Source organism: Prionailurus viverrinus, chromosome C1 (genome assembly GCF_022837055.1).
Source record: "Prionailurus viverrinus isolate Anna chromosome C1, UM_Priviv_1.0, whole genome shotgun sequence".
Lineage (NCBI taxonomy): Eukaryota > Metazoa > Chordata > Mammalia > Carnivora > Felidae > Prionailurus > Prionailurus viverrinus.
Genome location: NC_062568.1, coordinates 83,371,360 through 83,485,222, shown reverse-complemented (window position 1 = coordinate 83,485,222; position 113,863 = coordinate 83,371,360). Strand labels below are relative to the sequence as shown.

General features: G+C 35.7%; 1 long non-coding RNA gene and 1 other non-coding gene across 2 annotated transcripts; both read left to right on the top strand.

The window, feature by feature from the left end:
• The first annotated feature begins 15,168 nt into the window (after positions 1-15,168).
• On the top strand, positions 15,169-15,271 carry LOC125174183 (U6 spliceosomal RNA). The gene has a single exon (XR_007155311.1). It is a non-coding gene; the product is annotated as a U6 spliceosomal RNA (small nuclear RNA).
• A 19,906-nt stretch (positions 15,272-35,177) lies between these two features.
• Positions 35,178-86,619, top strand: LOC125173208 (uncharacterized). The gene is made up of 5 exons (XR_007154964.1): positions 35,178-35,264; positions 43,243-43,427; positions 44,443-44,621; positions 75,470-75,532; positions 86,088-86,619. It is a non-coding gene; the product is annotated as an uncharacterized LOC125173208 (long non-coding RNA).
• Positions 86,620-113,863: the final 27,244 nt, after the last annotated feature.

The following is a 113,863-nucleotide window of genomic DNA, read 5'->3' as shown; positions in this document are numbered from 1 at the left end:
AAGAAAAGAAAAGAAAAGAAAAGAAAAGAAAAGAAAAGAAAAGAAAAGAAAAGAAAGAAAAAGTACATAGCTTTCAGCCTTGGTATCTGAGAGGATTTTTACCAGACCAGGTTAGGAAAGTTTTATGTATAAGGATCAATGCAAGCTGCTTGGAATGAAGCTGTGCAATTGCCAGCTGGAAATTCAAGCTTAGATCTTTTGCTTTCAAGATATGGAATAGAAAAGGACTTGCAAACTCAGATGCTTACAGGAACTACAGAGTAACAGACTATGTTCAAAACAATAAAGATGTGGGGAATAGAGCACACTGGAAAAATGTGCCTTTCCAAAAGTAATAGCTGCCACTCAATTATGAGACATCAGTGCCCTTGCAATTGTAGACCCTGCTTTTCTAGCAGAGCTAGAAATTTAGATGGTTTCTCTTTTTAAATTGTTGATAAGGAAACTAAATAAAATTAAGTAATAAAACTTTTCAAGCATTAATTGAAAGATAATCAGAATTGTAGGGGAAGGATAGAGATTTTCACAAGGATAATTTTAAAGAGAGAAGTCTAAGAAAATATCCTCAAATAATTGTTATACTTTAAAGTCAAGTAAAAGAAACTGTGATCTCTTTATATGGTGAGATCTCCAGAAATGAGGAAAATATGAGAACATTACTCAAAGAGAAGGGAATAGCAAAGGAACAAAAATAGCCAAAGTGTCCACCATTGGGAGGAAATTAAAGATTATACAATCAAAGACATGGTAGCAGACTAATGTGATAATATTAAAGAGGAAGGCTATAAATTATCTTGCATTTTTCTTTACATATATTTCTTTCATTTTATGTTTTCAAAAATCTACATTGTTGCTAAATGTGCTAATTGGATTGAATATTGTGCATAATAAATATAATTTTTCATCTCAATACCTAGAGATTTTAATTGCAATAATGATGTTACCATCCATTACAAAAAGACAACATGGATATAAAGACTTAGAAAATTAATTTGATTTAATGTTTAGAAGATATTTTAAAGTACTCCCTCAACAATGCTCTATTCCTTGACTTTGGGAATGTATTAGAAGAGCAAGTAGTTGTATCTTGCTGGACACTTCGCAGTCTCCTCTAGTAAGAAATCACGAGTTTCTATTGTTGATAAGCTCTGTGTTTTCTATGAAAAGAAACAGTTCCCCAAACAGATGGTTGACTGCAAGATTTTGCCACATTTCTCAAATATTCTTTGTAAACTACCAGCAGTCAGATTTAATTCTGTCTATGAGAAAGGAGCAATGAGTGGATGATGAAACTAAGCATCATTAACTATAATTTTAAAAAAATCAAATGCAAGAATGTCTTGAATAGCAATTATAAAAGCTGTTTTCTGAAAAGATTTTTCAGATGTGCAAAGGATTGTCAAGAAAGTGTTAGAACATGAGAATAAAGAATATTAAGGTGGGTGACAAAAATTGAAATGCAGGTGTGTGTGTGTGTGTGTGTGTGTGTGTGGTATAATTTGTATGTGGAACATAATAGTCACTCAGTAAGTACATGCTGTGCATAAATTTTCTACTCTTGCTGATCACAGATTTATCCTGAATTTCTTCTGGCAGCCATCGATAGAGCTTGAGAGGCCTGATTGCCAGCTTTTTCTCTCTTCCCATTCTTCTCCACTATTCTGGTAGACCCTAGAATCTTACTATTTACCATCCCTGGTCTGTTATTAATTCTTTCCTTATAAGTGTATTGTTTTTGTTTTTGTTTTTTTGTTTTTTTTGGTTTTTTGCCTCAACCTACAACCAAACTCAAATTTACTTCATGATTTAATAAGCTTTTTTTTTCTAGTTACCTACTGCTATTTATTAAACAGTACCACTTCAAAATTAGTGGCCTAAACAACAACCATTTTATTCTGCTCTTGGACTTCACTAGTCAGGAATTTACACAGGGCATAGCAGGCATCAACTGATGCTCAAGGATGTCAGGGGTCTCAAAAAGGAAATCCTGATACCTGAAGGTAGCTTGAAACTCTAGAGGCTGGAATTATTTGGGAAGCATTTTTTCTCCCATGACTGATGCCTATCATAACTCAAAGCCTGGGCTTAGATGAAATTTTATTTTCTTTCTTTCTTTTTTTTTTTGTAATGATTTTACTACTTATTTTTGAGAGAGAGATAGAGACAGAGTGTGAGCAGGAAAGGGACAGTGAGAGAGGGAGACACAGAATCTGAGTTGCCAGCACAGAGCCCGATGTACGGCCTGAACCAATGAGCCATGAGATGATAACCTGAGCCAAAGCTGGATGCTTAACCAACTGAGCCACCTAGGTACCCCAACTGAAATTTTCAAATGGAACAGCTATACTTGTCATCTTCTCTTGAACTTGGGATTCTTATAACATAGCCACTGGGATCTGAGAGTGAGTGTCTAGAAAATGATAGTCCAAGAGACTCAGGCAGGGGCTGCATGATTTTCAACGACTTAGCATTATGAGGCCCAGCTATCACTTTCAACATCTTCTATTGGTTGTAGCAGTCACCACCCTGATTCAAGGTTGGTGACATAGATTGCATCTCCTAATGGGGAAGATGGTTAAAAAATTATAATCATTTTTAATTGATCACTTAAAATAGATAACCATATTTTAAACATAAACTATTAAACACATTCCCATTTGGCTACTTGATATATAGGGCATAATGGTTGTAATTGCCAGTGAGCATTTGGGGGAGGAGGTAGTGAGTTAGATATTTGGCTTTAATGAGAGGAAGCTTGATCTGAATGCCATAGCAGCAAAAAGAATGACCAGCCAAATTTTAGTTGAAATGACCAATTACAAGTCCTCATTGTACAACTCATCAGTTGTGTAGCCCACTAAGGAGGGACCATAAGGAAAAATTACATGCCAGCTTTGGGTAAGAATAACAATTCTTTATTTTCTGAGATCAACTCCTAGCTGTCTTTTAGGACTAAATTTCAGGAACATTTCTGTAGTTATGGTTCTCTGGCAGAGGAAAGAGATAGAATATAAGTGTTTTAAAGTACATTCAGATAGGAAAGTATCTTCTATTCGTATGTATATATGCATATCAGTTGATGAAAAGAAATGAAAAGGTGAGGAAAAGTGAAGTTGAAGTTAGAAATGATGTTCAAAATTATAGTCTGAGGCAGGCTTCACCAGAAGTACATTTTTCTCCATTAAGCTCTTACAACACATATGCAACAATTTAGTGTCTATTTTATTCTGTTTAACATTTCTTTTAATTATATAAATAGATGGCTTGTCTGCTAGATGGTAAGGCCCTGCACGTTTTAGTAACCTTTGAAAGAAATGAATATTTTTTTATGTTAACTCCCTTGGAATATAACAAATTGTTTTCCACATGGATGATGCACGATAGTTCTTGTTGAATTTAATTGGATTCTGTTTGAATGTTTGAAAATGCAGTGCACAAATATGATGGTTAAGTAATCAAAATGAACATGGCAAAATCTCCAACATTTCTTGTGAGAGCTGACATGTGGATATTTCAAATTGGTCCAGGTAGTCAAGGACCTGTCTTTGTATGTGCATAAGACAAATTCTAGGAAGGTTCACATTAATAAGTAAATAATGAAAAGAAGGTTGTAGCAACTTTATATTACACTCTTCTAAATTTCCAGAATTTTTCCAATGAAAATGTGTAGTTGCAGTGGAGACTTATTATAAGATGAGTAGAGTGCACACAGAAGTGGTAGGTTCGGTTGGGGCATAGTTGGGATAAAGGTAAATGGGAAAGATGCTAGAGGAGGGGTATAAGAGGTGTGGGAGCACACTACACAGGGAAATTGATGTGTTTTATGGACAGTGCCATTTTTTTTAAGTTTATTTAGTTTTGAGAGACAGAGAGAACAAGTAGGGGAGAGGCAGAGAGAGAGAGAGAGAGAGAGAATCCCAAGCAGGCTCTGCACTGTAATCACAGACCCCGGTGCAGGGCTTGAACTTAATGAACCATGTGATCATGACCTGAACCAAAACCAAGAGTCAGATGCTAAGCTAACTGAGCCACCCGGGCACCCCTGGACAGTGTCCTTTTATTTTAAACCTTAGTATTATGCCAATCCTGCCTTCATAAAATGAACTTTGTGACCCAGGGAACATTCCTATGCCTTATACTCTTCAAGTTAGAAGAAATTTAAGCATGTAAAATATTTAATTTTTTCCATGAACAGGTATTGTGATAGAAACTAGGGATACAAATTATAAGAAGTAATAAAAAATCAAAACCAATGTCATTTCAGCCTTTAATTTAAACAATGTTGAGATTTAAAATATACTCTTATATGTATGTGAAGTAATACTGTGATTAAGCAACAATTAAACAAATTAGTTATAAGCAAACAGCTTCCTCATCAAAAAGTACTTCAGGACCCTCATTTCTGTGTGCCTATCAATACAAAACTATTATGCCATAATCTCTGCCCAAGTCTAATGAGTTCCATATCTTGCAAGATACACCTAAGGTCAACCAGCCACCCTGGGACCTAATATATAATAAATATCCTCCCATGACCTTCTGTTCTAAAATAGTATAAGACTCAGTCAAAGTGGTGTTCACCTTTACTACATTATCTCATAAATATAAACAGCTTTATGGAAACAATTGATTTGTCTGGCAGTGGTTCGGGGGAGTCATTGCACATTGTTTCTGCCTTTAAGGAACTTAGAAGTTAAGATCATGTGGTATCTTAACATTTATCTACAAAGCAGTTTATCAGACTTAAAATGAAGGAAAATTTTATCCAATATTGTCCTTATATGATTCTCATGGGTTCCATATCCACTCATTCATTCAACTACTTGAAATAGATGACTATGTAAAATAAGAACACATAATATGCATGGGCCTGTATCTAAGACATATATATTCTATTTTCTTTTTTTTAATGTTTATTTTTTTTAAGAGAGAGAGGGAGGGTGGAGGAGGGGCAGAGAGTGAGGGAGACAGAAAATTTGAAGCAGGCTCTACACTGTCAGCTCAGAGGCTGACACAGGGCTCAAACTCATGAACTGTGAGATCATGACCTGAGCTGAAATGAAGAGTTGGACACTTAATCAACTGAGCCACCTACATGCCCCTTGGATGCCATACTTTTTCCAGCTCCTCTGGCGATCATTAAGATTCCTGGGCATTTCAGACTCAACTCTTTGGAAGCCAAAGTAATCAACCTTGCTGATATTTCCATCAAAAATATTTTCAAGGAAGCCAATAGTCAAACCTCTGTCATGGTTTAAAGGCATGTTTTCCAAAATGATAATTTGGAAAAATTGACTGAGATACCCAAAAATTGTCCCAGAGAGGGAAAAATTTAATTAGAAATTTAACAATTGTTGGCTTAATAAAAAGAGTACTCTGCTTTGGACCAAATAACAATCATGCCCTACCAGAAATTCTAAAATTCCCAGTACTTACTATTATACATGCACTGAACCATTGATCTACTGACAAACTGATAGCACTCATAAATCAGTATTTGTGGGGAAAAGTTAAAAAGGCCACAAAAAGTGGCTACTTCACTTGTCCCACCTTTCCAAAGTATAATCCAGGGAAACCTTTCACACAAATGGATTTCATACAACTTCCCTTCTCAATATATTTCATAATATGTTGAATAAATATGTTTCAGTCATGGTTTGTATGTGTTCTCACTGGACAAAACCTTTCTCTTGTAGACAGGCCAATGTTTTTTCTGTTGGAAAAGATTATACTTTGCTTGGGAACCCCTCTCAAACTTTATAGTGGTTAGGGAACCTATTTTACCATTCAGGTGCTTTAACAAGTCTGTGCTATTTGGTCAGTTTTACAACCTTTTCATTGTGTATACCATTCTCAAACCTTAGAGTTAGTTGAACACACTAAAGACACTTATTAGGATTCAGTTGGCAAAACTTGTTAAAGCCTCTTCAAACACCTTGGCTGAAAGCATTACCATTGGTTCTTCTACATCTCAGATCTGCCCCTTGGAACAGGATGCCCAGTACACTTGTCTCCTGCCTCCTTTGACCCACTGTTGATAAAGGAGATATACTTCAATTGTAAAGGCCTAATTGCTCATATTAAAAATAACCATGCTTTAGGGCACTTACTGGCCCAGTTGGTAGAGCATGCAACTCTTTTTTTATTCTTTTTTTAATTAATTAACTTATTTATTTATTAATTTACATCCAAGTTAGTTAGCATATAGAGCAATAATGATTTCAGGAATAGATTCTGGTGATTCTTCCCCTATGTGTAATATCCCTGTCCCCTATGTGATTCATCCCAACAAGTGTCTTCCTTAATGCCCCTTACTCATTTAGTCCATTTCCCCACCCATAACCCCTCCAGCAACTCTCAGTTTGTTCTCTGTATTTGAGTCTCTTATGTTTTGTCCCACTCCTTGTTCTTATATTATTTTTTCTTCCCTTCCTTTATGTTCATCTGTTTTGTATTTACATTTCTCATACGAGTGAAGTCATATGATATGTGTCTTTCTCTGACTGACTAATTTCACTTAGCGTAATACCCTCTAGTTCCATCCACATTGGAAATGGCAAGATTTCATTATTTTTTATTGCCGAGTAATACTCCATTGTGTGTGTATACACACACACACACACACACACACACACACACACCACATCTTCTTTATCCATTCATCCGTCGATGGATTTTGGGCACTTTTCATACTTTGGCTATTGTCGATAGCACTGCTATAAACATTGGGGTGCATGTGCCCCTTTGAAACAGCACACCTGTATCCCTTGGATAAATACCTAGTAGTGCAGTTGCAGGTCATTAGGGTAGTTTTATTTTTAATTTTTTGAGGAACCATCTAGAGTGGTTACACCAGTTTGCATTCTCACCAGCAGTGCAATAGAGATCCTCTTTCTCTGCATCCTCGCCAATATCTGTTGTTGCCTGAGTTGTTAATGTTAGCCATTCTGACAGGTGTAAGTTGGTATCTCATTGTGGTTTTAATTTGTATTTCCCTGAGGATGAGTGATGTTGAGCATTTTGTCATGTGTTCAGTCCTTTGCAGCTGTTTCCACACTTCTTGTTTCTCTCTAGCTGCTTTAGTTGTGGAGTGCTTTTCCTGTACTCTCCTCTGTACTCTCCCATCCTCTCTCCACAAGTAAAAACAGCTCCCTACCCTCCACGGCTTCTCTTTCCCCAGGTCACTTCTCTGTGCCATGTACCTGCTGAATTCTGTGGTTCAAGTTGTGCATATTGTTGTGTTAATTCTCAAATCAGTTTTATAGGCGTGCAAAATGGTCTGGTGTTGATCTAACTGCATTTCAGGGATGAGAGAGGCAAAAAACTTCATGCTACTCCCACCATCTTGGTCCCTCCCTCTATATATGATATTTTTTGTACTCAAAGAGATTATAGCCTAGTAGAAAAGTACACAATATAAGAAAAAAAATGACACTAACACTTATACTTCAGTATGCACTGGTAGCAAAGGAACTATAGAACATCCCTACGTGTGCCTAGACAAGTCATGAAAAATGTCACAGAAAGGCTTGTGAGTCAATAATTAGTGAAAAGGAAAAAAATAATACAGGTGATCTTTGCATAATGCAGGGATTAGGGGCACCAACACCCTCAAAACAAATGAAAATTCATGTATAAAATTTTTTAATGTTTATTTTTGAGAGAAAGAACACAAGCAGGGGAGGGGCAGAGAGAGAGGGAGACAGAAGATCCAAAGCAGGCTCTGCGCTGACCACAGTGAGCCTGATGCGGGGTTTGAACTCACAAACCATGAGATCATGACCTGAGCTGAAGTCAGTTACTCACCCAACTGAGTCACTCAGGGACCACATCATGTATAACTTTTGACTCCTCCAAAACTTTACTACTAATAACCTCCTGTTGACTGGAAGCCTTACAGATAACATAAAGAGTTAATTAACACATATTTTGTATCTAATATGTATTATACACTGTATTCTCACAATAAAGTAAATTTGAGAAAAGTAGATGTTATTAAGAAAATCATAAGAAAGAAAAAATACATTTATGGATCTGTACTCTATTTATTGAAAAAAATCTGTGTATAAATGGACACTTGGAGTTCAGACTTGTGTTGTTCAAGGACCAAATGTATATGCAAGAAATATAAGTAGCATGCCATGTTTGCAAATTGCAATAGTCTAGTATTGTTGGACCATATTGTATAAAATACATGCAAGCAATAGATTCTGCAGAGCCACTTATGCCATGTTAGGAAGTTACTATAGTATGCTTTAAGTAATAGCAATCACTGAAGAATATTGAGCATGGGACAAAGTTGTTCCTCACTTCATGTTAGCCCTATTTCTCCAGCAGCACTCTAAAAAATGATTTATTAAAGCATGAGAATACAGGTAGAGTGACTAGCTACAAAGCTATGGCAGCAGTTTAGAGGAACACGAAGATCTTTATAGAAAGGGAAGGATTATAACAAGAGAAATGGAGGTAGTTGAATTAAGACCGTTTAAAAGTTGATTAATCGTTAAGATAAAAATGGTCAAATTGAAGGAGCAATTATCACATCACTATCAATAGGTGGTTGGTTGATGATTATTGGGCTATTTAGTCACAGTAATGATGATAGGCAATTATTTTCATAATATATTAGTCTTAAAACATTTTTAAACTCATTATGGACATATCAATCTTATTTGATAAGTCAATAATATTGATCTACTCAACCACATGCAGTTTTCTTTATTTAACTGACAATATAGAAATGGATGGCCATGCAGAGAGTAGTTAATGATGAAGAGAAATGGTGGCTATAAAAGTACTTAAAACAATCCATAGGTAGTTTTTATATCCATCAATGTCAGCCACTGTCCAGTGTCAATCAGCTCTTGAACTTAAACCTATTGAAAAGATAATAAATAAAATAGTCTAACCCATGATGTCTACTATATTAAGTTTAATTATCTATTTTGTCATGCTGGTGTGTGAAGGCACATTGAGAGTGAGAAAATCATTTTTGCTCCTGCATTGTTAGAAATCTGCACCTAAATATGGTTGGGCCAAGGGCAGTGTTAAAAAACAGAAAGGCTATGGACTTAGATGTGGAAAGGGGGAAATTTTTAGAATAGTAAAGTGAAAATGAAACATTGCATGTTAACTTTAATGTTAAAGAATTAGGGGCACCTGGGTGGCTCAGTCAGTTAAGCGTCTGACTTCAGCTCAGGTCATGATCTCGTGGTTCACGAGTTCAAGCCCCGTGTCAGGCTCTGGGCTGATGGCTCAGAGCCTGGAGCCTGTTTCAGATTCTGTGTCTCCCTCTCTCTCTGACCCTCCCCCGTTCATGGTCTGTCTCTCTCTGTCTCAAAAATAAATAAACGTTAAAAAAAATTTTTTTTTAAATGTTAAAGAATTGTGACAGGTAGGAAGTCTTTAAGTTGTTTTCATATATGTAATTTTTCCAGTAGCAATGTTGAATTAAAGAATCTTTATGTATACACAAGTACTCACTGGTCCTGGGTACCTCAACCATTTTTCCTTATGAGCGCAAGTGAAAGAACCTTTAATTCTTAAGGTAAGAGCCTGAAAAAGATTGGTTATTATGGGACATTGAGGTGTATTTTCATCAGACTGCTTCTGGCAGGTGCAACTTGAGCTGTTGCTGCATACATAAACTAACTCTGTTGGTAGAAGGAGTTCTAGCTCTTTGATGGATTGATGGAAAACATGAAACTATTAAAAACATTTACTTAAAGCAACATTTTTTCTTTACTTCAGTATTAGGTATGACCAGGAAGTCACACCATGCCTAGAAATGGGAAGATGTGTCTGTTTTCTTAATGGTATAAGAATTTTATGCTCATTGTTTTAAATTTTAGATTTTTTCATTAATTAGGCATGGCAAAGCCAACAGATCAGGAGACAAGTGACACTGAAAAGATAGTTTTTTATTCACAGTTTCTAAGAGGAGGAGGCATACACATGTGCAGGTATCACATGGTGAAGCACCAGGATCAGTAAGCAGGTAGAAGGAGCAGGAGGAAAGCATGGACAAGAACCTTTACTGTGGTTTCCATGTGAAGGAGTGGACAACACAGGAAAGCAAGTTTATGATGGGCTAGTTAGTACCTTCAGTGGGCTCTGGAGTATAGCAGCTCTCTCTGATTGTCTGGTACCTGGCTCTAAGTGATTAGGGGCAGGTGAATAGTAGCCTGGAAGGTAAGAGTCCTGGAGAGTGATAAAAGAGCTGGATTGGTCAGTTTACATATGAAAGACACCCTTGCAGGGGCACCTGGGTGGCTCAGTTGGTTAAACATCTGACTTAGCTCAGGTCATGATCCCAAGGTTCATGAGTTTGAGCCCCACTTTGGGCTCTCCACTGTCAGCACAGGGCTTGCTTCAGATCTTGTCTCTCCCTCTCTGCTCACACATGCTCACGCTCGCTCTCTCTCTTGAAAGAAAGAAAGAAAGAAAGAAAGAAAGAAAGAAAGAAAGAAAGAAAGAAGAAAGAAAGACACTCTTACAGGTGAATCCTTTACTATCTCTAGGAATTGGCTAGCCCTGAGGGAAGCAGTCTGTCCTGGACAGCAAGGCCCCAGATGTCAAAGCTTCAGAAATACAAAAAACAAAGAGGCATGATTAATACACTTGTTTGACAATGTCAAAATCTTTATGTTTAATCACTGCTATATGAAAAAAAAAATTAAATCTGTTCTTACAACAGGCCCTACTGGTTAATCTCACTAACAACTAGAGACTTCCGAGTTGGTGCTACTCTTGTTGTTAAAGCTGAAAATGCCTAGCCACTGTAAAATTTATAATTGCCTTTTGCTTGTGTTTTCCAAACACTTTAAAATGCATCATGAATTCAAAAACACTATATTTAAAGTAAAGGAGTATTTTCTTGTTTATCTAGTGAGGTAAGAACATAAGCAGGTGTTAAAAATCACCTGAGGAAAAAAAAATTATAAGGGATTTCAGTTTGCTCCCTTTGGCTTCAAGCAGAGTAACACATAACCTTTTTACAGTAGAAGGGAGTCCGTTTCACTCTGTAATATATACATGTCCATGTATATACATGTATATATAGAAGACTATGTGAAGTTGTGTTTCTTCACTTTTACTGTATGTCAGAAAATACAGTAGGGTAATCTACTGATTGAAGACTTCAGGATAAGTTAGGCCCACTATAGATTGAATGTTTGTGTCCTCTCAAAATTTCTATGTTGTGACCTAATCTTCAAAGTGATGGTACCCCGAAGGGACACTTCTGAAAGGTGATTAGGTCATGAGGGAAGAGTCATCATAAGGATGAATGGGATTAGTGCCTTTATAAAAGAGACTCCAGCAAGATCCTTCATCCTTTCTGCCACATGATGTTATCACTAAAAGAGGGACAGATAGGAAGAAGCCTTCACCAGACACTGAATCTGCCAGTGACTTGATCTTGGACTTTGCGGCCTACAGAACTGTAAGAAAAAGTGTGTACTGTTGATAAGTGATTTGATGCATTGTATTTTGTTATAGTAGCCCAAACAGATGAAGACAAGGTCCTATATTGAGATTGGAATTTATAGGATTGTGGCATGTAGTTTGAAAATGCCTTTTGGTTTTACTACAATTATCTTTAAGATATTTAAAAATGAATTTTATTTTTATATATGTAATAATTTTTTTCTATTCCTGCCAAGAATGCAGAAGTACCTTCTTTTAACATTTTTTAATAGTTTTGTTGATATGATTGACATGTACGCACAAAAAAACTACACATATTTAATGTATACAATTTGATGTGTCTGGACATATGAATACACCCATGATACCATAAGGACAATCAAAGTAATAAACATATCCATCCTTTCCACCATTTCTTTATGTCACTTTGCTATTTAATTTTTCTAGTAAGAAAACTTAACATGAAATGTTTTAACAAATTTTGAAATTCACCATACTGTATTGTTAACTATAGGCTCTATGTTGTATTATAGACTGCTATAACTCTTGTTTGAACTATATTTTAAGTCAAGAATGTCTTTTGTCTTTAGATGGATCCAAATATCTGTAAGCATTCAGTCACTCAACAAGTGAATGTTGAAATCCAAATTTTATATATATATATATGTATATGTATGCATATATGTATGTGTGTGTGTGTGTGTGTGTGTGTGTGTGTGTATATATATAGGTTTAGCTATTGTAGGCATAGAATGATCAATGCTCTTGCAAGATCTACAAGCATCCCTATAAAACTAGGAGATCCCTTTTAAATGCATATTTCAACTCGGTTATTCCTGAGATAAGAATAGTGAGATATAGTCGTAGGGTTTTCAGATCACGAACATAATCTTAACAGTGCACATTACAGCCTAATCCTGGAGTCAATTAATAAATTGGTTGAAATAGCAGTTTGATTAAAATCTCAGATGTGCTAATTCGCTTTCCTAGTGCCCTTTAATTAAGGCTTTAATAGAGTCTGCAATTACCTGCAAATTTTTTCTTTGTCTTAAATATTTGTGCTTTATCCTTAACTTTCAAAGCTCCTTCAACTCACCAAAGCACAAGAACAACTCCTCTTAGAAATTAAGTTAAAACAGAGAATAGAGCCTTCTTTTCCTTCAAACAGACAGTTCTGTAGAACTTTAAATGCTTATTGAAATTTAAGTTGTAAATGCATATTTAACTTATGGTGTGAGTTTTTGTTTTTCGTTTTTGGGTTTTGTTTTTTTTTTGTTGTTGCTGTTTTTGTTTGCAGTAAAAAAATTACTTTTGGTGAATGTGATAGCATTCTGTGACATTTTCTACTTAAACTATTTCATACTTAATATAGAACACTTAACATTCAAATTTATGTTTTTTGGTGTTGAAATTTTAGCCATGGGAAATATATATAACTTTACCTCATCTTGTTTTTAACTACCAATTTGTGAGCTTTTACTCTGTATCAGGCATTGTTCAAACTGCTTCACATAAATTGTCATTTATTACTCCAATAATTGAATTCAATAGATACTGTTGAATTGAATTCAGTATGCTGCTGTTATCCACATTTTAAAGATAATAGAATTAAGAATAACAGATTTGAGGTAAGTGGTTCACAGTTACAGGCATGTAAATAGCAGGATTACAACTGAAAGGTAGGTCTGTTTGACTCAAGAATCTGTGTTGTTACCTATGCAAGGTTTATCTCAATTGTTTGAGTTTGTTGGATTGTTATTAACTAACTAGCACTTGAGGGCTCATGCTTAAATTTCTGTTGTGTGATATGGCGAATGTTTCTATCAAACTTCCAAATACAGAGACTTTTATACTGTTCACTTCTTTTTTTTTTTTTTTAATTTTTTTTTTCAACGTTTATTTATTTTTGGGACAGAGAGAGACAGAGCATGAACGGGGGAGGGGCAGAGAGAGAGAAGGAGACACAGAATCAGAAACAGGCTCCAGGCTCTGAGCCATCAGCCCAGAGCCTGACGCGGGGCTCGAACTCACGGACCGCGAGATCGTGACCTGGCTGAAGTCGGATGCTTAACCGACTGCGCCACCCAGGCGCCCCTGTTCACTTCTTTTTAAAGGGAAATACAATGTATTGATATTGTTTTGTGGTGAATCATGACTTTACTCTGAAGAAGTTATTATCCCCCAAACCTTTCTTAAGAAACAAATGAGCAAGTAAACAGATCTCAGTCTGAAGCTTTTTTTTTTAAATAAGTAGATATTCACACATGAAAAACATTGTAGCAAAAAGCCCACCCTGGATTGAAGTGTCATCCAGGACAACTCCCCTCCCACTACCCTCAAAACTGTTTTTTCAGAGGATAACTGAGTCTGTCGCTAGAAAACATGTCTAAGACTGAATCAGGAGACCTAAGAATGCTATAAAAATATGCTGTAACCACACACTAGAAAGCACCAAAGCAATGCAATGAAAAAAAAAAGTAGTTCCCAGCTTAGTTTAGAAATATGCAAACTAATAAAGATGCCAACTTTGGGGAGTTACCACTTAAAGAGACATTCTAGCACATTCACTAATTCAGAATAGAAAAAGTTCATCTCAAAAAATATATAGATGCTAGAATTATAATTGATAATTATAATAGATAATTGAAAAAATTGAAGAAATATACTTTTATGTTTTGCAATCACTTATGTAATGTAGGAAATTAGGTTCAAGAATATGCACTAATATTTCCTCTTACATCTCTACTCTTGAAATAAGCTCATGGCAATACTGGTACAATCAGAGATTAAAAGATTTGGAAAGCAATTACAATTACTTTGTATAGGAAAACATGTTTAAAACTCATGTGTATCACATTTTTCACAGATATTCAGAGTCTTTAAAATTGCAAAATTGTACATCACATAAAAATTGTAGGTCACCTCTAACCCCAACAGCATTTGTGGGGGTAAGAGGTATGTTGAAGGAATTTTGTTAAGTGTTGGCAATAACAAGAATATTTCAAAAAAGTACTTAAGAGAAGTGGCCTATCTTTCTAGGTATTCAACTCATACAATAATTTAAGCAATATGGAAATGGTGCAAAGATTGAAAAATAAAACACTGGAAGAAAAAATATTTCAGAAAATATCTAGTTTATATGAAAATGAAGATTTTAATAAAGGAAACATTTACACAATAAAGGAAAACATGTGCCTTTTAACTTAAAAACTTAGACTATATTTAAATACCTGGGAAAATAAATAAAATGTTAATTCTTATTTGATCTATTAATATTCAGATAGTTGGTATTTTGGTTACTACATCTGTTAGAAACAAAATATTTATAGATGAAGCAATTAAGTTTAAAATATTTCTTTTGGATATATATGATAATATCTGACATTAACCAATGAAATATCTATTATTTAAATATTTCAAATGCTTTTCTAAAAAAAAGCAATGAGGTTTTTCAGAAAATCTTTGCTGTAATGGTGAAACTAACTTATAAATTATTAATAAAATGCTGGTGCCAGAGCCTCAGAAAAATACACATTACCTGATAAGTGTCTTAGCCCTGTCCTCTCTTCTACCACACATTTCTTCTGTTTCCCATTTTGATTGGGCGAGTCATTGTGGTATAACATTTTTTGTCATTGTTATTTCAGAGTCTTTCAACAGCAAATAACATGTTCTCTCTTCTTGGAGTGCTTTCCATATAGATAATCCATCACCATATTTACATTAAATAATGAGAAAGTAGCGCTCACTTTGGCAGCACATATACTAAAATTGGAACAATACAGAGATGAGCATGGCCCTGTGCAAGGGTGACATGCAAATTCGTGAAGCTTCCACATTTTTTGTTTTACACTTGAAACTAATGTAACATTGTGGCAACTATTTTTCATTAAAAATATAATAATGGGAAAGTAATAAGATGACATCATATATTTGAAACCACATTTCCATGCTGAGGAGCTGTAGACTCTGTGATTAGAGAAGAATTTTTAGAACATGTTAATTCTGGAGAAATTTGTGGATTATCTCCATAGAATCTAAAAAAGAATCTATAAATGTCCATCAAACACAATGGCATTCATTAGAAGTACTGACTGTTTTGCACACAATAAGCAGGTGTTAACTCATATATATTGATATGCTTTTATAATTCTCAGCTTACTTGATATAAAAATAGGCATTTCTACATGTCCTGTTATAATTAGGATATCTTGAATCTCCATTAATAAAATTACATGTAGTAAAGTTATAAAATGAAGAAATGGGTAATTAGGTAGCACTGAATCTAGTAGTTAAGACTTAATTTCATTGATAGCAATTTTAAAGTAAGAACAGGCAATAAATTCAGAGACTCTTCTCTTCCTGATAAGTTTTATGGGCAGGCTCTAAATGCTAAAAATCAAAAATGATATTTTACCAGGAATTAGGGGCAGCACTATTTAAATACTAGTTGACTGAGCCAAGGAAACACATCTTAGGTAAGAACTCTTTCATGCTTTGTAAAATCAGATCTGTGAAAAGGAAGAAATAGCCTGAATTACTGATAATTACAAAACTTAGAATATTTGGTAGATTAAGAGTTACATAAACTGGGGCGCCTGGGTGGCTCAGTCGGTTAAGCCTACAACTTCAGCTCAGGTCATGATCTCATGGCTTGTGGGTTCCAGCATAGCATCAGGCTCTGTGCTGACAGCTCAGGGCCTAGAGCTTCCTTTGGATTCTGTCTCCCTCTCTGCTCCTCCCCTGCTTGCACTCTGTTTCTTTCTCAAAGATAAATAAATATTAAAAAAAAATTAAAAAAGAGTTACAGAAACTTTTAAGAAACTTTGGAAACACTTTAAGAAATAAGACGAAATGCTGAGCTACGTGAAATGAGCATCTGGAATTGGCAGAAACAAAGTAACCCAGCCTTTGAGGAAAAAGGTGAAAGGAACAAAAAGATGTTATTACCTTGGCAAGGTGTACTGACTGATCTCTGAGGATAGAAACTGTATTTGTTTTGATTAATGTAATTAGGTGCCCCCCACCCCTGTAATAAGAGCATTGAGCATATCACCTTTAGAAAAGTTGAATTCCTGATGTTGCTCATTCTTTTGTAAAATAGGGTCCTATCTGGTATCCAATCTCACATGTTTAGCTAGCAGTTATGGTAGAAGAATCTGGCTTCCACACGGGCACAATGAAGATGGAAGACTGTATTTTAATTATTCTTCAGTGTGAATACACTTTCCTTGCTTAGGAGAGACACAGTATAAACGTTTTCATCTCACCCCTTAAATTCTCTTTTCTATTGAGAACAACGAGAGCAATTGAAATCAACATATTTATCCTGCCTTGACTCACCCCTCACCATTCCTCAACTGGACTATTTTAAGAGCTGTCAAACATGATGCTTTGCTTTTAATTCTAGCGGATATGATCTGGCCACTACCCTTGCACTGTTTTGTTTTTCTGAAACAGGAATCTGACCATGTTACTCTCATGAATAAAATCATTCATTGCCTTTTTACTAGCATGAAGTAAAATTCATGAGCAAAGCCTGCCACAATCTGTTCATTTAGCTCTTTACTGCATTTGTACACTCTTGTTCTCCTCTTCTCCACTTGCCTTGTGTTCCTGAGAACCCAAATTTCTTATCCATCGCTAGGAGTCATGCTATTTTCCACCACCTACAATGAGAAAGCAATTACTCCTTCAAATATCCCTATGATTTACATTATTCTTAACACTTGCCCCTCCCCTGGAGTCTAACTCAGAGTGAGTAGATCTTTCATTAAGATGTCTGTTGGAAATACCACCTTCTATTTTTTTGTAATGTAATTTCAGGGACCTTACCCTCTTTTTCCTTTTTCTCTGTCTATGCCCTTTTCTTTTTTATAATAGCTAAAAAATTCTTATGATAATCAAGTTTTCACCCGCATATTGTGTATCCCTCTACATATCATCTGATTGGTGCAAAGAGAAAAAATGGGATTGTCTCCTCCACTAGATTTTATGATGCTTGTTTTAATCCATCCTAAGATTGCAGTAGCTTTTTTTTTTTTTTTGGCAACCATAATTTCTCATTGGTTCATACATACATACGTATATGCAGTAAAATAAGACACAATTTTTTGATGAGTAATAATTGTTTTGTAATATAAAGACTTTGATTAATCAAAGAAAGCATGCATTATCTCAAGTGTGCTCTGAGAGGCTAACCAAGTAAGTACTTCCTTTTTAAAATACTTTTGTTCAACCATCGATTTATTCATTAGCCATTTTGAGACATCTATTCTATGTGCATTGCAGAAGGATTTTTTTCCCTAAGTGGTTCGACAGCTAAATCAGATAATTGAATAAAAACATAATTATCCAAGGGAAAGCTTTTATTTTGTTGTGTGTTATCTAAATCACTGTAAGCAAATAGGATTTTTTAGTATTCTGAATAAAATAGAGTTGTTTGTGTTTACTCTGATAGACTTCTTGTAAATTATTTCTCATGACCTTTGCATTATAAAGAGCACTAATGAAGAACTTGTTGCCAAGAAGCAAGGCAAAGGAACATTTCAGGGATTGTAGATTATTGAAAAAGAAACCCAGTAGCATTGCTAATATATTAAAGATCACCTTACCATACAAGGAAGCAAAAAACTATTTTTTGAGAAGACATCCAATCTTCCATTCAACTGTAAAAAAAAGAAATTCTCAAACATGACTGCTTGAGTCTTGCTTTCTGGTTCCACTCTCCACCTTTCTCTCATTCTAATATTTATTAATCTGCTCTAGGGTCTATCTGTTCCATCTGTATTCATACACCACAGATTTAATGGTTCTTCAGCAATGTCAACAGTATGACCATATATCTAAGAGCAGGGAATATTGCAGATTAAATGAAAAGACTTGGAGATAGGTTTGAGTTCTATGATTTATCAACTACAGTTTTGGACATGTGGCTTGACCAGAAAAAATATACATTTCCTCATTGGTAAAATTGGGGAATAATACCAAATCATCATGTTATTATGAAGTTTAAGTAAACTAAGTAAATATTATATAGTAGCTGATGTTTTAATTATTACTATTATCGTCATTCTCAGTATCCAGTGTAGAAAATGCATTTGTTCCATTGTGCCGTAATGGCTTGATAATGTCTATCCCAGCAATTAACTTTCCTTAACATATAATGTGCACATATATTGATTTGTTATCTACCTTGCTCCTATACTTTTAACACTAGCATGCCTCTTCTTCTCAGACCTGCCATTCCTGCCATTTTCATCAACAACTTTTCTCAAGGAGTTGCCATGTTCTTACATGTCCGTGGTCATTTGGTTTAACAATAGGAATCTTACTTGAGTTTAAAATTCATTTAAAGCTACTCTGAAGTTTTTTGGATCTTTCAGCTTTTTGTTTGTTTTCGTCTGCATACCTAAGTTTAGAAGAGTACTTTGCCTAATGTGGTTACTAAGAATTTTATAAATTTTGTTAAAAAAGTGATTGAAGGAAGATGGCGGCGTAGGAGGACGCTGGGCTCACTGCGCGTCCTGCTGATCACTTAGATTCCGCCTACACCTGCCTAAATAACCCAGAAAACCGTGAGAGGATTAGCAGAATGGAGTCGCCGGAGCCAAGCGCAGACCAGAGGCCCACGGAAGAGGGTAGGAAGGGCGGCGAGGCGGTGCGCGCTACACGGACTGGCGGGAGGGAGCCGGGGCGGAAGGGCGGCTCGCCGGCCAAGCAGAGCCCCCGAGTCTGGCTTGCAAAAGCGGAGAGGCCTGACGGACTGTGTTCTGACAGCAAGCGCGACTTAGCGTCTGGGAGGTCATAAGTTAACAGCTCTGCTCGGAAAGTGGGAAGGCTGGAGGACAAAGGGAGGGAGAGCTGCTGAGCCCCCGGACGACAGAGCTCAGTTTGGTGGGGAACAAAGGCACTGGCCAGCGCCATCTCCCCCGCCCATCCCCCAACCAAAATCCCAAAGAGAACCAGTTCCTGCCAGGGAACTTGCTCACTCCACCCAAACACCCAACTCTGCGCTTCTGCGAGGCCAAACCTCCGGCAGCAGATCTGACTCCCTCCCGCTGCCACAGGGCCCCTCCTGAAGTGGATCACCTAAGGAGAAGCGAGCTAAGCCTGCCCCTCCTGCCCCTGTGCACCTTGCCTACCCACCCCAGCTAATATGCCAGATCCCCAGCATCACAAGCCCGGCAGTGTGCAAGTAGCCCAGACAGGCCACGCCACCCCACAGTGAATCCCGCCCCTAGGAGAGGGGAAGAGAAAGCACACACCAGTCTGACTGTGGCCCCAGCGGTGGGCTGGGGGCAGACATCAGGTCGGACTGCGGCCCCGCCCACCAACTCCAGTTATACACCACAGCACAGGGGAAGTGCCCTGCAGGTCCTCACCACGCCAGGGACTATCCAAAATGACCAAGCGGAAGAATTCCCCTCAGAAGAATCTCCAGGAAATAACAACAGCTAATGAGCTGATCAAAAAGGATTTAAATAATATAACAGAAAGTGAATTTAGAATAATAGTCATAAAATTAATCGCTGGGCTTGAAAACAGTATACAGGACAGCAGAGAATCTCTTGCTACAGAGATCAAGGGACTAAGGAACAGTCACGAGGAGCTGAAAAACGCTTTAAACGAAATGCATAACAAAATGGAAACCACCACAGCTCGGCTTGAAGAGGCAGAGGAGAGAATAGGTGAACTAGAAGATAAAGTTATGGAAAAAGAGGAAGCTGAGAAAAAGAGAGATAAAAAAATCCAGGAGTATGAGGGGAAAATTAGAGAACTAAGTGATACACTAAAAAGAAATAATATACGCATAAGTGGTATCCCAGAGGAGGAAGAGAGAGGGAAAGGTGCTGAAGGGGTACTTGAAGAAATCATAGCTGAGAACTTCCCTGAACTGGGGAAGGAAAAAGGCATTGAAATCCAAGAGGCACAGAGAACTCCCTTCAGACGTAACTTGAATCGATCTTCTGCACGACATATCATAGTGAAACTGGCAAAATACAAGGATAAAGAGAAAATTCTGAAAGCAGCAAGGGGTAAACGTGCCCTCACATATAAAGGGAGACCTATAAGACTCGTGACTGATCTCTCTTTTGAAACTTGGCAGGCCAGAAAGAATTGGCACGAGATTTTCAGGGTGCTAGACAGAAAAAATATGCAGCCGAGAATCCTTTATCCAGCAAGTCTGTCATTTAGAATAGAAGGAGAGATAAAGGTCTTCCCAAACAAACAAAACCTGAAGGAATTTGTCACCACTAAACCAGCCCTACAAGAGATCCTAAGGGGGACCCTGTGAGACAAAGTCTCAGAGACATCACTACAAGCATAAAACATACAGACATCACAATGACTCTAAACCCGTATCTTTCTATAATAACACTGAATGTAAATGGATTATATGCGCCAACCAAAAGACATAGGGTATCAGAATGGATAAAAAAACAAGACCCATCTATTTGCTGTCTACAAGAGACTCATTTTAGACCTGAGGACACCTTTAGATTGAGAATGAGGGGATGGAGAACTATTTATCATGCGACTGGAAGCCAAAAGAAAGCTGGAGTAGCCATACTTATATCAGACAAACTAGACTTTAAATTAAAGGCTGTAACAAGAGATGAAGAAGGACATTATATAATAGTTACAGGGTCTATCCACCAGGAAGAGCTAACAATTATAAATGTCTATGCGCCGAATACCGGAGCCCCCAAATATATAAAACAATTACTCATAAACATAAGCAACCTTATTGATAAGAATATGGTTAATTGCAGGGGACGTTAACACCCCACTTACAGAAATGGATAGATCATCTAGACACACAGTCAATAAAGAAACAAGGGCCCTGAATGAGACATTGGATCAGATGGACTTGACAGATATATTTAGAACTCTGCATCCCAAAGCAACAGAATATACTTTCTTCTCGAGTGCACATGAAACGCCCAGAGTCTAAGAGACCCCCCAAAACAAACCACCAGAGTCCAGAGTCAACGCTAAGCAGCAAGGGTCATTTATTGCAGGTTCGAACCTGGACCTCTGCGCCCCCGTTGCCGGTGACGCCAAGAGGCCCTGAGAGAGGTTTTTACACCCCTTTTATAGACAGGTACAAACAAGTCATGGGGAAATCGGGAATTTTCCACAGTTACAGAGCTGCGATTGGTTGGTGTTTAAAGTTGGACACTTAACAGTATTCGATTGGTTCCTGCCTTTAGGTCAGACCACAACCGGGGGTACGGGTATCACAATGATTGATCAGGAATACACGGATGTGCCAAGCAACAATGATTGATCAGGAGTACACGGATGTGCCAAGTAACAATGGTTGATCAGGAGTACACGGATGTGCCAAGTAACAATGGTTGATCAAGAATATACGGATGTGCCAGGCAATAATGATTGATCAGGAATACATGGGCACGCCAAGCAATTGTACAGAAGCGGAACAAGCTGGTTAAGCTTGGTTAGGTTTCAGTTTCCCATAACTTAAGCTTTTAAGTTTCAATTTTCTCAGGCCTCTCACACATGGAACATTCTCCAAGATAGATCATATACTGGGTCACAAAACAGCCCTTCATAAGTTTACCAGAATTGAAATTATACCATGCATACTTTCAGACCACAATGCTATGAAGCTTGAAATCAACCACAGGAAAAAGTCTGGAAAACCTCCAAAAGCATGGAGGTTAAAGAACACCCTATTAACGAATGAGTGGGTCAACCAGGCAATTAGAGAAGAAATTAAAAAATATATGGAAACAAACGAAAATGAAAATACAACAATCCAAACGCTTTGGGATGCAGCGAAGGCAGTCCTGAGAGGAAAATACATTGCAATCCAGGCCTATCTCAAGAAACAAGAAAAATCCCAAATACAAAATCTAACAGGACACCTAAAGGAAATAGAAGCAGAACAGCAAAGGCAGCCTAAACCCAGCAGAAGAAGAAAAATAATAAAGATCAGAGCAGAAATAAACAATATAGATTCTAAAAAAAAACTGTAGAGCAGATCAACGAAACCAAGAGTTGGTTTTTTGAAAAAATAAACAAAATTGACAAACCTCTAGCCAGGCTTCTCCAAAAGAAAAGGGAGATGACCCAAATAGATAAAATCATGAATGAAAATGGAATGATTACAACCAATCCCTCAGAGATACAAACAATTATCAGGGAATACTATGAAAAATTATATGCCAACAAACTGGAAAACCTGGAAGAAATGGACAAATTCCTGAACACCCACACTCTTCCAAAACTCAATCAGGAGGAAATAGAAAGCTTGAACAGACCCATAACCAGCGAAGAAATTGAATCGGTTATCAAAAATCTCTCAACAAATAAGAGTCCAGGACCAGATGGCTTCCCAGGGGAGTTCTACCAGACGTTTAAAGCAGAGATAATACCTGTCCTTCTCAAGCTATTCCAAGAAATAGAAAGGGAAGGAAAACTTCCAGACTCATTCTATGAAGCCAGTATTACTTTGATTCCTAAACCAGACAGAGACCCAGTAAAAAAAGAGAACTACAGGCCAATATCCCTGATGAATATGGATGTAAAAATTCTCAATAAGATACTAGCAAATCGAATTCAACGGCATATAAAAAGAATGATTCACCATGATCAAGTGGGATTCATTCCTGGGATGCAGGGCTGGTTCAACATTTGCAAATCAATCAACGTGATACATCACATTAACAAAAAAAAAGAGAAGAACCATATGATCCTGTCAATCGATGCAGAAAAGGCCTTTGACAAAATCCAGCACCCTTTCTTAATAAAAACCCTTGAGAAAGTCGGGATAGAAGGAACATACTTAAAGATCATAAAAGCCATTTATGAAAAGCCCACAGCTAACATCATCCTCAATGGGGAAAAACTGAAAGCTTTTTCCCTGAGATCAGGAACACGACAGGGATGCCCACTCTCACCGCTGTTGTTTAACATAGTGCTGGAAGTTCTAGCATCAGCAATCAGACAACAAAAGGAAATCAAAGGCATCCAAATTGGCAAAGATGAAGTCAAGCTTTCACTTTTTGCAGATGACATGATATTATCCGTGGAAAATCCGATAGACTCCACCAAAAGTCTGCTAAAACTGATACATGAATTCAGCAAAGTTGCAGGATACAAAATCAATGTACAGAAATCAGTTGCATTCTTATACACTAACAATGAAGCAACAGAAAGACAAATAAAGAAACTGATCCCATTCACAATTGCACCAAGAAGCATAAAATACCTAGGAATAAATCTAACCAAAGATGTAAAGGATCTGTATGCTGAAAACTATAGAAAGCTTATGAAGGAAATTGAAGAAGATTTAAAGAAATGGAAAGACATTCCCTGCTCATGGATTGGAAAAATAAATATTGTCAAAATGTCAATACTACCCAAAGCTATCTACACATTCAATGCAATCCCAATCAAAATTGCACCAGCATTCTTCTCGAAACTAGAACAAGCAATCCTAAAATTCATATGGAACCACAAAAGGCCCCGAATAGCCAAAGGAATTTTGAAGACCAAAGCAGGAGGCATCACAATCCCAGACTTTAGCCTCTACTACAAAGCTGTCATCATCAAGACAGCATGGTATTGGCACAAAAACAGACACACAGACCAATGGAATAGAATAGAAACCCCAGAACTAGACCCACAAACGTATGGCCAACTCATCTTTGACAAAGCAGGAAAGAACATCCAATGGAAAAAAGATAGCCTCTTTACCAAATGGTGCTGGGAGAACTGGACAGCAACATGCAGAAGGTTGAAACTAGACCACTTTCTCACACCATTCACAAAAATAAACTCAAAATGGATAAAGGACCTAAATGTGAGACAGGAAACCATCAAAACCTTAGAGGAGAAAGCAGGAAAAGACCTCTCTGACCTGAGCCGTAGCAATCTCTTACTCGACACATCCCCAAAGGCAAGGGAATTAAAAGCAAAAGTGAATTACTGGGACCTTATGAAGATAAAAAGCTTCTGCACAGCAAAGGAAACAACCAACAAAACTAAAAGGCAACCAACGGAATGGGAAAAGATATTCGCAAATGACATATCGGACAAAGGGCTAGTATCCAAAATCTATAAAGAGCTCACCAAACTCCACACCCGAAAAACAAATAACCCAGTGAAGAAATGGGCAGAAAACTTGAATAGACACTTCTCTAAAGAAGACATCCAGATGGCCAACAGGCACATGAAAAGATGTTCAGCATCGCTCCTTATCAGGGAAATACAAATCAAAACCACACTCAGGTATCACCTCACGCCAGTCAGAGTGGCCAAAATGAACAAATCAGGAGACTATAGATGCTGGAGAGGATGTGGAGAAACGGGAACCCTCTTGCACTGTTGGTGGGAATGCAAATTGGTGCAGCCGCTCTGGAAAGCAGGGTGGAGGTTCCTCAGAAAATTAAAAATAGACCTACCCTATGACCCAGCAATAGCACTGCTAGGAATTTATCCAAGGGATACAGGAGTACTGATGCATAGGGGCACTTGTACCCCAATGTTCATAGCAGCACTCTCAACAATAGCCAAATTATGGAAAGAGCCTAAATGTCCATCAACTGATGAATGGATAAAGAAATTGTGGTTTATATACACAATGGAATACTACGTGGCAATGAGAAAAAATGAAATATGGCCTTTTGTAGCAATGTGGATGGAACTGGAGAGTGTGATGCTAAGTAAGATAAGTCATACAGAGAAAGACAGATACCATATGGTTTCACTCTTATGTGGATCCTGAGAAACTTAACAGGAACCCATGGGGGAGGGGAAGGAAAAAAAAAAAAAGAGGTTAGAGTGGGAGACAGCCAAAGCATAAGAGACTGTTAAAAACTGAGAACAAACTGAGGGTTGATGGGGGGTGGGAGGGAGGAGAGGGTGGGTGATGTGTATTGAGGAGGGCACCTTTTGGGATGAGCACTGGGTGTTGTATGGAAACCAATTTGACAATAAATTTCATATATAAAAAAAAGTGATTGAATATATCAAATATAGTTAAAAGATCTTGTTTGTATAAATTTTATGATTAGGCAATTCGCTGTGGCTTGTTACCTTTTATTCTTTTATATATTATGCCAATTTTTGTAGCTTTCTTTAGGTACAAGAATTTAATTTTCTCCTTTATCACAGTAATGTATGAATCTCAAATTACATTCAAATAGGACACTTAGAATTTATTGGTATTATATAAACTATACAGTAAACAAGTAAAGAGTGAATTTTCTCCAAACTATAAAAATTTGAATCTTTATATTAGGCAAGAATGATATAAATCATATAGATAAGGGACTGAAGACACAGGGAAATATTGAGATAAAAGGGAATTTCTAAATCTTTGACTTCCAGTCTGTTTTACTCAAAAACTTTGCCTTTTGTGTATTTCATTCACAAAAATAAAAAAGGGACTTCAATCCATGAGAAATATGAACAAAATTGGGGTTTGACAGTCAATTGATTATGATTGATTGGTGACTTCATCATTAGCAATTTGATCATTGTTTTCCAGTTCCCACAGTCTGCTTGTCCAGCTCTCCAAGGAATGCTGCTAAAGTAGGCTGTCTCCCTTTTCTCTCCCATCTGCTGGTTTTATTTTTATACTCTAATTATGAAATTATATTCAGAAGAATGGAAAATTTTGCAATATACTATAACTATAGTAAGTTTTTCTTAATCATATGAAACAATGGTCAGTCATGTGGTAGAAGTCATTGGGCAAGATCTCACATGGCCAGGGTTCTTATTCCTACTTTATCAAGAAAAGTAGCTGAGTAACATTTAGTCAGGTATTTTATAACTCTTTTTTTCTGTGATTCCCTCACTTGAAAGATATATATTGGTGCAGATTATGGATAAAGTAAAGTATTAATATTAAATCTTAAGAAATTACTCTCATATAGGTCTATTGCTATAAAAACAGATTTAAAAAATCTGTCTTAGTTTGGTCAAAACTGGCATAATGGCAGACATATACACCAATGGGTCAGAATAAAGAGCCTAGAAATAAACCCACACATACATTGTCAACTGATTTTGACAAGGTATGCAGTGGGGTAAATACTGTGTCTTCAACAAATTGTGTTAGATGGCCACATGGAAAATAATAAAATTGGACCTATATTTTACACTATAAAAAAAAGTAAGTTCAAAATGTATTAAAAACTTAAAGATAAGAACTGAAATTGTTAAACTCCTAGGAGAAAACCTAGGTGGAAAGCTCCATGGTATGCATGTTGGTAATTATTTCTTGGATATGACACCAAAAGCACAGGAATCAAAAGTAAACATAAGTAAGTGGGACAATAGCAAACTAAAAAGGCTTCTGTATGGCAAAACAAACTTTTGAGTGAAAAAGTGACCTACAATATGAGAGAAATATTTGCAATCCATATATCTGAGAAGTTTTTAATATCAAAAATATGTAAGGAACTCCTAAACTCAATAGCAAAAAGCCAAACCAAAACAAACAAACAAACAAACAAAAAATAGCTGTGAAAAAAATGTGAAATGGACTTGAATAGACATCTCTCCAAAGAAGACATACAGACATATGAAAAGATTTTCCACATAATTAACCAACAGGGAAATGCAAATCAAAATCACAGTGTGATGTCACCTTCCATCTGTTAGGGTAGCTATTATTTAAAAAAAAAATTCTTGCTGAGAATGTGGAGAAATTGGAACCCTTGTACACTGTTGGTGGAAACGTAAAATGGTGCGGGTGCTATAGAAAACAATGTAGAGTTTCTTCAAAAGATTAAAAATAGAACTACTATATGATTCAGCAATCTCACTTTTAGGTATTTATACAAAAGAGTTGAAATTAGGATCTCAAAGAAATATGTCCATCCTCATGTTCATTGCATCATTATTCACAATAGTAAAGATGTAAAGACAACCTAAATGTACATCAATAGTTGAATAAAGAAAATGTGATATGTACATATGATTGGGTATTACTGAGTCTTAAAAAAGAAGAAAATCCTGCCATACGTGACACCATGGATGAACCTTAAGAACATTATGCAAAGTGTAGTAAGTCAGTCACAGAAGAACAGATACTATATAATTCTACTTATATGAGGTATTTAAAATAGTACAACTGAGAAACAGAGTAAAATGGTGATGACCAGGGCTAGGAGTACAAAAAACAATGGGAAGATGCTATTTAATGGGCATAAAATTTCAGTTATGCAAAATGAATAAATTCTAGAAATCTGCTATACAACACTGTGCCTATAGTTAATACTGTTTTGTTTACTAGTTAATAACACTGTATTAATACTTAATGTATTACTTATACATATACTTATACAATACTAATGTAATACTTAATGTAATACTTAAAATTTTGTTAAATAAATAAGTACTAGAGATATAATATACAAAATGATGACTATAGTTACTACTGCTATATGCTATATAATATGTATATGTAACATATATATGAAGGTATTATGAGACTAAATCCTAAGAGTTCTTATTAGAAGGAGATTTTTTTCTCTTTTTCCCATTTATTTTATTGTATCTGCATAAGATGATGTATGTTAACTAAAATTATTGTGATCAATTCACAATATAGGTAAGTCAAACCTTTATGCTGTACACCTGAGACTTATACAGTAATATATATATATCAATCGTATCTCAGTAAAACTGTGAAAAAAAGAAAATATGTTAAAAAGGTAAATCTCATTTGTTTTTATCACAATTAAAAAAGAAGGAGGAGGGGCGCCTGGGTGGCGCAGTAGGTTAAGCGTCTGACTTCAGCCAGGTCACGATCTCGCGGTCCGTGAGTTCGAGCCCCGCGTCAGGCTCTGGGCTGATGGCTCAGAGCCTGGAGCCTATTTCCGATTCTGTGTCTCCCTCTCTCTCTGCCCCTCGCCCGTTCATGTTCTGTCTCTCTCTGTCCCAAAAATAAATAAACGTTGAAAAAAAAAAAAAAAGAAGGAGGAGAGGGGCATCTGGGTGGCTCAGTCAGCTGAGCGTCCGACTTCCGCTCAGATCATGGTCTCATGACTCGTGAGTTTGAGCCCCGCATTGGACTCTGTTGACAGCTCAGAGTCTGGACCCTACTTTGGATGCTAAGTCTCCCTCTCTCTCTCTGTCCTTACCCGCTTGTGCTCTTTCTGTCTCTTTCTCTCAAAAATAAATAAACATTAAAAAAATTTTTAAGTTAAAAAAAATTAAAAATAAAAAGGAGAATAAACTTAAGGACATTAGGAAGTGCTCAGGTTTAGAGTAAAATTTCTGCCTCTACAAACAATTATATTGAGTAAGTCATATTAATTAGTTAATTATATTTTTAAAAAGCTATTCCATAGCTACCAATTTACCCCTGTGTCTTTTCAAAGTAATTTTGAAGTCATAAAAGAAGTGAAAAACAAAGTGAAGCTTATCAGAATTACAAAACATTTTTGTCCTAATTAATACCCTTCCTAAATAAAATAGAACTGGAGATGATACATGGTTCACTCATATACCTGCCAATACATTCAAGAGATTCGAGCTTAAAATTTGCTGAAGAAATGAAGCAGTGACTGGGGACCAGATAGTGGAAGACTTTTGGTTGCACTGGTGACAAATCGTAATTATCTTGAAGATAATCAAGAGCCACTGTGAAGAGTTTTTAAGGTAGGGGGATAACATGATAAGATTACATTTTAGAAACATTGTTTTTCTTGAAAAACATGGAAAACAAGTTGCAGGGACACTAAAATTGGAAAATTAGGTAGTAATAAGTTTTTATAAATCCTTGGCTTATAAATCTTGGTCTTCTAAATCCAGGCAAGGGTTGATGATGGTCTGAACTGAGAGAGTGGACATGGATATCTAGAGATATAGGAGAAAAGAGAAATTCTTAGGAAGTTTAATGGTAAAACATGGTGATTGGTTTATTATTCTCAGGTTCCATTTCACAATATTCCCCCTTCTCTCATCCTTCCTTGAAAACTTAATTGCTAATGTATATTTAAAATCACCCTGAAATTTATTATTATTATTATTATTATTATTATTATTCCAAAATAAAAATATAAGTTGCTTCCTATCCTGTTGCAAATTTGGATTATCACTGACACAGAAATATTGCATTAGGGCGCTATTCCGGGAAGTGGATCTGGCACAAAGTAATGACTTGATATTAAATGTTAGCATGCAGAAGTGAGGAAGTACGTCAGACTGACTGAAGAAAATTTGTGAGTAGTAGTTCTGGCAAAATTTAATCAAAGCGAAACCAAAAATGGAGTTTGATGGTTATACAATGATGATATTGGTTGGCATTTTTAAAAGCTATAAATGCTGGATTCATAGTTAGTATGTGACTGGGAACCAAGATTCTTGAAATATGAAAATGACATTTTTGGAAGAACATTCAGTATTTGCAAACACGGTTTGCCTAGTAATTGAGAGTTGACTATGTATTAAAAAGACTTACCCAGTTTTACCATGAATTTTAGTAGAAGATACAAGCTGTATGTAAGAAAGTGAAATTGAATTTATTTTCCAAAATGGAATTGTTTGAAATATCGCCTAGTGAATTAATCTCTGAAAAGCATTATCATGTAATATTTACTTTTTCCGGACCAGAAAATGTAAATGGTTATGTTTCCTGCCTTTGAGATCTTTGTGCCTAAAATGGATGACAAAAACAATAAGCATAGAAAAGCAGACAAATGAATCTCCACTATATAGAAATTCTGAGAGGCAATGCCTTGAAAGAAGATAAGTTGAAAGAAAATAAATTCAATAAGGAAGGGTTTATATTTTGTAAGTGACCCTATGCAGGAAATTAAATACATATAAGCAGATATGAGACAAGAATTGGAAATGTTCTTTGGGTATTCCTTTCAACATTCCCAGTGTTTGTAATGATATTCATTGTAGAGCACTTTCATATCTATTATCCCTCTTTTTAAATCCTTCAAGTATATTAAAAGTTATTTACATATTATACATATTTACAATCCAACTCCCATGAGCCAGTCCAACAAAGTTTCTACAGAAATTGAATATCAATTACTTAAACCTGGATAACTGTATGCCAAAAGTTTGTTTCCCTTTACCTTTTATATTCTGTTCTGTTTTGTAAGTTAATTAATTTATTTATTTCTGGAACGTTTCTCTCTAGGCATTTTATTGCATGTATATGCTGCTCAGAGTATTTATTCTCAAATTGTAATTAGCATATTCTCGTTTTCCTCCTTAAATATTTTTTCTTTGTGAGTATAGTTTTTTTTTCTATTAAAGTAACTAGGTCTAAAGTCTATGTGCTATCACATTCAGAGTTAGAATTGCCTTATCCCCTCTCCCACCCACTCTCTGCAATTTTTCTCTCAGGCTCATGCATTTTCTTTAAACCCAAACTTTAGCAAGATTTTAAGACACCTGGTTTTAGTTTTGATTTCCCTCTTCCTCTTAGATTAGTTTTAAAGATCCACTTCATGACATCCTTCTTTCCTAATTGCCACTAATATACGAATTGTGTCCACTTCTTTCTTCCTTTAACTTCTACTCTGTCGTCTTTACAAAAACCTTTTTACAGTCTGCACTTCCTTCCATGCTAAATTTTCCCTTCAGCAGCGTACTGCCTTCTGCAGTCTCAACATGAGTAGAGAGAATGAGATACTTACCATTTAGCCAATGTTATCTTCCATTTAAATGTTGAAATAGGAAAGGTAATCAACTGTAACAGAAGTCTATTGATAGTGCCTAACCTCATACCTTCAGTGTCAGGCCCACAACTCTGTACCAGCAGTGTCTAGCACACAATCTTGTCCCTTCAGTGTCAGGCCCACATTCTGTACCTTCGGTGTCAGGCACATAAGCTGCAGCTTGCTTGAATTTCTCCTGCTGTTCCAGAAGGGAGAGTCTGAAGGACTCTGCACGGGGTTGATACTCATCATCTATAACTAATATTCAAGACAATTAATTCTAGTGTGTGTGAACCACAGGCAATGCACCAATTTTAAAAAGCTCAGCATGCTTTTCTTTTCCAATGTACCTGGTAAATCTTTCCTGTCAACATGTATGACAAGTATTTTTACTGCTCTGTCTTCAACTTTAATAAATCTTATGACTTTAGCGAATTTCTGTATCAAATTTGCATTTTCTTCTGTTGATTCTCATTCAAAATTCTTTGGCATGAGTTTTTTATATATTTTAAATATTTTCTCCTGTCTGTTTTCTTAATTAGACAACTTTAGCACAAAGGCCTATATCATGAACATAACTGGCTTATCATTTCTCTTTTCCATCTTTGCAGTATACTGCTTTCCAATGTGGAATGCATTTTTCTGAGAAGGAGCATTGGATCCATAGTCAGAGGAGAGGCTAAATGGGTGCTTAACCTCACTCCCCTCGTTGCTTTCATTTCTCTCCCTACCCACCCACTCATATGGGGATGCCTGTCACACTGGCAAACAGAGCATTTTAGCATCTGCGACATCATTCAGCAAAGCTTTCTATTTTCTGAAGGAGAACATAATTATTTGCTTGCTCAAACATAATAAATAGGGACGCTTGAGTGGCTCAGTCAGTTAAGCATCTGACTCTTGATCTCAGCTCAGGTCTTGATCTCAGTGTTGTGAGTTCAAGCTTGTCTTGGGCTCCATGCTAAACGTGAAGCCTACTTAAAAAAATAACAATAATAAATAGCCATTCACTGTTCTGCTTTAGAAAACAATTGCATTCTTCATCAGTCGATTGAACAGCTGTATTTTTGTCCTTGAAAGTTGACTGCTTCTACTTTAAAAATCCTTTAGTGAAACAGACTAACAGTACCAAGTATAATCAAGGTTTAATGATGCTAAATGAAGCCTTCCAACTCCATGCCTTCCCTTTCTAAGCCCTTGAATTTTGGCACAATTTCAAGTATATATCCAATAGGCTTGGGAAAATTGTGCCGGAGCCTTAGATGCCTCCCTAGGGGGCATATGGAGCTGTAATCCCTAGTACCAAGTGTCTGCACCTGCCATCAAGAACTGTGCACCCAGTAAGCCCCAGCTCAAGCAAAGTTTTTATGTTTTCACACCTGAAAGTACTTTCCTCTTCTAATTTCTCTACTTCTGAATTTCTGTACATAAAAATATGAATGTACCATTTCTTAAAAATAGGCAGTATTCTGCACACTGAAGAAATGATAAAACAATTTTCTTTACATTTGTCAATAGTCAGCCCATTGTTGTTATCCCTGGGAAAAGGAATACCAAAGAGGTGAGTACGATGATAATCTGGGCTATGTTTCTATAGGCACTTTCCGCACTGTAAGGAAGTTTAGAAAGAAAGATCCAATTTTACTTCTATATAAGTAACAATTTGAAAATATAATTTAAAAAACTATTAAATATTAAGGGATGAACTTAACAAAATTTGTGTATAAAATAACAAAATATTGCTTGAGGCAATTAAAGACAACAAAGTAAGTGAAGCACTTTGCTAAGTTTCTAAATTAAAACCTTAAATTGTTAATAAGATTATTGATCCAATTTGTGTATAAATTCAGTGATCTAACACCCAACAGTCACTTTTTATCCCCCCCTCAAGAAATTGACAAGATCCTAAAATTTATATAGAAATGTGAAAGACCTGAAATAGTTCAACAATTTAAAATGAAAGAACAAAGTTGAAAGATTTTTGCTACTTAACTTTATTATTATTATAAGGCTATAATAATTAAGACAGTGTGGTATTAGCATAAGGGTATATATCACTTAAATAGAGATTTCAGAAATAGACTTACATGTAACTGATCAATTTAATTTTGAAAAAGGCAATATTATGGCTCCAGCTAATTCAATGGGAAAAATGATGATAGTCTTTAAAATATTGTGCTCAAAGCTCTGGATATTGCAAAAGTAAAAATAAAAACAAATATTGAACCTTAACACTATATGTCAAAAATGATTCAAAATGATTGTAGATCTACAAGTAAATATATAAAACTATCAAACTCCTACATAGGTAGAAGTTTTCTTAGATTAAACCAAAAAGCAAAAGATATAAAAGAAGATTGATAAAATAGATGTTATCAAAACTAAATTTCCTCTGTGAAAGATACCAATACAAAAATGAAAAAACAATAACACCAACAAATAGAAGCAAGCCGCAAACTGAGAGAAAATATTTGCAATATGTATATCTGATGAAAGACTTTTTTCCATGTTTTATAAAGAACTCTTATGTCAGAATAACAAACAAACAAAATAAAGTAGGCAAATGGTTTAGAAAATATTAAGCAAAGAGATGTAGAAATGACCAATTCACATAGCAAAGATTTTCAACACCATTAATCATCAGGGAAATGTAAATTGAAGCCACAATGAAATACTACTATACATCCATTAGAATGGCTGTAATTAAAAAGACTAGCCATACAGAATATTAGCAAGGGTCTAGAGGAACTGAAATTCTCATACATTTCTGATGGGACTGGAAAATGGCACAGTCACTCTGTAAACTAGCATTTTTTGTTGTTGTTGGGAAGGCTAGAATATTGTTTTGAAAAGTGAAACCTATACATATAACACAGGACCTAGCCATTCCACTCCTAGGTAATACCTGAGAATAATAAAAACATCTATCCACACTAAGATTTGTAGACACCAACTTGTATATAGCAAATTCATGTATAATAGCCCCAAACTGCAGACAACCCATACGCTTAACAACAGATTAATGAATAAGTACTCTGTGGTATATCCACATGGTATACTATATGCCAATAAAAAAAGAATACTACTGCTGCATACTACTGATGTATTCCCAAACATGAATGAATCTTAAAAAGCATTGTATTGAGTAAAAGCAGGTATAAAAAATAATCCTTTGTAATTCCATTTGTATGAAATTTTAGAAAAAGGCAATTTACCCATAGAGAAAACAGAGAAATAAGGGGGCTTTTGGTGTGATGAAAATATTTTCAATCTTGATTATGATGGTGGTTATACAAGTGAGTCCATTTTATTGTATTTTCCTAATAATGTGAGGGAAAATGTTCCTGCAAATTTCAGGACAGTCTGTTCACTTTTTGTGGAGCAGGGTGCCTATATTTCAAAGGACTGATATTCAGATTGGATGTATCTTATACAATTTCTCCTTGACTAGCTTTCTTCTATCTTCTTTGAAATTTAATAGGTTGCTGATTATTACTACTAGTTTTCAGTGGGATTGTAATTTGGCATTTTTTCCTCTCACATACAATTAAAATTTTTTTCTTAAGTTTATTCATTTTTGAGAGAGAGAGAGAGGGATAATGAATAGGGGAGAGGCAAAGGGAAGGAGAGAGAGAATCCCAAGCAGGCTCCATGCTGTCAGTGCACTGCCCAACACGGCCCTCGATCTCACAAATGGTGAGATCATGGCCTGAGCTGAAATCAAGAGTCAGACGCTTAACTAAGCCACCCGGGCACCTCTACAAGTTTTCAAAAATGTTTATTTTGAGAGAGAGACCGACCATAAGCAGAGGAGGGGCAGACAGAGACAGAGACAGAGACAGAGACAGAGAATCCCAAGCAGTCACCACACTGTCAGCACAGAGCCTGATGCAGGGCTCAATCCCATGAACTGCAAGATCATGACCTGAACTGAAATCAAGAGCCAGATGCTAAACTGACTGAGCCACATAGGCACCTCTGCAATATTTAAAAATAACTGAGATTGCTAACTAGTAGCCATACCCACCTGAGTGTAGCCTTCTTCTCTAAAACTCAATGGGATTTCTTTGAATTCATAGGGACAAAGTCTGTCTATTCCATTGCATCATTCTTCTGGAACTTTGATAATAGCCAATTCTACTGCCTTAACAGCATCATTGCTTGCAGTTGGTAAGTTTGCCTTAATATGACTTTTCTACCAAATATTTGCAACAGATTTCTGTTTACCTGAAGCCTTGCTGTGTTCTTGTTTTTCACACATTTTGAATTTTTGAGATGCCTTCACAGCTCTCTATGGATGAATAACTAATTCCAATTGTTATGCTGTATTTTGCCTAAACAGATAGGTCCTTGAGCCTTTTTTAAATCAAACATAAAACTACAAACACCCCAATAGAAAAATTGACAGAACAGGCAAGTTACAATAAACATGAAAGGATTTAACTTCGTAAGTAATCAAAGGAATGCAAATTAAACAGTGAGATTCCATATTTGCCTATTGTCAGAAAAAAATAGGAATACTCATTGTTTTAAAAGCTTCAGAGAAAAGACACTGCTAGTAGGAATATCAATTGCTTTCTTAAAGTGAATTTTGAATAGATACTTTTAAAAACCTTAAAATGTATATTATATCTTGCCTAGAAATTCTACCTAATAGCTTTTTCTAAGTAATCAGACAAGGGCACAAATATGTAGGCACAAGCATATTTATCACAATGCTTTTTTAAATGTTAAAACTCTACATTTCTAATAGTGGTAGTAACTGATGATATATTACATAAATGATGTCTGTCTATTATTTGGTCGTTCAGAAAACTGTTTAGCATTTCACATTGATGTCATGAATTTTGGTTTAAACTATATATGTATATATAGAAAACAATCTAGAAATTAATATATTGAAATGTTAACCACCAATTTCTATGTTGTGAGACTGACCATATATCTATTTTATTTCTTATGTTTTTCTCTATTTTTCAAAATGTTTAAAATCCGTATGTAATGCTACTCTTATATTCAGATTTTAGACATATGATTAACTCTGTATCCCATAGGTCTATTTCATACCTCTTGGTTTCTTTGCAATCTGTCTGCATTTGGTCTCATTTGCATTCATCCAGACTGTTTAGGATATTCCTTAAGAAGATAAAATATCATGTGACTTTCCCATAGGTTTTTGGTGACTTGTTTATTCCCAAGTTCAAGCTACTTGCTTAGTGCATAAAATCCATCCTACTCTAGTTGTAATCTGCCTCTTCAACCTCATCTTCAGTCATTGCCTCAATCCTAATTTAGTCTATATTGTAAATTCCCCATCATCACCTTTCTCAACCTCATGCTTTTGTGCATGTGCTTTCTTATTTCTGAAGCATCATTTCCTTTCAAATTATTATGCCTGGCACACTACCCATCCTATATATCTAGTTAAATTGAAGATTGCTGTGAAAACTTTCCCAGATATTCCAGATCTTTTCCTTCTCTAGCCACTCATAGTATTTTGATTATATTTGAAAATTATCTTTTAGAGTGGTATTTGTCTCAGGGCTAAGATGGGGAGTAGACACCTAGTCTTACAGTTTTGCATCTTCAGAACCCAGCACCTAGAATTTAGTACATCATAAACTTCATTACATGCTTGTGGAAATAAAAGGAGAAGGAGAACTAAAGCTTGTATCAAAATGAAAGTGAAATTCTCAGCAACAAAATCATTACTCACAAAGAAGTCTGGTCCAAGATGGTGACAGAGGAGACTTCTGAATTTACTGCCTCCTATGGACACACCAATTCTACAGCTACACATGGAATAGTTCTTTCTGAAAGATATCTAGAAACTATCTCATAAACTACTATGGATTAGGTGAAAGTAGACAGCTTAAAAATAGACTCTTATAGATGCTTTATATAAGCCTTATTGTAACCAAAAAGCAAAAATCTATAATAAATACACAAAAGATAAAAAGAAAAGAATCCAAGCATATCACTACAGAAAATCAAGTCACAAAGGAAGAGAGCCAGATAAGAAGAAAGAAACATAGGAATTATAAAATATATAGAAAATAATTAACAAACTGCAAACAGTACGCATCTATGAAAAATAACTTTAAATGTAAATAGACTAAATTCTTCAATCAAAAGATCCAGAGTGGCTAAATAGATAAGAAGAAGAAGAAGAAGAAGAAGAAGAAGAAGAAGAAGACCACCAAACTATATGCTGCCCATAAGAGACTCACTTCAACTTCAAGGATATAAACAGAGTGAAAGTGAAGGGTTAGAAAAAGATGTTCTCTGCAAATGGAAGCAACAACAACAATAACAACAACAACAACAACAACAGAAAGGGAAAGCTATACTTATATCAGACAAAATAGAATTAAGCCAAAGAATGTAATAAGAGACAAAGAAGGTTATTGTATAATGATAAAGACATCAAAACAAGAATCTATAACAATTGCTAAATATTTATTCACCTCCACATAGGTGCACCTAAATATATAAAGCAAATATGAACAGATCTGAAGGGAGAAACATACAGCAATACAATACCCCATTTGAACAATGGACAGATTATCCAGATAGAAAATAAATGAAGTGCTTAAATTATACAATAGACCAGGTTAATTTTACAGGTATTTACCGAACATCCCACCCAATAGCAACAGGATACATATTCTTCTCCAGGTGTCCATATAACATTCTCCAAGATAGATCATAGTTGGGCTACAAAACAAGTGTTAATAAATTTAAGAAGATAGGTGCCTGCATGGCTCAGTCAGTTAAGTGTCCAACTTTGGCTCAGTTCATGATCTCACGGTTTGTGAGTCTGAGCTCCATGTCAGGCTCTATGCTGACAGCTCAGAGCCTGAAGCCTGCTTCGGATTCTGTGTCTCCCTCTCTCTCTGCCCCCACCCCCCACTCACTCTCTCTCTCTCAAAAATAAAAACTAAAAACATTTAAAAAAATTAAAAAATAAACACATAAATAAACTTAAGAAGGTTGAAATCATATCAAGCATCTTTTCCAACCAAATTTTATGAAACTAGATATCAATTACATGAAGAAAACTGGACAATTCACAAAATGTAGATATCAAACAACATGCTACTAAACAATAAAAAAATGAGTGAAATAAAAAATCAAGAGAGATAAAAATAATCTGGAGAAAAATAAAAAATGGAAACACAACATACCAAAATTGATAGGATGCAGCAAAAGCAGTTTTAATAGGGAAGTTTATATTGATAAATACCTACATTAAGAAAAAAGAAAGAGTTCAAATAACCTGACATTATACCTCAGGGAAATAGAAAAGGAAAAATAAAAAAGCCCAAAATTAGTAGAAGAAAGAAATAATAAAAATTAGAGAAGAAATAAATTAAATTGAAGCTGAAAAGACAATAGAAGAGATCAATGTAACTAGCAACTGGGTTTTTGAAAACATAAAATTGACAAACATTTAGTTAGCCTCACCAGGAAAAAAGAGAGGACTCAAATAAATAAAATTAGAAATGAAGGAGGAGACAGTACAACTGTTACCACACAAATAAAATAATCATAACAGTATAATATTAACAATTATATGCTAACAATTGGACAACCAAGAATAGATAAATTCCTAAAAACATAAACCAACTAAATTTGAATCATGAAATAGAAAGTCTAAACAGAACAATTACTACTAAGATTGATTCTCTACTAAAGGTCCTCCAACAAAGAAAAGGCCAGAACTAGATGGCTTCCCTGGTGATTTCAAACATTTAAAGAATTAACAACAATTCTTCTCAAACTCTTCCAAAAAATAGAAGAGGAAGGGTGTGCCAGAATGGCTCAGCCAGTTAAGCCTTCGACTGGGTTTCAGCTCAGGTCATGATCCTATGGTTTGTGATACAGACCCCACATTAGGCTCTATGCTGATAGCATGGAGCCTGCTAGGAATTCTCTCTCTCCCTCTTTCTGACCCTCTCCTACTAATGCTCTCTCTCTCTCTCTTTCTCTCTCTCTCTCAAAATAAATAAACAAACATTAAAATAATCTTAAAAAATTTTTTTTAAATGAGAGAGAACATTATCAACTGAACAGCCTTATTCTCCTACCAAAACCAGACAAAGACATTAGAAGAAAAAAACTTGCATGCCAATATCACTGATGAACATACATGCAAAAATCCTAAATAAAATATTAACATACTGAATTCAATAATACATTAAAAGGATCAAGTGGTAAGTGGGAATAATTGTAGGGAAACAAGCAAGGTTCAAGAAATACGAATCAATGTGATGCACCACATCAACATAATAAAGGTTAAAAATACATGATTATCTTCATAGATACAAAAAATTTGACAAAAATTAAATATCCACTCACTATATAAACTCTCAATAAACTGGGTATAGAGGGAACTTATGTCAACATGATAAAGGCTATGTATGACAAGCCCACAGCTAATATATTCAATGGTGAAAAGTTGAAAGTTTTTTCTTTAAGAACAGGAGCAAGATAATGCCCCTCTTGCCACTTTTATTCAACATAGTGTTAGAATCCCAACCAGAACAATTAGGCAATAAATAGGAATAAAAGATGTCCAAATTGTAAAGGAAGAAGCAAAATTGTCTCTGTTTAAGAATAATTTAATATTATCATATATAAAAAACCCTAAGAACTTTAAAACTAATAAATTATTTCAGTAAATTGTGGGATACAAAGTCAACACACAAAAAATATGTTTCTGTACACTGATAGCAAACTATCAGAAGGAGAAATTAAAGTAATTCCATTTATCATTTCTTAAAAAAATAAATAGGAATAAATTTAACTGAAGAGGTGAAAGATTTCTACACTAAAAAATTATAAGATACCAATAACAGAAATTGAAGAAGACACCTATAAATGGAAAAATATTTGATGTTCATGTACTGGAAGAATTAAAATGTCTATACTACCCAAGCAATCTCTATCAAAATTCCAATAGCATTTTTCACAGAAATGGGCAAACAATTCTAAAATTTGTATGGAGCCACAAAAGACCTCAAATAACCAAAGCAATCTTAAGAAAGAACAAACCAGAGGCATCACACTTTCTGGTTTCAAATTGTATCACAATGCAATAGTAATAAAAACAGTATGGTATTGGCATAAAGGTATACAATGGATTAGTGATATAGGATAGAGAGCACTGTGCTCTCCTGTGAATCAGGAGATCAATGGAACAGAACAGAGGTCAGAAATAAACCTGTGAATATATGGTCAATTAATAGATGACAAAGATCCAAGCATATACAATGAGGAAATGATTGTACCTTCAAAAAATGGTGGTAAGAAAGTTGGACAGCCACGTGCCAAGGAATGAAACTGGACCACTATCTTACACCATACACAAAATTAATTCAAAATGGATTAAAGACTTGATGGGGTACCTGGATGGCTCATTCGGTAAGTGGCGACTTTGGTTCAAGTCATGATCTTTCAGTCCATGGGTTCGAGCCCCACATCAGGCTTTGTGCTGAAAGCTCAGAGCCTGGAGCCTGCTTCTGATTCTGTGTCTCCCTCTCTCTCTGCCCCCACACCCACACCCACACCCCACTCATGCTCTCTCTCTCAAAAATAAATAAAGATTAAAAAAAATTTTTTAAATGATTTGAATGAAAGACCTAAACCATAAGACTCCTAGAAGAAAACAGAGGGGTTAGCTCCTTGACATTGGTGACGTCAATGATTTTTTGGATTTAACACCAAAAGCAAAGACATCAAAAGCCAAAATAAACCGGTGGGTTTGCATTACACTTAAAAGATTCTGTACAACAAGGGAAACCATCAACAAGAAGAAAAGGCAACCTACAGAACGGAAGAAAATATTTGCAAATCATATATATGATAAGGGATTAACACCCAGAATTTATAAAAAGCTTACATAACTTAATAACAAAAAAGCATCTGATTAAAAAATAGAGGATCTGAATAGCCATTTTCCCAAAGAGGACATACAAATGGGCAATAAGGGCATAAAAAGATGCTCAACATCACTAATTATGAAGGAAATTCAAATCAAAATTACAATGAGATGTCACTTAACACCTGTTGGAATGGCTATTATCAAAAAGAAGAGATAACAAAAGTGCTGGCAAGGATATGGAGAAAAGTAAACATTTGTGTACCTTTTGTAGGAGTGTTAATTGTTATGGTCATTATGGAAGACACTATGAAAGTTCCTCAAAAATTTAAAAATTTAAAAATAGAACTACCATATGCTCTAGCAATTCTATTTCTGGGTGTGTATATATATATATATATATATATATATATATATATATATATTCTTTCATGTATATATGAAAGAAACAAAGTCACTATCTTGAAGAGATATCTATACTACTATGTTACTTACAATAGCCAAGACATAGAAACAATGTAAATATTCGTCAATGGATGAATGGATAAAGGTGTTGTTGTTATTATTATTATTATTATTATTATTAATTATTATTCAGGCATAAAAAGAAGGAAATCTTGCCATTTTTGACATGGACGAACCTCAAGAGCATTACATTAAGTGAAATAAGTCAAACAAAGAAAGATCAATTCTGTATGATCACACTTATTTGTAGAATCCGAACTCATAAAAACAGAAAACAGATTGGTAGTTGGCAGTTGTCAGAGTTGGAAGGGTGGCCTGTGGGAGACATGGGTGAAGGTCAAAAGGAACAAACTTCCAGTTATAAGTCTTGGAGATGCCATGTACAGCATGGTAACTATAGTTATTGTGTTGAACATTTCACAATGTATACATAACTAAATCATTATGTTGTACTCCTTAAATTATTATAATCTTATGTGTCAAGTATATCTCAATACAACTGGAAAGAGTATTAACCACATATTAGAGCTAGTAATTAGAGGAATCAAATATAGTACTTAATGTTCCCTGATCAGTATTGTTTTTCTTTAATCCATCTGTCTTTGTAAAGTGTTTTAATGGCACTACCTGTATTAAAAATCACACAAACTTCTGAATAAGATTTGTAAACTCTAAAGCAGTAAATAATCATTTTTAAAAACAAAATTGTACAGAAATCTATTAACTGCCTTTGGGGATAGCTGTTATCCACACCATGGTGTTAGACTATATTTGGTTGATGCTTATAAAAGTTCTATAAAAGAGAGTTCTGTTATAATCCTTAAAGAATGATGACTGAAATTTCTTTCTTTCTTTCTTTCTTTTTTTGTTCTGAGTAAAGACCAGATAAAATATGCTGCTTGGTTTTTATTGAGGAAAATATTCCCTTGTAAGATAATGTAAATTATCCTATGATTTCTAGAAATGTATTCACTAAAGCAAAATGGATCAATTTGCCAAAAATTAAATGAAGCAATATTCAATCTAACCATCTGGGCAGGATGATATTTGTGTACCTAAACTCTTCTTGACATTTTCATTGGTTAAGGAATTACTCTTCACTTCATGACTCAAAGTTGCTTATGCTTCAGTAAAAACATCTGCTTAGTCTCTTTCCTGAAATGACTATTCAAAAATTATAAATAAAGCAGTATTTGAAAGTAATTCAAATATTCATTTATAAATTACCTGGAAGTTTTGGATTTAAAAAGTAGGTATTTTATATACATTTTTACAATTCTATATGCTATATGTACAATTTCTCATCACCACAATGTTAAGAAAATCATCAATGAAAATATTTCCTTTGTAAGAGAAACCACTAATACGTGAACATGCCTTTTGGGGAAAAAAGGATATAATCCCTTTCAATAATCTGAAATCCAATTCTTTTCCCTCAGAAATGAACACAGTTTTTGGTTTGATGACCTCCTCCAAAAACAATTTTGTATACTGATTAAGTGTAAAACATATACCTGTAATTTTAAGTATTAACATAATATGTTTTGTGTCACAATTTGATTTTCTTCAATTATTAATCTCTTTCTTTTAAACTGTACATACCAAGAATGTATTGTAGATTTTTTAGTCATTCTTCAATTTGAAAGGGATTTAGGTAATTTATTTACTTATTGTTGTTTATATCTAACACTATTTGAGGCTTTACTCTGTACCCTTACCTTAAGTGGTCTAAATAAATTATGTAATTTATTTTTCACAAAAACTCAATAAATAATTTCTGTTATTGTCCCTACTTTACAGGCAAGGACCAGAGAGAGAAAACAAGGTCACACTGCTAGTAAGGTGTTGGTTTCAGGATTCAACTTCAGTAAATCTAACTCCAAACTGTGCTCTTTTCTGCTATTCTGTATATTTTGCTACTGCTATTTCAAACATTGGCCTTCAAGTCTTAAAAGACCACCAGGAAAATCTGTAACCAGGCAATGGTAGGCTGATTAGATTGACTTCGATAAGAGAGAATATCAAGTTGACATGGTCTTAGGGATGTCTTGGAAAAAGGGAATCAGGATTTTAAGATTTGGGCAGGGTGACTTTTTAAGAAAGTCTTACATGGTAAAGAACTGAGTGGGATTGAGCAGAATTTATAACATAACACTTTCAAATTGGTGGGAACAGACAGGTGAGGTTCTGGAAGCAAATTTTGACAAGAAATCTGTTACTCTTGATGAGTTAGCCTGTATTATAATTGATTATTAGTCTTATCTTCCTGGAGTGTATATCTAAGTTCTTTTGCCTGTTATTGACATTATTTAACAATGGGACAGGAAGGTATATTTATCTTCTCACCAATACTGATACAATAAAAAGAGTTTTGCGTGACCGTTCATGTATGTGCACAATAGTTTTCCACTTCTTTTTTTTTAAGCTTATTTATTTTGAGAGGGAGAGAAAAAGAGAGGGAGAGCAGGGAAGGGTCAGAGACAGAGGAAGGAAGAGAATTCCAAGCAGGCTCTGCAATGTGAATGTGGAACCTGATGTGGGGCTCGATCCCATGAACTGTGAGGTCATGACCTGAGCCAAAATCAAGAGTTGGACACTCAACCAACTGAGTCACCCAGGCACCCCATGCACAATATTTTTCTATGATAGATCTGTAGAAGTTGAAATTCTGAGGCTCTACATTTGTGTATTTTTTAAATTAACAGGTACTGTCAATTTGTGTTCAATAATGCTATAATAATTAACATTTCCAACAAAGATATATGATGCTCAATTCCCCATACTCTCAATAACACTATATATGATCAAGCTATTAATTTTACCAACCTGGTAAGAGGAAAGTGCTGTTTTATTTGATATTTTAATTATAACTCCCTTGATTTTTCCCCTATATTTTCCTAACAAATTTGAGCAACTTTCTTATGGTCCTCATTTGTATTTTGTCTTCTGTGATGTATTTGGTTTTTCTCTTTGTCATTTTTTTTTCCTATTGATTTGCAGGACTATTTCATATAATAGAGTTTCTTGCTCATGTGTTTAAGGAATGGCTTGGTCAGCTCTGATAAAAGACTGCCACTGAGTTCAGGTAATTTCACCTGTACCAATTTTGGACTTTGGTTGAGGACAGCAGATACAGGGAACATTTACTTTTCATGGAGGAAATGGAAGTTCCTAGAGAGGTGAGTGGAAATATGTGATTTCTCCTCAGAGTTAATATATCTTCACTTCCATCCATACTTTACTGCTGAAAACAAATCACATGGACCATCTCCAAATCAATAGGGTGGCTGAATTTACTCTTCTCATGGGTGTCACAGGAAGAAGGTAGTAATTATTTGTGAACAAAAATCTAATCTACTCACTTATAGTTAAAGTGCACTCTAGCTTAAGCCCTACCAGAAGATAGTCATGATGCAGACTTTAGTGAATATCATCTCTATATATGTTTTTGTAACTACTCAACAAATATAATACATGTGTGTATGAACTACATTGCATAAATTGTTGTATGCATGATTTATCCATGTTTAAAAAATAATCACTAATAGACATGAACAGATTCTCAATCTGGTAATTAGGGAAACAAATTTAAATAATAGGATATAAAATTTTTGTCTCTTTTATACAAATAAATGTGATAACCCTTAGTGTTGGTGTGTAACTATGAACTGGAGATTTTTATTTATTGGTAATGAAAGTATTTATGTAGAAATAGGGATTTGGTTTTGACTCATCAATCTGAAGTTTCACAAGCCCCTACAATAAAAGCAACTTCCCTTGTCTTTCTGGAAAAAATTACATAATGCAGGAACTTTCTATTTTTTCAAAGTTTTATAAAACTCAGCCACATAAACTTTGGGGACTAATGTATATTTTGTCATAAAACATGGACTACACTTTTTTCCTATGGTTATTATACTATACAGACTTTTTTCTTGATTTGTGAATAAAATTAGATAATTTGTGTTTTTCCATTAGATATTATTATTCAGGGACCCTATTGATATCTATATTTTCTCTGTATATCTCTCCTTGGTTTCCAGCACTGCTCTGAGGAATTGCCACTTTTTAAATCTATAGTTTACATGGCTTGGTTTGGGGATGTGAGATAAGCCGGTCTATCTAGGTTATCAATGTGATTTCCTCTATTCATTAAAGCTGTGAGGCTGGACAGACAACGTGTTAAATGTGTTATCTTTGACATGCCACATCTCCAAATTTTAACACTTAGTATACATACTTCAAATTTCTAATTACTCAAAGGGTAATGCATATAGAAATCCACATGTTTATTTTTTTAATGTATTTTATTTGAGAGAGAAAGCATGCATATGCACAAGTAGGAAGGGACAGAGAGAGAGAGGGAGAGAGAGAATCCTAAGCAGGCTCCATGCTGTGAGTGCAGCATCTGACTTGGGGTTCTGTCTCAAGAATCATGAAATCATGACCTGAGCTGAAATCAAGAGTCAGATACTTAACTGACTGAGCCACCCAGGTGGCCCTAGAAATCCAAATGTTTAGGTTTCCAAGAAAATGTAGTAATTTCCAATGAGACTTGTTATTGCTCTTGACCATGATTATATCAGAGAAAGTCTCATTGATTTGACATCTTTTTTCTCTTTTCTTTCAGCTAGCACTAGGTAAGAAGTCAAAGGTGGTGATGTTACTATTTCTTCCTCAGTTTGCTCTATAGTACATATTCTGTGTTTCACTGTTTTTATGTTCATGAAAATTCTTCATGTTCACATAACTTGGGGAATGTGGCCAATTTTCAAATTGAAGTGGGGGATGAAACTTAATGTTATCTGGCCAACTCAGAAAATAATCTTGATTTTGAGATTCATATTTGGACAAATTATAGCTACTTCATTCTGTATAATTAAAGTTTATGTGCACATTTTTATATACATATTTTACACAGGTTTTAGTAAATGTTTATATGGATTACTGCAATGTATTACAGATATTTTAATTAAAAAAAATTTTTTTTATGTTTATTTCTGAGACAGAGAGAGACAGAGCATGAGTGGGGGAGGGGCAGAGAAAGAGGGAGACACAGAATCAGAAGCAGGCTCCAGGCTCTGAGCTGTCAGCAAGAACCCCACGTGGGGCTTGAACTCACAAACCATGAGATCATGACCTGAAACGAAGTTGGTCGCTCAACTGACTGAGCCACCCAGGCGCCCCTATAGATATTTTAGAAATTATCTAGTTTTTCTACGCACAAAAAATTATCTGGAGTTTGGAGTCTCACACTTTTTTTCTAAGACAGAGAATTCCAGTTATATTTTATGAACTTAACTGAAGTTGGGAAGATAATAAAGGTAATAATGCAAAAGTTAGAAAGTTGAGTTATTCTAAATTATGACTATAAATAATTGAGGTGTTTGGACAATTTGTACAGTTGGATCTCTCAGAGTTTGCTTTTGACCAAGAGCAGAATAAAAATCTGCCTAATTAAAAAAAAACACTTTAAGATGGAATTAGTGGCAAAACAATCATCACAACCCACCTGCTCTGCCCAAGCGATCCTCATTGATAACTAATAATTCATCCAAAAACCTTTCCATATTCCTTACATTACAGTTTTACCAAAATATTTCTCCACATAAATATATAATATGGCTGCTACAGATACAATCTTACCTCAAAGTTATTTGGTGAGAGGGTAACTAAATTAAAGTTCCTATTATTTATTTTCTCACCAAGGACTTTGGGCTAAGGTTATATTTAGAATATTCATTGAATAGCCACACCAGCCCCAACCAACTGGCCCATAATGAATTAGCCTGCTGTCTAATATATTTCAAAAATGAGATGAGATATATATTTTAATGTAACCCCAAATGTTCTTTTTATAAATAGACAAAAAATCTCAGCTTCAAATTCACAGTTTATATATATCAAAATTAAAAGGACATAGTGGGATTTTAACATATTTGAACAAATTTGGAGGTCTCAAGCTGCGATTGTGTTTTAAAACTTCTTTGTATGAACGAAATTGCTATTGGAAATGATAATTGCATTTCTCAAATACCAATATAATTCCAAACATTAAAAAAATTCAACACATTCCCACTCATTATTTGTACGTCAAGCATAGTGCTGTTCATATTCTAATTAATCATTATCATGTAATTTCTAATTACCTCAATTTTAAACCATTAAAAATTAGAAGATCAAAGTTTTAAATGATAGTCGCAATGAATTAGCCACCAAGAGTTGTGAGAGAATTGAATTTAATATAAGAAAAGAAAAATCTATTATTTTCAAATGTCATTTTTTTCATTAAGTGTATTTTACTTTGTATTAGCTGAAAATACCATATCCAGTAATTTTAGAAGTAAATTGAAAGACCTAATTATTGAGAGGAAAGATCAACTGATTAACAAGATAGTATTTCAAAAGCTTCTGTTTCCTCTAATGATACAAAACTATAACATATTAATATATTTTTGCTGTTGACTCATCCCAGAACAATTTTCAATTTTCCAAATGAGAGAGTACTGCTAAATAATCTATAACATTTTACAGAACAAACATCACCAAAGTGCATAGTTTCTTTCTATGCCACAGAGGTGATCCTCGGAGATCAAAGTGAATTGAAATTTTATGTAAATATCAATGAAAAGAACTTCGGTTCTGACAAAAATAAATCCCATTTCAACAAGGGAATGAGCTCAAGTGACATCACTGTTGGGCTAGTGGAGGAGGGTAACATTCAAAGTGCTTTAGGGGTAAAATAGCAGTTTCGTTTGGAGGTTCAGAGTTCTAATACAGAAAGTAAATATGTCACGTTCACCTAAATAAATACTTTTTAGAAAGTTAATTCCAAATTCAGAGAATGCAAACTCAGAGAAGTTTTATAGTAGAGCAGTGGAAATAAAGAGCTAATTTAGTAGACATAGAAAAATGTAAGACAAGGAAATCTACACAATAATAATATGAGAAGCAATTTAAAACTGGGACAGACCAAAGGGGTCCATGATTCACTGTGAAATTTAAACATGATTAATAGGAAGCGATGAGTTGAAATCATATTTTGCCATTTAAGGCACTGGTGTTAAGGGCAAGTTTAAATGAAGGAGCGGTTGCCAACAAAAGGTAAGAGTTCTGCTAAAGATAATTAGGATCAAGTCTCATTTACATGAACAAACAGTTTTAAATAGTTACAAAGTTTGCTGGTGTCATTTTGTTGTAGATGGAGTAGAAAATATAAAGGATAAGTTGGAGAGAAAAACAATTCTCTAAGAAAATTGAAAAAAAAAAAAGAAACATATCCTGGATTTAAATAGGTGTGTCATAGGAAAAAAAAGTAGTATAGCAAAATAATTACTTTATTTTTCAAAGTACAACCCCAGGCCAGAAAATAAAACAGGAATTATGGATTTCCAGATATACAAATATAAAATCTTTTAATACTTATAGGATTAGATCTCAGATCTGAAACATAAAAATATAATTATTTTTAAAAAGCCCTATGTTACCCAAAGAAATATAATCAACTGGAAGTTTGAGGAGGGTAAGAAATTTTAGGCTCTATGGAAATACATAGACCTCATTTGGATAAGACTAAAAGAAGACAAGAGAAGTAATTACATTGTAGTAGTGTACTACTGCCTTCCGTGAAGAAAGAGGGTATTGGCATTTCTTTTTTCCAGTAAAGTTTGTTGAGCCATTTCAGTGGGAAATTGTAGAGTGGTTATATGTAATACAAAATATATGAAATGTTTCCCTTTTCTAAATTCAAATTTCCATGAAGGCTTAATTTGCCTTGCTGAGCACCAAAAGGATAGAGGAACAATGAGGTGGTGTTTTTTGAGATTTTTTTTCCATATCAACAAGGAAGAGCCAGTTCATAAGTTGAAAATGATAAGAATGCAGTGGGAATTGACCCTACATTCCATATGTGTAATGCTGGAGGACAGTCAACTGCAAACTAAAGATTGAGTTGTTTCCTCCTTTGAGGTTCTCCATTGATAAGAACTCAATTACATTGCACTGGCATTAACTATTGATATTCCATTTTCCCAGATAAACTTTGAACCCTTCAAAATCAGCCATAATATTTTATTCATCTTCCTTAATGCCTTGCACAATATGTCTTGTTTGGAAATTCAATGCAGTTGATCCTCATTTTTCATAGATTCTGTATTTACAAATTTGCCTACTGACTAAAATTTATTTGTAACCCTCAAATCAATCAATGCTCATGATAGTTTCACAGTAATTTAGAAACATTCATATGTACAGAGAGGTAAGAAATGTGAATCACCCAGCATATGCTTTCCCAGCTAAGATCAAACAAGAAGGTGGTTTGCCTTCTTATTTGGTTCTCACAGTATAAACAAGTGTACTTTTTGTGGGTTATTTAATTCTATGTTTTTCATATTTCATATTTTAATATTTTATTATTGATGTCACTGTTTAAAAAGGCGGCCAAGCAGAGTGTTGGGCGCTATCTACTGTTCCTAATTACAAAAGGCTATGATATGCCTTACTGAGAAACTATGTGTGTTAGACCAGCTGTGTTCAGGCGTGAGTTATAGTGCCGTTGACTGTGGGTTCAATGTTAATGAATTAACAATATGTAAATAAGGTGTCTTTAAGCCAAAGACATGTAAAACAAGGTTATTTATGCAAAAATGTGTGGCCATCTAGATGTAAGCATCTAACCCTGCATTTTTTCAAGGAGCGATGATTCAATATTTGTTAATTCAGTGTTTATAGTAATTTTACAGAACATAACTGCAGTGAATAATGAGAACCAAATGTATATATTTCCTTGAAAAAGTGTTCTTTCAGGTATGTATTTATTATTCATGAAGCTAGTTAGACTTACTTTTTTAAAATAAATGCTACTCATATGTTTTTTTTTTAAGTACAGTTAATCTGCAATTAAATAGATTCAGGTTTTTATGTATTGAGTGGCTGAAGTTCTTGGATTTAATTTCTACCTCCACCAGTTGCATTCTGAATGACATGCTATAACTTTACATTGTCTCTAACTTCTTTTCCCTCATGTATATAAATAATTTCCTCAGGCAGTTATCCAGACACAAAGAGCTAGTGTACAACAAAATATTTTCCATACCCTACAATGCTGAAAAAATAATTATCCTTTGATTATATAGATTTGATCTATGGTGACAAATTAAACTTATTTAAATAATTACTACTGGTATAAACATTTTACTCTTTTTTTTAATTGACTCAGCAACTACTAGATATTTGGAAGGCATTATATGTGGGGCTGTGAGCATGAGGAATGTAAAACTATAAAGCTCCTATTCTCAAAAGAGCTTATAGTTTAGGTGGAAAAATTTGGCATTCGTTCATTTTTTTAATAACACAATAAGGTAGTAAATGATAAACACAAAAAAGTCAGTTTCCATTAGGGCACTAAGAAGGGTGAGACTATAAACAAAACTTCCCTCAAAGAGCCAGTATAAGTGATAGACAGTTCTTTCACATGGAAACAGGAAGAAACAAAGTGAAAAATTTATGTTTGGGGCATTTTATTTTTCTGAATTTTAAAAATTATTTAAAATTTGTGAAGAAAAATATTCCTAAGAAACATTCCTGTGCAATAATTTTTACCGAGATATGAGGTACAATATGTTTGATGTCAAGTTTGTTCCAACAGGCAATTTGGGGATTCATCTAACACACTTTGTTTCTTGCAAAAAATAACACAGACTTTTCTTGACTTGGTATATGCTTTAATGATGTTTGCTAGTTGTGACATGATCTCTATTTACACTAATTACTAACTGCTGTAATTATATAAATCATACTTATACATGCCAATGTACTTAAGATGTTATTTAAACAAAAACTTATTTTCCCTACCTGCAACAGGGGAGGATGAGGTGCTGAGATGTATTAAATAAGGAGGGTCAAAAACCAGAGATAGCATGAGTTGTGCAAGCAAATTGGTGGGGAGAGGAGACAGGCATTCTTTATTTGTGCTGAGTGGCCCTTCTTGTTTCTAAACCACTTTCTTATCCCTTAGTCATAAGTGCAAAATGCACAAAAGTTGGGATTCATGTAAGAAGGAACAGTTTTATTGGATGATGTAGCAATCCATCCCAAATGCTATTTCTTTGTAACCAGATTCTGTGTACCTATTGCATCCTTTACTTCTCTAACACATTTTGAATTTTGCTAAGCATATCAATAAATCAACAGCTAGTGCTATCGGAAGCCACTGATAAGCCTGGTTCTTCTATATATTATTTATTAGAAGAGAAAAGACAAAGAATGTATTAAACAGTGATAACATATCTGACATTTGACTTTCAATATTCCACTTGAGTATCGTGACAATCCGATGAGATTATGATTAGTTCTATTTTGCCTATTGAAAAAAATAAGCTGGTTTTGATGAATAGTTTTCTAAATTTACAGTGAATAAATGGTAAAATTGGTATTAGAACCCTGACTCTAATAGCTGCACTGGTACTATATTATATAAATAGCACCTATAGAACCCCTGTTGGAATCCTCTTAAGCCACAGGCATACACACCCCACCACTCAGACACAGTTTGGCTATAAAATAAGTCTGAAAGAAAAGTTCCTTTTCTCTATGGCAAAAGCTGACAAATGTTTGTTCCATTATTTTTTCCTTTGATTCTGGATCTTGCTTGCCTGAGCCTGCATTTCCGAACCACTAGGATTTGGGTCTCTGGCTCTTTGGGCTCTTGTTCCCTTCCCCATTGCTATTCATATTCCATAAGTACTGGTTAGTGTAGAACAGAGATCAAGGTATCAGTAGTCCTCTGATAAAATCTCAACCTTGGTGTTGGAGTAAATAGTAAAATGTACTTTATCTAGAAGCCTTACAGAGTTCAATAAGTTTGGTTTGGTGGTTGACATCAAAAAGGCAGAAGAGTGTTTTTTTAAGGATTGGAGGTTAGAAATTTAAGAGTAGGAAGACATGGAGAACTGTGGAATATAGGTTCAGTTAAAAAAAAAAACAGCTTCTTATACTATCTCATTTTGTATAGACCCCAAACTAATTTTTTTTACTTGAGTATAGTTGACATGTAATGTTACATTAGTTGCAGGTGTACAACATAGTGATTTCACCATCTCTATAATTTATGCTGTGCTCATCACAAGTATAGCTACCATCTGTCACATGCAAGTCTATTAAAATATCATTGACTGTATGCCCTGTACCTTCACCCATTTTGCCCATCTCCCCCATCCACCTCCCCTCTTGAAACCACCAGTTTTCTCTCTGTATTTATAGTCTGATTTTACTTTTTGTTTGTATATTCATTTGTTTTGTTTTTTTATTCATTTGTTTTTAGGTTCCACATATGAGTGAAATTGTTTAGTATTTCTTTTTCTCAGTCTAACTTATTATCACCTAGCATAATACCCTCTAGATGACTCATGTCATCTTACATGGCAAGAGCTCATTCATTTTTATGGCTGCATAGAATTCCAGTGTATATATGAATACCACATCTTCTTTACGCACGTGTCTATCAGCAGACACATTGTTGTCTCCATATCTTTGCTATCTTAAATAATGCTACAGTAAACATAGGGGTGCATATATCTTTTCAAATTAGTATTTTTGCATTCTTCATGTAAATACCTAGAAGTGGGTTTATTGGACATATGGTAGTTCTATTTTTAATTTTTGAGGAACTCCATATTGTTTTGCGTAATGACTGTACCAATTTACATTCTCACCAATAGTTCAGGAGGGCTCCTTTTTCTCCACATCCTTGCGAATACTTTTTACTTCTTGCCTTTTTTATAACAGCCATTCTGACAGGTACAATATCTTGTGGTTTTGATTTGCATTTCCCTGAAGATTAGTAATTAGTAATGTTGAGCATCTTTTCGTGTCTCTGTTGGCCATCTGTGTATGGAAAAATGTCTATTCAGTTTCTTTGCCTAGTTTTAATCCGTTTTTTTTTTATGTTGAGTTGCGTGGATTTCTTATGCATTTTGGATATTAATTCTTTATTGAGTATACAGCTTGCAAATATCTTGACCCATTTAGTAAATTACCTTTTTGTTCTGATGATGGTTTCCTTTGCTGTGTAGAAGCTTTTTTAGATTTGATGTAGTTCCATTTGCTTTCTTTTGTTTCTGTCTCCCTTGACTCTGGAGTCAGATCAACAAATATATCACTAAGACTGATGTCAAGGAGTTTCCCACCTATGTTTTTCTCTATGACTTTTACAGTTTCGGGACTCACATTCACATTGATGTTGAACATTCAGGCTTTCATCCATTTTGAGTTAATTTTTGCATATGGTGTAAGATTGTAGTCAAATTTTATTCTTTTGTATGTGGCTGTCCAGTTTTCCCAACATTTATTGAAAAGACTGTTCTTTGTCCATTGTATGTTCTTGGCTTTCTGGTGATAGATTAATTGTCCGTATATGTGTGAATTTATCTCTGTGTTCTCAATTCTATTCTGTTAATCTGTGTGTCTGTTTTTGTACCCATCCCATACTGTCTTGATTATATAGTTCTGTAGTATAGTTTGAAGTCAGAGAGCATGATATCTCCATCTTTGTTCTTTCTTAAGATTACTTTTGCTATTCAGGTTCCATACAAATTTTAGAATTATTTGTTCTAGTTCTGTGAAGTATGCCCCTTGAATTTTGATAGATGTGAGCAATAACTTCATTTGTTTTCTAAGTCAGTCTTCTATTTCATAAATTTGTCTGGTGTGTGTGTGTGTGTGTGTGTGTGTGTGTGTATACACATATATACATAAAGATATACATATTTACATGAGTATATATTGTACATATACCATACACATAGCTTTATTACATTGTTTCAACATACAAAACTAATATTATACATATTCTTTTGCTTGTGAGATACTTGTTAGTAGACTCTTAAATGTTCATGAAAATGTCCTAAAAACTATAAAATCCTATTCTATCAAAGTTATAGCTGTAATTAATTTTTTTTTGTTATGGGTTGCTTTAGTTTGCTTTTTTTTTTAATGAATTTTGAACAGCATGATATATACCTGTTACAGTAGATGAGATTTAGGGGAGAATTCCTAATTAAAGTACGTGTGTGTGTGTGTGTGTGTGTGTGTGTGTATAAAATATATACAATATATTTATATATTATATATATAATATATATATAATTAGCATTTAGAATAAATAGCTTTGTAAGTTGTCACATTTTCTCTGAATGTTGTTAGAAATAAATACTAGTCTTTTAGGCTTAATTTTGCTACATTTGTATTCTGGCTAGGGGGATTGAATGGATAAAATTTTCTGGCATTCTGTTTCTTCAGGCAAGTATTCCAACTCGTGAAGAAAGAAATGAAGTGTAATTATCTCACATTTCACCTCTATACTGCTGGCATAGAAACCTAAGACATGCATTGTATTTATCAAACACAATTACCACTATTTGTCTGTTTCCTCATTTATGAGCTCTTTGAGAAAAATGACCCATTTTAATGTCTTTGTTTTTCCAGTACCTGGCATAGTACTTGAACATAGGGGATATTGGAATAGTTTATTTGGAGAACTTTCTATGAGAAGAGGTGGCTAGGCCAAGAACAGGGGACACTTTTTAAAAAGAAGAAAAATGGTCTCTTTACTTCAGCTGTCCCCCTTACTGTATCTATCCCTACAAAATACCTGGCCCATGACTCTTAAAATACATTGGTTGCATTTCATCGAACATTAGTTAAGTCTTTATTTCAACAAGTGGGAATATCAGTATCAGTGCCAATATCAACTGTGGGAGTGGGTCAGTTTTTATGTTAATTGCTAACATAGAAACCAAGATGTTAACTTTTTTTAATGTGTGCCATTGAAAGAATTCTTACCATTTTCTTTATTCCAAATTTGTGAGTGGATATTTCCTGATATGATGTTGAACCTCATGACAGGGAAATGAGCCTTTTCAACAGCCTTTCAATGAGTCAACAACTGGCCTTTTCCCATATGTAGTAAAATATTAAATATTTTAAGTATTCACATTGATAATTCATTAAGCTGACCTCTAGTAAAATGTGGATTTCTGGAGTTTGGTCTGTTTCCGTGCACAGGCTTCCCCATGATTTATATGTTTTACAATGACTCCTACTTTCCAATCTTCTTGTCACCAATTTTACTCTTTCTGATCAGTCTTTTCTGTTGCTCTCTCTGGAGTCTCATTTCAGTCTGCCTCATAAAAAATATATTAGTTATCATCCTAAAAGACTTGCAGCTTCTGTTTCTGTGCCCATCTACATGCAGACTGCTCTAACAGGCATCAGTGGGTCTGCTTGCTCGAATATAGTAGGGTCCAGGATTATTATTCAAGGTAGCTTCTCCAGGTCCCAATGATCCCCGGGCCTTGTGCTAATGGGTTTTTCTCCTAAAGATGCAAATAATAGCTGCCTAAAATCCTGTTTTAATTGTCTCAAAATGAGACAATCTGGCATCCTTGCAGACCCATAAATAATCCTCTGAAACTACTTGCAGAAATACTGTATCAAGATGTTTTTTTGAAACTTTGTAGTAAAAAATGTGCAATGCCAAATTGCTACCATAAACCAGATCACATCTGTAGGAGGAGGGGGTTTGCTGAAAGAAGCTTCTCTCTGAGTCTCCCCTTTTACCATAGATATAAAAATCACCTTTATTCATTAATATTGCTGTACCAGTGATGTTAGGATTCAAACACAGTATCCAAAGAGCCAGTGTAAAGTTGGGGCTTTAAGAAAATGAAAAGTGAGGCTTAATTTGTGCTGCAGTCAGATTAATTGTGCTTATTTTTTTAAACCATATTGGTTAAACTACATTCTATCACTATTTAAATTTATACTTCAAAACTATCCAGAAGTGCATTTTAAGCACTTTGATAATTTGTACCTAGGATTAGGAGAGTAAATAGGTTAAATTAGAGTAGTAAAGAGTTCTCGATGAAACTTATTAAATAGAATGTAGCTGACCCATATGGAAAATTGAATGCAGAGAGCAAGGGTGTTAATGTTAACCAAGCCTCAATATTTATAATTGGCATTTATATTTACCATTACATACTCAGATGTACAGTCTCTGAAGCATAGTAAGTATGCAATAAATATTTATTCAACACATGAATTAATGACTATAACTTTTAATACCATCCTTAGTTTCTGATAAAAACATTGCATATAGTTTCATAGGCATTCACTTCAACAGTAATTAGACATTCATCCAGAAATCTAATTTCCATAATCTTAGCCCTCTGGAAAGGAGTCAAGAGCCCCACATTCTGCATGTGAGAATATTATACAGCTTTTGGTGTTCACAAATGAGTAACTCTGCTACCACAGATATCAAGTAGCATTGTGTTTAAGAGTTAAACAGAAAAAAAAGATGGAAAACACAACTGCTTAACATTTCAGGGTATGGATACAGAGAGATAAGTTTCAGTCATATAGAATATTCATTTTCACTGAAAGTTTATATATTGTTATACCTTGATAAATAAGTGATTTTTTTTTCATTAAGACTTTGATGAAAACGAGATGCCGGAGAAGGAGACGGTAGGAAGAATATGTGTCACGATTCATCATTATCAGACTGTAGTCGGGACTGGATTATTTAGTGAGCCAGGCACAGTGAAGGCTAATCAGTGAAAATAGAAATTAGCTGATTAAGCAATCTTAAGAGACAATACACATTACAAAAATAGAGGATTTGGAAAAAAAATTCATTTATCCTGTTCAGCCTTATTATTCTTCCAGAAAAAATTATTTAAAGAATTTATGAAAGAAAAGTTTCTTCCTTAATTTATTTCTAGGGGAAAATAACATTAGAATAACTTTTCTTAGTAGCCTGCATTATCTCTTAGCAATCTCTACTCTCAAAAGGCACTTCATAATATTGAATACAAAATTTTGCCAAGTGACAAGCTGATAAATTATCCATGCAAATATTTAAATATTTACCAGCTTATATTTCAACTTTTTATTTCTTTTCATGGTTCTCTATTCAATGTTTAAAATGTTTTGGGGGCACATTTTTTTTCTGCATTCTCTGTATTAATTAGTAAAAATTTCTGGGCCTCTTCAAAATAGTATCTGAATGTATAATCTGTTGAATGTGGAAACAAATCAATCAAAAGATAGTTACTGATTTTAATTTTAGGTCTATGTGAAATAAAAAGATTTATGTCCCTGTCTCAAATAACAGGAAGATTGGATAAAATATTAAAAACAAGATTTTTTAAGATATTGGGCAACAGGCAGCCAGGATGGTGATTCCTGAGTGAGAGAAAACAGATAAGGTGAACCCTCTGATCACCTCAGCTTCCTGCCTAGAAGCAGGAAGGGGTTGTAGTGCAGGGCGAGAAAACCTGCAGAGAATGTGGTGGTCACTAATATAAGACGATATAGATCAAAGTTCAGGGAGGTCTTAGTGCTTATAGTTTGTGGCTCAATAATGGAGAGGGATTGTTGCACAGAGGGAAGGGCAAAGAGCTTTGAAGAGGACCCCTCAATTCTTCAGCTGAGTACCCCTCAATACATGTGTTAAAGAAAGCTACACAGGTTGGGGAAAGGCTTTCCAGAAAAGAGGAAACCTAACAATTTGCAAATCTCACACATGGTTAGGAATAGTTCATATTACCACCAGTCCAAATGGAAAAATCTCAATAAATAAGGCATCATAGTTCTCAGAAAGATACCACCTTAGTAATAGAGCTCAATTGGCCATAGATTAAAGACTGCTCTGCACTGACCTAAAAAAGCTTAAAAGCAAACCTCAGATGTATTAAACAAATCCCAAGTAATGTAAACTACATGCTAAAAAAGTCCAATACTACTTACATGAATGCAATAATATGAGGAACCCAAAAATGTAAAATTCATACTTCAGCATCCAAATTTCCAGACATGCTCAGAAGCAGGGAAATATGACCCATAATGAGGATAAAATTCAAACAATGCAAACAAAATCAAACAATACATGAAGTAAATTTTAAATTGTAAGTTCTAATTATAATTGTATTTAAAACAGATCCAGAAAAATAAAATGTGTTCCCTATATACAGAAGAGTGAGGAGAAAACACAAACCTGATAAAGAGAATGAAATGAATAAATACAAACAAGAAACACAAATGGAAATTCTAGGGAGATAAAATGTGATACCAAAATTGGAAATAAAATAATGAAATTAGCAATAATTAGGTATTGAAGAAGAAATCAATAGACTTAAAGACCTGGCATTAAAAACTAAAGTGAAGCACTTAGAGAAGAAATAGAAGCAAAACAACTAGCAATTCAGTCACCTGAGGAACGATATTAAATGTACTAAAATATCCATAATTTAGTTCTCAGGAGAGAAAGCATACAAAGAAAACTTGAAGAAAGGTAAAAAATAAAAAATAAATTAAAAGACATTGATGGAAACTATAAAACTAAATACCCTGGAAATTCTAAGAACACAAAGCAGAATAAACAAAGAAAACCATACCAAGGCACACTGAAATTAAACTTTTAAAAACTGATGATAAGGAGGAAATCTAAAAGCAGAGAACAAAAAAGGTAAGAACAGAGAAATCGTGAGTGAAGTGATTAAGTGATATCTTTAAAGTGCTAAAAGAAATAACTGACAAACTCAGATTTGATAGCCAGCAAAAATAATTTTTTAAAACATAAAAGCAAACTAAAGACTTTTCAGACCAAAACAAAACAAATCAACAAACAAAAAATAGACCTGCCTTATCACATATGTTTAAAAGTCTTTTTGGCAGAACAAAAATTTGGAGCACCCCAAATAGTAATTATGCAGTTATCTACAAAAGGCATTGCCTATCTTTAAAATGTTCTTTAAAATATAACTGCCCCAGGGCACCTGGGTGACTCAGTTCGTTAAACCTCTGATGGCTCAGGTCATAATCTCCCGATTCATGAGTTAGAGCCCTGCACTGGGCTCTGTGCTGACAGCTCAGAGCCTGGAGCCTGCTTCAGATTCTGTGTCTCCCTCTCTGTCTGCCCCTCCCCAACTTGTGCTCTGTCTCTCTCTCTCTTAAAAATAAATAAATATTAAAAGCATTAAAACCATCATTTCATCAGAAAATACCTAAAAAATAAATAAAATAAAATATAATCTCCTCTTTATAGCAAAAATAATAAAATGTATCATAGTGTTTACAACATATGTAAAAGTAAAATACATGACATCTGTAATGCCGAAGAATAGGAGGTGGGAAATAATGGCAAAAACAAATCTCAATAATTTCATTGAATAGTCTTATAACACTCTTCATGAGAACTGTAATGCATGCCACATATGGAATTGAAAATTTTGCAATAGCCACATGAAAAAAGAAACAGGTGAAACTAATTTTAATAATATATTTTATGCAACTCAATATATGCAAAATATCACTGCAACATGTATCCAGTGTAAAAATTATAGAATATTTTATATTTTCCTGTACTAAATCTTTAAAATCCAGAGTGTATTCTTACTGCATTTCTTAGTATCAAGTGCTCACTGGCACATGTGGCTGTTGGCTACCATATGGAACAGAATAAATAGATCATGATTGCAGTGCTGGTTGTATGAACTATAATACATTTGTCAAAACTTACCTAATTGTATGCTTAAAATGGGTAAGTTTTATTGTATTGCATTATACTCAGCATGTAGATACCACCCAAATCACACTATAGAATATTTCCATCATTCTTGAAAGTTCTCTCATGACCTTTCCAGTCAATCTCAACCTTACCCATAGAAGTTAACACTATTTTGACTTCTATCACTGTGGGTTAGTTTTGCCTATTTTTGACCTTCATATATATAAATTAATTTATCATTTATTCTTTTATGCCTCTCTTATTTTATTTGACATGATCTTTGGAAGACTCATTCATGTTGTATATATAGTTTTTTTGTTTTGTTTTGTTTTGCTACTAAGTGCTATTCCATTATATGAATACAATTTTGGTATCCATTTTTCTCTTGGCAGACATTTGGGATGGTCTCAGTCTCTAACCATTATGAATAAAGACACTATGACAGTGCCTATCACAGCTCTTTGTGTATATATAAAAATATTTTTCTTAATACCTAATAGTGGAATTGCTATTCATGGACATTGCATATGTCATTTGTGTTGTTTATTAGGAAATGCCAAATAGTCTTACAAAACAACAGTGTTTTATATTCTCACCAACAATGTATAAGAATTACATTTTCTGAGGAATTCTGGGAAGATGGTGGCGTAGGAGGATGCTGGGCTCACCGCGCGTCCTGCTGATCACTTAGATTCCACCTATACCTGCCTAAATAACCCAGAAAACCGCCAGAGGATTAGCAGAACGGAGTCGCCAGACCCAAGCACAGATGAGAGGCCCACAGAAGAGGGGCCCCTCCTGAGGTGGATCACCTAAGGAGAAGCGAGCTAAGCCTGCCCACCCTGCCGCCGTGCACCTTGCCTACCCACCCCGGCTAATATGCCAGATCCCCAGCATCACAAGCCTGGCAGTGTGCAAGTAGCCCAGACGGGCCATGCCACCCCACAGTGAATCCCGCCCCTAGGAGAGGGGAAGAGAAGGCACACACCAGTCTGACTGTGGCCCCAGCGGTGGGCTGGGAGCAGACATCAGGTCGGACTGTGGCCCCGCCCACCAACTCCAGTTATACACCACAGCACAGGGGAAGTGCCCTGCAGGTCCTCACCACGCCAGGGACTATCCAAAATGACCAAGCGGAAGAATTCCCCTCAGAAGAATCTCCAGGAAATAACAACAGCTAATGAGCTGATCAAAAAGGATTTAAATAATATAACAGAAAGTGAATTTAGAATAATAGTCATAAAATTAATCGCTGGGCTTGAAAACAGTATACAGGACAGCAGAGAATCTCTTGCTACAGAGATCAAGGGACTAAGGAACAGTCACGAGGAGCTGAAAAACGCTTTAAACGAAATGCATAACAAAAAGGAAACCACCACGGCTCGGATGGAAGAGGCAGAGGAGAGAATAGGTGAACTAGAAGATAAAGTTATGGAAAAAGAGGAAGCTGAGAAAAAGAGAGATAAAAAAATCCAGGAGTATGAGGGGAAAATTAGAGAACTAAGTGATACACTAAAAAGAAATAATATACGCATAATTGGTATCCCAGAGGAGGAAGAGAGAGGAAAAGGGGCTGAAGGGGTACTTGAAGAAATCATAGCTGAGAACTTCCCTGAACTGGGGAAGGAAAAAGGCATTGAAATCCAAGAGGCACAGAGAACTCCCTTCAGACGTAACTTGAATCGATCTTCTGCACGACATATCATAGTGAAACTGGCAAAATACAAGGATAAAGAGACAATTCTGAAAGCAGCAAGGGGTAAACGTGCCCTCACATATAAAGGGAGACCTATAAGACTCGTGACTGATCTCTCTTTTGAAACTTGGCAGGCCAGAAAGAATTGGCACGTGATTTTCAGGGTGCTAGACAGAAAATATGCAGCCGAGAATCCTTTATCCAGCAAGTCTGTCATTTAGAATAGAAGGAGAGATAAAGGTCTTCCCAAACAAACAAAAACTGAAGGAATTTGTCACCACTAAACCAGCCCTACAAGAGATCCTAAGGGGGATCCTGTGAGACAAAGTACCAGAGACATCACTACAAGCATAAAACATACAGACATCACAATGACTCTAAACCCGTATCTTTCTATAATAACACTGAATGTAAATGGATTATATGCGCCAACCAAAAGACATAGGGTATCAGAATGGATAAAAAAACAAGACCCATCTATTTTCTGTCTACAAGAGACTGATTTTAGACCTGAGGACACCTTTAGATTGAGAGTGAGGGGATGGAGAACTATTTATCATGCGACTGGAAGCCAAAAGAAAGCTGGAGTAGCCATACTTATATCAGACAAACTAGACTTTAAATTAAAGGCTGTAACAAGAGATGAAGAAGGACATTATATAATAGTTATAGGGTCTATCCACCAGGAAGAGCTAACAATTATAAATGTCTATGCGCCGAATACCGGAGCCCCCAAATATATAAAACAATTACTCATAAACATAAGCAACCTTATTGATAAGAATGTGGTAATTGCAGGGGACGTTAACACCCCACTTACAGAAATGGATAGATCATCTAGACACACGGTCAATAAAGAAACAAGGGCCCTGAATGAGACATTGGATCAGATGGACTTGACAGATATATTTAGAACTCTGCATCCCAAAGCAACAGAATATACTTTCCACTCGAGTGGACATGGAACATTCTCCAAGATAGATCATATACTGGGTCACAAAACAGCCCTTCATAAGTTTACAAGAATTGAAATTATACCATGCATACTTTCAGACCACAATGCTATGAAGCTTGAAATCAACCACAGGAAAAAGTCTGGAAACCCTCCAAAAGCATGGAGGTTAAAGAACACCCTATTAACGAATGAGTGGGTCAACCAGGCAATTAGAGAAGAAATTAAAAAATATATGGAAACAAACGAAAATGAAAATACAACAATCCAAACGCTTTGGGATGCAGCGAAGGCAGTCCTGAGAGGAAAATACATTGCAATCCAGGCCTATCTCAAGAAACAAGAAAAATCCCAAATACAAAATCTAACAGGACACCTAAAGGAAATAGAAGCAGAACAGCAAAGGCAGCCTAAACCCAGCAGAAGAAGAAAAATAATAAAGATCAGAGCAGAAATAAACAATATAGAATCTAAAAAAAACTGTAGAGCAGATCAACGAAACCAAGAGTTGGTTTTTTGAAAAAATAAACAAAATTGACAAACCTCTAGCCAGGCTTCTCAAAAAGAAAAGGGAGATGACCCAAATAGATAAAATCATGAATGAAAATGGAATTATTACAACCAATCCCTCAGAGATACAAACAATTATCAGGGAATACTATGAAAACTTATATGCCAACAAACTGGACAACCTGGAAGAAATGGACAAATTCCTGAACACCCACACTCTTCCAAAACTCAATCAGGAGGAAATAGAAAGCTTGAACAGACCCATAACCAGTGAAGAAATTGAATCGGTTATCAAAAATCTCCCAACAAATAAGAGTCCAGGACCAGATGGCTTCCCAGGGGAGTTCTACCAGACGTTTAAAGCAGAGATAATACCTATCCTTCTCAAGCTATTCCAAGAAATAGAAAGGGAAGGAAAACTTCCAGACTCATTCTATGAAGCCAGTATTACTTTGATTCCTAAACCAGACAGAGACCCAGTAAAAAAAGAGAACTACAGGCCAATATCCCTGATGAATATGGATGCAAAAATTCTCAATAAGATACTAGCAAATCGAATTCAATGGCATATAAAAAGAATTATTCACCATGATCAAGTGGGATTCATTCCTGGGATGCAGGGCTGGTTCAACATTCACAAATCAATCAACGTGATACATCACATTAACAAAAAAAAGGAGAAGAACCGTATGATCCTGTCAATCGATGCAGAAAAGGCCTTCGACAAAATCCAGCACCCTTTCTTAATAAAAACCCTTGAGAAAGTCGGGATAGAAGGAACATACTTAAAGATCATAAAAGCCATTTATGAAAAGCCCACAGCTAACATCATCCTCAATGGGGAAAAACTGAAAGCTTTTTCCCTGAGATCAGGAACACGACAGGGATGCCCACTCTCACCGCTGTTGTTTAACATAGTGCTGGAAGTTCTAGCATCAGCAATCAGACAACAAAAGGAAATCAAAGGCATCCAAATTGGCAAAGATGAAGTCAAGCTTTCACTTTTTGCAGATGACATGATATTATACATGGAAAATCCGATAGACTACACCAAAAGTCTGCTAGAACTGATCCATGAATTCAGCAAAGTTGCAGGCTACAAAATCAATGTACAGAAATCAGTTGCATTCTTATACACTAACAATGAAGCAACAGAAAGACAAATAAAGAAACTGATCCCATTCACAATTGCACCAAGAAGCATAAAATACCTAGGAATAAATCTAACCAAAGATGTAAAGGATCTGTATGCTGAAAACTATAGAAAGCTTATGAAGGTAATTGAAGAAGATTTAAAGAAATGGAAAGACATTCCCTGCTCATGGATTGGAAAAATAAATATTGTCAAAATGTCAATACTACCCAAAGCTATCTACACATTCAATGCAATCCCAATCAAAATTGCACCAGCATTCTTCTCGAAACTAGAACAAGCAATCCTAAAATTCATATGGAACCACAAAAGGCCCCGAATAGCCAAAGGAATTTTGAAGAAGAAGACCAAAGCAGGAGGCATCACAATCCCAGACTTTAGCCTCTACTACAAAGCTGTCATCATCAAGACAGCATGGTGTTGGCACAAAAACAGACACACAGACCAATGGAATAGAATAGAAACCCCAGAACTAGACCCACAAACGTATGGCCAACTCATCTTTGACAAAGCAGGAAAGAACATCCAATGGAAAAAAGATAGCCTCTTTACCAAATGGTGCTGGGAGAACTGGACAGCAACATGCAGAAGGTTGAAACTAGACCACTTTCTCACACCATTCACAAAAATAAACTCAAAATGGATAAAGGACCTAAATGTGAGACAGGAAACCATCAAAACCTTAGAGGAGAAAGCAGGAAAAGACCTCTCTGACCTCAGCCGTAGCAATCTCTTACTCGACACATCCCCAAAGGCAAGGGAATTAAAAGCAAAAGTGAATTACTGGGACCTTATGAAGATAAAAAGCTTCTGCACAGCAAAGGAAACAATCAACAAAACTAAAAGGAATGGGAAAAGATATTTGCAAATGACATATCGGACAAAGGGCTAGTATCTAAAATCTATAAAGAGCTCACCAAACTCCACACCCGAAAAACAAATAACCCAGTGAAGAAATGGGCAGAAAACATGAATAGACACTTCTCTAAAGAAGACATCCGGATGGCCAACAGGCACATGAAAAGATGTTCAGCGTCGCTCCTCATCAGGGAAATACAAATCAAAACCACACTCAGGTATCACCTCACGCCAGTCAGAGTGGCCAAAATGAACAAATCAGGAGACTATAGATGCTGGAGAGGATGTGGAGAAACAGGAACCCTCTTGCACTGTTGGTGGGAATGCAAATTGGTGCAGCCGCTCTGGAAAGCAGGGTGGAGGTTCCTCAGAAAATTAAAAATAGACCTACCCTATGACCCAGCAATAGCACTGCTAGGAATTTATCCAAGGGATACAGGAGTACTGATGCATAGGGCCACTTGTACCCCAATGTTCATAGCAGCACTCTCAACAATAGCCAAATGATGGAAAGAGCCTAAATGTCCATCAACTGATGAATGGATAAAGAAATTGTGGTTTATATACACAATGGAATACTACGTGGCAATGAGAAAAAATGAAATATGGCCTTTTGTAGCAACGTGGATGGAACTGGAGAGTGTGATGCTAAGTGAAATAAGCCATACAGAGAAAGACAGATACCATATGGTTTCACTCTTATGTGGATCCTGAGAAACTTAACAGGAACCCATGGGGGAGGGGAAGGAAAAAAAAAAAAGAGGTTAGAGTGGGAGAGAGCCAAAGCATAAGAGACTGTTAAAAACTGAGAACAGGGGCGCCTGGGTGGCGCAGTCGGTTAAGCGTCCGACTTCAGCCAGGTCACGATCTCGCGGTCCGTGAGTTCGAGCCCCGCGCCAGGCTCTGGGCGGAATGCTTGGAGCCTGGAGCCTGTTTCCGATTCTGTGTCTCCCTCTCTCTCTGCCCCTCCCCCGTTCATGCTCTGTCTCTCTCTGTCCCAAAAATAAATGTTGAAAAAAAAATTAAAAAAAAATCCTGAGAACATACTGAGGGTTGATGGGGGGTGGGAGGGAGGGGAGGGTGGGTGATGGGTATTGAGGAGGGCACCTTTTGGGATGAGCACTGGGTGTTGTACGGAAACCAAGTTGTCAATAAATTTCATATAAAAAAAAAGAATTACATTTTCTTCACATCCTTGCCAATATTTAGTATGTCCAATATTTATAAATTTTAGTGATTTGAAAAGGTATGTAGTCATTTCTCTTTGTGGTTTTAATTTGCATTTCCTTTATAAATGATAATACTGAGAATTTTTCAAATGTGTATTGAACATTATATATCTTATTTGGAAGGTGCCTGTTCATTTATTTTCCCCATTTTGATTTTGGAATGTCTCTGTTTTTATTACTGAACTCACTTTCCCTCAGTCATATTTCCTTTCAATTATGTCATCTCACCTTTCATCTCTTATTTGATAAAATAGATAATTCAATACATTGAAAAGGAAAACTTGGTGATTGTAAATTTTATGTGTTTTTAATAACAAACTATTGTTCCAAATGATACTTGTTTTTTTCATCTTGCATGAAAATTATTTAGCAGAATCTTTTTCAATACCATGTACTTTTTCCCTCATTTTAGGCTGATAAAGCCTCTCAAAGTCTGGGTGACTAATTTTCATTTGATCTTTTCAATCTCCTACATTTCAGACTTTCAGCTGAAGGACACATTGAGGGAAGCAACTGCAGACCAAATTTCTCCTCTCGAATGATGATTCTTTTAGCATGAGGAAAGGGCCTCTATTTCCAAGGACTGATGATCATGGAAAAGAGAATTTACTCTTTAAGGTCTTTTGTTTTGTTTTGTTTTGTTTGCTAGACACTGTACTTGAAAAGCTGCCATATAGAGAATACACTACTCCCTTGACTTTTATCTCTGTTTGCAGTTTTTCTTGATGACTTCCCAATCTATAATTTTCCTCCATTGTTTTGACCCTGATATTTTTTTATTTTATGATATGTGGGCACCAGGTTGATTTTTTAAAAAGCATAAGATGAGAGGTTATTCACTTGGCTGCCTCAGGAAGCAGATCATGGTCAATAGGTAAAGTGGCTCCTGACTGTATACTACATCAAATGGTTTCTATAACACTTATCATATCACATTATAGTTAGCTTTTTTTTTTTTTAAGTGACTGCTGGCCGAACTCAGAACTCATTCAAAGGCTGCAATAACTATCAGAACACTTTTCACCAAGCCTTGTATTAAACATTTCACAAGCAATATTTCTGTTAATTCTCAAGATAATATTTGAGGTAAATACTATTATTACCTCTATTTTAAAGACGAGAAAACTGCTGATGAAAGGTGTTAAGTACATGGGCCAAAGTCACACAGCAAGGTGAAAATAAATGAAAGTAAAAGTCTCAGTAGGTCTTTTAGGAGTATAAAAAGCATATTGGTAGAGTCTCTCCCCTTTGTATTCATTATTTTCTTGCAGACTTGACTCAATATTGATATTGTTCAAGACCAGTTGCCTGAGCAACACTTTCTTATGGTGATTCGTTTTTATCCTATGCTTTCCTGAGCACCGACATTCTGATGGTGACAGTAAGTAATCATGGATAGAGAGGAGCCCACAGATAGTGACACAGATAAAACTCAAATCTCTCCTGTCCTTCCATAACTCCCAATTTCCATTTTTAAAAATTTTTAAATGATTTAATATCATCCCGTGTGGTATTTTTCAAAATTCCAAATAATAATAATAATAATTCCAAAATTCCAATAATAAAGTAGCTTCATATGTAATTAATTACCTCTAAATACTCAAAAGCAAGAGCTAATTGAAAAAAAATCTGCTCTGTGAAATGAATTTTCCTCTACTTTTAAACTTACAATACCTTAATATTCTTGAATAAAATGAACTTCTTTGTTAAAGATATTGTATAGGAAAGTAGGGAAAACATAAACCTTTCCATCTTAGAACATTTGTACAAGTAAAATATAATCACTTTTATTAAACTAGACAGACTAACAAAAAAGCAAGTTTAAAAGAACTGTCCTGAAATCTCAGTACCGTGCATCTCTTATCTTACCACATTTTCTTTTGTAAAGACATGACAGGAAGGGCAAAAACAAAATAATTCCAGACATATTCTGGTTGAGTTGTGTGGGGCGGGAGAGATACAATTCATTCAACCACTCAGTAGATCAACCCTCTTTTAATGAATGCTATAATGTTCTCTAATGCTAGACGTTTTATAGCTTCAAATGCCTTTAACTTTAAGTTCTTATTTATATTCAAGATGTGAATTTCCTGGCAGTTCCTAACACTTTTTCATAAAAAACTTATGATTTTGTCAGATGACATACTCTGCTAAATGGAAATATTTCAGAGTACATAAAGGGCCTACTAATACCATAGACCAGGGGTTGACAGTTTTTTTCTGTACAGAGCCTGATAGTATATAGTTTAGACCTCATGGGTCAGACCTTCAAAAGTCCTTGCTTTGCAGGGTAGATGGAGAAGGTCCAGAAAAAGATGACTATGGCAAGCTGAAACCATGCAAAGCAATCTCAATAATTAATGGATAAAATTATGATTGTTCCGTAGTTTTAAAACTTTTGTCAAAATATTAAATGGTCACAGCCAATTGTGAGCATACAGGAAAACTTAAAAAATAGTAAAACTAATATTTATATAGTATACTGTGACTTCAAACATTGAAAATGTGGAGAATTAAAAATAATTAGACTTATTATTCTGGTTGTGATAGTGTATTATAATTTTGGAAGATGTTTACCATTGAATAAAGGGCCCATGGGAGTTGTCTGGTTGTTTCTTAGCACTGCATGTGAATTTACAATTAAAAGAAAAGATTGATTAAAGAAGTAGTTTGAACAATACTTGCTTTCTTCTTATTGTATAGCTGAATAGATGGAGTGGGCATCTTTTCTGTGCACTGGTGAATTGTCATGCTTCTTTCTAAGGTTGCATCAGCTTCCAATGTTTTATCCTTTGCTCTTTCAATTTCAATAAAATATATCCAAATTTTCCTTTATTGTGAAGATTTTGCAGCGTCACTTCCTCTGAGACATCTTCACCTTTTGCATCACAACCACTTTATTACACTTACTATGTTGATAAATTCTCCTTCATCAAATTCCTCAAGCTGTATATCCAGTGTCTCTCTAATGATAGTAGTGTTAACATTCTGATGGTCAGCTATAGCTTCTCTAGCTCCATTTATGTTAGACTCAAATTTCACGTCAATCATTATTACTTTCTATTTCTTCAAAACACTTTTTGAAGTGTTCAAAAGTGGCTAAGTCTCCTTTTGGCTAAGTCTCTTTCTTGATTATTCATTAAAAAAAAATACCACTTGGGTTTATCACTATGAAAGTAGGAGGTAACACAACAACATGCTTTTCCGTCTGTGTGTGAACTGAACAGTTGATGCTCAAGGATCATTTGATGATTGGGGACTGAAGAGCTAGCAGCAAAGTTTGTGCTTAATGGAAGTACAGTTAATATAACATGGTGACTGAAACTTGAACCATGTTCTTGGGAGACTAGTGTTATCTAAATAAACTGTGATAACTAAAATTGTAAACATCAGAACCATGCAAAGCAAAGACTGCCTGTGCTCTAACCTGACATTGCAGTATGAAAGCAGCTGTAATCAATATGTAAATATGTAGTCACTGCTGTGTTCTAACAAAACTTTATTAACAAAAACAGAACCTGGCCAGATTTGTTCCGAAGGTCAAAATTTGAGTCTGCTGTGTTAAGTGACCAAAGTAGCAAGTCTTCTTGCACGGTAGTTTATAACATAGCTTGGACCTGCTACATGCAAGGGTCCTTTCTTGCATTGCCTCTTGTCCAAAGCAAGCATCTGGGTCAGCAGCTTAAATGAGTAAGAGCAGTATTCCCAAGTGTGGAATATGCTGTCTCTGTAACCTCAAGATGCCAAATGAGGGCTGTGCTTCCTTCTTAGTGACGGGAGATCCTATTTGCAATAATTTTACCTTTGTTATATATGGCATATTTTGGCATATTCCAGTTTACTGGACCCATAAACACCTCACTAATATGGGTAGCTCCTAAGTCTTTATAGGTTTGAAACTCCTATTTCTTGACTACATAGATTTTTTTTTTACCAAGGTTGCCAGAATACTACTTCTTACTCATCATGTCCAAGTAACATAATGACAACTGTATTACTATATTCTGCTGAATATCCATAGGATCCTAGTCTCTTTGAACTACAGTATGATAGAGAGAAGGAGACTTAACATAAATATCATAATACATACTCTTTTTTCATTCCACATGATTGTTAACTACCTCTGATTCACCTTCCTAATAAAGATGAAAAAATATTTTCTTCAGATAATGACTATATATCATATACCTATAGTTATGCTAATGTGCTTTAACTACTCCTACCAGGAAAACAGTAATTGGGGCTAGTGTTTGGTTGAATTTTTGATAGTCTATTATTAAACTTCACAATCTGTCTCACTTTTGTGATTAAATGAGATTAAATGAGAACATGATAAAGATGATCACTCCTGCATCCTTTAAGACTACAAGGGTGACACTAATCTCTGCCATTCCTAGGATATAACTTTAGGTTTTAATTTACTACCTTGACCAAGTTGTTGAAGGGAGTGTTCCAGGAACTTGCTTTGGCCTTTCCCATTGTAACTCTTCATAGGAATTGATGGAAGGGCATGGCAATTTGAATCCATTGCTTCAAAAGTCTTTCAAATTCCTCCTATTCTGTCTTTTTAAAATCTTGGTAGTTTGTGGCCAATTTGATCACCAAATGCAGTGGAAGTAATAATATATGCCTTTCAGGGCTATGTCGGGAAAGGTCATGCACTGTCTACCTAATACCCATGAAATCTTTGCCTTGGGAAAAAACAGCTATCATGTAAGAACTCCAAATACTCTAGAGACTCAGCATGCACTACTGTAGATGATGTCCTCATCTGAGCTCTTAACCAACAATCAAAGAATCAACTGGTATACAGGTGACCAAGTTATCTTGGATATATAATCCAGTTGAGTCTTCAGATGACTGCAACCTCAGCCAACAGCTGACAACAGAAGCATCAGAAGTCCTAAGTAAGAACTGCTCAACCGAGTTCTTCCTGAATTCCTGATCCACAAAAAATGAGAAAAAATAAAACGTTTATTTTAAGCCATTAAGCTTTGGGATAATTTGTTGTATACAATAGTAACCAGAACAAAGCGTTATACAAACTAACAAGTAAGGTGTTCATTTTGATTATATGTTTGAAGACTTGGAAATTTACTAACTTTGTGGAACAAGTGAAACCAGAGTGAAAAGAACCTGGGCCAGATTTATTTATTATCTACTTATTATCCATTTATTATCTTTCTGCTGTATATTCCCAGGGTATGATTATTGAGTTAATATTCACATTCTTTGGGGGAAGAACTGACAGAGTCATTACATATTTCCCATGATGTTATAGGGTCTGGAGACCCAGCTTCCCATTCACTCTGAGTTCTTGGTTTATAAACTGACTTGAGTATTGAAACTGGGCTAGGTCTCATGACTTTTACGGGGGCTGCTTCTCTTGACTGCCTTATCAGCCAGTATGGATAATGTTTGTTTTATTTTATAAATCAAGCAATGTCATTGTTGGCTGACATATAGCTTTTTCCCAGAAGCATTGTGTTCTACTAACAGTTACCATAGTGATGGTTGACATTGACATAGATTTCAATAATTTCACTCATCTTTCTCCTGACAATTAAACCTTACCACCTGGTCTCTATTAATTTGGCATTCGATCACCTTTCTTTCAATCAGATAACATCATCTTTTAAAATAATTCCTAGCCTACAGGAGATAGTCATCACAGATATTTACAATACTGGTGTATCCCTCGCTAATACTTTTCTTCCCACTTTGCTAAATAAATTGTACTCAGGGTTCTCGTAATGTTTCACAGACTTATGTATTATATGCACTCTAACAGCATATGTTCTTGAACACTTTATCTTTTCTCCACTCTTTACCAGGGTATCTCTTCATTTCTCTTTATTTAGTGAGGGCAATCACTTTTTCCAACTTTGCACAACCTACCTAGTAGTGATTAGCACCATTTCCCAGGGTCCTTGTCAAAATGTTAAATTTTACGTGACAGGAACATGTTCCCATATGGGGAAACTCTCCCTTATGTAACTGTATAGTTTGTTACCCTAATCCCATATATCCCAAGCTCAGACTTTTTCTGCTGTCTAGCATCAGAAAATAAGAATATTTTTATACATTTCCAAGGAGGTATTGTGACTTTCATATATTGCCTTAAAACAGTGATCAGAGTCTTTCTTTGTCTTTTTCTGATGCATTGTTAGTACCCTGCAAGAGTCACCTAATATCATACATTATAATGACTACTTCTCTTTTACTTCTTAAATGCTTGAGATATTGTATTCTCCAGTGCATTTATTTTCCCTCATTCACTACTGGTTAAAATTTAATAATTGCATTGCTCTAGCATACCAAGGCTTCTCAGTACTCCCTGTACTATCAAAAATAGGATTCACAATTGCAGCCAGCCAGTGGGTCATCTGGCTCTAATATCCCATTTTATAGTTAACTCTTTAGAATCACTCTTGATACCAATTGGCTTAAGTCACAGTCTTCAGAAACAGTATCTAAGATAGGAATTTGCATGCAAAAGCTGTATTGGGGAAGAAATACTGGAACAACAGGTGTAAGAAAGTGAAGGTAGCAGGACTGAACAGAGAAAGAAGTTGAACTGTAATGCAGATGCAACAGAAGGCTCAGGCAGTACCATAGGCATCTTTGGATCACTCCAAGTCAAAGTAACAGAGCCAAGACTTCAGAGATGTGCAAGTACCAGTCACTGAATGTAAGCTGACACCAGCAATGACCATGACCTTGGGAGAGGCAGCTTTCTTAGGCTGAAGGCAATTTCTTTTTTTTTTTTTTTAATTTTTTTTTCAACGGTTTTTATTTATTTTTGGGACAGAGAGAGACAGAGCATGAACGGGGGTGGGGCAGAGAGAGAGGGAGACACAGAATCGGAAACAGGCTCCAGGCTCCGAACGATCAGCCCAGAGCCCGACGCGGGGCTCGAACTCACAGACCGCGAGATCGTGACCTGGCTGAAGTCAGACGCTTAACCGACTGTGCCACCCAGGCGCCCCTGAAGGCAATTTCTAAAATGAATCAATCATAAGTCATCTGTAGCCAATAGTCATGACTATTGGAGGAATGAATGTCTCCATCCTGAGGATCTGTGAGATATACAGCAAGATGCACTACAATTGCCAAGTATGTAAATAAGGTCATTCAATGGTTATACACATATTCTTTGCGGAATCTGTTTTCAGCAAGGAACTCAAAGTTGCAAATGACTGTGTCAAACAACCCTTCACCAGAAGAGAGCTTATGGTGATGGTGGCAGGGTGAAAATATGTAGCAATTAGAGTACAGATAGCATGTTTAACTAAATTAGAGGACAGTGACTGCAGGAATAGTAAGTAAAAAAAAACAACTAAGAGTTTGAAGTTTGTGATACAAAACAAAACTTCTGTAGTTAAAGGATGTTATTATGAACAAATGCAAATATAAAACCCAAAAGTTGTCTTCAAAAAGGGGTAGACCTGGAAAAAAGGGAAGTTATCTTTAAGTGGTAATGAGTCTCCTATGTGGCAGCATAAAAGTATGGAAACCAGAAAAGAAATAATAGACTTGAGCATTTCAGACAGAAAAGGTAGCCCAACAAAACTTTTATAGAAATGCAACCCTTAGACTCCCTCCCCAATTAGAGGTCTCATCATATATTTTGTGAAAGAGAAATCATAAACAGACCTCACTGAAGGGTATATCCAAAGAGAAATGGTTACAGTCCTCTTCCCCTTGTAGAGTTTGGACAAATATAATTATCAGCATATAGTCCATATTAAACAATCTGCAAGTTAATAAATGACTATAGAATACTTGTGTTTAGCAATCCTGCTAAGCCAACTCTGCCTGGTTGTGGCAACCAGTATTCTATGGTCTCAACAGACAAAATTAGTAGCCTCTACGTATAGCAGTAGCTTTATAAGTAAGTCTTAGACTTACTTCTGCCTAGATTGACTGCCTGTAAAAACCATTGCCCCAGTCACAAGAATTTTGATAGAATTTAACTGTTAACAAGACTAAAAATTCAATTTGGAATGAAAGTTTTAAAAATAAAATTAAAAATAAACTACATTGAGAGAATCAGAAATACTTTAGTAATATAAAGTCTATAAAACATTTTAATTGGCAAGAAATGGGAGAGAGAAAACATTAGAGTCTTTCTGCTTCTCTAGATTCTAAGCAGTGTGGGGGCAAGAGATGACTGTATTATGTTCACTTGTGTAGTTGCACTGATTAGCAGGCTTGATACTCATTGATCAATGAGACGAAAACATGCCTCAACAATATTTTAATGTAATTGTCTATGGACCTCTAAAGCCTTGTACTTCGTGTTTTTTGTTATTTTTTTCTTGAAACTTGTTCTGCTTTGACATTTGGATTTAGGTTTATCATATCCTTCTCTTTCCCTGTTTGTGACCTATCTTATCCAGATCTGGCCATTTAATGTCATTTCCTACCTCCTAATGCCTGATACAAGTTTTTCTCCAGTGTTCTCCTTCTGTCCTAAATTCAATTAAAGCTTTGCACCATACAATGTTGACCTTCAAATCCATGCAGTAGAGCCCTTTTTCTTCTTACTGACTAAAGTCAGAAGGAAAACATTTCCATCCTGTCAGCTCTTTGCTATCCTTCATGGATTTCCTTTGCTTATAACTTTGGCTGTTTAAATTTAAAGTCACACTTTAAACTCTGAAATTCAAAAAGTGTAAGTGAATCACCAGAGTCATTTAACTAGTAAGAGGACAGTTTGTTAAGAAAGATCAACTTTTGATGATGTAACAAGTAACAATGATGATATATCACGTAACAATTTTATTCAAATATTACCATGTAGTGAGTCTGTTAATATCTTGGAATTTTCAATACATTCATAGTCATTTCTCAGTAATTAAAAGAGTTTCAGTTCAATATTTAGTATGCCATCCCATTATTTAAGAAACATTCACATTAAATTAGATTCAAACGTTTTTTCTTCTTTCCACCATTTCAGACAAAACACTTGTGACTTTAGTGTTTTGAAAAAAAAGCAGGAAGGGGAAATTCTGACAGAATCACTATTTACATACTTCCCTCCTTTCTTTTCTAGGGCTAATTAGAAAGCGGAACAGAGAAGGGGAAAAAGGAGTGTTCCCTGACTTCACTGTGAGAGGTGACTATCTAGCAAGGTTGATTATTGTTGCTTCTCTAGATAACTGAAACTGGCTACTCATGCTTTTTATGTAGCAGTTACTTAAATGCTGTCTTTCTTAGAAGGACACCTATTGATGTTAAGACTCCCAAAGTGGTGTTCAGTAGCACAATTTCTTAATATCAGAGATAAGGCTCTAGTTAGACCCATACCAATGCCACTTATTTCCGACCAGCATCAATCTACCCAAGAGCCTGTTACTGATGAAGTTCCTTCTGTCTGTTCACAACAGACATTGCCAAATGATGAAGGACAAGGAGCTCTGCTCAGCTCCCTCTTTCTTATCTCTACCATTTCTTTCTAATCCTTTCTTCTACCTGTGTAGTATAGGGGCACAGTTACAAGTGCACTGCCTAAACACTTAGGGAACATAATTCTTTCTCTTTCTTTGGGCACCCGTTCTTAAGAAGTGATCCCTTGGTTTTGGAAAGGGGAACACTTTTCTCTAATAACTTTTACAGCATTCCCCAAAGACTTGTCTCATTTTAGTTCTTTATTAAACAGTCTTCTCTGATTGGGTCACACTTTTAGAAAACAAGAAAAATCCTACGTAACTCCATTTGACATTAATAAGAAGTGCAGCCAGCACTATAAGTTTCTTCTACTCCTTCATCCTTCAAGGGAAGCATGGAGGGGAAGACCCACCAGACATGGGTCAGAAGGATTTGAGTTATGATAAAACTGACAGATATTTTCAAGTCAAGCAAGCCCAAAGGTTTGGCTGAGATCTAGAGAAGACTGGCCAGATGGTAGTCAAAGCAAGAAAGATAAACAGAGATAACTTATGTCAAAGTTTGGATCAGTATATGCTGATTGCTATGAGATGTCAAAAGGAAGTTCTTTGGAGAATTATCTTTGGAGTAAATCTGGGTGTTCCTATATAAAAAGCATTTCTTGGGCCACAACAAATTAAGTCTGATATAATTGGAGTACAAGTAACCAGGAACAAATAAACTTAAGATCATGAATAAAGTGTAAACTTTCTGACTTGTCCCCAACTGGAATCTCCATACCTAGGCCTTTCTAAATCTCTCACAGTTGTATATGGAGTGCTGTGGGGATACCTGTATGAGATTTCAACAGCAGGATTGGATTTGTACGACTTGCAGTTATTTGTAGGTGCCATGTTTTGCTATACAGCCACTTCTTCCGCAAACCTCATGCACCATATGCAGTAGCATGAATATAGCATTGGTCTTCCCTGATTTCTAGGAACATTTCCTGCCATTATGGATATGAATATTGTGCATTTCCTTTGTAACCATTACTATAAACATACTTTTCTATGTTTGATCATAAAAGCAGTAGTGCTTTGTGCTCTTTGTTTTATTCAGAGACTTTAGCTATATGGTACTTTAAATAAGCCAACCTCCTTCCAGATTTCTTTGCCCTGATGTAAAGGTGCTATGGGGGGGGGGGGGCGGGGGGGAACTAATGTGTATGGAGAGGTGATGCTGAGATTGTCTTCATACACGTCACACTTTAGACCTTCTTTTCCTTTCTAGAATGCTGCCTGGAGGATGAAGAGTGACCCCTAATGAGGCAGGTTAGGCATCTCAGTCTTGGTGACATAGGAATAGGGATCTACTTAGGTATCATGCATCATCCTAAAACTGCTGTTAGGTTATCCAGCCCTATAAACCATATAGATACATCAGACTTTGCAACCCAAAAAGCATCAGGTCTTCACTCTGAGATCTGTTTCTCACATATATTCATTTTCCTTAAAGTAAGGTACATAGACACACATAAAAAACAATATATTTCAAAGGCCAAGAGCATACTCAGTAAGGAAAGAGCCTAAAAATAAAAACGAAATAAAGTTCTGAAAAAGAGCAACTAAGCTAGCATATTTCAAACGTACTTTTTCTTAGAAAGTGTGCTGTCAAAATAATTCCCTGCTGATATTACAACTTTAAAGCTTTTTTCCTATTGTTTTTCATTATTTTTTTCTGACAGAGCAAAAAACCAATTGGCTTTGTTCATCTATAAAGAGAATTTTGTCCAATTAGCAGAAAAATTTTCTAATTAATTACTATCAATTGGCAATTATCTTATCAAGAGAATTAAGATCATGGAAAATGATTCTTAATCATTTGGTGTAATAAAAAAAAGGATTCTTTCCAAGTCGTCTTTTAAAATATATTTCTTTATATGTGCATATTTTATTGATGTTTTATAGACTATGGCTCCTGTACTTAGTTTATATACATCATTTCCTGATGTGACTTAGAAAACAACCTGAGACCATGGCATCTGATGAGGATGGAAGAATATGGAAATCAGTTTTGTGAATAAAAATGCCTATTGAAAAACAAAGAGGGCAATGGTAAGGGAAAATCATTCTATGTTTTGAAACAATGCTTTATTTTTCTCTACCCCTTCCATTTTCTGTTCCCTCTTGAAAAATTGAGTCCACCAATCAAGAGGTGGGGCTGAGAATAATAGATGTCCATGCCAGGGATGGGGGGACAGTGGGGCCAGTGCTCAGTGTGCAGTTTTGGAATCAGTGTGAGTGAAAAGGACATTTATAGGGGAGGTGGCCCAATGGAGAGGATCAAAACCCAAGCCTCCTTAGGAATGCCCACTAAGAGGGCAGCTTGATGTGGGATGTCAGAACCAAAACATGGTGAGAAGTGTGTCCACATGATGGTGTGGCTAGTTATAGGATTTCTGATGTAAGTGGGGTAGAAGTGTGTTCATGTGGTGGGTAGAGAGTTGCCGTCTTCAGGATATTGAATCTCAGAAGGGATAAGGTGAATATCCATGGTGGGGGGAGGGGGCAGGGGGAGAGTCTTAAGAGTTCAAGCAAGGTGAGAAAAGCATGTATAAAAGAGAGGATTGCAAGGTGGTCTTGCATAGGGTGTTGGAGCCTGAGGGGACTGTGGAGGAGTTAATTCAGTGCAGTTGTCAATGTTTGAGTGGCCTATGGAGGACATTCCAGGTGTGTGCAGGGAGGGAAGCTTGACATGGAGAATTAGATTATGAACAGTATGAGGAAGATGTCTCCAGAAGGATTATCTCTTCACGGGGTGTGTGAGCCCAAGTGGGTTGAGAAGAGCATCTGCATGGTATGACTGTCCAATAGAGCTGTCATAACCATAGCCAGGAAAGAGTATGTTCACCTGGGAGACCATATCATCATGAGGTATTTAACCCTAGGTAGGGTAAGGAGTGTAGAGTGATAACATTTTCCATATTATAGGGTAATTCCACCCAGAAAGTTGGAGGAAAAGTAGGGAGAAAAAAGCATTCACATGTTGTGGGGGAGCAGTTCAGCCAGGTGCAAAGTGTTGGAGCCCAACTGGATCCAGTTTGTATTGGAGAGGTTTGTACATGAAGAGGACGGCAACAGTATTGAGAGAGCAGTCACATAGAGGAGCATTGATCACCTAAATAAATATGTCAGGTAGGGATAATGAGAACTGGACTTCTCACCATCAGAAATAGAAATTAAAAATATGGAAAGAGAGGGGCGCCTGGGTGGCTCAGTCGGTTAAGCGTCCGACTTCGGCTCAGGTCATGATCTCACGGTCCGTGAGTTCGAGCCCCGCGTCGGGCTCTGTGCTGACAGCTCAGAGCCTGGAGCCTGTTTCAGATTCTGTGTTTCCCTCTCTCTCTGACCCTCCCCCGTTCATACTCTGTCTCTCTCTGTCTCAAAAATAAATAAACATTAAAAATTTTTTTTAAATATGGAAAGAGAGAAAACTAATTTGAACCCTACAGTATTATATTGAAATTAAAGACTTTAGTGTAAACCTGTGGTTTTCAATATAGAATTAAATATAGAATAGAGATGTAAATATATGTGTGTTTACATATATTTTTTGTTGCTTTTCCATTTGGAAAGCCTGGAAACAGGGGCATCCCAATAGTAGTAAGAACATCTTAAATCCAGGTGTTGGTTTCTAAATTCTATTCTCCCCCCCCCCCCACCAAATAACTAGAAATCCTTGCAGAAAAGTATGATTCCAGTGGTAGGGCAGAAAAGGATAACATGAGCCTAGCAATCATGTACCAGGAATAATAAAAGTCTCAAACAATGAGGGTGCATGCCAAAAGAACACAGAAGGCAGCAGGAAGGACTTACGCTGGCCAACTGTGGGACAACTAAGTATCAAAATAAATAATGATGTTAATGGATTACCAGCACACTGAATAAAATAGACAATCATGGTTCATAGTGATACACAAAAATAAATGAATAAACTGAAAGTTTGTATAGTGGAGAAACACAGTAGATACCACCTTCACCAAGTGATCAAAATTAACACTACCAGTAATAGGGCAAAAAGAAATCTTGGGTAATCTAATAAGATGCAACAGTAACACAATATTACTTCTGTGATCGTCCTAAAATGCACAACCTGAATCTAACTATGAGTAAACATCAGACAAACTTAAATTGAGGTATAGACTATGAAATGTCTAGCCTGTATCTATGAAGGTGCAGTGTGATAAAAGCCCAATGAATGTAATGTAAAGAAGGTATAAAATAGAAGGTATAAAATGTAGCCCAGTGTAATGTAAAGAAGGTATAAAATAAAATTAAAAATCCTGAATTTTGGACCAGATAGCTTTAGGAACTACTCCAATTCTTACTCACTGTGTTGAACTTGAACAAGTCTTCTTCAGGTCTCAGTTTTTTTCATGTAGCATGTGGTATCAATGTGTAAGCATTTACATCAATTCTTATATTTGAGCTGGGCGTCTCAAAGGGGTTGCTCATGAAAACATTTTGTAGGCTGTAAAGTGGCATAGAAAGTCAGCTATTAGGTAGTAACATGATCAAGCTGGGCTCAATCTGTAGCCTTAGAGTGCACTGCAAAATTCCTGGTGTTTTTGTTCAAAGTCTATCAGTTCAATTCTGATTCCATTGCCCCTTCTGTTGGTCTGACATAGATCACACTCCACATCTGTGCCATCTGGCTCAAGAAGGGGGGCGGCTGTAAGTTTGAATCTATGGTATTCCATCCAGCTCTGTTCAGCCACTGAACTAAAGCCGCCTCACTCTTAACTGTCAGAGGTTTGTGCACCCACTCAGCAGAGCTGCATTTCTGTAAGTGTTTGCTTTTGGATCGGTGAGCTAAAGTCAAAACTTTTTCCTGGAAAATTCATCTTAACTTTGAAATTAAGAACATTTATATCTGAAGTCAATAATGGTCAGGGGACATAATTATTTTTAAATTTTTAAACATTATTCATTTTTGAGAGAGAGAGAGAGAGAGAGAGAGAGAGAGAGAGAGAGAGAGAGAGAGAGTATGGTATGGGACAGAGAGAAATGGAAACACAGAATCCTAAGCAGACTCTGGGCTCTGAACTGTCAGCATGGAACCCAATGCGGGGCTTGAACCCATGAACCAGGAGATCATGACCTGAGCCACAGTCAGATGCTTAACCAACTGAGCCACTCAGGCGCCCTGATAATTTTGTTTTAATTTCACAATGCAATAATCCTCTGAAATTAATATAGTGGGAGTTTTTGTTTGTATTTCTTGTTTGTTTGTTTGTTTGTTTGCATAGTACTATTTCTAACCATGCAAAAGGTTAAGATCCAGAGAGACCATTGGTTGTCTTAAGTAAACTCAGAGTCAGACAAGAATCTGTATCCTCTCTGTTGTTTGTTGTTTATAATTCTTACTATAAACACTGATGTGGAATTTATTTCCAACTTGATGCTGCAAAGAGGTAGGGCAGTGAGGGTGTCAAAGGAAGTGGTAACTCTCTCAGCTAAATAGTATACATTATTTTTTTTACAGAGATCAAGAGAAAGCACAAACTGGGGAGGAGGAGGGGCAGAAGGACAGGGAGAAAGAGAATCTTAAGCAGGCTCCAAGTTCAGCATGGAGCCCAAAGACAAGGCTAGATCCTGACTGTGGGATCATAACTGGAGCTATCAAGAGTCAATGCTCAACTGAATCAGTCACCTAGGAGCCCCAACAAGTGTACATTTTAAATGTGCCTTCAACTAAAGGCTGTTAGTACAGCCTTTGTTTGTTTTCTTCTTTCTCCTCCCTTCCCTTCCTTTTCTTCCTTCCTCTTCCTTCCTTCCTTCCTTTCTCCTCCTTCCTTCTTTATTTCCTTCCTTCCTTCTTTTCCTTCCTTTCTTTTTCTTTCTCTCTTCCTCCCTCCCTCCTTCTTTTTTTTCTTTTCTTCTTTCTTCTTTCTTTCCTTCCTTCCTTCCTTCCTTCCTTCCTTCTTCCTTTTCTGTTGAATCATAACTCTTAATCAGAACCAATAAAGGCATCATTCTGAGACATATGAGTGACTGAGAAAAAAATCAGTACTAATAATTCTGCTTTTATTTAAAATTTTGATATAATAGTCCATCATGGGTTTTTGCATCAGTTTTTATTTTTTTTAATATTGCCATAAAATATATTTATCTTGATTACTGAGATCTGGGGTGCCTCCTTAAATTTTGTGCTGAGGCAAGTAACCTCATTGCCTCACCCTAGGTCTAGCCTTGGCCCCTGGAATAACCTTGGTTACAAAATAAATAGTGATTGTTACTATTGTTATTATTACATGAAGTCTAATTTTCATAACATCATGGGACCTGGCTGCACTCTGAGGTTATTGTCTCCATGGTTGCTGAAACCTATGCACATGTCAGCATGTGATTGTGCATGGAATCCTCCTTTGCAAAAACTGAAGGAACTGTAGGAAAATGTGTCTATTCTCACCCAATCATAAAAGAGATGAAACTCTGAATGGGAGAAGCTTGAGAAAGCATTCTCTATAAGAATTCATCTTTTCCTCTTAAACTAGAATAATCTCCCACTAGTCCAGTGGTGCCCATTCTTCAAAGGAATTCCAAGGAAGTTCATTCCAATGTACTGGCTTAGATTTATAATCTAACTTGCTCTCAATTACTATGTCTTTTTTCCTTGCTCTAAGGCTTAAAGAACTCCATTTATCCATCCATCTTCTCATTAATTTAGCAAATATTTTCTGAGAACCTACAGAGTTCATAAAAAAAAGCTTGGGAAAGCATTTAAGAAGTGACACTTGACGAGAATGTTTAGAAACAAATAGGTGGTCCTAGATTGCATAAGAGCAGGATTTGATGCAGAAGAAATAGACACATGAAACTGTAAACTTTTCCTGAAAATTTTAGTCATACAGAAAATCTAGACAGTAGAGGTTGCTGTTGTGGCAAATAGGACTCTGGAAAGGAAGTCAGAGGTCACTTTATGAATGGATGTGCAGAAGATGAGAAGGATATAACAACATTCTTGTCACATAGGTCATAGACTGTTTAAGCAATTTGGTTATAATGCATCTTGGAATGGTTTCCTTCATATTTCTTCACTTGGGCTTCAGTGAGCTTTTTGAATATGTAGGTTTGTAGCTTCATCAAATTTAGAAAGATTTTTACCATTATTTCTTCAAATATTTTTTTCCTGCTTCTGCCAGCTCTCTCTCCTCTCCTGGGTCTCTAGTTACATAAATATAGGCTACTTGATTCTGTCCCTCAGCTCACTATCCCTCATTCAGTTATTTTAATACAATTTACAGTTTAGAATAGTCTTCAATTTAAAGAAAAGTTGTGAAGATACTACGGAGAATTCTCACATACCCCACAACCAGTTTTTCCTATTATTATCTTACGTTATTAGTATGATACATTTGTAAATTATATTTTCTCTCTGTTTTTCATCTTGTACAGTTTCTTTTCATGTGTATTTAACTTCTTGTATCTTTTCTTTGCAGAATACAATCTGTTATAGTCCTATCCAACACATTTTTCATTTTGGGCATTATTTTTTTAAGTCTAGAAGTTCATTTTGGCTATTGTTGTATCATATAAGCCTCTCCTTTTTATACTCATACTCCCTTCTTTTTTTTTATTTTTTTTTAACGTTTATTTATTTTTGAGACAGAGAGAGACAGAGCATGAACGGGAGAGGGTCAGAGAGAGGGAGACACAGAATCTGAAACACGCTCCAGGCTCTGAGCTGTCAGCACAGAGCCCGACGCGGGGCTTGAACTCACGGACCGCGAGATCATGACCTGAGCCAAAGTCGGCCGCTTAACCGACTGAGCCACCCAGGCGCCCCTCATACTCCCTTCTATATTTTCTTGCATTTATGGAGCATATTTGTAATAGTAGTTTTAATTTCCTTGTCTATCTTTGTGTTGTCTATCTATCTTATCTATCTATCTATCTATCTATCTATCTATCTATCTATCTATCTGTGTTTCCTTGTCTATCTTGTTATCTTTGTGTCTCCTTTTTTTTTTTTCTTTTGGTTTCTATTGGCTATTTTTTTTATCTCGTTATAGGTTGTATTTGCTTGAACTCTTTATATGCCTGGCAATTGGTTTGTTTGTTTGTTTTTCACGCCACTTGTGAACTTGGTGATTGGAGTGCTATAATTTTTATATGCCTTTAAATATTTTAAAATTTTATTATGCATGCAATAGATAGTTGGAAGTAATTTGATTCTTTTGAAGTTTGCTATGCTATGTGGATGTAGAGCAGTAGTGTTTTAATATGACCCGATTACTGAGACAACATCTTTCTAAGATTCTATTCAATATTACATCATTTGAAAATTTCTTTTAAAAAAAGTTTGTTTATTCTATGAGAGACAGGCAGAGAGAGTTGTCAGCACAGAGTCTGGCGTGGGCTCAAACTCACGAACCTTGAGATCATGACCTGAACTGAAATCAAGGGTTGGATGCTTAACTGACTGAGCCACCCAGGCGCCCCTGAAGATCTGTCTCGTGAGACCAAACTGTTGTCTAATGAGAACAAACTGTTTCTATCCCTGTGTAAACTCTGAGGATGTTCTTTAAGTTCTCTTCCAGTGGTTCTTTTCCTAGCATGTGTTGATTATACTCAGGTGAAGCCTCAAGGGAAAAACCTCTGCATAGTTCCATGTCTCCCTCCCTGTCCCTCTTCCACCATCTTACGCTCTGTCCTTTATGACGCTGTGTCTTGCAATGCTACCTGACTTGACCGCCTTGAAATCTAAAGGTGTGTCTCTCAACTCACATTTCTAAATATGCAGTCTACATAATATCCTGATGTCATCAAAGAGCTCACTTTTTTTTTCTCTCTCCAAGATTATCATCCTGCTATGCCTGTGGTCTGGTGTCCGTCATTTTATAGATTTTTTTTTAATTCTTTAAAGTAGAAGAGTAAATCTTGTTACTATTATTCTATTGTGTCTATTAAGGAAAATATCAAATATAGAGAGATTTGAGTTCTTTTCATACTAACACAAAGAAAACATTTAGATGTGTTTGACCACTGATCCATTTCTTTTACATTTTCTCTCAGTCAGTTGATGTCTGTTTCTTGTTTAGAAAGGGATCCATTGTGATTTTTTTTCTTAAACTAAAATCCTCAGAGAAAGAAACTAAAGTTGCAGACTGGCCAGGAATGTGCAGGTGTTGTTGATGGGGGAGAAAAGTAGAAAGATAGGACCCTTGTTTGTTTGGGGTAGTTTTAAATCTGCTTTTTCATGCGTCACTATCTCTGTCTCTATGACTTAAGAATGTTCGACTGAAAGTAACTGATTTTAGGAGCACTTGGGTGCCTCAGTTAGTTAAGCATCTGACTCTTGATTTCAGCTCAGGTCATGATCTCATGGTTCAAGAGGTCTAGCCCCCCATCAGGCTCTGTGCTGACAGTGTCAGCCCGGCTTTGGTGGGATTCTCTTGCTCCCTCTCTCTCTGCCCCTCCCCAACTCTATCTCTCTCAAAAATAAATAAATAAACTTCAGAAAAGAAAGTAACTGATTTTGTATCTGTGAACCCTGGTTGTGTTTGGTGAATTAGAAAACAACCACATTCTTTGATTTTAACTCTGGGACCTTCTTTCTTTAATTTGCAATCATTGATCTGAATTATGCTACTAAACTACCACAATTATAATAATTCCTTGACATATGAATCAGTTGATTCATATTGTTTTCTCTCAAATGAGCACTATACGTAATCTGAATATATTTTCTGATGCATTTGAAATACAGTCAATAATCAAATGGTTGTATGATGCTGGATAATATAGTAAAGATGAGATTCTATTTTGGTAAACAATAAAGAACTCACATTTAAAGGTAAACATAGAAAATAACCTCATATTTATAAAGTGATTCTGGAAATAAAATAATATAATTATTTTTGAGAAACTCTATTTTACTATCATACAATATTTTCTGATTTTGTTTATAAGTTATTATTGAATGATAAATCTGGTGGACGGTTATGTAATTTTTTTCCACAGAAGATAAACCTAATATTGCTTTCTAATTTTTTTGACTAACTTATATGGAAGCCTCAGTTTTGTCAGTGATGATAAGAATGCATTTCTCTTTGTATTAGAAAATGTTTATATCATTCAAAAGGTGAGAAAGAAAGGATATTCCAGGAAGCTGACCTTGTAAAGCTAAATGGATTATCAATTAGTCTGCCAAGTTTAATTTTTGATCAAGAAAGAAAGGTGACACTTGAGCACAATTTAATTTGCCGATTTTAAATTTTTCCATCATTGCCATTGCAGATCTGCAAGAAGAGATTCGACAAGTGATGCCATTTATTCTCATCTCTCCAAAGACATGATCATTTAGATGATTGTAGTGGATAGCATAATACATCCAGAAGGCATTAGCAAAGCTCTTTCTTTCCCCTGATCTTTGATTTGCTAGAGTCCATATTAAGAACTGCACATTGCATCTAACTTACCCTAAAATCTGTGCTGCCACTTGAAATATTTCAGAAAGTTTTCTTCTTCTGTTATGCCATCCAGCAAAGTTTTACAAAACAGCATGCTTTCATTCACAGTGTTTTCCAAAATATATCTTACAAATGCCAACAACTGAGCACAACCTGAAACATCTGTGGATTTGACCATTTATGGGGCAAAGTAATCACTTTCCATACTCTTTAAAACCAGCTGTTCACAGGCATTAATTGCCATGTCACTTATACGCCTTAGAACAGCAGCATTTGACAATGGTGCACGTGTTAATTTGTTTACCACATCTGGTTCTTTTTCAGTGAATACCGTCTTTGTGGCAGATGGCAATAGAAGAGTTGTTGCAATTATGTAGTTTAAGAGGGCTCTGAGTTGTGATGGATACAGTATGCATTTAAGTGACTACATTTTTATATTAAAACGCATATGTAAATGCCTTCAAACTTCTGGCTAAAGACTTCCATAACCTAGGTTTTGTTTTATTTTTAGAAATATACATGTTGTCTGTATGATGACAGAATGCAGAATGGTTTTAAAGATTTACTACTTTTATATGTCAGATCTTCAAAATATATACCACGGCTGTCTTAAAGGAGATAACACATGTTGATGTCTTCTTTTCCTCAAATGATCCAAGAACACTAAAGCTTACTTACAGACAGAAAGATTAAACATTGCCAGTTTCAAGCACCAAGGTTCTTTCACTGTTTCTTCTTCAGTTTGTACACACACAAATGCGCACGTGCACGCACACACACACACACACACACACACACACACACACACTACCCTGTAGAAGATCCAAGTAGCCTGGAAGAAGAGATTTATGTAAGAATTTTACCAAATATTTAGTTTCATTAAATCCCTCTGGAATAAATATAAATCTCTTATAGCCTCTATCTCTTGGCCCTGCTTTGATTTGGCTCCTTAAAGAATTCTACATTCTTGGGGCACCTGGGTGGCTCAGTCAGTTAGGCATCTGACTTCAGCTTAGGTCATGGTCTCACAGTTCGTGGGTTCGAGCCCTGCATCAGGCTTTGCGCTGACAGCTCAGAGGCTGGAGTTTGTTTCAGATTCTGTGTCTCCCTCTCTCTATGTCCCTCCCTGCTCGAGCTCTGTCTTTCTCTGTCTCAAAAATAAGTAAACATTAAAAAAAAATTAAAAAAAAAGAATTCTACATTCTTGATGCTTGATATTGGCAGTCTCCTGTCTTACTCTATGTAGCGGATGATGAATTCTTAGATTTTAATTCTTCATATCCTACCTTTAAATATTAGTGCTCTCAGCAGCAATATCAAAAGACAAACAGAACAATATTTGCAGAATTAATGACAAATGAGGAAGTCTTTAAATATATCTTTTCCATCAACCATGCTGCAACATCTATCATGTCAAACAAAAATTCTTTCCATGACCTCACAGCTCCTGTGCTCCTGTGCTATTGTCAGGGCATTTCTCTTCCTGCCTTTAGAGTAAATGTGAGGCCTGTTTTGCAGTGTCCAGTTATTTTCCTGTCATTTCTCTTGACCTTCTCCACTGAGTTCCTCCACCACTGAGCTCTCATTTTGGTGGCCAGTGCCATCTATGTTGCTAAATTTGATGAGGCTTTGAAATCCTCATTGTTCATAATGTATAGACAGCATTTGACATAGTTAATTGTCTTTCTTCAAAGACTTTCCTCACTTTGCTCCTAGGATAAGACTCTGCAGGTTCTCCTCTTCCCACTTAACCTCTCCCACCCCACCCCCAGCATTCTCTTTCTTGGCTTGTCTTCAAGTCTAGGATTTCTCGCCTTTGGTGTGTCTCAGAGCTCAGCCCTCAGATGTCTCTGCTTTCCTTTGTACTCCCACTTCCTAGATCATCCCATCATGGCTTAGGTAATAGTGTACTACTTGTATGCTATGTTTGTGGTCTATAGATCTCAATTTCACATTTGCACATATAATTGCCTATTGGAAATCTTCACTTGAAGTGTAATTGGCATCTCAAACTTAAATGGATGTTTAAATAAAGAGGTAAATTAAAAAGCCTAAAAACACATATTAAATCGAACATAAAATCCCACCCTATCCCCAAATTTGAAGCTACTATAGTGCTCCTCATTTCAGTAACTTTAGGAATTTTGTTTTTCTGTTTGCCTTGATCAAAAGCCTTGCAGAGATTCTTGTGTCCTCTCTTTATCTTATGTTTCACAGACAACCCGTCTGCAAATTGGGTCAATTTTGTCTCTAAAAAAATACACCCAGAAGCTCACTACTTCTATCCTTTTCACTTTTCGCCTTCACCATCATCTTGGGCATGTGGACGGCAATGACCTCCTAATTGGTTTTCCTGCTTTGCCTCTTTCTACCTTCCAGTGCAGTCTATTCTAAACACAGCAGACAGAGAGATCCTCTGAAAACAAAAGTCAGATCACATCTCTTCTTTCCTCAAAACCCTTCAGTGACTTCCTATCTTTCTGAGAGTAAAAGCTAAAGTCGTTTGAAGGTATACAATACTTTTTATTTTTACCTGTGGATTTCAATTTTGGCTACACACTAAAATATCTTGACAAGCTTCCAAAATATATGAATTCTGTAGACCTATTCCAGAGTTTCTGATTTAATTTCTATGGGATGAGTTTTAGCTATTGGTATTTTTTAAAGCTTGTGCAGCCCATAGCTACTACTCTGACAGCCTTTTCAGCCGCTCTTCCCTTTGCTTGTTCCACTACAGTGTGTCGGCCTTTTGGCTGTTCCTCTGGCATACCAAGCACATTGCCCCCCTTAGAGCCATTTCATTTGCTATGATGCTTTTCCTATAATGACTTTCTCCCAGTTACCTCCTAGGTTCCAACTTCTTCACTTCTTTCAAGTCTCTGCTCAAATATTGCTTAATTGATGAAAGTGTATCTCCCTACCCTATGTGAAACAGCAGCTCTACCACCACTACCACTGGCCATTTTTATATTCTTCTTGTATATGAGATATTTATTTATTTACTGCCTGCCCCTTTCCCCCCATTAAATGTAAGCTTAAGTTTGCTAGATTGTTCATACATAGGCTACAGAGCCCAGAACAAAGCCTGACGAGTGCATAATAAATATTCATGTAATAAATCAATGAATACGAGTTATTTTTAAAAATGAAAAAAAGACTTAAGGTAAATTTTTGAAAATTGAAGGAATATACATGAGCAACTGTCTCAGCCAAGGTAATTAAAACATTCAAAATGTAACAATACAAAGGCAGTTTCTTTGTGAGGTAGGTAAAACACATGACATAGGTGCAGACCCCAGATTTAGTAAAATTTCAGCTAGTACCAATCCTAGGCTCTAAGGGGGAAAACAGGAATAGTTACCAGAACCTGGAGGGACAGAGAGTTGTGAGAGCCTCATTGCCCTCAAAGGCACTGTGACCTTCAGTCCAGGGACAGAGTTGGCTTACGGTGCCTGATGGTGGGGAAAGAGATTAACAGGGAACAAATACTTGGACCTCCTTGGACAGGGAATAAAGAAAGCACCTTCTTGCTTCCTCTTTTTATTCTTTGGGATCCCCATTAGCTGAGTCAATTAGAAGCTAGAGACAATGAGATCCTTGAGGAGCCTAGGTAAAAGCCAAAATCCTTTGTATGATCTTTCAGGCCCAACCATGGGCAATTCTAAAGTCTTTCTCGGGCTCTCATGGGGGGGAACGACCCACCTCGTACCAGACTTGGTGCATAGCCAGTTGCAATGAAATCTCTGGAGATAATTACATTAAAGGATTTATTCCTCCCTGCTGCCTCCCACTAGCCAGCCAAACATGCTCTTATGTAGATCTGTACTCGTACCCCAGGTGCCTGCATTTGGAGACCTCCAAAGCAAGCAAAGACCTTAAGACATTTTCATCTACTCTGACTCAGTACCCAGTACTTTTCCATGTCTAACCTTTCTCCCTTCCCCTCTCTTGGCCCCTAGGTTTATAGAATGACAGGAGCCTTTTGGGTTGGAGGTTCTTTTGGCAATGAGATGATCCCTTTCTTAGCATTGATTCACCTGACCCTCATGCTAGTGCCATTCTGTGGGAAAGAAATGGGAACTCTGGGGGGAGCCAGCAATTTCTTTCTAGTCTCCTTCTTCAACTATCTCAGTAAATGAATAAAGACTTGGCTATTACTTTGAGTTTGACTTTTGTCCTAACTGACTACCTCAACACCTAGCAGTGCGCTCTCTCTCTCTCTCTCTCTCTCTCTCTCTCTCTCTCTCTCTCTCTTTCTCTCTCTGACAGTCCCTTTGATGTAGTCTTTATATGTTAACATCTCTGGACAGATAGCAATGTAGAAAAGATGAAACATGGATCTGGAGAATAAATAAAACATCAAGGGACACCTGGGTGGCTCAGTCAGTTAAGCGTCTGACTCTTGGTTTTGGCTCAGGTCATGATGTCATGGTTCCTGAGCTCAAGCCCCACATGGGCTCTGCACTGACAGCATGGGGCCTGTTTGGGATTCTCTCTCCCCCTCTCTCTCCACATTTCCCTGGCTCATGCTTTTTCTGTCTCTCTCAAAATAAATAAACCTTTAAAAATCTTCAGTAAATTTTGGTACTTTTGCCTCTCAATTACTACTCCTGTCCTGCACATTAGCTTCCATCCTTGTCCTTCATTTAAGTAAACTTTGTGTCCCTAATATGGGGAGTGCATGAAGTTACATTTTGCAATATTCCTGTAAAGTGTTGCCAAATTAATCCTATTCTAAAACCTAAATTAAATAAAGGATAAAACAGGGAGAATATAAACAATTTAATTCTATAAAACACAGCTGCTACAGCAACTGCTGCTATAGCTGATCACAAGATGTGTATTAAATAACATGGCTGATTTTCTTCAATTCATTCCAGGTCATTTTACCCTCTGCCCCCAGTTTATCTAACTGGGGTTGTGTGACCAAATATTTACTCTTATAACATCGGAATCCTTGATGATCTTTATTTCTGTTGAATTGCTGCAGATTTCCATTGATCATAACCATTCATTTATATTTTTTCTTCCAAGTTTTTATTTAAATTTAATTTAGTTAATGTATAGTGTAGTACTTGTTTCAGGAGCAGAATTTAGTTATTTATCATTTACATATAACACTCAGGGCTCATCACAGCAAGTGCCCTCCTTTAATGCTCATCACCCAGTTAGCACATCCCTTTTACTCCTTCCCCTCCAGCAACCTTCACTTTGTTCTCTATAGTTAAGGGTCTCTTATAGTTTGCGTCCCTCTATGTTTTCATCTTATTTTATTTTTCCTTCCCTTCCTCTATGTTCATCTATGATTTGTTTCTTAAGTTCCACATTTGAGTAGAATCATATGGTATTTGTCTTTGACTGACTTATTTGGCTTAGCATAATACCATCTACTTCCATCCAGTTTGTCACAAACGGCAAGATTTCATTCTTTTTGATGGCTGAGTATTATTCCATTGTATATTTGTGTATGTATATACACATCTTCTTTATCCATTCATCAGCTGTTGAACATTTGGGCTCTTTCTATGATATGGCTTTTGTTGATACTGCTGCTGTAAACATTGGGGTGCATGTGCCCCTTCAAATCACTATTTTTGTATCCTTTGGATAAATACTTAGTAGTGAAATTACTAACTCATAGGGTAGTTCTATTTTTAAATTTTTGAAGAACCTCCATCCTATTTTCCAGAATGGCTGCACCGGTTTGCATTCCTACCAGCAGTGCAAAAGAGCTCCCCTTTTTCCACATCGTGGAAACATTGTGTTTCCAACATCGTGTTTGCCAACACCGTGTTTTCTGACTTGTTAATTTAGCATTCTGACAGGTGTGAGGTGGTATCTCATTGTGGTTTTGATTTTGTATTTGCCTGATGATGAGTGATGTTGAGCAGTTTTTCGTGTGTCTGTTAACCCTTTGTATGTCTTCTTTGACATGTCTTCTGCCAATTTCTTAACTGGATTGCTTGGTTTTTGGGTGTTGAGTTTGATAAGTTATTTATAGATTTTGGATACTGGCTTTCTATCTGATATTTAATTTGCATGTATCTTATCCTGCTCAGTAAGTTGCCTTTTAGTTTTGATGATTGTTTCCTTCACTGTGCACTTTATCTTGATGAAGTCTCAATAGTTCATGTTTGCCTTTGTTTCCTTTGCCTCCAGAGACATGTCTAGGAAGAAGTTGCTATAGCTGATGTCAAAGAGTTTGCTGCCTGTATTCTCCTCTGATTTTGATGGTTTCCTGTCACACATTTTGGTCTCTTATCCATTTTGAATTTATTTTTGTGTATGGTGAAAGAAAGTGGTCCAATTTCATTCTTCTGCATGCCCCTGTCCAGTTTTCCCAACACAGTTTTCAGAAGAGACTGTCTTTTTTCCATTGGATATTCTTTCCTATTTTGTCAAAGATTAGTTGACCACAGAGGTATGAGTCCACTTGGGTTCTCTATTCTGTTTTATTGATCAATGTGCCTGTTTTTGTGCCAGTACCATACTGTCTTGATGATTTCTTTGTAATACAGCTTCAAGTCCAGAATTGTTATGCCTCCTGCTTTGCTTTTCCTTTTCAACATTACTTTAGCTATCCGAAGTCTTTTCTGGTTCCATACAAATTTTAGGATTGTTTGTTCTAGTACTGTGAAGATTGCTGATGTAATTTTGATAAGGATTCAATTGAATGTGTAAATTGCTTTGGGTAGTATACACATTTTAACAATATTTGTTCTTCCAACCCATGAGCATGGAATATTTTTCCATTTCTTTGTAACTTAAAGTGTTCTATAGTTTTCAGAGTAGATCTTTTACCTCTTTGGCTAGGTTTATTCCTAGGTATCCTATGGTTTTTGGTGCAATTGTAAATGGTATTCATTCCTTGATTTCTCTTTCTGCTGCTTCATAATTGGTGTGTAGAAATGTAACAGATTTCTGTACTTAGATTTTATATCCTGTAACTTTATTGAATTTGTGTATCAGTTCTAGCAATTTTTTCGTGGAGTCTTTCAGGTTTTCTACATGTCTTTGTCAGATTTTGGAATCAATGTAATGCTGTCGTCATAGAATAAGTTTGAAAGTTTCCCTTACATTTCTATTTTGGACAGCTTCAGAAGAAGGTCTGTTCAAATTTTCTATTACTTTCTATTTCAGTTTTGGTAGTTTATATGTTTCTACGAATTTATTCATTTCTTCCAGATTGCTCAATTTGTTGGCATATAATTGCTCATAATATTCCCTATAATTGTTTGTATTTCTGTGGTGTTGGTTGTGATAGCTCCTTTTTCATTCCATAATTTTATTTATTTGGGTCTGTTCTCTTTTCTTTTTTATAAGTATGGCTAGGGGTTTATCAACTTTGTTAATTCTTTCAAAGAACTAGCTCCTAGTTTTGACCTATTCTATTTTTTTTAATTTTGATATCATTTACTTCTGCTCTAATCTTTATTATTTTCCTTTTTATGCTGGTTTTATGCTTTATTTTCTGTTCTTTCCCCAGCTACTTTAGTGTAAGATTAGGTTGTGTATTTAAGACTTTTCTCCCTTCTTGAGGAAAGCATGTATTGCCATACACTTCCTTTTTAGGACTGCCTTTGCTGTATCCCAAAGGTTTTATTTAGACTGTCATGTTTCCATTTTCATTTGCTTGCATGTATTTTTAATTTCTTTTTTAATCTACTGGCTAACCCGATTATTCTTTAGTGGAATGTTTCTTTAATATTCATGTATTTATGGTCTTTACAAATTTTTTCTCATGATTGACTTTAGGTTTCATAGCATTGTGGTCTGAAAATGTACATGATATGATCTGAATCTTTTTGTCCTGATTGAGGCCTAATCTGTGACCAGTATGTGATCTATTATGGAGAATGGTCCATGTGCATTCGAGAAGAATGTGCATTCTGCTGCTTTAGGGTGCAATGCTGTGAATAATACCTGTTAAGACCATCTGGTCAGTGTGTCATTCAAAGACATTGTTTCCTTGTTGATCTTCTTAGATGATCTGTCCATTGCTATAAGTGGGGTGTTAAAGTCCCCTACACTTATGATATTATTATCAATGAATTTCTTTAAGTTGTGATTAATTGATGTATATATTTGAGTAGTACCAAGTTAGGGGCATAAATATTTACAATTGTTCTATCTTATTGGATAGACCCTTTATTATGATACAGTACCCTTCTTTATTTCTTACTGCAGTCTTTTGTTTAAAATCTAGTTTGTCTGATATAAGAATGGCTACTCCTGCTTTATTTTGACATCTATTAGCATGATAAATGGTTCTCCATCCCCTCACTTTTAATCTGGAGGTGCCTTTGGGTCTAAAATGAGTCTCTCGTAAGCAGTATAAGGATGATATCAATGAGTCTTAGTGTGTGTGTGTGTGTGTGTGTGTGTGTGTGTGTGTGTGTTTATCCATTCTGATACCCTATGTCTTTTGATTGGAGCATTTAGTCCATTTACATTCAGAGTAATTATTAATATATATACATTTAGTGCCATTGTATTACCGGTAAAGTCACTGTTCCTATAGTTTGTCTCCATTCTTTTCTAGTTTTTGTTGCTTTTGTTCTCTCTCCCACTCAAAAGGTCCACTTTAATATCTCTTGCAGAACTGATTTAGTGTCCATGAACTCCTTTGTTTTCCTTGTTTTGAAAATTCTATCTCTCCTATTTTGAATGACAGCCTTACTGGATAAAGTATTCTTGGCTGCATATTTTTCCCATTTAGCATGTTGAATATATCATGCCACTCCCTCTGGCCTGCCAAGTTTCTGTGGACAGATCTGCAGCTAACCTGCTGTGTCCATCCTGGTGGGTTAAGGACCTTTAATTTTCTAGTTGCTTTCAGAATTCTCTCTGTACCTTTGTATTTTGCAAGTTTCACTTGTAAAAGTAAAACTTGGTGTTGACCTGTTTTCTTGATTTTGAGGGGAGTTCTCTGTGTCTCTTTGACTTGGATGCCTGTTTCATTTCTCAGATTAGGGATGTTCTCAGCTATAATTTGTTCAAATATACCTTCTTCCCCTTTTTCCCATTCATCTTCTTCTGGGATTCCAGAAGACTTCATTATTTTCCATAATTTTATCTTGTATATAACTTATTCATCCCTTTGCTTCTTCCATACTCATTGTGATTACACCGAGTCAGTTTTACATCTCAGTTATAGCATTTTTTATTTTGGCCTGACTAGTTTTTAGGTCTTTATCTCTGCAGCAAGGGTTTCTCCCCAGCTAGTATTCTTATGACTGTTCTAAATTTTTGTTCAGATATATTACTTATATCTGTTTTTATTAAATCCCTGGCTATGATTTCTTTTCAATCTTTGTTTTGGGGAGAATTCCACTGTTTTTCATTTTGTTTAGGTTTCTGTCTTTTGTGTGTTATGAAAGCTTGTTATGTTTCCTGCTCCTGAGACTAATGCTATATTAAGAAGGGGTTATACATTGTTCAGGGCCTGGCACTTCAGGAAATGCTTCTAGTGTATTCTGTGTGGATTCTACTATTGTGTTTTAGCTGTTCTTTTCCACAGGTCAGTCCTCTGTAGAGTGGGGAGTGTTTGGACCTTTAACTAGGTGTTCTTTGATTTGTTCATTAAAATAAGCCTGGTAAAAACAAACAAACAAACAAAAAACAAAACAAAACAAAAGCATCCTGGTCCTATTTCTACCAGAACTGAAGCTGATGCTTTGGAGTACTCCATGATCAGTAGGCTTGGTGCATGCAGGCCCACTGTGCTGGTCTTCTGAGAGAGAGGTCCTCTGCACTGGCTCACAGTCAGACCTGCCCTAGTAAGGATGCACTTGTAAGGTGCAGAGGAGTGGGGTTTGGTAGGCGGCTGCAGCCTCCACTCGGGGTGTTGTGTTGCTCACTGAAGCCTGACCATGCTGGTAGACAGGTGGAAAATGACATTAACCTACTCTCTCATCCCTGGAGAGGGGAGTTAAGGAAGCCCACCTGTCCACTGCTGTTCATGAAGCTGTCACAGAAAAGCAAACAATCTCCCCTATTGTGTCTCAGGCTTCTATTGGATTCCTGCCCTCACCCTGTCTGTTCCCAGGCCATTAGCATGCCTGGTGCCACTGTTTTCCTGGGTTTTGTCTCTGGTGCCTAGTTGGGACTCAAAACTCCAGACCTTAAAGGACCCAGCAAGGCATAGACCTACTCCCCTCCCCTAGAGGAGAGCCTCACCATGCTGTGTCTGGTACACTTTCATCCCAGAAAAGCAGTCACAGGACTGCAAGAGTGCTTGGAGTTTATGGTGAAGCACAGCAAAAATCAACAACCAGGTTATCTGTCTTCTGTGTGTATTTCTGTCCTTTGCTGTTGAATGGCCATTCCTTGGTACCCACTAAGTCTTTTGTCCTTGGTGAGGCAATATACCCTTTTACAAAGGTGCTCTAGAAAGGGTAGCGTTCTCTCCCAGTGCAACCCTGGGGATCCCTGCACCCACTCTCTGCTGCGGGTCTCTGCCCTCCTTCTCCCCAGGAGCACAGCTATGCCCACGTGGCTCCACTCTGGTGAATGGTGTGACTTCCAAAACCTCAGAATTTGAGTTCTGCTGCCTGCAAAAATTTGCAATAATCAGTTGCTCTTGACTCCCCAGTCAATGGTTTTGGTAAAATTTTTTTCTTGTGCAAACCCAATATGCTGCTCTCTCTCCCCATTTCTCTTTCTTTCTCTCTCTCCTCTCTCCATGGAAAGGGCTCCCTCTCCTATGTGGCATTGTGGCTTTTCTCTCCCCCAAACATCTTCAAACCTCATACCGCCACATCTCCAAACCTCATACCTGCCATGTTTTCTACCTCTAATTGGACAGATTGTTCTCTTAACCCTCAAATCAGTTTTCTAGGTGTTCAAAATGATTGCATATTAGTCTAGTTGTGTTTAAGAGACAAGATAAGCCTAGGATCCTCCTACTCTGCCATCTTAACTCCCTCCCCCTGACAAGAACTATTTAGCAATGGACTATAAAGGTGTACTCCAAATAAATTACTTGAGTTTCGGACATAGTCTTGCAAAAATTTATGTCAGCAACTCATTGCCCTTTAATAATTGGGTCAAACTTCTTAGCTAATAACGTACTTCTCTTCCTAATGGTTCAGAACAAAAATTATCCATGTTCTATATCATATGAAGATTGTCCCAAATTCCAATTTATTGAAAGCATGGCCATGTCCCCTTGTAGAAACATTACTTCCTTCAGCATAAGAGCCGCCAAATTCATTGAGCCAGAAGTCATGAAGAAAGGGAAACAAATTCTTCTGGTAGGCCATTTTCACCTGTACCATTTGCTTCCTGGTCCTTACATTTTGGTTAAGGGGAAGAAGACACAAGATAGTGGTTAGATTATGAGACATATACTCCATTCTATAGGACTTCACCCAAAATTTGCTGAGATGGATCCTCTACTGGCATGGTAACTAAGCCTTTGATAGTCCATTCAAACTTTCTACCAGACCAGTTGTATATGAATGATGGGACATACCATAAGTGCATACTATAGGACTGAGCCACTGCCACAGGCTCTTCACACACACAGACACACACACAGACACACACACACACACACACACACACACACATGTCCTTTGGTTCAATGTAATGCTGTGTGAAATAGTGTGCTGAAATCCATAATTAGCAGAGGTTTTTTTGAGAAACAGGCAAATCTATATTGAAAATACCTTACCTTATGAAGACAAAATGTGGTATCTGTCATGACAGGTCGGATCCAGTACACTTAACTTCCCTTCAGGGAGCAGACACCACCCACTATCAGGAGATAATGCCATATTGAAGCTCAGCCTCAGCTGAAACCAAATAGAAGCCAGGGTTAATTTATGTAATTCATCCATGCTAGAGTAGGGAGACAGAATAGAGAAGGGAAGGGAGAAGGTGGATCTGTGAAGCAAACAAGAAAAATACAACACAGCAATAAAATAAAAATAAAAATAAATAAACATATAACAAGATTATCAACTTAATTCATAATTAAAGTACTACTCTTAACAATGGCAAGCTATATTTCATCTGTTAGGCTGGCAAAAAATTTTTTAACAGAATTGAAAATAGACAGTATTGGTGGATAAAGAATGTGGTAGAAGAACTGTCACATGCTATTGGTGAACATGAACATTAACATGACTTTGGGGAGTAAGTTTTCATTGAAATCCAAATGTACTGAACTAAAATCTACTTCAAGCATTATAGGAGCAACATGTGTAGAAAGAGCTCATAAATATTAAGTTATTAATTGCTCCACTATACAATAAACTAAATATAGAAACACTTTGAAAGTCTGTAAACATGGGATAAGAAATAATTTATTCCACAATGAAGTACAATGGAATTTGATTCACATATTTTAAAAAAGATTAAAAACATCTACCTATACACGGAATGAATTTGGTAACAAAATGACAAAAAGAAGTTACAGAACAATTTGTAGAGTATGCTTCTATGAAAGTAAAAAAAAAAAGTATATGTATATTACCCAGATATTACTAGGAAATTTTATAAAATTCAGCCATGATCTAATTCTAAATGTCCTCTCCACATTTTCTATTTCTGATGCTTTCTTCTTATCCCTGTCCAAATATGAAGATAGATTTGGAGCACAAAGTTGCACAGCCTGAAGTTTTGTTTTCTTTTCTTTTGGAACTATTAAAGTTTAAAAGGAAGTTGAAGAGAAACACAAGTAGAAGGTCCCAGAAATTTTGACCATCATCCTTGTTCCCACCTCATTTTTTTAAACATATTTCTTATCTCCTGAGAGATAAACACAAATTATTCCTCTTCTTTACTGAAAGTCCTTCTTTATTTTGCTCATACTTCAGTTCTTTCAGTAAGTTCTCTAGTGAAAGATGTTTTCCAGACCAAATATCATGCTCTATTTGAAACTCTGGTGAGTGCCATTTTCTCTATTTACTTATTTAAATGATAGGTCTGCATATTCTTAAAATACATATTCAGAGATATTTACACAATTGTTGATAGTGAGGCTATGCAGTACCCCAACTAGTCTTATGGTTGGAACCTTTATTTATTTATTTTTCCAACAAACATGTATTGCTTTTATAAGTTGGAAAAAAAGCTAAAGCTTTTAATAAAAGTATTGGCATGATCCAAGATTAATCTAAGTTCACATTTCCTTCTATTTATTTTCCTCTAGTCATTACATTCTCTCTAAAGGCTTTAATTACTCTCTGTATGGCTATTATTACAAATCCATATTTCCATTTATATATTTTTTCAAGCCACAAATATATGTATTTCCTATTGGATATTCATCCTTTCGTGGAGATATATGTATTGCCTGTGTACTATATGCCAAATGCCACAATAAATGATGGGCACACAGTAGCTAAAGCCAAGTGGCATAGTCCCTGCATTCATGAAGTTGAAAATCTTTGGAAGTGCTGTATAATAATTAGACAAATAAATAAATGTATTTAACATATTGTAAGCAATGCCCTTCAGAAAAATAAATACAATGCTGTAATAAAAAAATTAGATTTCAGGTTAAAAAATTTAGTAGCTGAGGAAATTCTTTCTGAGGAGATGATATTTAAGGTGAGGCCAAATGGAGAATTGTCCAGCTATGCCAAAAGTAGTTTCAAGGAAGATGGACAGCAAGTGGGAAAAGTTGAGCCGCAAGTGGGAAAAGTTGAGCCGCAAGTGGGAAAAGAAGGACAGCAAGTTGGGAAAGTGCTTGCTGTGTTTTACAAATGGAAAGAGAGCTATGTGATTTAGGCATAGAAATTGAGGAGGGATGAGGCATAAAATAATCTCAGAGACATAAGCACAGGAACTCAGTCATGGCAATCTTAGACCATATGGAAATTTTGGACTTTACCTTAAAAGCAGTGGGACTCATTGGAGCGATATATGTAGATTAGTGATGTACTTGGTTTGTATTTTTAAAAATTCTCTTTGTTCTATTATTTATGCTATAAAAGTAGGTCAGAGGTAGGGAAGAAGCAGATCATTAAGAACCTATAAGGTATTTAGATTTTTCCCTATTAGCATTTTCCATTTTCCATTTCAAAAATTTGGATATGTTTGACTTCTCTGTTCCCTTCACTTGTTCTACCATTCTCAGATCAAGCTTTGTGAATTTTAGATACTTAATAACTCTCATAGGTATAATTTCTTCTTTTTCTCCACGTTTACTTCCTTAAATTAGGGCTTCATAATCTTTTATCTGGACCATTAAAATACAATAGTCTTTTTAACACATTTCTTTGGCTACCAACATGCATATTGGCCTTGATTATGCAAACTGATGCCTTAGTCATCTTAATGAAATAAACACTTAAGTATGGTGCCCCACTACTTATAACATCATTAGATGTCCAGAATTAAGTGCATATATTTATTTATATAAGAAAATACTATTTATTGAGTGCTTCTGTTGACAAGGTTAGTATATCAAATCTTCATAACAGCCTTATATATTGGGTTTTGTCATTGTTCTTGCTTTACATATGAAGAAGTTGGGACTTGGGGAGATTACATAATAGTGAAAGTGAGTTATTTATTTGGTCCATTGAAGAGTAAAGGCACTCTTAGAAAGTATTTGATAGATTGCAAATCACCTTGACATTATTTTTGGAGGATCTCCTCTGCTCAAATTTATAGGTGAAATGTATCTTCTTTAAGACTTTAAACAGTTTTAGGTTCTTTGGTATGGATCATCTTGCCAGCAATTTGGAATGCTGTCATTGAGAACTTTAAGACCACTTTATAAAATTGTAACAGTTTCTGATTAAAACTAGTAAAACATTATTTGGGGTGATTTATCACAATGTTTTATTTTGTTTTCGTGGGGGGGCTGGCATTAAAATTTATGGCCTACATACTCATAGGAAATTTCCCAAATTTTGCCTTTTATGATACAATTAATAAATAATTAAGCATAGCAGTTTCAAATGACTGGTTTTTAAAATGAATAGAACTACATCTCATTTTCTTAACACAGGGATAATCTCTATACAATAAGGAGTACAGTTGTCTATCAAGTTGTGACTCATTAGAACTAAAGCTTGTTTTGTCTTCCAGTCAAGGACCTGGGCCTGGTATGCTCAGTGTCTGCATTTATTGTTCTCACTCCTCTCTCCCCTATACCATCACCCCTTCAGAATCAGCTTCATCTACTGAAGAAGGTTACCAGCCAGCCCGACCAATATTGGTGCCAGTAGGCCTTAATAAAGCAAGCTTTAATAAAAGAAGATAACATAAAGTGACAACTATAGAATTCCACAGAGAACTAATCTGTTGTCAAAACATATATCAGATTTCTCCTTCTCACCCCAGCCTTTTAATGCTTTCCTTTTCCTCTTATAGTTAATATGGGAAAGAACTAAAGGTAATTTGTAAGTTTTTGGGTCAAGGTTTCTTTTCAACATGAGGATTTGTTTTCCATATAGTTGTTGAGGAAACAATTTCATAATCTTTCTGAAGATTCTTGGTTGTTCTGAGATTCCATCCAAACTTGGCTTCTGGGTATGAAGAAAATTGATATTAACAGTAGATGTTAGACACAAATATAGGCAATGAACAAAATATTATAGAATCACATGACTTTCCTACTAGGGTAGAACTTCACTTTTCCATTGTCAAAAGATAAGACCTAATTTAACAAGCTCCAACCCATCCCTTATTTCTCTCCAAATAAATCAAAATTTTCAAAAAAGGAAAACCTAAATGATAGTCAAGTATAAATGAGCCCCTTTCAGAAATTTTCTTCAACTCATTAAGTAATATGGTGTTATGGCCTGAATTGTGTCCCCTCTAAAAATTTATATGTTGGAGTCCAGCAACCTCCAGCACCTCAAATTGTGACTATATTTGAAGACAGCATTTTATAAGTGGTAATTTAAGTTAAAATGAGGTCATTAGGGTGGGCCCTAACCCACTATGACTGGTTTCCTTATAAGAAGGGGAGAGTAGTGCACAGATACACACAAAGGAAAGACCATGTGAAGACATAGGAAGAAGATGACCATCTATAAGCCAAGGAGAGATGATTCAGAAGAAACCACCCCTGACAACACTTTGATCTCAGAATTCTAGTCTCCAGAACTTTGAGGAAATAAATTTCTATTTAAGCACTCAGTCTGTAGTTCTTTTTATGACACCTCTAGCAAATGATATATTTACTAATGTACAGGATCCCTAATATGGGCAATGCACATTTGACCACATTTTTCTATAAGTTAACTTCTAGCCCAACAGAGTTGTCCAATAGTCTAGCCATGGAAAGTCAATAAAAAGTTCATACCCCTATAGAATCAGATATTCCTCCACATGTCCAGTAGATAAGATTTAATTTCACTTAAACAATATGCACTGATCTCTTTTGTCCAATTCTAAGTGTTAGACAATTTTTTATTGACATCTTAAAAACTCATACCCTACACACATCTCCTATCTCATGCATGTAGGCATTGATCACTATATCTCATAATATATAAAAACATTTTCCTTGCATTCAGTAATACTTATAGAAGTAGTTTGCCTAGTAGCATCTACATACATGCCATTCAGGACAGGAGAACATTCTGGGCCCTGGATGAATCTCCTCATCTGTTATTCTGGTCAGGATGTAGTTTTCTACCATTGTCTATCAGCTAATATTCAGAAATTCTCTCATGCCCAGATGAAGCATACAATCATCATTCCACATATACACAAACATCAGATTCTCATTAAAATAATGAGACTGCTCACACACCTCAATAAAATCGTTGAATCTATCTCCACACATACAAATCTGTTTTGAATTGTATTACTTCTTTGAAAGAATTAAATTCAAATGTTTTGTTAATTATTAATTCTTTCAAGTAAACATAAAGATTCTAACAATTGTATAACAGGTGGGAAGTGAGTATTATAGCAGAAAAACAGACAGGATTTAGAAAAGGGAGGGGTGAGACAATTATAAAGTTTTGCCTGCTACACAGGATTTAATAGACCACTCCTGCTCTTAGGCCATATACTCCCTGGCTTCATTCATTCATATTCTGATTTGTTTTTAACATTACATTGCAATACTTTAAAATTTTTTCAAGACCCCTCTGATAATCAGCTTAAGGTTGAAATATCTTTTAATTGAACATTTGAAGAGATAATTTAACCAAGGTAAACTTTAACACATCTTTATCACAGACATTCTACTTCCTTCTCTCAGCCTATTTTTAGCATTACAGCCTAAAGTCCAATGTTAGGGACACATGGGAAATGCCACATTCTCTAATCCCTGTTTCCCAAAGGTTTGGCTGTCAACTTGGACCTCATTTGCTTTTCCTATTTTAAATCAAATTTTCTCAACAAATTGAAACATTATTTAAGTTACTCCAATGCCCAGTTTAAAAATCAAAGGGAGATGAAAATTTGACTTGGCAATGATTTGTGAATGACAGTAATGAATGTGGGGGAGATGAAGAACATGAACTTTTCAGAGTGCCTTAAAAATGACATTGTTATTTAAAGTGCTGATCACTTAGTGATTTTTTTAAATACAATTTTCTTGCTTCACCAAGAGATTAAGCTGTGCTTTTCATTGCACTCTGCTCCAAAGCACTGGAATTATCCTCTTTGTTCAGTTCATGCCCAGCTGCTGCCCTAGTAAGCCCCATAAACTTGGCTTCACAGCTGTGCTGGCTGTTCCAGATTTTGGAGTCGGAGTTCTCCTCTCAGTAGTCTTGGTGATGTTGTCCCAGATACCAGGGGAATGAACGTTGTCAGAATCCACTTAAAAGTATTTTTGTGAAAATCACAAAGTGATTTTTTAATTTAATTTTATTTTTTGTTTTGTCTGTTGTTTTGTCTTTTGTTTTCTCTATTTTTTTGGCTGTACTTTCTTAGTATTGTTGGAGATATTTAAACCAACTTAACCAATTTCTTAAAGAAAATTCAGTGTATTAAAAGGTATTCAATATCACTAATCATCAGGGAAACATGAATCAAAACCACAGTGAGAATACCACTTCACATCTGTTAAGACGACAGTCATTAACAAAGATAACAAATGCCAAGATGTGGAGAAATTAGAAACCCTCTACACTGTTGGTGGGAACGTAAGATGGTACAGCTACTATGGAAAACAGGATGGAAGTAAAAAATTAAAAATAGAATGACTATATGATCCAGCAATCCCATTTCTGGGCATATGCAAAATAATTGAAATCAGGATCTCAGAGAGACATTTGCACTCCCATGTTCATTGGAGCATTGTTCACAATAGTCAAGATGTGGAAACAATCGAAGTGTCCATTGACAGATGAATGGATAAAGAAAATGTGATGTATATATATAATGTTGAATATTAGCCTCAAAAAAGGAAAATATTGCTGTATGCAACAACATGAATGTATCTGGAGGACCTTATGCTAAATGAAATTTGCCAGTCATAGAAGGACAAATACTGCATGATTCCACTTATAGGAGGTTTCTAAGATTTTCAAACTCATAGGAGCAGAGAGTAGAATGGTGGTTGCCAGGAGCTGAGGGGAGGGGGAAATGGAGAGTTGTTTTCCAACAGGATAAAGTTTCAGTTATGCAATATGAACAAGTTGTAGGCTTCTGCTGTATAACATAGTACCTGTGGTTAACAATACCCTATAACAATACACTTAATTAACATTTTGTTGAGATCTCATGTTCAGTGTTCATACCACACACACATGTACACACAATAAGGCATGAGGAAACTTTTGGAGATGATTGATACATTTATCACCTTACTGAGGTGAGTATATGTCCAAACTCATCAAATTGTATACATTAAATATGTGCAGTTTTCTGTATATCAATTATATTTTGATAAAGCTCTTTAAAAAAGCTTAGGAATGTGAAGATAAATGGCCTAACATTTCCAGTGACCAAGTGAAGCTGAAAAACTGAGTGTTTTCAAATAATTGTATTCCAGCCCTCAACTATCTCCAACTAACTTTGATAGTAGCCAACGGCATGTATATATCAATCTCTATCTTGGGCACATCACCCTGGAATCCAAGGTGTTATCCAGTCTCACTGACATTTCCTTCCTATCCTTTTCCTTCATGAGCTTCTACTCAAACAGAAGAGTCCAATGTACTTTTTCTAATTTCTGTTTTTGTCCTTTCAGAAAACATCTTATGCTTTGAATCTTTGCCCAGCCTTTCCTAGAAAGCAAAATATAATTGTCTTTTGTTTTATCCCATGAATGGTCTATTTAGTTCAAGGCCAAGTAATCCTATAAACTTATCTCATAAATTATGAAATTGATGCTTGATAGTTTATGACATTATTCCCTCTATACTAAAGTTATGATTGTGCTCTTTTGTCGTTTACTAGATTGTGAGTTTCTTGAGGGCAAAATTATGTCTTATTTATTTTTCTGTCACTGAAATTAAGCAACTAGTTACTTGGTAAATGTAAATTCTAACCTGAATTGAACATTTGAACTTCAGGGGGCTTGTGTTGTCTTGAACCAAACTTTAGTATTAAAATAACAGGTAAAAAAATTTTTTTTAAAGAATTATGAATAATCACAATGGTAGCCCCTTCTCTGCTTTCTAAGAGAGGGAAAAGGTTTTGTTGCTTAGGACCTCAAATTTTATTTTGTTGTGGGTTTGACCAGATTAAGTAGAGCCATAACTGAGAAGACGTGAAATGGGCTATTTCATTCAGTGGCAAGATCTGAGACCTACCAGATAAAGTTAATTATGGGATCTGGAGTAGAGGCTTAATATATAAAAGCAGCAAATTCTGATTTTTAAAGAGATTTTATGTGGAGTCTAAAAGATTAAAAACAATAGTAACAACAACAACAAACCAGAGCAGAAACCTTCTCTGGCATTTATAAGATTTAAGTTAATAATTACATTGCTTTTCAAGGTTTCTGTGTGTGTGTGTGTGTGTGTGTGTGTGCGTGAGTCTGTGTTCCAATAATTTTTTTTTTTAATTTTTTTTCCAACGTTTATTTATTTTTGGGACAGAGAGAGACAGAGCATGAACGGGGGAGGGGCAGAGAGAGAGGGAGACACAGAATCGGAAACAGGCTCCAGGCTCTGAGCCATCAGCCCAGAGCCCGACGCGGGGCTCGAACTCCCGGACCGCGAGATCGTGACCTGGCTGAAGTCGGACGCCTAACCAACTGAGCCACCCAGGCGCCCCCCAATAATTTTTTTTTTAATAAAAATAGGAGGTGGACCAGATTTGGCCCAAGGACAATACGTGTGCCAGCCTATGCTCTAGAGGGAATCAAACACTCCTCAGAAAATAGACTAGGTAATCTATCAGCCTACTTCTAATTCAAAGTTTTATGAAGGTATGCTATTGTGGCCAAAGCATGGGATAACATGGATAGACCTTGAGGGCATTAGGTAAGTGAGATAAGTCATACAGAGAAAGACAAATACTATATAATATCACTAATATGTGAAATCTAAAATTGCTGCACTTGTAGAAACAGAGAATACATGGTTACCAGAATACATGGCTGGCATGAGGGAGGGGTGATTGAGGAGATGTTGTTCAAGGGTAGAAACTTGCACCTAGAATATGAATAAGTTCTCGAGTTTATTTTCAGTGTTGGTATTCCTTTTGCATACTGTCTCATGCAGTAAACAGACTTTAAGAAAATGCATGTTACGTGGTAACTCAACCTCTGTGGCAAAGCCAATGGAAATGTGGGAATGAGGAAGTGGTGGTTTTGTGACCCTCAAATCATACCACACAATGATGATGTAAACCTGATTTGACTCACCCTAAAGGCCTTCTAAGATATTTTAAACACTTCTCAAGAAATAATTTAGTTCAGAGATATTCATTACATAAATAAAATATTTGAAACTTTACGTTTACTGTACAGGTATTTCATATGAAAACTGTATTTTGCTAAATAGCAAATTTTATGTTATATTATTTTTCTTTTTATAAAGGTGCCGTATATCTACTGTAATTTAAAAAAAAATGATATAGGGTGTGGTATCATAGAAAGATACTGTCTTTTCCCTAGTTCCTAGCATAGAGCTCCTAAAACCTTTGGAGTTTCCTGCGTGATAAAGGTGATGGGATCTTTTGTTATGATGAGTTGCACTTGATAGCTCCTATAGCTTCAGGATAGTGGCTGGTATCCAGAAAGACCAAATCTTTTTTTTTTTTAATTTTTTTTTAATGTTTATTTATTTTGGGGACAGAGAGAGACAGAGCATGAATGGGGGAGGGGCAGAGAGAGAGGGAGACACAGAATCGGAAGCAGGCTCCAGGCTCTGAGCCATCAGCCCAGAGCCTGACACGGGGCTCGAACTCACAGACCGTGAGATTGTGACCTGAGCTGAAGTCGGACACTTAACCCACTGAGCCACCCAGGCGCCCCATGAAAGACCAAATCTTTAATTAGAAGTTTGGAACTTTGAGCCTCAACCTCCAGGAATTAGAGAGAAGCTTGAGACTGAGCTAGTCACCATTTGCCAATAATTTAATCAATCACAGCTATATAATGAAACCTTCATAATAATCCCTACTGATGACGTTCCGAGAGTTTGTCAAATACATTCACATGTCTGGGACATGGCACACCCCAGAGCCATAGCAATAAAAACTCCTATGCTTAGGATCCTTCAAGACTGTGCCCTATATACCTCTGCATTTGACTGCTCATTTGTATGCTTTACAATAAACAAGTAAATGTAAGTAAAGTACTTTTTGTTATAAAACCCAAGGAAGTAGTTGTGAGAATCTCTAAATTATAGCCAGGCAGAAGTATGGTGGCCCATACTTCTGGCATCTGAGGCAGGGGGCAGTTTTGTGGGACTGAGCCCTTGAACTTGTGAAGTCTGACTCTAATTGTGGGTAGTTAGTGTAAGAATTGAATTGAATTGTAGGACACTCATTATCAGAATGAATGTTGGTGTCAGGAAGGGAAAAAACCCTCTCAGAGAGTCAAAATATAAGAAAATAGAAACACAACCTTTCTCACTCCCCAGATAAATAGTTAAGATACATAGATAGATATACAAATACATACATATGTACTTACTCTTCAAACACATTTAAACACAGAGACAAATGGTTTGAGACAATAGCATACAGATTTTTTTCATTGTCAATGCATAGTTATTGAAAATATTTTCTTTAATGGAATAGGAAGTCATTTTATTTATATACATATATAATTTGTTTAATGTCAGTTAAATTTCAAGATAGCATTAGTAGTCATTGTAGTGTCTTAGAAGTGTTAATATCTTGGACAAACTATACTAAGAAAATATCTCACTAAAAGTTGTAGCATAAAGCAGTAGGCTATGACTGTCCATAAATCTTTTTGTCTTCTCTCCAACTAAGATGAAACATGAGATAATGCTAAATTCTATGAAATACATCTAATAATATGAAACGTATTTATTATCTAAAATCTGAAGTTTCCATGCTCCAAACTAACTTTTAAATATTCTTTTTATTAAACCAAGTTTCATTGGAACAAAACTTTCAATTTATTTGAAATGGAATACACAGGAGGATTTTGGATGACTGAATCTTTGTGTAAGATGAGATATTATATTAATCAAAAGAGACAAAAGGAGCATAAATCAAATTCCTCATATAAACTAAAATCAATAGGATTCTGTCAGGCTGAATTAAGCAATATTGTATTATTAACTTCAGATATTTTCTAGTGTGGTTAAATGATGTTATTTATTTTTTATATGAGTTCATTTTCCCTTGTACATAAAATCTAGAGTTATACAATTTTTGAGCATAAGGAGACAGTCATACAATACGTGGTTGAAGTGCAAACTCATTTGGGATAAATACTGCATTTTCTTCATCTTCAGTTCAATACAGTGATTTGTAAAGTGTACCTATTTTTTTATTTAATTGAATCAAAAATAAGGAAATTATGTCCTAAAATTTAAGTGACTTATCCAGTGAGTAATAGAGACTTAGATATAGCTAGGCTTTAGAGTTTATTTTTTTAATCCCAGACAATTAGTAGTATTATTATACCAGACCTATCTCAACTTAAATTTCTTTAAGTATGTAAATGTATTGGATATGGCAGTTTTTGTCTAATGGAATTTTATAGTGGTATGGGTTTATTTATATTTGAGGTTCTATACTGAAATGTCCACAAAGCATAGGATACATAAAGTAAGTGAGAAAATATGTCCTGTATTGGGTGTCTGAGTATACATTGAGTAAATGGAAGAGGTTGAGATAAATTGAATAACTCAGGTCTATCTAAATAAGATTTCTCTCTTCCAGCTTCAGGAAATGTTACAAGTATATTACTGTTGGAGGTGGGTCAAGAAACGGTCTCCTGCTCAATACTCAAAACAGATACAAGGTAGAGTTTGGGCGACATTAAAGGAAAGACTCAGGGATGCAGATAGACAAAACCCCACCCCAAGGGCCCAGGAACACAAGACACCTAAGATGGAGAATGAGCCAAGAGAGTAGAGAAGCTCTCCCCTGAACACAGATGTTTATAGCATCTTAATTCAATATTGCTAAAACTTGCAGGCAACCAAGATATCCTTCAGTAGATGAATGAATGAACTGTGGTACATCCAGACAATGGAATATTATTCAGCACTAAAAAGAAAAGCCATGAAAAGACATGGATAAACCTTAAATGCATATTACAAAATGGAAAAAGCCAATATGAAAGTCTATATATTGTATGATTCCAATATAAGACTCTGGAAAAGGCAAAACTATGGAGACAGTAAAATGATCAGTAGTTGCCAGGATTGTGGCAGAGGTGGGGGAGGGAGGGATGAATAGACAGAGTACAGAGGACTTAGGGCAGTAACAGTTCTCTCTATGATATCATAACAATGAATATATGTCACTATAAATTTGTCTAAATCCATAATATGGATTCATCAAGAGGAAACAATCATTCAGATTATTGCCTTTGGGTGACTGTGTGTCAAAGTAGGTTCATCATCTATAATTAACACTCTAGTGTGGGATGTTGATAGTGAGGGACGCTATGCATGTGTGAGGGTAGGGGTACATGCAGAATCTTTGTACCTTTCCCTCAACCTATAACAGCTCTAAAAGTAATAAAAATTTTAAAAACTCAAAAAAAATTACTTAATAAGAGAAGTTCCTTAATCAGAAGTATCATCAAGGAAGCTAATTAGATCTATGCAAAGAAATGAACAGGGCTAGAAAATAAAAAATGCATAAATAATTACAATCAATATATTCTTTAATTGTACTATGAATAATTGATAGAGTACACAAATACTATAAATATGTATTATGGGATTTATACACATGTAAAAATAAAACACATGCCAACAGTACAAGGAATGGATGGCTCTAAAATTTTTATACTGTATGGAAATGATATGGTATTATTCAAAATTGTACTATGATAAACCCAAAACAGTGTTTCTCACATGTATATGATTACTCCTCCACCCCCCCCCCTCACACACACACACACACACACACACACACACACATACACACATACTCACATACATATACACAGGATACAATCAATAATGTCTGAAGATGTTTTGGCCATCAAAATTGAAATGTGCTACTGTGTCTACTTATATAGTCCAGGGATGTATTACACACCTTAGAATGCAGAGGATATACCCTACAACAAAGTGAGAATTGTCTGAGTCAAAAATATTGTTGGTGATTAGGTGACAAATACTGTTTAAGAATTATCCTAATTTTTTTTCAAGTGATGTATATAAAGCCAGTAGTGGAGAATAAAATGGAATATGAAATTTTATACCCAATTATTCCAAAAAGAATCAGGAAAAGAGAACAAAAGGAATAGAGAACGATTGGAAAAATAGGAAACACCTTGTAAAATTCTGGATTCAGATACAACTATAATTACATTAAATTACATTAAGATGCAATTTAGTTGACATTAAATGTGAATGATCTAAACACCCTTGATTAAAAGGCAAAGGTTTTCAAATTGCAAAAGACAGCAAGACTCAAATATATGCTATATGAAACTCAATTTAAAGGGTAATGTAGATTGTTTAAAAATATTTTAAATGTGAAAATATGTTCCATGTAAGTGTTAATTAAAAACAAAGTAGCCTGGTTATAATAGTAACAGGCAAAATAGAATTACAACAAAGAATATTACCAGGTATAAAGAGGGGCTTATATAATACAGAATTTAATTAATATAGAAGACCTAGGTTCCTAAATGTGTAACAGACAAAGTTTCAAAATACGGGAAGCAAAACTGATACAGCAAAATAAGAAATAGACAAATCAACAATTACAGTTGGCCAAATCAGTACCATACTCATTAATTGATAGAAAAAGCATACAGAAATTTAGTAAAAACATAGACAACCTGAACAATACTATCAACCAATATCATCTAACTGATATTTATAGACTACTTTCTACCAAGAACTGGATACATATTCTTTTCTTTTTTTATTACATTGATTTATTTTTGATAGAGAGAGACAGAGCACAAGTCAGGTTGGGGCAGAGAGAGAAGGAGACACAGAATCCGAAGCAGGCTCCAGGCTCTGAGCTGTCAGCACAGAACCCGATGCGGGGCTCGAACTCATGGACCGTGAGATCATGACCTGAGCCGAAGTCGGACGTTTAACCGACTGAGCCACCTAGACGCCCCTACATATTCTTTTCAACTGCACATGGAACATTCACCATAATAAGCAGAATTCTAGGGCATTAAAAAAAAATCAACAAATTAAAAAAGATATAAATCATACATTCAATGAATGGAATTAAAATCAAAATAAATAACTTAAAACCACTTCTAAGTAATGCAAGAATCAAAGAATATATCACAGGGAAAATTAGAAAATAATTCAAATGAAAATAAAATAAAACATTAATACTGGAGGAACTAAGCTAAATTTTGAGGGAAAATTGGTTACACTAAATGCTTATATTAAAAAAGAAAAAGGTCTTAAATCAATAAGCTAAGCTTCTGCGTTAGCACAGTAGAATAACAAGGGCAGACTAAGCCCAAGCAAGCAGAGGGACTAAAACAATTAAGATAGGCACAAAAAGCAAGAATATTAACAAGAAACCAATAGAGAAAGTCAGTAAACAAAAGACAGGTTATTTGTAAAAAATCGAGAAAATTGATAAGCCTCTGACTATACTGAGCAGGAAAAAAAGAGAGAGCATACCAATATTACCAATATCAGGGGGAAAAGGGAATATCACTACAGATTATACAGACATTTAGCAGACAATAGGGAAATGTTATAAAAAACTATGTTAATAAATGTGATTACTTAGATGAAATACAGACATTTTGGGGAAGTCACAAACTAGCAAAGATTACACAAGGAGAAATAGTGTAATTTGAATTACTTTTGTCTATTAAATAAATTGCATCTATCATGAAACATTTCTGACTTCTCTCCTAAAACAATAACAACTCCATACCAATGGCATTACTGGTGAATTCAACCAAATGTATAAGGAAGAAATCATTTCAATTCAATGGAAACATCTCTCCACTATATATTTAAGGGAAAAAATAACCTGACAGCATTTTAACCAAGTGATTGATTACAAGTTAGCTTTGTCAGTAATAGTATAAACACACAATGTGCATCTTGATGTGATGCACCAAGAGCAAAGTATCTCTTCTGTAGTATTCCTGAAAAACATACATAACAGAATTAAGTCATATTCTACAAGATGATAGTCCTGTCTTCTACAAAATTATAAATCTCATGAATTACAAAGAAAAACTAAAGAAATCAATACCTCGGTTCAACATGCCTGAAATGAAATTTACTTTTTTCCACCCAAACATATTATTACATCTGATTTTTTAAATTGTAAATAGTGGCAATGCCACACACACCACATTCACAGAGATTAATCAGAGGATGACATTTTATTAACAATCTCATTCATCAACATTCTAAGTTTACAAATTACTAAAGTCTGCTAATTTTACCACTGAAATATTATTCAAATCCACTCATTTTTTTGTTTATTTTTGAGAGAGAGAGAGAGAGAGAGAGAGGAGAGGGAGAGGCGAGAACACGAGTGGGGGTGAGGCAGAGAGGAGAGAGAGAAACCCAAGCAGGCTGCACCTTGTCAGCACAGAGCCCAACTTGGGGCTCCATCTCAGGAATTGTGAGATCATGACCTGACCCGAAAATAAGAGTCGGATGCTTAAATGACTGAGCCACCCAGGTGCTCGTGTTTGCTGCCATTTTTAGGAGTTAAGATTTATGCTAGATACAAAGAGAAGACACAGATAGTTTGTAAGGAAGAAATGGCAATCTGATTTTTTATTTTGGAGGATAGTTCACAGCTACATGATGGATTTATGTGAGAGGGTAGAAACTGAAGACAAGAGTCCATTTGGAAGTCTACAAGACAATTAAGAAATGAGTCCAAAAATAAAAAGGACTTAATTCAAATAGTTACTGTAAGAATAAAAAGAAGTGGGTGGCAAATGGCAAATAATACTATTAAGAAATTAAAAGGTAACCTACAGAATGTAGGTGAATATTTGCAAACCATTAATGTGATAAGGGCCTTGTGTTAATAGATAAAGAATAGGGGCACTGGGGTAAACATCCAACTCTTGATTTCAGCTCAGGTCATGATCTCACAGTTCGT